The following is a 144179-nucleotide window of genomic DNA, read 5'->3' as shown; positions in this document are numbered from 1 at the left end:
GATCTACAACTTGTCAACAGCCCCTTAATGTCCCCAATTTCAAACCACTATGAGATAAGTGTGGCGAAATTAATGTAAATTGACGAAACATGCCAGGAGATACGCTAGACGCATAAATGTTAACATGATGAAGCCGTCATTTCAAGCATAAAACCGAGGAAGAATGATCTTGCATGTCACAAATAGAGTCAAAGCGAAAGTTACACTCGGAATAGCACATTCAACACAGCCTGATATAAGTGGTCTAAGGTATGAGCCTGCGGTAAATTCCCACCTTAGTATCTTCGTCCTCTTATTGCGCAATTACCCTGTCCGTTTAGATCTTTGGCTTCGTATAAACACATTGGCACCTCATGGCACAGCTGAAAACATGGTAGCTGAAAGCTTCATTAGCAAAAACACGCTGTTGCACATCGGCGCGTGTTAAAAAATTGCACAACACGGTGCGGGGATGGTGCTAAAGGCCTATAGTTCACTTGATCGAGTTCATTCTTGAATTGCGCATATAATCAAACGTACACTACAAAGTGCGCGTAATAAACCGTGGACTAGCAGCTGTAAGGAGTAGCCACTGTTATGCAACATCCGTATCTTTCGCTCTATATGGGTCAAAACACTGCAGTATGGCCCGCATTCGGTGCTTCTCGGTGCATTCAAACGCACGGTGGAACTGCTCCAGCCTGCCAACCCCGTAGTTGCATGCTGCATAGGCCGTGCCGAAAATCACCTCGTTAATGTCCGAATCATCAGTGTGTGACGCGCACAGCGTTAAGCAAGCGCGCTTGAAGAACAGCGCGTCGGTGGCGAGTTGGCGTCTCGGGTTCTCCTCTACGTTCTCACCGTCAAACTCGCTCTTCGTATTTTTGGCGACTTCTATGCCATCCATAAGCGAAAAAACTGCGTCCGTGGCTATGTCGCTTAAAGGCTTACCGGGCAGCTTATAAACTTTCGCTAGGCAGTGCGAGAGGTTGTTGTATTTGCCCAAAGTCTCGTCACTCCAAGGCTTCTGGCCAGAGTCGTTCATACCAATGACGGGGACGTGCGCGTAACGTCGCGAGGCCAGTTGCGCTCCCAGACCACTGACTAGCGTAGTCACCGTGGCAATGTTGATGAACTTCTCCACGTCCCCGACGTAGAAGAGCGGTTCGGCACCCAGGAACTGAGGAACGATGACCGTCCTCTTCAGAATGTCGATCGCAATGTCGGTGCCCAGCATAGCCTCTTGCGTAGAAGTGGGAATCGCCGTCTTTTGGTTCTCCGCGCAGGACGGGCTCAGCTCGACCTTGTAGATATACACGATGTTCTTGATGAATGTGTTGCTCAGCACTAAACGGCTTAGGCTCTTGTCTCCCTGACCGAAGCGACTGCACTCCAGCTGCTGGGTGCTCATCGCGCTGTCCGGAAACACGAACACCTGGTACGAGCCCACACGATCGGCGCTCTTGGCTCGGTCTTCCTGGCTCATCCACTGACGTTCCAAAACGACTCGCTGCAGACGCCTGCCGAAGTTGGTGAAGTTCTTGATGTCCTGCACGCTAGGCCGCTTGAGGGACAAGGACATGGACATAGCGTGCAGCCACATCTCTCCGAAGAGGTGTAGCGCTCCGTTCTGACACACGTCCATTAACAGCTCTCTGGATCTGGGAGAGCCAGCCAGCTGGAAGTCCAAGGTGAGCGCCTGAGCGGCCATGAGCGCCAGCAAGTACAGGGGCCTGGCCTGCGCGCTCGCGTTCACGAAGACGGCCTCCATGAAAGAGCAAGTCAGCCCGAAGTGGATCGCCTCCACGTCAGTGTCGCTGCGGGCACCATGCTCGGCGAAGCTCGCTCCCCACACGTCGGCCGTGAAAGGGCCGCACGACAGGTCGGCTACTCGTTTAGGGAAATCTGGTGCACCTTTCATCGCGACGCGGGCATCCCACATTCTGTCCAGTTGGATGAGCTCGTCCACCACTTTGTTCATGAATGTCGTCTCGGCGATGTCCTTCAGCACTCGCTGCAGGTACTGGTTGGTCTCGGCATTCGGAACGGTGCGCAACATCTTCCTGTAGAAACTGAGACCCATGTTCACGGAGTAGTACGACCCGATTTCCGTGTTCCGAAGACTGATCTTGAATACGGTGTGAAAGTGATTCTTGAGGGACAGGTTGAAGCAGTGGGCGAACAGCTTCTGCCACGTGGTCTCCTCTAGCCATTCTTTTACGGACACATTCAATGCCTGTGAACGAGTCGAAAGGCTGCAGTGAGCTCACATTCAATGCCTGTGAACGAGTCGAAAGGCTGCAGTGAGCTAACCGCAGTAAAGCTATGGTGATGCGTGTTGCACGTACGGCCGTGGAATTAACGTACTGACGAATAGAATCATCTCGCTCTTTGTATAGATTATTTTAAGCACGGGTTTTGTGCCGCCATGCTGGGCTGTCAACCTTGCCGTGTTTTATCTCGAACAACTAAGCGAACCATGTGACGGTGGGCGTATACACATGAAAACTGTTAGGTTGGTGCATGCGGAGTTTGCTGAAATTACCAGTTCGCGTCAGATATAAAATAATAAAAAAACATTCGTTTAACAGCCCATGATGGGGGCGCCCAAATGCCTTACGTAACCTAGTCTATGGTCAATGTTGCCAGCGTAGTTACAGCAGATCAAAGAATAGTGAAGGAATGCTATTCCCATACAATTTAATATTTCACGCACGTTTGTCTCTCACAAATACACGTCACGAAAAATGAGAACTCTAAAGTACGCGCCATCTGCTGATGTTGTTTTGTCGATGCTGTTCGTGTTGAATTCCGGAGTGAGAGAAACAAATAGTCAATTCCATTGCGATAGCAATTATATGGACACTCCCGGCGCATTTCTGCTGTCCAGGCGGCGCCGCCGTGATGTTCCATAAAAGTTCAAATCTATACCACCGTCCCGCGTATCGTACGCGTATGTGCGAGCGCAGCCAACGAACGCGGCTCAAGCGCAAAAGCGCCGGTCGTCTTTTGTCGCGTGAAAGGCCAATGCAGGGGGAGGGATAGGAGACAAGAAGAAGAAGAATAACTTTTATTGGGGAAAAGGGAAGGGGTCTAGGAGCTAGATGGGGTGGCTGGATGGCGCCGCCACACTTCGCACTTTGCTCGACCTGGCGCGGTCGCGCGCGCTTTGTGCTTACAGTGATCAGGAGACGGCTATATATTTGTGCGTGCTGTTCTCACCGCAATTTTTGCGATGAAGCGATAAACAGTACGAATGTCGCCTCACTCGTTGCAGCGGCAGCTGTTTCATTGCGCCGTGCGCGGCGTAAGCGACCGGGGACGTGGACGCAGTCTTCTGTCCTCCCACGTCTAGTTTTTGCATTGTTATCTCGCCGCCTTGAACAACCAACTCCGATCCAAGCGCTTCAAATGTAGGCGTGAAATTCCTTCTAACGTGCTGTCGGACGGGGGGGGGGGGGGTGAATCAATACAATAGTATGAGAAGAAAACGGTTATGACTTCTTCCTTCGAGTCATCTATGAAAAATGTATAACGAACCGTGTGAATATCTTCAATACGTACCGTGTAAAGCTCGCGCAGCGCCGTCTTGATTACCACCGGTGCCTCGAACATATCCAGGCAGGACCTGTAGAAAGCGCGCGCCGTCTCGAACACGTCGCTGTTGGGATCGCTGGAGTTGAACGGAGAGATGAGCAGCTCATGTCGTCTCGCGATGAACTGCTTCTTGGCGTCTGACATGAACGTGCTGCTCTCGGCCTTCCGCAGCCAGTGCCCGCACACGTGAGAGTAGAAGTCGTCGCATGGGTTGATCGCGGAATCGGCGTACTCCGAAAGCTGTTTCATGACCTGGCGGCATAAAAAACAACCATTTATAATATAATAATTGTTGTCTTACGCCCCAAAACAACGATATGATTATGATGGACGCCGTAGTGAAAGGCTAAAAAGATTTAGACTACCTCGTGTTCTTTAACGTGTTCCTAAATCCAAGTATATGGGCCTCTTGCATGCCGCGGCTACCAAAATGCGGCCACCACCGTCGGGACTCGATCCCGCGACCTTCGGGTCAGTAGCCGAACACCATAACCAGTTCATGGGCCTCTAGCATTCCGCCTCCATCGAAATATGACCACCACCGCCGGGATTCGATCCCGCGACCTTCGAGTACAGCAGCCTAACATCATAACAGATACACGGGCCTCTAGTATTCAGCCTCCATCGAAATGCGGGGCCACCACGGCTGGGATTTGATACCGCGGCGTTCGGCTCAGCAGTCGAACACCATAACCACTAGACCACCGTGGCAGGTAGACCATTTACCACATTTGAAGCAATCTGATGTTATGGTGGCACATCACATTTAATGTCATTCGCAGAGAGTATGATTGCTTCACAGAAAGGTTATTTGCGTCAGCATGACCTCCCTATCCCTGATAAGGAATGAGATGTCTTTCTTGGAGGGGCACTTGATATAGGCGAGAGATTGTGCAGCTGTTTGGTAGTACCGCAGATATTTTGGTTGTGTTTTAAATCCCGAGTGATTATTGAGGCGAAGGCCCTACATGTCTCACGTGAACGTGGTCTTCAACGAAAACCATGGCGACGACCAGAAACGGTTTAAAGGAGATGCGTGACCTCTCAGGCTAGTAGAAACGACCAAGGCATGATATACATCCGTAATCATGATCATAGAGACCAATGCTGTCACGTCAAATCCAGTAGTGGTGAGTGAAATTGAATCAGTAATGGTTATTTATCTATAATTAGCAATGTGAAGTTAATTAGTGACGTTATTATTGAAGTGTGAACAGCGAAGATTGATTTGTGATGTTGACTACGTTCTCTGTACGTCATTAATGCAAAGAAAATGCGCAAGAGATTTTGCCTTGGATCTGTCTAAGCGAATGGATGAGATCGGTTGTTTTTATGACAGTAGTACGAATCATATCTGTACTCCTTAGTGATTTTTTCAAAGACTGGCAGGGCAAAAGAATTAAAAAACACACACCTGTTCGCATATGGGAGTGTTGCACGCGTAGTTGTCCTTGTGCGCAGGTGTGATGGTGGTCCACAAAGTAAGGTAAAAGAGAAAGGCACCGGCAGCGATGACCAGGGTGGCGACAGCAATGAACACCTTCCGACGATAAGCTGCAGTAGATACGGCTGTAATTATCAACCTTTGAATTACATGCTCTAATGCATTCCATGATATATTACTCCTGAAAGCCGTTAGACATTCTATTACATAGTAGTTTCACTCAATTTGAATGTAAATTCTGAAGCAATTACTTGAAAAATGCGCATGGAAGGTGAAGGCAGATGACCTTGTAAATGGGCTTTGATATATCATTGCCACACTCTTTACGGATAATTTACACCGCAACTTACACAGGCCGCCGTATCGTCAAATACGACAGAAATGAACCATGAAGAAAACGCGGTAAAGAACGCTGTTAAAACGGCGTGAACATCGATATCTATGCCACGCAAACAGTCAAATTATGTGTCATGTACCTCACTATGTGCCTCTCTTGGTCTAGGCCTTTTCCTTCAAAGCAAAGCATTTCATATCACATCATACATTAAGAGAATTCCATGTCATACATTGAAACGATTTGAAAAGCTAATTTTCTTAGCACCTCCCCATACAAATTGCCTTACATCTTACAGTACGTCATCGAAGTTTGCAATGCGCCCGGTAAGGATGCTATCTAAAACTGACTATCGATTCTCAGTGCAGCTGCAATATTTTAGGATATCGCATGGCAGCATATAGCTGCTATGCAAAGCGTTTTAAGTGATGTAAGATATGTCAGTTGGAAGCCATGCATATTTCGAAATTACTCTTCCAGCTCTCACAATTTTGTGACAAGCGCTCGTTGCGGGAATTGGAGGAAGGAGGGTGCCGTAAAACTTTTGTCCTTACCCAACAGTATTCTTGCTGGTTAAAATGAAAGTTATTTGACACACCTTTTGTGCATTCTTTTGCAACACATATGGCGTTCTCACGCTATCTGATTCCATCTAATTCTAGTACTCATATAACTAACTGTCTGTGTATAACCATGCGTCTGTGTTTGATAGGTGGTGCCAGTTGCGCAAACTCATGAAGGAATTGAATGTTCTCTGTAACTCCGCGCAAGGTGTCCCGCAACTGGCCACTTACGTGTTGAAGTTCGCGTTCCCGGTGTTCCCAGCAATAATGATAGCACTCGGGAGGCCGGTGAGACTGGCAAGGCTGGTGACAATGGCAAGGCTGGTGGCCGTGGCGAGGCTGAATACATTGCTCCCGTTCTTCGCAACGATCGAGACGGGAAGGTTGGAAGCGGTGCTATCTTAGGCACTGCAAATTACCATATAACTTTTTCAATGCCTTATCAGCAATTGTAGCAGTGGCAACGTCTTTTAAAGCAAGTGCATAGGCATATTAAGACAAAAGGCTCAGATGCATCATCAGAAGCGAAAAGTGACCTTCGGCGTCTACACAAGCGATGAAAATAATAATCATCACGTGAGGATATCATTATACAACGTCATAGTGACGAAACAAATCGCCAAAATTTGTAACGTCTCCACGACGTCACGTCATGACGACATCACGTGAAGTCATGGCTTAGTAAACGCTGGTGCCATTCAGGATGCGCAGCAAAACCACCCTAGGTATCTTTATTATCGCCAAAAGCACGCCGAGAATAAAAGCTCGCCTACACTCCCGGCTACAAATTTAGCCACAATAAATGGCCTTGAAATTCTGCTGGTTGTGCCCACTATTAGCTACCATTGAAACAAAGGAATTGATGTGGCACATCGAAGTTTCCATTTTGTGAGTAGAAGTTTGGCAGAGAAGTATAATGATCAATAAAAAGAGCAGGAAAAACATGGGAATAGACGAAGAAGGCTTCAAGGCAAGCGTATAATACATAGTAATACAGGGTGATTAAAAATAGTTTATGCAGTAGCGCGAAGAATCGCATGGACGCCGAAAACAATACAGGACAGTGCACTATGTCCCATCTTGCTTTCGTCGTCCGTGTGACTCTGCGCTACTGCCTGAGTTATGTACTACCAACTAGCCCATCAGTCTGTCCTTTTGAATTAAAAAGGGTGCGAAAAATTGGCAATAAAGCAAATTTGATTCCAAAACATGTATAGACAACGATAGGCACATATTTCCACCGCACTACATCTATCACAACTCGACCACACAAACAAGCTTAGAGAATTCAAGTGCAGCGCTGGGGCTTTCCGGAACACATCTTTTTCAACGCACAATTTCGGAATGGAATCGGCTAACCAATTATGTTGCCACCGTCCACTCTAACGCTGCCGTTTACTCCTTGTTATGATACTATGATTCCAAGAAAAAAGTTCATGTTACTATTTTAAGCATAAATGACTGTGTTGTCACCAGGTATATTGAGTTTCGCGTCTAATGCTTGTTCCTTTTGGTACGATATAGCTTATTTTTATTCCAATCGATGCCTATAAATATGGCATATTACCAATTATGCACTGTGTAACGCCCCTCTATAGTGACTTATGGGGCTGAGGGTACCCTGATAACTACAACTCGCCCAACAGTCTTTTCTTCTGAAAAGTATAAGTGAGCTTGAAATCAGTCTGGCAAAAGAGAGGGTTTGTTCAAGACCATACAAAAAAATACCGGAGAGACAAGGCGGCTACCCCGTGGCGCGAGGGATTGTATCCAAACGTGACAAGCTATGTGCAGTTGGCGTCAAACGTTTAGAGACCGCGAGACACAAGAAACAGCTCAATATTTCCGCTGCTTATGAAGGCAGTCTTGAATATATATTTTCGGCCTGTTCAAGAAAGCGCTAACAACATGTAGTGCGCAGTTCGACCGAACACAGTTAAAATTGCTGGGAAATTGTAAGCTTTCTCAGACCTAGTTGTCTCTAAGCTTTTGAGCACGAATGTACATCAAAGGCGGCATTATAAAGATATTAGCATTCGTTCAAACCTTAGCGCATACATGAAATCCGACTCGTGCGAGACAAAGCAATAAGTTATATTTTATAAAATGGATCAACCATTTGTGAGTCATTTCATAAATGGATCAACCATTGTGAGTCATCCTTGTCAGCCATACGAAGTAACCAGACTACGGTCTCATTGAAAATTACCATATATTTTTGCCTTCGTTCCGAGCTTGTCCGTTGCGTCGTCACGGAAGTACACCGAAGCGGCAGTGCCTGGTTCCTCCCGCTCTTCCAACATTCTTTGAACGTCTTCTAACCCTTCAAGACAAAGAAAAAAAATGTTAAATTCAGGTACGTTTCAACGGAAAAAAATTATGTGGCTACTGAAGGGAAGCGCGGTTATAAATGCAATGTCGAAATCTTCGACAATTAAGAAATGGAGGCGTTAACGCGCATTCTTGGCTCCTATATATTTGACGCTGTTTCCTTGTGTTTCTGAACGCCGAGAGAAATATATTTGCAGAAAGGCCAAGGGGCTCGCTTGACCTACAGGTGGCTCGGCACTGCCACTCTGCACTGGGAAAGGGTAACGGGCAAAAAAAACGATTAATCAAAGTCACAAGATAAGGAGGACCGTATACTCTACTCCATCACGTTGTGGCTATACTCTAAAGCCTTGGGCCAAGTCCGGAGTCCTGAAGGAAGGTTATGGCTGCTCGTGTAACTGTGGCTGAGCTCTATCGCAAGGCCAATGACCTCGCAAGCACAATGTTCGTAGTACACTCGGGTTAATGCCAAAGCAATTGATGAACATTGCAAAAATTACCAATGTTATTGTTGCCATTGGTCTCCAGTAATTTCCAAGACAAATACTGCCGAAACGATGACAAATTTTTTTACCTTCGAGTATGATACTTGTGCCGCCTCCACTTAGGAGGCATCGAGGCATCGTGTATTCTGTTAAGGATTTTGCTGGAACATTTTACTTTTCGAGTTCGTTTTGTTATTTATTGTTCTGTGTTAGTATTATAAAGTTCACGTTTATTTTGTCATACTTGTCACAATCCACCAAGCAATGTGTCGCATTTTTAGGCAGCTATTAGTCGAAAATATTTTCGTCAGTATTGGCGCATGCTTTCATGAAACACGGAAGCATAAAATGAAATGTCACTAAGAATAAGAGATCGGTTACCTATACAAGAAAGCACGATTACAGAAGTGTAGACACCGAATACTTCGGATTAAGATTTTAAGAATTCTCGCCAAGAGGTAGGAAAGCTCTGGGTTGCGACATACTTGAGCAATCACGTGACATATACGTGACGACGAGTACTAAAGCTGTGATGTAATCAAAACTGATATGGCATCAGGTTGCGATTCTGATGTATGAAACATCGTTTAGGCCCGAGAAAGTGGATGTGGAAGATCACTACGTTTGTGATCCCTCCGCACCGGACGCTGAAACTCTTTTATACTACACCGCGTCGCAGTCATCGAGATCGCCGTACACACCTCGAACGTCACACCTTTTGCAGCTCTCTTTTCACGTTTTAGCTGGCAGTTAGCGCGATATGTCTCGAAAAGAAGCAACGCTTCGTTTTCAGACTTCGAAAGTCAAATATATTAGCTTTAAGTGGCTTGCTATCTGTATCTGTCAAAAGTAATCACAGAATTCCTGGCAAGCGCGCAAAGCTCACGCTGTATTCACTCTCGTGTGAGCTTACCATCCGATCTTGGCGTCTACACTTCTTTCAAATAAGTGCAATCTAGTGTCCCCGCATTCAACTGGCTTACGGTACTACAATGCGCGTATGGCGCAATCAATCGAATCATCAGAGAAAATACTGAAACAAACAAATTAAAGCTTGAATAAACGTCTAATATTTATACTACAGGTCACGGGGAGAGGACCTTGTCCAACCCCCACCGAAAATATGCTAATAAAAATCCAAGGAAACATGAAAAAGAAATCGCGATAAAAAAGAAGCAGGAAAGCAATGAAAGTTTGACTTACTGCGCTGTTCTGAAACATGAAATCATGTCACGAAAAGAAGATTAATTCGCGTGACATTAAAGACCACTAAGCGCAAGCCCAAAGATTTGCAAAAGTACAAAGGATCGCTTGAGATCGGAAGCCATGCTGAATGTTGTCACTTAGTGACACTAATGTTGCCGAGTTGCACAGCGACTGACGACGCTGTCGAGTTGTAAACCGAAATCATGTTTTAACGGCGGAGCAGTTTAGGGGCTAGCAATGTGCGTGAACGGTCTCTGGTCGTCACGCAGAGCCACGTGACTCCGCAGGTTCTCCGCTGGGTCACGTGGCCTTGTGGTTTGGCGGCAGGGATGCTCGACAGGAAGGGCGAAGGGCTGCTCGTCTCCCAGAGTGCGAGATGGAGAACATGAGCGGCGTGGTTGTACAGTCCTTCGTATGGGGAGATGTTATTCATGCAATGACGGCCCTAAATGAGCATATCGTCGCGCAGGATCCATATGGGTTCAGCCGAAGAAAAATTCGTAGTGTATAATGCAGAAACTTAGGAGCAACATGTAATACCCTAAGAAACGAGCGACAGCGGATTGAGTAGCACAGGCTAATAATTCGCGTGCTCCACAGCCTATAGGTCGCACTAAGCTTCTTATGACAGGGCGGCCAACTACATTATTACGCCGAGCCGCGCTTCTGCGGAAAGCTGTAAACTGACTGCCGCTGACGCGTTTTTTTTTTGTTTTTGTCACCTGTAGCTGCCACTTCGCGACTCGATGGCAGCACTGAATACCTTATCTATCGCGGCTGTCTTCTAATTTTATTCACATGTCAATCTGTGAAACACGTGAATAATGCAATAAAGCATTACTACCACCACGTAGCTCAACAAACAACCATGATACCAAAGAGAAATTCTTAGAAAAGACTGGAAAAGCAGAGAAATGCAATTGCCTGACGAAAGGGGCCATCAGGTTTGATGTTTCGACGGCTTTCACAAAGCGGAGGTGGCTCGATTTTTTTTTTTTTTTTTAACACGAAAGTGTTTTATGCCGGGGTCCACCAAGTACATCCGTCACGGATATGACGTTGATAAAATGGACACCAACGGGTGATAAAGAAAAAAACCAAGAAAGAGATACCCAGCTGGGAATCGAACCCACGACGCTGCGGCCGCGACGGCAGGCGCCCGACGCCCTACCGACTAAGCTAACACGGGAGATTCTAGACGCGAGGCGAACGCGCCTTATATCTTTCACACATGCTCTTTCGCGGCGGGCGGAGAGGGGCGGTGCCGCCGTTTGTGAGATGTGAAAAGAAGTAAAGCTTCACGATCGACACTTACGAGCGCTTACTCCGAGATTCCATGCGATATCGGAGGTCATGGTTAAAACGTCTCGATACCAGAGAGGTAGAGTGACCGCGCTGGCGTCGCCGAGGCACCCTTGACGCAGTTACGTTCTTTGCCTTTGGCTTCGTGTTAGCGTGCGTCGGCTCATCGGAGTAGTGCATCTATAGTGTACTAGTACACTATAAGTGCATCTTTCACGTGCATCAACGGGATTTCTCCACCGCCGACTGCTTCAATTGCGAGAGCACCGACTAACAAAACTGCGGCAAGGACGCGATTTCGACGAGCGAATGTCGTGCCTTGGTGGAGCGAAAGCAGGGCCTGCGAGACAGAGGCCAGCGGGACGCACGCGTTTGCGGCTCAGGCTAGGAACCTCTACCTCCCGTGTTGCTGAAGCGCAGTGCGTGTTATGTATGCATGAGCACAGGCGTCGGCTACCCAACACTAGAAAGCGCACACCGTGCCGTTTCTCTCCTTAATTGACGACGCTTTGAAGAAGTGCATACCGGGTACCAGTGTTGATTATGAGCTTGTTGATATCATCCTTACGCGGGATTCACGATTCGCTGTGTCCAAATATATGTTCACACCGTCAGCTACAACAACAGTTTAATCATGATCATGGGCGTTAGTCGTCGCGATAGAGAGATGCTGTCAACATGGGTTCATCTACGTCAAACGGTGCTATAGCTGCCAAACACGAATAGACGTTGTACAAGCTCTGATATATCATTACACAATAAGCACTACTTCTGTGTAGACACGTTTCACTTTCGTGTTATACCGATTCCTATGACGGAGGGATCAGCCATGTTTTTTGCTACGCTGCATGCCAGCTCCAGAAATTGTGAGTAAGATTGAGGTAGTTCTACTGATATAGTTTCTTTTTTGTGCGGAAAGTTCGATGAGAACCCGAATCAGTCAAAGCGAGACTACCTTGATAGCTGAATGAGATCTGCTTTTGCCGAAACCTGCCTTAGTCATAAACTGACAGCGAAGTCAAATACAGTTCCACAACCGCAACTTGTGTCACGGCCGGACTAGAAAGACGCGGGCGCGTTTTTCCAGTCCGGCCGCGCTTGTTTTTATAACAAAATGTGAACGATTTAGAGAACCATTCCTACTCTACAATGGGAGACAGCATGCCCTCGCCCTCCCGGTTGAACTTTTACCACCACCACAAGTGCAACTGCGTTTACAGGAAATGTTCTTCGATTTAGAGTACTTCGTATTCTACTGCGGGAGAGCAGTAAACAGTCCCAATAAAAGTAGGTTTGTAACCTTTTCGAGACGTTAACCAAACCACTAGAAATATTCCTGATGGTTCTTGAACTTAAAAACATGGCTGTTTCTATAAGATAAAAGCGCCTCCGCAGAGGAACTGCTTGCTTCCTCTCTTGCTTGCGCAATTAAGCTGCGAAAATAAAAAACCTGGACCTGATTATCCTCAGTGACAAGAAGATGCTTCACGATTAACGTGGTTTCTTTTTTAACTATTAACATCCTTCCTTTTCTGAGGTTTCTTATCTCTTACACCTGATCGGTAAAGGAACGTAGCGAGTGATACTCTCAGAGATGTGCCCATTCTCTGACGCGCATGTAGATTCCCGACATGGCCTGCGAGATTCGGCGCGACTGCAAGTTTTTCCAAACCTGAGCCGAACCTCGGAGTTCATGATGCAGCGTACCGATTACTAACGGGTAGGTGGCAGTAAGCATTGCCAGTAAACTTAGTCTAGGTGGCAGTAAACTTAGTCTGCCTCGACGCGTGCGCCCCCTTTGGGTGTTGTCATTCTTTATTGGGGTGACGCCGCCACGCCGCCATTTTTTTGGCCAGCATTCCGCGACTCTCAGTGGCGCCATCGTAGAGCAGTGAGACGCCGTGAACAGAAATATGGCAGCCGCGCAGGAGTAAGCGTCGCAGATGTCCTCTCCCTAAAGCGAGGAAAGCGTGCAACAAGGCACCCTACCCAAACTTAGGCTTGCTGTAGGTCCTAAGGAATGTCGAGACGGCAACCTCAAAGTTGGGCAAGCGCCTTTCTACGTAGGTTGAGCAGTGAAGGAACTCTAATAAGCTTGACGTGTTTGCATTTCTCAACGGCTCCGTAAGATCGGCGCACATCGGAAACTCGTGTGCTATGATTCGTGCGCTAGTCTAATATCTATGTCAAACGGGCACTTCTGATCACGATTAGGGCATATGCTGATCGAACTTCTTGGTCGAAATCAACAAGCTGGTCGCTGCACATTGGTTCGCCTAACCTGGATCATGCTTGCATCAGACTTCAGCCAAGTTTTGATCACAGAGTCGGATCGTGATGCCCAGATCGCCATCGTGTTGATATCGATCGGGCCTAATTGTGGTTAAAATTAACCGTGTAGCAGCTCCGGATCGAGCCTAATCACGATCGGCCCTGATTGTGATCAAAAGTGTTCACGTGACACGGTATTAGGTATCTCTCATTAAGGTTTCGCTTGCGTATCGGTGCCTACGTCGCTTCCGACAACCAAATTATTAGTAGTCTAATAAGCAGTTTCCCTGAAATACTCTGCACTACATCGCCATTCCACAGTAAGTTTCTGCCTGACGTTGCATTTGCAGCCTTTTCTTTCTATCACCGCAAATGAAAACCGTGGCCGCTCTCCTTAAGGAAAGGGATCTGCTAGGTATCTCACTGCTCTTCTAACCACTGCAGTGAAAAAGTTTGATCATACGAGTTCTCCTAATGTTGCTGAAGTGTTTGTTCGTAGAAGCCAAGGAGGTATTACCCCAAAAGTAAAATATGGAGACGAGTATTGCTGACATGATCTCGAATAAAATTTGCCAGGAAGTTGAAGCTTCCTAAGCAAACCAGTAACACAAAAACACACGTTAAGTTGTATCTGTGCGGCAGAATTGGACATGTTAAATTCGTAGGACGTGTGAGAAGAACGCGGCCTCCTCCTTTGCTGCACGCTGACGTTTTATCGTGCCCCTCGTAAGATGGCGGAGGACCGGCATCACTATAAAGGCGTATAATTGCAACTAGAACAGTATTTTTTAACCCTGCTTGGCAGACACTGAAGTCACGTTGACGAAATCACCTCTCCTTCTTAAAGGGACCCTGAAGCGGGGCCCTGATTGATAGTATGAATATGGTCTATTGTTGGTGTTTTGGTTGATTGAGCTATATATATATATATATATGGAAGAGAGGGAGCGATAACCTGTAGAAACAGAACTACTGTTGTACCTACCTTGGGTTTTTTCTGCAGCTGAAAAAGAAGAGACCAAGACATCCGCGACAATATAATTCTGCTTCGAGATGAACTCGGCCATGTTTAGTAATAATAGCGACTACAGATTTCGTAGCTTTGACAAAAGTTCCCAAATGTTAACGCAAGATTACGTACCCAACACTGTCCACCAAAAATGAGCAAGAGTCAGCACAGCCTACTTTCTAGAGCGTGTGTCGTGCACAGATCAATTGGTGTACGTTTAACAGACTAATGCAGTGCTTCGAATAGTTGTGCAGTGATTTCAGTCAAAATTTAGTGACATAGGTTATGTGTTTCAATATACCAAGTTTAAGCAAATGCGGTGCTCTTTTCATTCATGGACATAGTTGCAAGCTAACTCTTGAAGATTAGACAGAGATAGAAAGCACGGGCACGTCCCCAAATATGGGACGCCAGACGTACGCTAACTCAAGCGCCTCTCAGTGGAGAGTTGAGGGCAGGCCACCTACGATAGCTACTGCCCGCCTTTTCAAAGCGTCGTTTGTCACAGGTCTATCATCGCAAAAGCACCGCCCCTTGTGGGCTGGTCAGTGCCTGCTGATAACCGGGCTACCGATTACAGCTGCCGCAGTGGTTGCTCCCGACTCGGATACAATAAGTGGGCTCTCAACGAAGGAGCCCTTGTAAATAATCTCTCGTTGGCTTATCGGCGTAGAATGAGGATTCGTCGCAGCATTACGGAGAAAAGGCAATGCGGCTGTTCCGTAGCAAATACGTGTGAGCGGACGACGGCTGTCCCCATCAACAGCAGCATGGCTTAGCCTTTAGCTAAGGGGTGCTGCTCAGGGGTGCTCGCAAGGAGAAATGTATTAGAACAAGAGATTGCGGTCAAAGTATCGCAAATATTGTCCCAATGCGTCGCACAGGCATGTCACTATGTAAATTATATTACAAAATTACCCGAATATTATTAACGTAGTCTTTTTATATATGATAGAACCCACTAGTCTCGCTACCTTGTTTCCTTAGAAGACTAGTATGTTAAAACAAGCGTTCGAAAGCGTCGCTCGGAAATTTAAAACCCGAAGAAAAAAAGAATGCAGATTCTTTTTTCGGATCTCACTGCGACGATATCTGATGGTTCCTGCCCGAAAAGTTCATCTATGGACAATGGCTGCACAATTCATCTCAGGAGGCTCTTCGCTATTTCGCTCTTCCCTCTTTCGTAAGTGTCCCAAATTTGTATTTTCCTTACTTTCACTTTCACTACCGCTAGCGGTGGCATGGGGGAATTCACTGTCAGCACAAGCTAACACGTGAACAGTTCTATAATGGCAATAATTACTTTCATTTTGCCGCCTTCATTTATGTTTCTATTAGGCCCTTGATGCTAGAAGTTATACATGGACCAATCTTTCACGACGAAGTTATACGGCTATAGGAAAGAGCAGTGACGGAACGGCACCGAGTGCTGATTGACTGCAAGCACGTGACACAAGAAGTATGCAACATCGCTATCACGCTTTCACAGACTTTAATTGGGAAATTGCAACACATCAGCTATATTGGACTTGCATTAGTTGTTTCCAGAGATACATTTATAGTTATGCTAGTATTTGTGCCATCTTATTATTGTGGTTATGATGCGTTCAGCCAACTCACAAATGAAATGGACGCCTCACAGTCGCTCCACTGATCGTGCCAAACGTCTAAAATTATTCGAGCATTCGCTTGTGCCTGCAGCAGTTATAATCTAAATCTTCTCGACCTAAAGAAAACTTGTTGTTGTGTAATCATCATCAAACAATGAGTGGGGTATCTTACCTTTGTCCGCCTCTCCTGCGAAACAATTCAGATAATTTAGAACAAAGATTGGTCACAGAAGGAAACGGTGATTAGGAACAGCTATTTTACATCAGAAGGGCAGGTCACCTCGCAAGTAATGACACGTTTAACACACCCTTGCAGCATGTCTTAGGCTGGTGAGCTATTACAGTTCGTGATGTCCACGGAATACCGCACGACATAGGAACACTCTATAACGGAAAACTTCAACAATTACTAAGGCAACTCAGCTTCCATATCTAGACGTTCACTCAGCCAAAGGAGAAGCAGCAGCAATAGCAGATCAGAAAAATAACGCTTATATAAGCTGAGCCACTCACACCTGGAAAGAGATAGGAGTGCGGCGTAGAAATTAGTCATATTGCTTAGCAAATTTAATAAGTATTGACAAAACAATTACGTAAAAATAGAAATAAAGGCCTGCAGAAACACGACTTGCTATCGCGTTTTTACAAGTACAGTAGGCGAAGGCGCAGTCAACAATTTCTTTCGGTGGGGGGGGGGGGGGGGGAACACCCTCTATGTATAGCGTGGATGAAAAGAAGGGTGAACATCATATATTTTCAAGCGGTCGCAGCCTGGATGGTATTAAACAAACACCAGAGTCATCCATGGTACAATCAAGGACTACTGTAGAATCGTTCTATGGCCACCAAGGTTAAAGCGTGAATAAATCGTGATCGAATGCCGCAGCGGCCGGCATTCGATCCCGCGACCTGCGGGTCAGCAGTCGAGCAGCTTAACCACTAGACCGCCGTGGTGGGTTCGCATGCAGTTGGTAAAAACATTACACCATCTCCCGCTAAACGGGACGATGAGACGATGCGAAGTCGGAGCACTTGCACGATCGCGTTCCGTTGGCGTTCGCTGAGCATACTACCGAACTCGCGTCGTGGAACGCGAAGAGGAACACTACGCGCGTCGTGTCTTCCTTCTAGCCTGGCCATTAATTCTCACAGGGCGTGCGGGGAACGTCGAGAGGCGCGCGAGAGAGAGGCAGCGTAGGAGAGGAGAGAGAGGGGGAGGGGACGCGCATGTCCTGGCCCTCATCGCGGCGCTGCGCAGGAAAGATCGGCATGTCGAGCCCGCATTTCAAAGGAGCCAACCGAGGCAAGTGCTGGACTGAACGCGCGCAGCGCTCTACTATTTGAAGGAGAGGAGACTAGAGAAGGAGAGTAGTGTATGCGCCGTGAGAGCAGAAGCGAGAACACAGGGGAAGCGCAAGCAGGTGCTGGTAGAGAAGTGGAGAGAGTAACGCGCAGCTGTTGGAGAGAGGGAAGGAGGAGAGTCGCGCATTTGTAGTGTGAGTGCGGACATCAACGCTGCGTGCGGATTACCACGCCGCCTTACATACCCCCGAGCAAGAGATACTTCGCATCTAAAAAAACCTAATCTGATACATGGTGCCCCAAGTGACAAATACGTGCAGCGCAATGCCTCAGCGCATAGCTAATATAACGTTACAGTGAACACTGGTTCACAGGTTTGATTCCTGGGGCGTAGCGGTATATTTTTTCGGGGGGGGGGGGGTTCAACCATACCTTGTGTACGTTCGTGCGTGCGTTTGTATGTGTGCGTGTATATATAGGCAAGCAAAATTGCAAAATTTCGGGGGGTTTTCAAACCCCCCCCAACCCTCTCTCCCCCTCCCCAACCCTCTCTCCCCTTCCACTCCTAAGCGGCCGCATTTAAGTACAGAAGCGTTCGTGGCAAGTGCCTTAAGCGCACGTTGAAGAACCACGGCGGCCCTACTCACAATATGCTTCATCTTTGACTGGTGCATCACGTTGGCCGCCTGCAGCGCTGATGACATATCGAACAAGACTGTCTGCCTTGCAAAGAATTCCAGCGTAGCAGCTTTATGTAAGTGCGGAAGAGGGAAGGGGTCAAAATTACCGAGGTGACCTGCACTACAGCTTCCCTCATTATCCATTGTGTCGTTTCCGAAAGGTAACAGTGTAGCCTTTTTTTTTTTCAAATTAGAAGAAGCTGTCTCGAAATGCTTAAAACTAGGGCTGAAGTGAGGCTAGAACAGAACACCAATGGTATCACCTCAGTGTACAGAATACAGTGGTGAAAACGAGGTCACGGACGATGACATCTTAGAAGTTCATGCCTTAGATCCGGTATATTGGCGCCCTACCCAAAGCAATATATTTCGTGTACACGCATGCACAAAATACAACTGCTCTTTGAATTGCAATAAATGGCTGCATATTTTCATATATATCATTTATATACGTAGCAAGAACCGACAGTCTATCATTGGAATCAAATATAAAACGCGTTTCAGGGAATGTTCGCTGCAATGAGTTACGGCCGTTTCAGGCCAGTATATCATTAAGTAGTATCCATTTCAACATCGTTGTATTTATTGCTGCTAAATCAGTAAATTACTGGACCCTTGGCATGACTGTATTAGTTGATATAATAAGAAAATCCATGCAAAGACTATTAGACACGCGCTCTCTGTGATCGTTCTGCAAAAGGAAAAGACAAATTGTGTCTCGAGATTTGTTATTAGGAAAAACAACTGGTTGATTTTATGAAGTTTAATCAACGCAAGTTGAACCGCTCAAGATAATAAAGTATGCAATGAGGACCTGCCCGGCCTGGATTCCTCGACTGCAAACATTTAGACTGTAAAAGCGAGAGAACTAAGTTTCGACGGGCGTCCTGATAAGTGGTGCGACCATGTGACAAGTATCGCTGAGATGATTGAATTCCGCTTTGTAAACCTGAAAATACTTACTTTTCTCTTTGGAAGCTGTCAATAGCACACAAAAAAAAGAATAGGTTCTGGTTTGCGATAGTGAGCCCCAAGTAAATGACAACATGCGCATTGGACGTTCTACAATGGAGCGACAAATTTAAGAGATCTTTTTCTTGCAGAAACCGACTGCGCCTGCTTCTTGGGCCGTTGTTTCACAGCATGTGAGCTCGCTCGCTGGCACGAATGCTCAGAACGAAAATATTTAGGCACAAGAAATGTAGTAAAAATGACTCCATATGGCCCAGGGGCGTAGCGAGAAATTTTTCCGGGAGGGGGGGGGCTTCAACCATACTTCATGTATGTTCGTGCGTGGGTATGTATGTGGGCGTGTATATAAAGGCAAGCAAAATAGAAAACGGGGGGGGGGGCGGTTCGAACACCCCCACCCTTCCACCCCTTGGCTACGCCCCTGATATGGCCACTTGGAATAGGAGAAAAATATGCAATTGTTTGCGAAAGTAGATTTTTGGTTACATATTTCCGTTACAGAACACTTCAATTATTTCGGTGAAGTAACGGCGAAGTAAGAGCATCTGACCTATAGCTAGTATGCATTGAGAATGATTGTTCGTCGATTGATCTATGCACTGCTGCGACTTATGGTAGAGCACGCACTAGCTAACAAGAATGACCTGATATACAATTAAGGTAGGAGACCCTTTCGTAGTCTAGGTGCCAGGGAACAGGGAAGTTATTATGTCATGGTAACTTCAGAAGTACTTCATCTCGACTCGCTAAATTACCTAACGAAACAGTTTTGTGTGCATTGAACGCATGCAGCAAGCAAGGCTTAAGAAGTTCAAATGCCTCCAGCCACAAATTCTTGGAGGAAAGCCGACGTTTCGAGGCCGGCTTGGTCTCTTCTTCAGGGGTGACTGTGCTGATCAGGGGGGCTTCGTCGCAGCTTGTTTTTGGCTCCGCCTTTCTCTTTCCCTCACGTTCCGGAGGCCGTGCACGTAGATCGCAGGCACTGTTCCGAGGGACCGGTTCACATTCGCAGGTGTGTTCTGGATGTGCCACGACTCGAGTAAGAGCCTCCTTCCCAGATTCCTTTCCGTTTCTATGATGGAAGCCTTTCTGTCGTTCGTTAAAGGACTCGGTGAACATATGCCACACCTAATTGCAGCAATAACGCGTGTGAATTGAAACTGCGCCTGAAGAAGAGACCAAGCCTGTCTCGAAACGTCGGGTTTCCTCCAAGAATTTGTGGCTGGAGGTATTTCAACTTCTTAATTCTTCCACCCAGCCAGACAGACTTCTGTCGAAATGTTTACATTTAAGCAAGCAAGGCTTACGTTTGGGACTCGTGGGCCTCTTGGGGCTCTTGATTGCTTCAGCTGCCAATAAGGGAGAAAGTAGTTACACGGCATCAGTGCTACATGGTTGGCACAGAGTCTTATGTGGTCATCCTTTCTGTCGTTCGTTAAAGGACTCGGTGAACATATGCCACACCTAATTGCAGCAATAACGCGTGTGAATTGAAACTGCGCCATTACCCGAAGGACAGCTGAGCTTTGCTACAAGGTACTAGAAATCAATAGTCTCGAGTATTTCGGCGAAACAGCGATATATATCTTAGCATTGAGCGGGAACAAAACATCGCTCGTATCAACTCGACGCCAAATTAAAATTGGAACCATTACTCTAAATACAGGGTGCCCCAGCTATCTCCAGCCCATGTTTAAAAATAGGCCGAGGCACCCTATTACAACGCTACCAAATGCCTGTTCACGACTATTGTAAGTATTTAGTTACACTATTTAATATGTTCTTCTTAATTGCTTTAATACTCATCTTTAATTAGCTAACTTTAGAAGCAACGAAGCTGGGCGAAATTTCTAATGAGAAAGTTCTCGATCAGTTTTCAAAATGTCCGATTACACAGTACACAACTTCCTATTTATTACCTATTTATTAAGTATTCGTGTCGTTCTGCTTACTACAGATTCCCGCGAAATACAAAAAATACGACGTGATATGTCCGCTTGCGCACCGTGATTGCAGGGTTCCCTAACGTTCTGCGTGCAAATGACCAAAGCACTTGGCCGTGTGTGCAGGCCAGACACGACAGCGACGATGGTGGTGGCTGTGCGATGACAAACGTGTCGCTAGCGGCAACACAAGCTATAATCGCTGCTTCTGCTTATCGCTGTCATGAAGGTTCGCGAGGGAAGCATATCATTTGTACGGGGAACGTTAGGGAGCACTGCAATCACGGCGCGCACAGGCGAGCTAGCGGCCATGTCACGTGGTATTTTTTTGTATTTTGTATTTTTTTGTATACTAGTAGCTCCTGCAATTCACATCAGATTCAAACATAAAAAGTAAGAAACTTGGAGGACGCTTGAGCTTCACCTTCAATAGTAGAACGCGATAGCGTAATCAGGCTCCGTGCGCATTGCCTTCTCAATGCTAGCCTAACTTCGGTTCTCGGTAGACGCCTCAACCGTGCGGTAAGAGAACGAACGACTGTGCGCGTAACATTGGCCGTATCAAGCTATCCTAGAATGCCTACTTCAACTACAGTTGTTCAGTGCCCACACCGCCGTAATTCTTCCTTTTGCAAATCAGCGAAGCGCCCACTACGCGTCATTAAGGCTACAGAGCTCTGTAATGCGTGGGCCTTTAAAACACCAACTCATTGCACAATTCACACATTTTGACATCTGGCGTGATTCTACGCTTCTGCCGCGCAATATTACATACTCCTTTCACTACATGACATTCATGCAGCGTTTTTTTTTTTTCTTTTTTCGAAGCAGTTTCAAGCAATAGCGCGGCTCTGTGGTAGAACACCTGCTTGCCACGCAGACAGCCTGGGTTAGATTTTCACTCCAACCGAAATTTTTTAGGTGCGCAGCAATTTGAGCATTTCTATCTACGTTTCTATCTATCTATCTGGCCGCCTATGTCTGGGTGTTCTCGTTATCGCCTCCTTAACTTGGTTTAGACCAAAATTGGCCTGAGGGTAAGAGCATTTTACGAATATGACTGTCGGCTCATGGCATGAATAACGTGAAAATCCTGTTGCGTACGTCGTCAAACCCTTTCCTCAACACATGTGTGGCACATACCCGTTTACCACGGGCCGTGGTGTACGGGTTTGCGCCACAGGTGATTGACAGTTTAAATCTACCCAGGAGCGGCGAGAACAGACATTGAAGGAAAGAAGATGGCTTTTTAAGGGCTCGTTTTTCTTTGTTAGACACAATATTAATGAGAACTAGCAGACAATAATGCCAAGGAAACTATGGGAGATGCTATTTGTAATAATTGGGATATAAATGTGAAGAAAGTAAAGTGGACGAAAAGATAATTTGCCGCCGGCAGAGACCGAACCTGCAACCTTCGAATAACGCGTCCGATACTCTACCAACCAGCTACGGCGGCGGTCATCCCCCCGTCCAGTGTAAACTGAGCCTGTAGCACCATTTTGTCCAACGTTCTCCGTTTACGCAGACTGCGGCGCTAACAGGCGCCCTATTGCAGAGGTTTTGCCTTGCGCTCCTACGCTATGGCCGAAAAATTTGCTGCAACTTTAGCCTCAAATATTTTTTTTTCGCACACTGTGTATACACTCTTGCTTCTCCTATTGCTTTTCTTCGAACTTCGGTGCCTCCAGGACAGCAATTTATTAGGCTAATAAGGCGGTTACCAAAAAAGTCAAATACAAATAGGTTCGACTGCCTCAGCACCAAAGTCTGATGTTCAGATCCACCTACAGTTCACGATATAAAGCAACTGGGAGCTGTGACTTCATCATTGATTGTTGCGCCGTGAAAGGGACTGTTACTCAATAAATTAGTGGATAAAAACGAACACACGACAGATGCGGCACAATAACGCAGCTATACCAATTAGATCCTTTTCGGAAATATGCTTACATTCAGTATTTTGCTGCTTACAAAACATTCCTTCCATTCAGCTCCCGTGATTATTCTCGCTTTATAAAGAGATTACAGGATTGCGGAATCGATGCGGAAATTTTGTGGACACCGGGACACACTGGCACGGACGGGGGAAACGAAGCCGCTCATGCGGTCGCCGCGCAAGCGGGTGGGCTTGACTATTCATTGAGCACCCCACACCCCAGTTCGTCGCCAAACCTTGCGGACCTCAATCCCTACCTAGAAATGCTGCGCGCAGGCTCTCCTAGCAGAGCATTTATGCATTATATTCGCGTAAAATTGAAAACCGACAGTAAACGAAGGCTATTAGAAGCTACACCAGCACCTCTATTAAGCGACAAGGGCGGACTTACTCGCCAGCAAGAGATATTTCTGAATAAGGTTATGGCCAATGCAGCATACACACCACATGTACTTGACAAATGGATTAGGCCCAGACAAGCAATTGCAAACACTTCTCCCCGATGCCCACATTGTCAAGAATTATGCAGAGCAGATTTACACCACCTCATTTGGATTTGCTCAGCTTTCTCGCGAGGAAGAACACGCATCCAACACTTGCCACGCGACGACATAAGCGCTTTAGGAAGCGTGCTACAGTCGAATGATGAAGCACAAAAAGCACTTGCGAACTATGCTAGTATAAGTGGCCTGTTTCGAGTGGTGTAGAAGAGGTCGACGATCTCGCGCGAGAGCGACTCCATTGAACTTATACCGAAAACGGATTCGCACCAAGTCATGTTAATTTATTGTGCATATGCTGTTTACCGAACAATCCCTTCCCCACCTATTCCCAAAGTGCGGCCGAGCGCCTTCCTCTCCTGCGAAATAAAGGTTCAATTCATTCATAATGTGAAACTTGCAACATTGCGCACATGAGTCAAATTCAGTCCGTTGAGAAGTACATCTTAATAATGACAATTTGTGGGGTATCTCGTGCCAAAACCACGGTATCACCATGAGGCACGCTGTAGTGCATGTCTCCGGATATTTAGACCATCTGGTACTCTTGAACGTGCACCGACGTCGCATAGTACATGGACCTCTATTATTTCGCCTCCATCTAAATTCGGCCGCCTCGGCTGGGGTCGAATCCAGTGATTTCGGCTCATCTTTCCTAACATTTCTCTTAGAAGTAGTATTCGTCGGCGATGGTCAGTCAGACGTTGCGCTCAGGAGCATAAGCTTGACGATTCGATTCTTTGCAGCAGAGCACGCATGTCGATTTACACTAAACATAAGTATACTTGTGTGAGCAGCTTTCGGCCTTGTTACAGAACTCTATTGTTGGTTATAATTAGGCTGTAGAGCATTGGTGCGCCTCGCTAAATACCAACTTCGCAATTTAGAGAATCATGAATCACTTTTTTTTTAATTGGCCAGCTTACCACGTTTCTTAGTTGACTTCTCTTCTGGAATCGGTGACTTGACCTTCTTGGCCGCACTGGAGCCCGCTGGTGCGGCAGGAGCCGCCATGTCAACGTCAGGTTTCAAGCCGGGGTTCGACAGCGGAGGGTTCTTCTTTGTGAATCTGGCAGCGCGAGGACCACCGCAGGTGCCGATGGCGTTAGGCGTGATTCCGATGATGATGCCATGAAGAAAGAAGACTTCAGACGGTCTGGCAGCAGATAAAAGTGCAGTTAAAAGGAACTGCGCGCTGGCAATAGCCAGTACTCAAATCAATGCACACCGCATGAGCAATCAAGTAGCACCACCCACGTTGTCACAAAAGTCAATTAATGTGAAAGGCTTATTCTCAATTGGCACTTTCACAACGAATCATATGGAAACCATCTGACTGGTGAAGACGAAGATGAGACCACGAGATGCCACGTGCAAGTTCAATAATATTTACCAAAAATTATATGACGAAGCATAATGCTGCAACTAAAGATAATCAATAAAATGACACAAGTATAATATCATGTACGTACGACAATAATTCATAAGGCATTATTACGATAATGCAGCTAAGTAGTATTTCACAAGTCAAGCGTGACCATAACCTTTGTCGTGAATGTTGCAGTGTTTACTGTAACAGTGGCCACGTCTGTACATTACTAAAAAAACGTTCACGTTACTTTCATTTGTTTTTCTTTTTCGTAGTCTTTTTTATGAAAATAATTACGCTCTTGCGTGTGGTTGCTAGAACAATGTTTCTTAAGCGCAGTCAGCACAATAAGATGATATACAGTGAAGAACGTATTGCAACCAAAACCTGCATTAATGCCGCTGTGACCTGTGGAGCAACTACCAACGATAAATCACTTTCACTTCGGTTTACGATGGCCACGTGCACCCTCTGTTTTCCGAGAAAAGACAGGTATTTCTTCATTTTAATATGAAAAATAAAAATGTTTTGGGTAACAAGCGAAGCAATAGTGATTATCTGCCGCGCATAGGTGTTCGAGCACAGAGCAGAAGAGCTCGCGTACAGCCTCGAGATGCTCGCAACAATGGTCCCGGTTTATGTGATGTTTTTTAATACTCTTCTATAATCAAACTACATGCCACAAAGCAACTGCTGCAGAAAACGAATTGTAATATGACTTGGAATGAGAGAAGGTTGAGCTATTTGGCAGAGATTTACGATAAAAGACTAGGCGTGCAAACAAGGATACAAGAGTGTTGTCTCGACTTTCCTCTTGTGGTCCGTGTACGCAGGCCTACCGTCTTTTCTCGTGTATAATAGCACGCTCTTTCCTTTGTTAGCAGGATGCTCGCGAACGACATTTGTGTCATTTACGCTTAATTCTGGGAGATTAGCAGACTGTGATTTAATTAGTTATGCAAACAGGCTTTTACGGGGTGACTCCGTGAAACACCACGCACAGCAAAATTATGCTACTTGCTGGGCAGCTCGATACTATTTAAAGATTATCGGAACTCATTACCTTCAGCAACATTTCGGGGGTTTCTCTTTAGGAATTTATCCACCAAGTTTATTGTCTTTTTGCGCAACGATAATATAATTGCTGCTGCTTTACGTGCCTAATCAACAAAATCCTTACGAGACACTCCGTAGGGCAGACTCCGGAAAAATTTCGGCTACCTGGGGTTACTTAAACCAACACACAAATCTAAGCACACTGGTGTTCTTTGCATTTGGACCTCACCAAAATGCGGCCGCAATGGCAGGGTTGTCTTCTTGCACTGGCTTGCTCAAAATTTCATCACAATTGTTAGACGTCAAGTACATCGGGGCCCTAATCTCGTTTACTTGCACTAATAGGGCCGCAATAGCGTTGATCAAGCCTGCTAGCAATGTCAGCAGCAATGAGCTTGGGTTATACGTATTCCTACTATTTTCGGCACAGTTAGGATAAGCTTTGCTGCAATTATTGCACAGGCAGGTGTTCATCTCGCTTCTCGATCGCGTGCTGTCAGTTTTGCCTGAGCAGCTTCCCAAACATATATAGACGTACTCACATTCATTGCATCTTAACAGGGGCAATCAACTGGCAAATCCTTATTTCATGAGCCACCGGCACCACACGAAGACATGATGGGTCGACAAGCACGCACGCGCAGAAAGACACTGCAGAGTGCACTATTGGCAATATGTAGCAAGACAACAGTGGAGGCGGAGTGAGAAAAGACAGTGACTTCAAGATAGCGTTTAGAAAAAGCCGGCAGATGCCGCGCATTGTGGGAATCGATGTAATGCGAAGCAGCCAGCAGAGCTGCATACATCGTCTTGTATGTTGTTTAGCAAAATGCGTGTCATGGTTTTCATGTTAACTCCTATTATTTATGTTCGTCACACAGTAACGTCGCGCAATACCAACTTCGGGATAGATCAAGCTAGCGAAACGGCCGCTAGCGCACCATGAGCCTGGCACGTAAGTCATGCTGTACATGACATGTGTGCCATGACTTTCGTGTTAACTCGTGTTACTTATGTTCGTCACACAGTCACGTCGCAAGGTACCACTTTCGGTGTATATCAAGCTAGCGAAACGGGCGCCAGCGCTCCATGAGCGTGGCACGTAAGTCATGTTGTACATGACATGCGTGTCATGATTTTCATGTTAACTCGTGTTACTTAATTATGTTCGTCACACAGTCACGTCGCAAGATACCAATTTTGGTGTATATCAGGCTAGCGAAACAGCCGCCAGCGCACCATGAGCCTGGCACGTAAGTCATGCTGTACATGACATGCGTGTCATCATTTTCATGTTAACTCGTGTTACATACGTTCGCCACACAGTCACGTCGCAAGATACCAATTTTGGTATATATCAAGCTAACGAAACAGGCGCCAGCACCCCATGAGCGTGGCACGTAAGTCATGCTGTACATGACATGCGTTCATGATATTCATGTTAACTCGTGTTTTCATGTTCGTCACACAGTCACGACGCGCAATACCAATTTCGGGGTAGATCAAGCTAGCGAAACGGCCGCCAGCGCCCCATGAGCGTTGCACGTAAGTCATGCTGTACATGACATGCGTGTCATAATTGTCATGTTAACTCGTGTTATTTATGTTCGTCACACAGTCACGTCGCGCAATATCAATTTCGGGGTAAATCAAGCTAGCGAAACGGCCGCCAGCGCCCCATGAGCGTGGCACGTAAGTCATGCTGTACATGACATGCGTGTCATGATATTCATGTTTTTTATGTTCGTCACACAGTCATGACGCGCAATACCAATTTCGGGGTAGATCAAGCTCGCGAAACGGCCGCCAGCGCCCCATGAGCGTGGCACGTAAGTCATGCTGTACATGACATGTGTGTCATGATTTTCACGTTAACTCGTGTTATTTATGTTCGCCACACAGTCATGTCGCGCAATACCAATTTCGGGGTAGATCAAGCTAGCGAAACGACCGCCAGCGCCCCATGAGCGTGGCATGTAAGTCATGCTGTACATGACATGTGTGTCATGATTTTCGTGTTAACTCGTGTTATTTATGTTCGTTACACAGTCACGTCGCAAGATACCAATTTTGGTGTATATCAAGCTAGCGAAACGGCCGCCAGCGCACCATGAGCGTGGCGTGTAAATCATGCTGTACATGACATGCGTGTCATGATTTTCATGTTATGACTTGTCATTTATGTTCGTCATACAGTCATGTTACACCATACCAACTTTGGCGACCAGGAGAGCACAAAGTCGTAGGCGGCTAGATAGATAGATAGATAGATAGATAGATAGATAGATAGATAGATAGATAGATAGATAGATAGATAGATAGATAGATAGATAGATAGATAGATAGATAGATAGATAGATAGATAGATAGATAGATAGATAGATAGATACGCTCAAAGTCGCAGAAGTTCGCTAAGAAATGCTTCGCATTTAAAAAATGTGCCATCAAAATGAGAGACGCACATCGACGGAGCTAGAAATAGGCGTTCGTCTAATCGCTGCGGCTGCAAAAGTGCCTAGATTGGTAACCAACCGCCAGGAGCCTAAACTGATAAAAGTTCGTTCCATGTTGGTGTCGTCACGTCCGAAGGCGAGTGCGCACAGCGCGAGATCGACTTTGAAAAAGAAAAAAAGGACAGACGGATGGATGGGGCTGTATTCTTTTGATAGGGGCGGTGGCTCACGCCGCCAAGCTGCAACTCGTAATGAAGTACTAACTCTACGAAGCTAAATACCAAATTACACTACTGCCTTAATTTTAGCTGCCAATCAGACTTCCTCCTCTTCGTTATCTTTACTTGCTTAAAGCCTATTTTGCATTCATTGTCCCTAAACATTTATTGAGCCTCTATATCGGTAGAGAGGGAAAATTGCATTTCCTTGCTTTCAGTGCTTCCTTTGGTCTGGTAAATGTATCTGGTAAATGTATCCTTGGTCTGGTAAATGTAACTGCTCTCATGCTTCGCTCTCACTAATGGAGAACCATGTGCACGCGTATTCTGGTTGACGATGAATTGCCGTAATTTAAGAACGCTCAGGTCAGAGATAAAAAAGCACAGGCACCAGAACCGTTCCCGTCATTCAGGGTTCACGCAAAAGTATATACTTCGAAGTTAACCCTCAATCTGTGTGCTCACGAAAATGCCATCATATTTTCGGTCAGGCTCATTTAATTCTTCAAGCTAAGTGTGATTTTCTGTGTCACTTCTTCTGCTATCATACCAGCGCCCTAATTAAACCATTATTGTTTCCCGAAAGCATCTGTTCGAGAATCCAGATGCTGAACTGGACATGACTAAGGACTTCATGAACTGCGTCTAACGTTCGACGTTCAGACGAGGCCACTGAGCATGCGCGCCCGGAAACGAGCTGGTGTTGATTTTAGCGCCAACTAAACGGCAACGAAGGCTTGCCGTGCCAGATTAACATCGATCGAGCGTTCCACATGTGAGGCGAGGTGTGCGGGAACGATAAAACATCGTGACTGAACAAATCCGTCAACGAGGTATGCAGCGACCAAAGGACAAGAAACAAAACAGCGGAGAGCGATTCCTGCGCAGAAGCTGGCTTTGCTACATCAGTCACGCGATCGAAAATGGAAAAAGACTAGATACGTCAATGTTCTTTCTGTGACCCATCAAGATGAGCGTCAAAGTGCGTCTCATGGCTAAGGGGTTATAAGGTTTACCTAATGCGAAAGTCGCAGAAAAAGGCTGCATCGCAGCCTGGCAAGGGAGCTAGACTGCTGCGTGTAGGCCCCAATAAGAAGAACGCTTCTGGTCTCACCGCTACAGCTAGTATGCCAGTTAGGTCTGTCTCGGCTGAACGTGAGCTCTGGGAGGCGTCGAAAGCTCAAGCAGAAAGCAATGGGTCACCTTTCGGAGAAAGCCACCGGTGTCAGTATGGACTCCAGCAAGCCGGTGCGTCCGCTGGCCGTAACATGTCGGTCCCCAGGACGCGCTATGCCAGCGGCAGAAAACGCACGACTGATGAGTTTGGAGCGGAAAGGAAGGCAGCTGAGAAGGATGACCACAACATCGATGCCCGCACAGCAAGTGCAATGACGTCGTTGTTTCTGAGTCCGTCCAAAAGACGTACAACTAAAGACGCTGCAGGCGGAACCAGTAAAAGTGCCCGCGCTTCCAATGGCTCAGAGAAAGTCGTGGTGCTGGCAAAGAATGCTGCGTTATCTATGTCCGCGAAATCTACTCGTCTTAACGCATCCGCCCAAGACGTGAACTGGTATAAAACCGCGCCAAAGAAAGAAGCTGTGAAGAGGGCCTGCCCTTCGGTGGCACTAAAGGCGAAAAATACGTCCAGTATTTACTCAGAAGAAAGTACTACAAGAACGTCCCGGGCTTCACCTGACAATTCCATGGAGCGCATGCTTCAGTGTTCGCCAACGAAAATGCGCCACAAAGTGAAAACTGGCGAAGGCGGTAGGCAACCAAGTGTGTGCGGTGAATGTACAGTGTCAAGTTTTATGAAAGGGAACACGGGAGCGCATGGCCTGCGCGCTCCGGCGGCTGACGTAAGCTCCGTCAACCGACAGCTAACGAAAGCTTGCCCGCTTTTGGCGTCATCTATTGGCTAACAGAATAACGAATCATGGCTGGTTGAGAAGCGCCTTTAGATAACGCTGCCTCTCGGCTCGCGTTAAGGGCAATTCCTGGAGCTCGCGCAGTGCTGGCGCGCCACGCTCGATTTGTTGACAGGCAGACGACGCGCTGCCTGCATCGCCCGTTACGCGAGCCGAGATGCAGCGTTATCTAAAAGCGCTTCCCAACCGGCCATGACTTGTTATTTTGTTTGCCAATAGATGACGCCAAAGCGGGCGAGCTTTCGTTAGCTGTCGGTTGACGGAGCTGAAGGCAGCCGTCGCAGAGCGCAGGCCACGCGTTCGCGTGTTCCCTTTCATAAAAATTGACACTGTACTTCATCAGCAACTACAGAGGCAGCGTCACAGAATTCAGTAGCAACCTTCGCAGAACGCGAGAATGCCGTTCCGTATCCAGGAGAAGTGTGCGACACATGGGCCACTCCGGCTGAGATGATTGCTCAAAACTGGAATGCATTAACTTTACAGAGCACTGAGAAGAGAAAATTTGCTGTGACATCGGAGGAACTGTCAGAGAGGGCTTCCCGTTACTCAGGACTCGAGGATCCTGATACACCAGAATCAGCGACGCCGGAAGATGTTCCCGAAGCGCTACTGCCCACACACGAGTTTCAGCGCACGCGTGCCAAGGGCCAATATGCGTCCGTTCATACCGACGCTGCAAAATCATCCATGGGACTAGACAGAGGCTACAACGGAACCTTTTCGTCAGCGCACCGAGCCGCAGCTGCGACGGCTTCCACGAACGTCGTGACAAGCAGCCCGCAAAACATAATGTCAGCACAAAGCCTCGCTGCTCGTGCGCTATACCCTTGCTTGACATCCTTCCTTGACAAAAGCATCGAGCGCACCAGTAGCGATAAGCCAACATGCACAAGCGGATATGACAAAGTACCACAGCTCCGGCAACTCAACCAACTACAGGTAAGCTCTGTCAAGCAAAGCTTCAATTTGGTCTAGTTGGTACGGCATAGTAATATAGATGCCTGAGTGAAAAGCACAAAGTAGAAACGTAACAAGCGACAGGACTAGTGGTGCGCAAACTTTCAACTGTTTATTTTTAACCAAACGCAGACGTTGGCGCATTGCAGCTCTAAAAGAACACGCGAAATCATGGAGGCATTTTTCATGTTTAAATCACACAATCATGTGAGCTCTGCATCTATTGCACTCAGTGAGGCAGCATCTAACTTTACTGACATCCGCCAGATTAGTTAGGAATACACACGCGGAGCATGATAGCACCAAAATGACCGGCTTCCATGAACAAGATGTTGTAACATACTCCTGTTATCTTCAATGTTTTTGTGTATATATTTGACGTGCTTTTGCGAAAATACACAGTTGAAAGTTTGCGCACCACTAGTCCTGTCCCTTGTTATGTTTCTAGTTTGTGCCTTTCACTGAGCGCATCTACATTACTAAGCTCTGTTACCCTATTGTGCAATTTCAAACAAATGGCTTTTTGCGCAAAACTAATCTCATAGACAGACTTTAAGCAGTGTCGTCTATCGTACTATTGTCCTTTTTTTTTTTTTGTAACATCTCTTCTCTACCATCTTTCACTTCCCCCTCCCCTTTCCCCAGCACAGGGTAGCCAGCCGGTCTGAGAACTGGCTAACCTCCCTGTCTTTCCGTTTTTCTTCTCCTCCTCCTCCTCCTCAAACAAATGGCCGTGTGACTCGGTTGAAACACAATGCGCCCAAAGCAGTCTTCATATACCTGTTCGGCGTTAGCATGTCTGCTAGTCCGTACTCTCGTAGTCGCTAGACAAATGCTAACTAAAATGCATATTGCCACGTGCGTTTCTTCCTTTATTTCGGCGTATTCCGGTTTAGCCGCATTAGCGGCGCTCGGCACAGACCGCGCCCATTGTTCGGGAAGCTTTACGATCATTTGAGATCATACTTGTAAACTCGACTTGCTGCGCAACCAGCAGGAATGAAGGAGGGAGACAGGAAAGAGCGCTCTTTACTGTCTCGCTCCTTCATTCCTGCGGGTTGCGCAGCAAGTCGAGTTTAGAAGTATGAACCAACTAGTCTGCAAAGAAGTTTTGCTGCATTTGAGATCATTCTGTTAAGGCTACTATAAAAACGCGAGTAGTCAAGTTTATTCCAGAGCTTCCAGAGCATCAGCGAAAATGCTGGAAGGTTCGATGGCTACTCTATAAAAGACGACGCGTTCCACCGGTTATCAGGTTAGCAACGGCCGACGCACTGTTCACCGCTATCAGTGTAGGGCGTCAATTCCGTGCACATCGTCTTTTTATTTTCCGGGCCCAAGCTCCTCCAAATAAAAATTTTAGCCTTGAACACGCCGACTGTTGCCGTCGTCAGCGTCACGACCACGTGACCATATTTTGCCAGAAAGATACTTTGATTCCGCGCTATTAATACCTATCTGCGTCCTCTTATGTCTATTTTCACGTGCAAATGAGGTCTGTCTTCGCAGAACACCAGCTGTGGTGAAGCCTACTCCTTTTCATCTTGGTATGTGGTTGTTTTTCGGCGTGAATGCCCATGGAACTGTCAGTGCTGTGCCAGCAGGATTCGCAGCTCATATGCGATAATACAGCAGCTGCTATGGCTGCATTTGCTGCAGCGCATTGTATGCCTTGTACAGAGTAGAGCGATATGGACTTTTCATGGCTTACATAGTTTCGAAGAACGTCACTTTTGTGCTTGCAGGCACCGCCACTGTCAAATTTGGTGCTGTTCCCACGCCCTTAAGTGCATTTACTTGATGGTTTGTTTCTGGAACAAGATAAGGATTATCAGCATTCGATTATTCGACTTGGGTTTCAGAGAAGAGAATGAAGAATCGCGAGAAAGTCCTTGAGTGCGAATTTTGGGTTTTCCCGCGCATTATGACGGGCATCACTGCTTATGAAGATAAGGATTCTCGACTGAGACAAGGGCGCTGCTTCGTGCGAATCGTACGATTTGCATATAAGAAAACTAGGCGCACCTTTCGTCAGCAACGCGTCAGCTTCCCTCTTCTCTTGAATCAGTGCTTTATTTAAATTTTCATGCGAAGCTCCGTTTCACGCTTGAAGTTATCTTTTTTTGTATATTGGGGGGCGGAACGCGATATCTTGTATAATTTACATATTTATTATCATAATATTTCGGCACCTTGTCCCTTCAACCCTCCCTACTAATTTATTGGCAGTTTGCTTAAGCGAACGCCTAGCTTATTGCCGGTGATACTGTAAAGATGCTTCCCTACTTTCTGATGTACAGGTGGATGCCAGCAGCCCTCAAGAGATGTCGTTAGGGACCTTCTTCAGCAGGGACACGGCAGTACACAAAATGATCGTGGCTCTCGCCGTCGTGATGTCACCCAATGGCTTCTTTCTAGCCGGGATCAACATAATTCCGCTCCACAGGATGCTCGTCAAAATCTACATCCGCTTGACAGAGCTGCGGTGCAGCATTACAGCAACACGCAGTCAATCTCTCAGCATACTCAGACAGGTAATCTTTCTTTATATTGCCCGCCACGGTGCTATAGTGGCTACGGTGCTCGACTGCTGACGTCACGGGATCAAATCCCAGACACGGCGGCTGCATTCCTCTAGAGGCAAAATTTTACAGGCCCGTGTGCTTAAATTTAGGAGCGCGTTAAAGAACCCCACATGGTTTTCCAAAGCTCTACACTATGCCCTACGTCCAAATCACATCGTGGTTTTGCGTAAAACCCCAGCAATTATCGTAACATCCATCTTTTTATCATTCGTAATATTTAAAGCCTTAAGTGATATCTACGCGCACCTGAATGACAGAGTGACTGCCATTCCCATCTATAGAACGTCGGAGCTTACCGATCACCTGTGTAATAAAACTTATTCGTAAGTTCTGTATTCAGTCACGGAATTTGCGTTACTCCTGCATATAGCCACAGGGCTGGAGCACGAGTTTAGCCGAGCATTGGTTGCAACTGTTCGGCTGTTTCAATCTTCATGATGTTGAATTGAGCAAATGACAAGGGACGACTGAAAAAAAAAATTGGCCACGTATCTGCACGCTTCGCGGCAAATGTCGTCGAAAGACGATAGTCTTCTGCCCGCCATATTACATGAGTCCTGGTCTCATCCGCGGCCACCCATGATGCTGTTCCCAGGGCCACTGCCAGGTGGCAGCATCGTATCGTCGGCAGAGGGCTTTTTTGTGCATGGCGTCGCATTTTCAGCGCAGCCCAAGAAACACTAGCGTCTTTAGAATTACACGCCATTTAATACTTACGTATTATCGTTGTGCCTCAGATATGCGTAATATGTGCTTTTTGATCGACAATGTTCACAGGTATGAACGCAGCTACCAGTTCAAGATGGCTGGGCGTTCAGCAAGTGCTTAAACTTTGGCCGGGTGGCTGCATCGTGTGACAGAAAGACAGACAGACAGACCAGAATTTATCGTTCATGTATCCCAAAAAAGACTATCGTGTTTAAAAACAGAACACGCGCTGATTCGCAACTAAGCCCAATCACATGCGACCGGAAATTTAGTTGCGCATCCGCGCCTGCCCTGTTTCACTTTCAACCGTCCCTTGCCATTTCCAGTGTTCAGCATCATGAATCACTACCAACTTGCCAAACTTTGCTCTTTAATGCCTCAGTTCTACCGAAGTTGCAAAGGCTCACTCACACTAGTGTTTGACCGAGGACATGCCACAAATTGGGATTAGTGGTCTAAAGCGACCGATGTCCCGGAGCTAAACAAAGAAGCGGAAAGTAAAAGTACTTATTGACTCGTGTTATCAGTTCGCATGGATCTGGCCTTGGTGGTCCTATTTTAGGTGGAGTCGTTTTCATAAAGCCTCGGCAGCCTTCATGTAACATCTGCTTACTAAAACTTATTACTCTTATTGTGTCTGTAGGTGCTGCACAGCAACGGACTGCACTACCACTTCAATCCCAAGATGATGGATTGGTTACGCATTGCCTCAGTCCACCATACACGGACGACTCGGTTCCCAGTGTGGAATCTCTTTCTCCCGGACCAAAGGCACCTTGGAAATTGAGTCAAGGGGCTGCGCGAATGCACAGATTACCATGGCCACCAGGTAGTTCGCCACTTTCAGACGATTCTCTTGCCAGTCTCGAACCTCCTTCCCCAGGACAGAAGGTGGATTGGAAATTGAATCAACAAGCTCCTCGAGTGCAATGGGCACATCGGCCACAAAGCTGTTCACCATTCTCAGATGATTCAGTTTCCAATCAGGAATCTCCTTTCCCAAAACTGAAGGTGTTTCAGAAAACGACGAGAACAGTCACAACGGCTACAAATTAGCTCATCAGCTTCACAGGATCCTGCTCTAGGCTTAGAAACGCCTCCACCGGAAACGGACACCATAACACTAGAGAATCAGCGTGCTTTGCATCAAAAACATACATTTCAAAGTATGATGCAATGAGGAATCGACTCTGGATTCAACTACTGCCATTCGGAGAGTGGAGTCAACCCTGGCAGGATACTTACAAACATGTAAAGCGAATAAGCGTGCCGGCCAACAAGAATGGCTAGCTCTTAGCAGAACGCAGCAAGTGAAGTTTTCACCAGTTCCGCATTCTTCGCCGACAAGGCCTCGCTTCGTGCTGCCGCGAAATGAAACAAATTTCAACGCGGATCAACCAGATTCTGCGCTAGAGCCTTTGCACCGAGGAACGGTGCAGAAACCAATTGTACCATCACTTAAAGAGAATTCTTCCCTGAAGAAGTCCTCACCTCCAAAGGACGCTTCTTCCCGTTTAAAAGCAAAACGGGAAGCTTCGCCACAAGCACTGGCGCATTCGAGAGCTGTGCCAGCAGCGATCATATCCCACTATCCCCAGAAACAGGTGCCCAATGCAAAATCACACGTGGGAGGGAGCGCCGAAATACATGCCGCAGCTTCCTCACTGCAGCATTCCGTACAATTGCGAGAAATTCAGGAGCATACCACGCCAGAACGACTGTTCCCGAGACGCCTACCTCCTAATCTACCATACGCATCTCAATACTCGGTTGCAACGCCAAGTGACGAACTACCAACCACCGGACATCACGGTGCCGTCGACAACGGCCGAGAAATCCGGCCGGTGACGGCGCCCTTGCAAATGGACACACAGCAGTTAGACACATTGCAAATATTAGCCTCGATTATGTCCAACTTCCCACCAGCTCACAAACCATGGCCACAGTTGACCGAGAAAGACTTAGAGCAGCTTAACACAGGGCAAGTGCAAAGCCACAGTCCATCGAATCTATCATTTTTGGAAGCTAAGTACTGGCCGTCCGCTCGCGAACCGCTGCCACAACTGACCAATGAAGATTTATAGGTCTTGAATGCAGACACACAGGCGAAGGTACATCCAATGGAGCTTTCACCGCCGCTACTGATACCATGGTCCATTGATTCCTTCAATGAAAGAAGGCAGGGACCAACTACCTACACACAGCCTCCCAATAAGTTATCCCCACCGACGCGATCAGATATGCCACCGACGGGCTTGATTTCTTCCCGAAACCGCCATTCGCGATATCACGAAACTTTGCAAGGTCCACAACTCTCTTCGAATGGTATGTCAAGCACCAGCGCAGCGAAGCAGAGCTACGACCGCACGCAACCGCACATAAATTACCAGCGCCCAAGCTTTGTGCAGAATCTGGAAAAAAAAAACAGGAGACTCTCTCCAGGAGTAACAAAGCCACCTTCACAATGTAGCCTTTCCCGTCCAATCAAGCTTCGCAAACACCATCTTCTGCTAACCTGGTCTATGGCCTCTCACATCCTGCGTCATATCCAACGTACCACAGTTCTAAGCACTTCCACGATTACATGCCGTCCTCGGGTTCGGCGCAGCAAGGTAGCTCATACATGCATCCGCACACGTCGCTTCACCCCGCTATACCTCCAGTATCACAAGATGCCACCTCAAGATCTCCAAGCTAGGAACACGTTCAATCACACCTCAGTTACCAAAACCCAAATATTGTGCAGAATCCAACAGTGACAGCAGCGCTTTCCGTGGAAGTACCACGACGCGCTCAAACTGCGGAAACGTCATCTTCCCCCAACTTGGTCTATGGACCCGCCTACCCTCTGTCCTATTCAACATACAGCAGCTCGCAACTCTTACCCAATTAAACGCGTTACGTTGGTTCACCACAACAGGGTAATTTGAACATGCATCGTCCTGCAAATTTCATCTTTCACTTAACTGGCCTACCTACCTAGCTTCTAGAGCAGCTCATCTTGTCGAGAAGCTTTAAGCTCCACTGCTACTACGCCAGTAATGCAAGCGACGGGAGCCCTAGTTTACCCGTTTTCCATCTGTAAACGTCTGTTGTGATGGTAGCCTTGTTTAGGAAAGGGCATGATGCTAAAGTAGAGTCACTAAATGCCGTACACGAAGGAGCGAGTCATCGTCAATCGCGCCAAAGATATCGACGTCCAAGAATTTCCTTGCCCCGTTCCCCTGCGCACGAAACCAGTGAATAAACCCGTCTCGCACACTCTCGGACGTGGCAAGAGCCAGTGGACATTTTACTGCCAAGAAGTCCAGGTCTGAGTGTGTGGCATTCTGCATATATCATACTATCATTCTGTCGAGGATGAGCACCGTACGACGACCTACTGCAGTACGCATCTCACGTGATAAGCCAGGCCAAGAGACATACCTTCAGCACCTCAACTAAGGATCTACAAAAGATGGCGGTTATAGAGAGCTGGAAACCGATGAGGACTTGCGAATCAAATTGATGAGTTAGCTGCGTTTGTTATCGACCTTCTTATTACTTGTTCGAGCCAATTTTTAAAATGTTAGTGGTGATACGATCGTGAGTCTTTTCTCATCGTTAGGAATCACGGCTTTTTGTAAGGGGTGAGGGAACATGAAGATTAATCTTGAATAAGTGGCTTTCTTCAGCATACCTACCGCAGATTGTGCGGGATACATCCCTGAATTGGTATAACATTTGGTATCTGCAAACGATACAATCTGGGCTTACATACCGAATATAATCATCAATCTCCAGATCGCTTTATATCCTAACAGCAATTCAAACTGACTCTCCAAGTGCGGCCGACTTCCAGAGATGACGGGCACCTTTTCTTGTTGTACAACGGTTACTACGAGTAGTAGTCTACAAAGTTCTCAAAGCCTTCATTCGACAGGATTTTTACTTCCCGTTTTTATTCCCGGATTTTTTGTTATCATTGATATTTACCTCATGCAACAAAGCTCGTTAAAAGCAAGATAGGTCATCTTGTTCTACGTTTTTTCTTACGTGTGCTGCATGTAATAGCGCAAGAATATTTGTCGAGCTGCTCATGTGAACTGTTTTATTGTTGTTTTACTTACGACGACCGGCGACGCTTTTCGTGTCTATATAGCGCACAGTATGTGCGCTATTACCGGGAAATAAAGTTGTGCATTTATCTAGATTCAAGAGTGCTTCGTGAAACTTATTGCAATAAATGCATGTGAACAGCCCGGTAGTCCAGTATAAGACATCCTTACTTATGCATTGAAATTCAACATATCTACGAAGAAAACATGTGCTTCCAATAAAACTTGACAGGCTCTCTGAAGTACCTGCTGAAACGTTTCATAAGCTCTTCGAATAACTTCATATGTTTCCTCCCTCAATCCATATATTGCTGTATAATTTCGTAAGAAGCTGACGAAAACTTGTATACAAATTTAATAAGAACTAACAGAAAATGTAGCGAAAGAAAATATAGCGGATGGTATTTGTAGCAATTGTGACATAAATGTGAGAAAATTAAAATGAACGAAGATATATCTTGCCCCCAGCAGGGAGCGAACTAGCAACATTCCAGTAACATGCCCGAAGCTCTACCCATTGAGCTGCGGAAGCGGTCACTCTGCCGTCCACTTGAACGTGTATATCCGTGCTTTAATAGCTAGGAGTGTTAACCAGCGCCGCACTGATGAACACCTTCTATTTTGCCGAGCATGTATTTTCTTTCCACTGAATTTGAAGCTCGCACAATGTGAGCAGAATAAAAGTTTTCGTTCTATTCCATTCACTTCGACCAAACGTTGCGAATTTATCTCTCATATGGCTGATATATGTCAAACTTGTGCATACCCAAATAAAGCAGTTGAAGGGAAAGCGGGGGCTTGAAAACAATATCCTTGCACAGGAAATGCCCGAGGCGGCACCTGGTACCTTGCCGAAAGCCACTCCAATTGTTGAAACCTTGGCTCAAGTAACAATTCTTGTTCAAGGACAATTCAAACTTGGGAAGAAGCAACAAGTAAATGGTGAATAATGTAGGCTGAATAAGTCCAAACCATTTATTCCAACAAAGCCATCACATCAGGGCAGCTTGGGCAATTCGTACGCTCCAAATAAATACTTGATGTGCGTTGTTCATTATTGCACAACCACCCATGAGTTGAACTTGCATCCAGAGGACACCGCGGAATCGACATGTCCGTCGCTCACCTAGATCACAGGTAGCCTTTCATTTATCCCCTCGTTTCACTGAGAAAAGAAGAGGGTATTGGTGAGTGGCTTGGTAGCCAGCAAATAAATATGTCTCATTCATTGCGATGGGTTATGACTCATTACCCTGTTTTCACTGCCCTTAAACACCAATGCCTGAAGAGAGCGAAGCGTGTATTGTGTTGGCTTCAGCGTTTTCTTTTATCTGGTAAACTTACACAAGGAAAAGAAGTCACGTTGAGACAAGGCGCACGAAGGTGAGCAGATCTTTGAGCTATGTGCAGCGCACACCACTAGCAAGAGCAACATTCAGTAACGACATCAAAGCAGACGTAGAATCAAACAAATTATCTCCCAACATGTTGGCGACATCATGCTTTCGCATATGCATAGGCAATCATAACCTGACCTCGTTCTGCCACCGGCCACACGATGGTGATTACGCCGGTGTATTGGTTCTACCAATTTTTTTTATCTCTGCATATTGTGTCCTTGCATTACGCGTTCTTTCTCATCTCTCTTTTTGTAAGAGTCATACCATAGAAATTTCCTGTGTAATAAAAAGAAAGCAGGTGTCTCATTTTGAGTGACGTGCATCTGGCAAAAGGACAAGCCGAAACAACGTATCCTCGTTACGCACGTAGAAGACAATATACATATTCTGAAGAAGCGCACCACGGGCGGCAGCGAGACGCTGTTTTGACATACATCGTACGGATGCCGTGAGTTTATTGGCACTCATACATTCATGTACTTCTACTGTCGATCCCATTTGGGATCAATCCAGTAGGGCACACGCAAATGCGGAAAAATCTTATAAACGGTTGAGGTAGTACGGAAGAAAAGGTTTGTTTGGCAATGTATATAGTCTCACTATCAACAAATACGCAGTTGAATATGTATAAAGAAAAGCAGATATAATGATTTCTGTTAAGAAAGGGAAAATAGACAACCATCCGTTGGTAGCACGAAGCCACAAGGAAATTCATACCGATTTCTCAGAAATAAAGCCTCTTGGTCGCCGAAAAATTCATCCTGGTCCGGGGCTCGAACCCGGGACCGACGCCTTTCCGGGGCGGTCGCTCTACCAATTGAGCTAACCAGGAAGCTAGCAATTGGCAGCGCGAGGGCGAATTCCTCGACAACTCGAAGCAACTGGATACATATTGCAAATCTGTTCTGCGGAATCCCGCAAGGAGGCGGAAGGGTTAAGAAAGGGAAAATAGACAACCACCCGTTGGTAGCACGAAGCCACAAGGAAATCCATACGGATTTCCGGATTTTCTTGTGGCTTCGTCCTACCAACGGGTGGTTGTCTATTTTCCCTTTCTTAACCCTTCCGCCTCCTTGCGGGATTCCGCAGAACTGATTTGCAATGATTTCTGTCATCAAATGGAACCTAGTGGTCTCGGATGAAGATGGCAACAGCCCTGAAAACAAGACTTTCACGCGGATGTTTTCCTCGAAAATAATTATTTGTATAAAATCATCTAAGTGGGTATAACGCAGGTATAACGTGGCAACAGAAAGCACAGGACCGGGTTGATTGGCGGAACATGGGAGAGGCCTTTGCCCTGCAGTGGGCGTAGACAGGCTGATGATGATGATGATGATGATCTAAGTGGGGTGCCATGTACGCTCCATAACATTACGCATCCGGAGCTGGCTCGTCAGTGCATAAACTGCGGAGTTATGGCCAAGCAGGTGTTTCACATTACCGACGGCTGAGGACCCGTCGTGTTGCATTCTAATAGTTTTACTTCACTCCTTCACCAACCGGAATGCCGGGTTCCAAAGGCAGGCCGTTATGACTTCATCATTTTATGTTAATTTTTGCACCCATTGCCAAGCTTCTTTCGGGCTTGACCAATGTCGGTGGGCAGCTGCTGTGGTCAAACTTTACTCCCAATAATGAAGAACCCTGGGTACGCGTATTCACGCTGATGATCTGATGTAGTCACTAAAGAACGTTGAGATCAGATGTAGCGATAAGAAAACACAGGCGCCAGCGCAGTTCCCGTCATCCAAGGTTCACGCAAGGTATATCATTCCGTTGACCCTCGTTCCCCGTGCTCGCGATAGCGCGATCGCACTTTCGCCCAGGCTCATTTAGTTTATTCAAGCCAATTGTGATTTTATGTGTAACTTACTTTGCTATCATACCACCGCGCTAATTAAGTCATTATTACTTTCCGAAGGTATCTGTCCGAGAATCGTGATGCTGAACCGGACGTGAATTAAGTCTTCATGAACTGGGTTTACAGTTCTACGTTCAGGCACGACCACTGAGCATGTGCGTCCGGAAACGAGCTAGTGTTAATTTCATCCCCAGTTAAATGGCAACGAAAAGCTTCCGTGCCAGATTCACTTGGATCAAATGTTCCATGTGTCAGGCGATAAGTGCGCTAAGGAAAAAAAATTCGTTGCTGCACTTATCATTGAAGGAGTAAGCGCTTACTAAAGACCAAAAACAAAACTGCGGACAGCGACTCCTGCGCAGAAGCTGGTTTTATTACGTGGACCACGTGATCAGAAACAGGAAACGAACCAGAGCAGTCAGTGTCTCTTCCGCGATTCTTCTAGGTGGGCCTCGAAGTGCGCCTTATGTCGAACGTCTTATAAGCTGTACGCGATGGGAAAGTCACCGAAAAAAGCTACGTCGAAGCCTGCCAAGACAGTCCAACTACCGCGTGTTAGCCCAAATCCGAAGGAAGCTTCTGGTTTCACCGCTACAACTGAGACACCAGTCGCATCTGTCTCGAAAGAACGTGAGGTCCGAGTCAGGCCGAAACCTCAAGAGGAAAAGAATGGGTCATCTCCCGGAGAAAGATACCAGCATCACTATGAACTAGAGGAAGCTGGTCCTTCCGCTACCCATACCACGTTGTCGGTCCCCAGACAACGCAACAGCAGCGGAACGAAACGCAAGAGCGATGAGTTTAGACCGGAAGCGGATGCAACTGAGAATGAAGACCACAGCATCGATGCCACCACAGCAAGTGCAATGACGTCGTTGTTTCTCAGTCCACTAAAGAAACTTACAACTGAAGACATTACACGCGGAACCAGTAAAAGTGAACGCGTCTCCAGTGGCGTAGAAGAAGCCTCGGTGCCAACAAGAAATGCTACATCATCCATGTCCGAGGAATTTGCTTGTCTTACTGCAACCACACAAGACGTGAACAGGGATAAGACTGCGCCTTATAAAAAAAGTGTGAAGAAGGCCTGCCCTTCGGTAACACCAAGAGTTACAAGTACGTCCACTATTTACTCGGAACAAAGCACTACAAGAATGCCTCAGTCTTCACCTGATGATTCCGTCGCCCGCATCCTTCGCTTCTCGCCAACGGAAACGCCCCACAAAGTGGACACTGGTGAAGGCGATGGACAACAAAGTGGGTGTGGTAAAAGTACTTCAGCAACTTCAGAGGCAGCTTCGCAGAATTCTATAGCAAACTTTACACGCAGAGAGGATGCCGTTTCGAATCCTGAAGTGTACGACTCAGAAGCCGTTCTGGCGGAGATGATCGCTCAAGACTATAATACATCATGGTTTCGGAGCGCCGCGGTAACCACACTTGTTATGTCCTCCGAGGAGCTGGCAGAAATGACCTTTTCTTCCTCTGAACTCGAGGATCCAGATACACCCGATTCAGCGACGCCGCAAGATGTTCCCGAAGTGCTATTGCCGACATACGAGTTTCAGCACGCGGCTGCCGAGGGCCAATCGGCGTCCTACAGTTCCGACACTTCAAAACTATCCACAGGACAGCAGAGCGGTTACGACGGAAACTTTTCGTCGGCACAACCAGCAGCAGCTACGTGGGCTTCCACGAACGTTGTGACAAGTCCGCCTAACATATCAGCACAAGTGCCTGGTGTTCGTGATCTATATCCAAACATGGCTTCCTTGCTTGAGGGAAGCATTGAATGCGCCAGTAGCACTCAGTCAACATGCTTGAGCGGCTTTGAGAAAGTACCACAGACTGCACCAACGCAGCCAACTGCAGGTAAGCTTTGTTACCCTAATGTGCAATTTTATGAATAATTGCAGGGGTTTAACATCCGAAAAGCACGATTTAATTATGAGAGACGCTGTAGTGGAGGGCTCCAGAAATTTTGACCGTCTGGTGTTCTTTAACGTGCGTCGAAATATAATACACGGGCCTCAAGCATTTCCGCCTCCATCGAAAATACGGCCACCGCGGCGGGGATTCGATCCCGCAACCTGCGGATCAGCAGTCGAGCCCCATAACCGCTATACCGCCGTGGCGGGTAATGTGCAATTTTAAACAAATGACCGAGCCCCTCGGTTGAAGCACAACGCATCCAATGCAGCCTTAAAATTCACCTCCGGTGTTAGCGTGGCTGCTAAACGGCACTCTCGTATTTGCAAGACAAGTGCTGAGTCAACTACACATTTTGCTAGAAAAATACTTTAATTCCACGCCATTAGAAGGTGTCTGCCTCCTTTTACATCATTTTTCTTGTGAAATTGTGGTTTCTCTTCCGAGAGCACGAGCTGTGGTGAAGTTTACTCATTTTAATCTTGGGGGGGGGGGGGCGGTCAGAGGTCCATCTTCGGCGTGAATGCCCATCAAACTGTCAATGCTGTGACTGAAAAATTCGCAGGTTCTATGCAATAATTCTGCAACTTCCGGGGCTATGCTGCAGCGCACTGTATGCCTACTGCACAGTAGGGAAACAACGACTTTTCGAGGCTTTCTTTATTTCAAAGAATGTTAATCTGTGCTTTCAAGCACTGCCGCTGTCAAATTAACTTGGTGCTTGTTGCTACGCTCTTGCGAGCATTTCCTCAAAATCTTGTTTCTGCAACAAGATAATGTTAATCAGCATTCGATGAATCGCATTGGGTATCAGAGAACACAATGAAGAATCGCGAGAAGTGTTTTGCCCTTTAACTTTGGATTTGTCCGCGCATTGGGAAGCGTATCAGTGCGGGCCACTGCTAATGCAGATAAGGATACCAAACTCATGCGACAGATCCCATTCGTGAGAATCGTATGATTTTCATACCAAAGAATTAAGTGCGGCGCGCATCAGCAACGCGTCATCCTTCCTCCTTCCTTGGAACTGTGCTTTATGGAAGGTTTCATGCGGCGCTGTTTTTCGTGCTTGAAGTTCTCTTGTTTGTATTCTGCGGAACACGAAATATTGTACACTTTGTGCCCACAGAATCATTTCCTACCTCGTCCCTCTCCTCGTTCCTTTTTATTTATTATCTATTTGCGTTAGGTGCCACCTAGTTTATTGTCCCTAATACTGTAAACATGCTTGCATAATTTTTGATGTACAGGTGGATACGAGCAGCCCTCGGGAGATCTTGTAGGGCACCTTCTTCAGCAGGCACGCGGCAGTACGCAAACAGGTCTTGGCTCTGCGCATCGTGATGTCGCGCAATGGCTCCTTTCGAACCGGGATCCATGTAGTTCCGCTCCACAGGATGCTCGTCAAAACGTCCATCCGCTCGACGGAGCTGTGACGCAGCATTACAATAACCCACCTCCAATGACTGATGATCTTCAGAGAGGTAACCTCTCCTTGTAATTATTCGCAATATTTAAAGTCGCAAGTGAAAAAATCTACGCCAGCCTGAATGTCATTCTCATATAAAGTTTGTCAACGCCTAAGTATCACCTAGCGAAGAAAGCTGAACTGTAAGCTCCTTTTTCAGGCACTGGTTTGAGCAGGTGAACTTGAAACGAGGGACAAAAAGAAGACAATGACGGCGCTGTACTAACAACTGAAATTTCAAACCAGTCTTAGCTGTAAAGCAACTACCTCCGGTGAATACTGTTTTGACGTTCTTTATTCAGTCGCAGAATTCTCGTTGCTCCTGCGAATAGTCGCAGTGCTGGAGGACGACTGCTGCAGGAAATTAAACCGGTTCATGATGGTTGTTGACTGTTCACTGTGCTTCCCCGTTGTTTCAACTGTTCGGCTGCTTCAGTATTCATGACGTTGAACCGCGCAAATGAGAAGCGACGGCTGAAAAAAAAAAAACATAGACAAACGCTGACCAGCAACTAAGTTTATTCAGAGGCTGGGTCCGAACTAATTGGTACATTGAACAAGACGACGCACAGAGCACTTGTGTCGTCTCTGTGTGTGTCGTCTTTGTGTTCTGCGCTCTGTGTGTCGTCTTCTTGTTCCCGTCTTCGTGCGCTTAACGGTTTCATAAAGTTTAATCACATACGAACGGAAACTTAGTTTCGAGGCAGCGCATGTCCCCTTTTCTTTTCCATCATTTCTTGTCATTTGCGCTGTTCAACATTATGAATCAGTACAGTAATAGCTCGTTAATGCGAACTCGATTAGTTCGAACTTACAGTAATTCCGAACTGACGCTCTGGCCCCGGCACAACGCTGTGTATTTCCATGGGAGAAAACTCCCGATAATTCGAAAGCGTCGGTGTCCGCAACGGTTAATTCGAGGTAGGAGTCCTCTGGCTTTCATCACTCCTACCAGAAGTCGGCCCAGAGTGATCACAATGTGTTGCAAAACCAAACCAAATTTACTAGAGATGCAGAAACAACAACATATCACATTTCAACGCAGAAGAGAATTTGAACGCTGCGCCGGAGCTCGCGGGCAAGCTCCAAACGATGATAATAGAGTCGCGACAGAAGACGCGCAACCAAATTCAAAGTACTGATTACTTTTAATTTTGATTGCGTTAACTTTGCCATCTAAATAAACTTGTTTCGGAGCATGATTGTTGCCATAAATTTCGAAATTAAGGCTCCCTTCGCACATGAATGCATGTCGCTACATGTTTCTGGCGTATAACTGAGTAATCAATTAATTCTGCTTGCAGTTATAGCTTCATGAACTTAAGTTACGGAATCACCTGCCACAAACGTGTAGTATTCCATAATTCGCAATAACGTGTCCAGAGCTGGCTTTGGATTCTGCCCGCGCAGTGCGGCGCAATGTCCGTTCATTCTAGCGCCCATACACTAATTCGAACTCCATCTAATTCGAAGAATTAAGCACCCCTTCGGCTTGAATTAACGAGCTTTTACTACTAACTTCTCCAATATTCCACCTCAATGTTTTAGGCTTACTATAACTCAAGCTTCTGATTGACAGAGGACTCGTGATGATTTCGATTAGTGGCCGAGAAACGACCGACGTTCCCGCTCGCAAGCGTGACCTGCCCGTTGCCACAAGATCCTTCACTAACGGTGTGATTCAAGCAAGCACATGATAACTCATGCACAAATGATTGGATCACAAGGCATGCGTAAGCCCTGTCACTACTGAAAAATATAGCAGTGAACGACTCAATCAAAAAGAGTCGCTTTTCAATCAATGTGGATGTTTGCGACCACCTTTACCGTACGATCGCTCCACGTGGCTGGTGTGAATAGGCTCTGAACACAACCGTAATAATTCCTAATTTGTCTCAATTAACAACCGTGAAAGACTTAAGAATAATTATGGAGATTGCACCGCGAAGCAGAGCTAATCTTTGGCTGAGCTAATGAACGAAGCGGAAGTTAGAAGTACTTATGAACTCGTGTTATCAGTTCGCATGAACTTTGCCTACGTGATCGTATGCTAAGTAAAATTCTTTGCATAAAGCATCGTCAATCTACATGTAACATGTGCTTACTGCAACTCATTACTCTTATTCTGTCTATAGGTGCCGCACAGCAGCGACCTGCACTACTGCTTCAATCGCAAAATGCTGGAGTGATTATGCAACGCGCCAGTCCATCAGATTCGGATGACTCGGTTCCCAGTCTAGAATCTCTTTCTCCAGAGCAAAAGATAGCTTGGAAATTGAGTCAAGAGGCTGCGAGAGTGCAACGGTCACTTCAGCCACAAGGTTTTTCGCCAGTTTCAGACGATTCTGTTCCCAGTCTCGAATCACTTTCCCCAGGACAGAAGGCGGCTTGGAAATTGAGCCTAGAGGCTGCGCAAGCGCAACGTGCACATCGACCACAAAGTAGTTCACCAGTTTCCGACTGATTCAGTTCCCAGTCTGGAATCTCTTTCCCCAGGACAGAAGGTGGCTTGGAAATTGAGCCTACAGGCTGCACGACCAGAACAGTCACCTCGTCCACAAGTTTGTTCATCAGCCCCAAAGGGTCCTGTTCCCGGCCTGGAAATGCATCCGCGAGAAAAGGACGGCAGAGTAAGAGAAAATCAGCATACTGCCCATAACGAACTTGCATTTCAAAGCATGATGCAGCCAGGAACTGATTCTTCGGCTTCAGATACTACCCTTCGGAGACTGGAGTCAGTTACGGCAGCAGACTTACAAATACGGGAAGCGAATAAGGGTGCCGGCCAACGAGAATGGCCAGGTTCTAGCAGAACACAGCAAGCACCGTTTTCACCAGCTTCATATTATTCGCCAGGAAGTCATCCCTTGACACTGCCGCAAAATGTAACAAATTTTAACGTGAATCAACAAGCTGAAGCAGGAGAGTATTTACATCGAGGAATGGCGCAGCAGCCAACTGTACCACCACTTGAAGACAACCCTTCCATCAGCAAGACTTTACCTGCACAGGACGTATTCCCCCAATTAGAGCAACACAAGAAGCTTTTCCACCAACATTGCCGCATTCGAGAGCTGGGCGAGCAGCGATTATGTCCCACTATCCCGGAAAACAGATGCCCAATGCGAAAACACATGTGGCCGAAAATGCCGGCATAGATGTTGCAGCTTCCTCACAGCTGCATGACATAGAATCGCCAGAGATTCGGGAATATGCCACGTCGGAACGAACGCTTCCTGGACGCTTACATCCTCCTGTAGCGTACACATCTCAATACTCGGTTGCTACGCCAAGTAACGAGCAACCGGCAACCGGAAATGAAGGCGCCGTCAGCAACGGCCGAGATATCCGGCCGGTGACTGCTTCCTTGCAAAGTGACACACGGCAAGTAGGACGCCGGACTGCCTTAGACATATTAGTCTCGGTAGCATCCAAATTCCCACAGTATCACGAATCAAGGCCAGATACGACCCACAAAGACTTACAGCAGCTGAACGCAAGGCCAGTGCAAAGCCACAGTCCATCCAATCTATCATTTTTGGAAGCATCCTACTGGCCATCAGCTCACGAACCATTGCCACAGTTCACTAACAAGGATTTAGAGCTTCTTAACGAAAACACACAGGTCAAGGTACATCCAGCGGAGCTGTCGCCTTTGCCGCTAATGCCATGGCGTCATGATTCTTTCCACGTAAGAAGTGAGAGGCCAACCACCTACACACAGCCGCCCTCCATGTTATCCTTACCAACGCAATCAAATATGTCGCCGATGGGCTTGATTCCATCCGGAAACCACCGTTTGCCATATCGCGAAACTTTACAAGGTCCACAAATCTCGTTGGACGGCAGGTCAAACACCAGTGTAGCGCAGCAAAGCTACGAGCACACGCCATCACATATAAGTTACGAGCACCCAAGCGTTGTGCAGATTCCGGGAGAAGACACAAGACTTTCCGTGGAAGTAACACAACCAGCTGTCGCAATACAGCCATTCCCGTATGTTCAAGCTTCACAAATACCATCTTCCTCTAACTTGGTTTATGGCCTCTCCTATCCTGCGTCATGTTCAACGTACCACAACCCGCAACGCTTCCCCGATTCCATGCCATCCTTTGGTTCAGCACAGCATGACAGTTCACGCATGCATCCGCCCACGTCGCTTGAACAGGCAATACCTCCAGGATCACAAGAAGCCACCTCAACCTCTGCAAGCTACGAACACATACCATCGCATCTAAGTTACCAACATCTAAACATTGTGCGGACGGCAACAGTGGCCGCAGGACTTACTGTGGAAGGAACACAACACGCTCGAATTGCCGAAGGATCATCTTCTAATTGGGTCTATGGACCCACCTACGCTCCGCCCAATTCAGCATCAGGCAACTCGCAACTCTTGCCCAATGACATGCCCTACGTTGGTTCAACAGAACAGGGTAATATATACATGCATCCGGAGAGATCGCTTGAACAGGTGATCTCTGCGGAATCACACCCAGCCACGTCAACATCTGCAAGTCAAGGCATACCACCCTCGAGCTCGCAAGCTTTCTACTAGTTGTTTTTCTGGCCTCCAGTTTTCGAATGTGCCCTCATCTTAGGTGTTTGTTCCATGTTACTCGAAAAACCATGCATTCCTTGTTATGTCGAAATTCCGGGAAAAAAAGAACACGCGTGCTGTACGGCGCAATCATTGGAAAGAACTACGGTGTATACAAAGCAGGAACCGGGACAACCGTACGCAACAAGGCCCTATTTTGCGCAATTACAAGAAGTGGTTGCGAACTCTACCAACAGAATAGAACTTCTCAAGTGAACACGCGCCTGAGACTCATTTTCGAATGCCACCCATCATTGTCCTACAGATTTCATCGTTCACTCAACTGGCCTACCTAACTAGCTTCTCCGCGGCTCAGGTTGTCGAGAAGCAGAAGCCCCCACTGCCACTACACCAGTATACTGCAAGTGATGGAAGCCCTAGGTGACTCGTTTTCCATCGCTAAGCGGCTGTTGCGATGCTAGCCTTGTTTTGGAAACGGCATGATGTTAAAGTTTACTCAGCTAAATGTTGTACACGAAGGAGCGAGTGGTCGTCAATCGTACCAAACACCTCAACGCCCAAAGATTTCCTCGCTCCGTTCCCCTGCGAGTGAAACAAAATATTAAACCGACGTGTCACACACTAAGACGAAGTACGAGCCAGTGGGCATTTTGCTACCACGCAAGTTCGAGTTCGGCGCATTCTGCATCTAACATCCTATCATTTCGTCGAGGGCCAGCACAGTACGACGACCTGCTGCAGCATCCATCTCTTATGTCATCAACCAGGTCAAGAGACATGCCTTCAGTACCTCAACCAACGAAGGATTTACGAAACGAAGCCGGTACAAAAAGCTAGGAACCGATTAGGACTCGTGAACCTAAGTGATGAGTTAGCTGCGTTTCTAATGAACTTACTAATTACTTATTCAAACCAATTTTTAGGACGTTCCTGATGATCAAACCACGTGTCTTTATCTCATCCTTAATGTCAAGGCTTTGTGTGAGTGTAGAGAGAACATAGAGTGCAATCTTGAATAAGTAGCTATCTGAAGCATAGATACCACAAAATTCTGTGGGATACTTTCTCGAATTGGTATGAAATTTGGTGTCTGCAAACAATACAATCTGGGCTTGCACTTACATACCGAATATTGGCATCGATATAGAGATCGCTTTCTGTACTGAGAACGGAAATGCAATGTTTCACTCAAAGGGCGGTCGACTACCAAAGGCGAGGGACACCTTTTTTTTAGTACAACGTTTATTCAGAGTGCTAGTCGACAAAAGATCCCAAATCCTTCATACGACAAACATTTTTATTCCGGCAATACTGTCTTCATGTTTACCTCATCAAACAAAGCTCGGTAAAAGCAAGACAGGTCAATTGGTGCAGCGTTTTTTTACGTGCGTTACGTTTAATACCACAAAAATACTTGTTTGAGCTGCTCATGTAAACTGTTTTACTGTTATTTTACTTCCGACAACCGGCGACGCTTTTGGCGTCTGCATAGCGCACAGTATATGTGCTATTGCCGCGAAATAAAGTTGTGAATTTACCCAGATTGAAAATGCTTCGTGAACTTTATTATAACAATTGCACAAACAGCAATTGTTCCGCAATAAGGTAATCCAGTTTAACACACGCTTCCTTTATATTCTCAAATCCAACATATTTGCGGAGGAAACACATGTTTCCATTAAGACTTCACGGCTTTCTAAAGTACCTGGTGAAATGTTAGGCATGTCATCCCAATAATTATGTGTTTGTTTAAGGAATCGATATATTTGCCATATATTTCTGTAAGAATCTTAGGCAAGCTTATGGAATTATTGGAATGACACACGAAACCTTTCAAAAACCTAAATGCGTTTGAGCTAAGGAGAAAGGTAGAGGGCGTTGGAGAAGAAGGCTGGAGCCTGGGTGGGAGAGAGTAAAGCCCAGTAAAATGAGGAGTGCTTAGGCAAAGGGGCCGGGAAGGAGGAGGGAAGCGAACTTTAGGCGAATCCATTGCCCAGCGAACTGGAGAGGAGGATGGAAAGTAGGAGGAGAGGAAATAAGAAGTGGAGAGGAGGTGGAGACGAAATAAGTAAAGGTGTTTCGTACCCGGGTACCTACGGTCCTAAGTTGAGCGTCGTAACCACTCGGCTATCCAGACACGGTAGCAGAACAAGCATTTGTGGGAACCAAATGGTTGCGTTGGTATGGACGAGAGAACAAGAAAAGGATGGAAAGAGACAGAAAGTAAAATAAATACAGATAAAAATAAAGCGTAGCATAGCCATGTAAACTACAGTATAGTAAGGCGGTGGGAAAGGGAAGTGAGGGCGAAAATGAGAGAGAGGAGGAGGGGAAAGGCACCAGCTCCACTTTTTCCACAGTCTTCGCACTACTAGTGCTTAGCTGCCCCAATTTGTGTGTGTGTGTGTGTGTGTGTGTGTGTGTGTGTGTGTGCGTGCGTGTGCGTGTGTGTGTGTGAGAGAGAGAGAGAGAGAGAGCGGGCGTCGCGTACAAGAACTGTTACACGTGTTACAATTCGGTGCAGACCACACAGGATGGCATGGGAACCTTCACAATTGTTCTAGAAAGTTTCGGTGAAGCTGCGTTCACGACGCGAGCAGTTGAGTTTATTGAGAAACTGGCGGAACCTAGCACTGGCGACTTCAGTGGAATGTCCGATCAGGCACTTAGCAAAACCGAGGCGTTTTACGGACGATCAGATTATCGACGAACAGTGACAGCGTTCGCCGCTATCACGTCGCCGTGAATGTTACTCCCTTTTCTTGGCAGAGGTTCACCCAATAAATGACGCAGTTTTTACCGGCTTGCGTTTTCCGTTCATCAACGTCACAACCTTGTGACAGTATAACTTGTAACTAGCACCTCACAGGCAAGCTTTACTTTTCGCCACTTGTACAAATCAGCCGCAACCGCATCATAAGCAAGGAGTATGAAGGACATCGTCGAGAATTCATATTGACGGATTTTGCAGCGCCCACGCAACAAGCTAAGCAAGGCTCGGAAATATTAAAGTCACTGGAACGGGAAAAGTACCGCGTTCCTTTTCTCTTCGCCGCCGAGCCCTTTCGGCGGCTTCGCCACATAAATGGTCCAGCTCGCTCGCCTCGCTAGTGTCTCCCGGCCGCAGACGCACGGCGCTTTGGAGGGTGATTGTTTTTATAGGCTCAGGAAAGCGTTCAGGAACATTACGACATCCCGTATCGTTTTGAGACTTCATCGAAAGCCTATCGAGGCATCGAAGAATGCCCGAGTGCTGCGCTTTTGGGTGCAGCAACCGGCGGGGAACGGGCAAGGCCCTCTTTGCCATTCTCAGCGTGAAAAAGGATGCCAAGCGACGGGCTGTGTGGCTGCACAGAATAAGGCGGGAAAAATTTGTTCCCACGACTGATACCCGCCTTTGTGAGGTCCCCTTTTGGAATATGCCTGCGTGGTCTGGGACCCATACACAATGAAAAATATTGATAAACTAGAAAACCTACAAAGAAAATCTGCTCGATTTATCTTTCGCTCATACAATCGCCTTACGTCAGTCAGTGCTTTGCTTCAGACAGCGAACTTGGAAGCCTTAAATTTGCGGCGATATCGCGAAAGATTAAAATATATGTACCTGCTCTATCACAATAAGCTTGGCATTGATTCAAGTGCGTATATAGAAAAAAGTCGTGCGACGGCCCACGCGGGCGGATCATTCAAAAAAATTACAGGAATTTTCTTGTAGAACCAACTCGTACATGGGCTCTTTTTTCCCACGAAATAACGCGAGTGGAATCGCCTCCCTGGTGGGATTGTGGAGGCGGCGACAGTGGTGTCATTCTTATCGGAGCTAAAGAACTTATAGCATGTCTTCCTGCCATATTTGTACTGTTTGTTTTGTGACGTTGGCACGATTTTTTTTCTTTGCTTGCTTTCATGCGTTGTTAGTACACAAGTGATGTTAGTACGCAATTATATATGTATTATGCTATGTGCAATTGCATGCCATGCACTGTATATTTTTCTTTTTTTTACCGCGTTCGAAACTGTGTGTTGGCGGCATTTTCTGTGCGTAATATATTGTGAAAATGTTCAGCGTGCTATGTTTATATGTTACGCACTCCTGCTTATGGCTTCATTTTGAAGCCAGCAGAAGCCCTGTAAATAAAAAAATAAAAAAGCACTTCATTGAGAATTCGCGAATGTTGTTTCGGGGAATGTTTGCGCCTACCCTAGTGCAGCTTGTTTCGCGTGGTTGTCGCAGGAGGTTCATGCACAATAACATTGCCGGGCGGCTCTTTATTATGTTTGGCGCAAAATTGACGCCTTTGGGCTCACATACAATAATCAGCGCGCCATGAAAACTGACTCCTACAGATTGGTACTGCCTGACGTATGACGAACACAAATAACAGGTGGTAGCATGAAAATAATAGCTGATGCTCTCGCGGCCAGTTCGCTTGCTTGATATGCACCAAAATCGGTATTGCGTGACGTGACTGTATGACGAACATAAATATCCTGCGGTAACATGAAAATAATGGTATGCATGTCATGTAAAGCATGATTTACATGCCATGCTCATGATGCTCTCGCGGCCGGTTCGCTTGCTTGATATGCACCAAAATCGGTATTGCGTGACGTAACCGTAATGCGAACGTAAATAACAGGCGGTAACATGAAAATAATGGCACGCATGTCATGCAAGTCATGATTTACATGCCATGCTCATGATGCTGTCGCGGCAGGTTCGCTTGTTTGATATGCACCAAAATCGGTACTGCGTGACGTGACTGTATGACGAACATAAATACCCTGCGGTAACATGAAAGTAATGGTACGCATGTCATGTAAGGCATGATTTACATGCCATGCTCATGATGCTCTCGCGGCCGGTTGGCTTGTTTGATATGCACCAAAATCGGTACTGCGTGACGTGACTGTATGAAAAACATAAATACCCTGCGGTAACATGAAAATAATGGTACGCATGTCATGTAAGGCATGATTTACATGCCATGCTCATGATGCTCTCGCGGCCGGTTGGCTTGTTTGATATGCACCAAAATCGGTACTGCGTGACGTGACTGTATGACGAACATAAATACCCTGCGGTAACATGAAAGTAATGGTACGCATGTCATGTAAGGCATGATTACATGCCATGCTCATGATGCTCTCGCGGCCGGTTGGCTTGTTTGATATGCACCAAAATCGGTACTGCGTGACGTGACTGTATGACGAACATAAATACCCTGCGGTAACATGAAAATAATGGTACGCATGTCATGTAAGGCATGATTTACATGCCATGCTCATGATGCTCTCGCGGCCGGTTGGCTTGTTTGATATGCACCAAAATCGGTATTGCGTGACGTGACTGTATGAAAAACATAAATACCCTGCGGTAACATGAAAATAATGGTACGCATGTCATGTAAGGCATGATTTACATGCCATGCTCATGATGCTCTCGCGGCCGGTTGGCTTGTTTGATATGCACCAAAATCGGTACTGCGTGACGTGACTGTATGACGAACATAAATACCCTGCGGTAACATGAAAGTAATGGTACGCATGTCATGTAAGGCATGATTTACATGCCATGCTCATGATGCTCTCGCGGCCGGTTGGCTTGTTTGATATGCACCAAAATCGGTACTGCGTGACGTGACTGTATGACGAACATAAATACCCTGCGGTAACATGAAAATAATGGTACGCATGTCATGTAAGGCATGATTTACATGCCATGCTCATGATGCTCTCGCGGCCGGTTGGCTTGTTTGATATGCACCAAAATCGGTATTGCGTGACGTGACTGTATGAAAAACATAAATACCGTGCGGTAACATGAAAATGATGGTACGCATGTCATGTAAGATCTAGTTCACTATACAATGCATGTTTGACATGCATGCATGTTGAGTCACAACGCGAATGAAACGTACGTATACTCTGGTATATACAACGCATGACCTGTGATTTATGTTCGTCACGCACCCATGTCATGCCATACCAAATTTGCTATACATCCAGTTAACAAAATGGCCGGAAGCGCGCCAAGACAGTGTAATGCAAATCGGGCCGTAAATGTCGTGCATGTTATTATTTTCATGCTACCACCTGTCATTCATGTTCGTCATACAGTCAGGGCGCGCAATACCAATCTTGGTATATATCAAGCTAACGAAATGGCCGCGAGCATACCAAGAGCGTGCCATCCAAGTCATGCCATACAGACACACAAGTCATGATTTTCACGTTACCACTTGTCATTCGTGCTCGTCATACAGTCACCTCACGCTATAGCAATTTGGGTGCATTTCAAGCTAGCGAACCGCCCGCCATCGCAGCATGAGCGTGACAAGTAAGTCATGCCGTACATGGCATGGAAGTCATGATTTTCATGTTACCGCCTATCACTAACGTTCGTCATACAGAAATAGCTCGTCATAAAATTTTTGGTATATATGCATTTCATTAAACGACCGCGAGCGCCCCGAGACCATGTCATGTAAATCATGTTTTACATGGCATGTCTCTCATGATTTGCACGTTATAACCAGTCACTTATGTTCGTCATACACTCTTGTCACGTACGCCATACCAGTTTTGTTGTGCATCAAGCTATCGAAGCGGCCGCGAGTGCACCATGAGCATGGCATGTAACTCTTGCCGTACATGGCATGCATGTCATTATTTTCATGTTATCACCTGTAATTTATATTCGTCATACAGTCATGTTATGCCATACCAAATTTGGTGTACATCTCATTAACGAAGCAGCCAGGACAGCACAAAGTCGGGGGCGGCTAGATAGATAGATAGATAGATAGATAGATAGATAGATAGATAGATAGATAGATAGATAGATAGATAGATAGATAGATAGATAGATAGATAGATAGATAGATAGATAGATAGATAGATAGATAGATAGATAGATAGATAGATAGATAGATAGATAGATAGATAGATAGATAGATAGATAGATAGATGCAACGTCGCAGAAATTCGCTAAGAAATGCTTCGCATTTAATAAATGCAGACAGCCGTGCGCGTAAACGCCGCGCAGTTCGCATTTCTTTATCGCGTTAGTACGCGTGCGTGCGCGTGTAGGCAAGTGAAAACTGCCGCTATTTCTTTTCTAATCAGTCAGAGAACAACGGTATGCTTCATTCGGGGCTGCAAAAGCGCACGCAATGCGCAAAACATGCGTTACTCCACGTGAAATCAGCACCGCACCGCCGCCGCTTCGGCCGCGCTGGACCAAATATGGCGGCGCGCAGGATGGTCGCGGTACTTTTCCCGTTCCAGTGACTTTAGGAAATATCTGTCCAAGGAGCCATCTGTTGCAAGATCAACCATTTATCACCTTAAGGTCCGTGGTGGTGCGTATGCGCGTGCCGCTTAACGGCTCATGTCTTCAATCGAGTGTCGCACGGAGCATGCGCGTCCATTCTATTTCGCTGATCTGGTTGCTGTGCCCCGGCACGCTGGCCCATTTTCACTTTTACTGGCTTGCCTCTAAAAATTCCTTTTGGTCACGCCAAACCCTCCGTTTTTATTTCACAATTGGCATACGCTCGTTATACCTTCGGGTGGTGCGGGCAACCCTGCCCTTCCCTCATTATTTTCTTTGTTATTGTACATGGCGGACAAACTTAGCAGGAAGTACATGCTTTGATAAATCCGTCGAGGTCACCTATGCCCTAAATTCACAGAGATTAGCAGAGAGCTCGTACCCATGTACGTTTGATATTTTTGCCAGTCAGTTTGCGGTGAAGCGATAGAACGAAAGTCCCTTAAATCGATCCAGCGGTCGCGTGTCCTTACGAAAGCGTTTTGTTTAGAAACGCCAGGTAGGACGCTAAAGGAGTCAGCTGCTGGCCTTGCTTTGCATAAAATTTCAATTCGCTGCTATGGCGTTCATTTCTCCACCTTTTCGGTGAAACTGTGACATTTTGTTTTCGCGGCCACGAATTTATGCAGTCATGTGGTCAACTTCCCTGAATCTGGGCTTTTATTTCATGTTGCACAGATAAGATTGAACACCAAGTGCAGACGTTTCCGGCGACCCAAAGGCGACTTAAAATACGATACGACAATATCCGAGTTAATTATCTGCCGCGCTACAGAATCGTTCTTTTCTTTGTTCTCTCTTAGCGACATTTCATGACAAGTTTCCGCGAAACCAACGCACTTCATCCGGCACTGCGGCTGATGCTTCCATCGCATCTACCCCAAGAGATGTTTGCTGACTGAGTGCTTTGCCTCCATCACCGAAGAATTCCGAAGCTGGTAAGTAATTTTTAGGAGAATGTTGTTGATGCCTCGGGCCTATTTTTGCCCATTATATCTCACCTTTACATTCATTCGAAAGCTTGCTGCTACAAGAACAGGCACAGAAACGTAGAAGATTCTTCTTGGCTTACAGCGACCGCCACGTTCGTTAATCCACTGTGTGTTCCTCTGCTAGCGACGTCGTAAAAAAATTCCGCAGTTTCAACGGAATGGCCAAGCATTCAATGCGATAGCAACGCACTGGAATACTATGCGAAGTGACACTAGCAGCTTCACGGGCAATGTGCTTCCGCTTTGTTCTCCCGAACAGCGGTATCCTGTCCACAAGCCTCCGGCGTTAAGGTGCAGCATTTCTCACGTTCAGTAGCCCGTTGTCCCTTCTTGTGCACAGGCATGTGAGCGCGGCACTCCTTCAGCATGACTAGCCTTTCACTGAATCTCTTTGGCCGCTGTTGCGACGATATGCGATGCGCGACTTCACAGACCTACTGCGTGCTGCTCAGGCCAGCGGCTCAGTGACGACACGAATGAAGAAGACGCGCTCGCGTGACCATGGCTGAGCTTGAAGGTCACATTCACACAACGACCCGTTTTTTTTGTTTACACCTGGATAAATAGAGCTCTCTCTCTAAAAGAGTATCAGCGGTGGTATGCGGGATGAACGGAAAGCCATATTACTTTCATTGCTGTCTGTACCATTGTTAAAGCGAACGCCACTAGTTGGGCAGTTCTCGTTAGCAAGCGACTGTGTAACAACGTGTTCTACCAACCAAGGCGAAGTAAGGTTGATACTTGGCACAACGCAAACATTGCGAAAAGACCGAAAATAGTTTCCAAGGTGTGTTGCATACTGCAGTTCAATGCATCCCTGCGTGATATTTTGTAAAGGTAATACGATAGCTGTAGTGTGTAGAGTACCGTGATTATATACGTAGTACAGTGCTCTGCGATGCGATGAAACCTGGCACCCTGTAATGGGGAACCCTGCGCACGCGTGCACCTTTCTATTTTGATCCGCCGGACTTATACCCCAGCATCATGTGTACTCATGATCCGTTTGCCGCATCCATGATCCGCGTACTCATCATCCTGATCCGCGCATCGTCGAGAAAGTTTTCTGATTTTTAATCGTCCCATCCGCTGTTTGGTTCGCAATCCGTGAACTTAGGCCCTGCGCTACGCCAGTTAGTGGCCCCATTAACTCGACAAGTCTCAGGCCTTACGTAGTCTACCACACCTGTTCCTTGGCTTTCACATTAGAGTCGGTATTGGTGGTGAGCTGATGGTGAGCGCCATTCCACGCCGCCTAGTTCCAACGTGCGGCAAGCCTTTCATATTGAAGAAGAATCGACGTTTGGATGTATAAACAATAGGCAGTAGCGTAGCCAGAATTTTTTTTTTCGAGTGTGGGGAGGGACGGAATTCAACCATACTTTGTGTGTTCGTGCGTGTGTTTGTATGTGTGTATATATGCCCAAGCAACGTTGAAAAATTTCGGGGTGGGGATGGGGGGGTTGAGTCCTTCTTCACCTCCAGGCTACGCCAGTAAAACCAGGCGCTGGTCGAATCCTTCCGAAAGGCCCGGACAAGTCGATTAGCGCACATTTTGCCATCTTTGCGCCGATGCCTTTTATTGAGCCTACGTACGCTGGAATCACTGAACAATCTCAGGAGCTGGACGCGCTGTGCTATGACAAATCACATTTCATGAGATTTTAGATAAATAAAGCGGACAGATCTAGAGTTACTGGTGACGAGCAGTTGGGATAACTTGCTCACCGCATGCATAAACGCCCATGGGTGATCCATTAGTGCGACTATAATCGAGAATGCCTCTCGTTACTGTGCGCGATAGAAGCTAGATAGCGTAAGGTTTCATGGCATATGCACGCCGCAAAAGCACCGTAGCTTTCCTAGCGTGTGCTGCCTGGATCATGGCATTTCTTTAGGCAGAAAAAGTGTTTATTTTGCGTCGCAAACTGATGAAACGGTCTAGTATGCGTTGTCCTTTTCCTAGTCCGGTTCGTAGTCCACGGTCCACACAGCTTAACAGGTTCTGGGCAAGCGCGAGCTAGCGTCAATGGCAACGACCTTTTTGCTTCCTAATCCGAAATTGCTGAATGCTCTTCCTACTGCTGTGTGTTCGTAACAGTAGTGCCACCACGAATGACACAAGGAGCGATTGCCTAATTGCATTATTACATTTAGGGCAGTGCATGATTTATGGTTTGTGGATGAGCTTGCTTTCATCCATTTGTTTCGATGCTAGGAGGCTTATGATTATGGTCTTCTCTCTCTCGTATTGGTATTTCTCTCGTCTTCTCTCGTCTTGGTATCTTCTCTAGTCTTGGTATTTGCGCTATTCTACCGTAAGAATGAACCAACTCGCCCAACAAGTCAGCTTACTGATTATGGTACTCAGCCTTAATATATTTTTTTTTTCTCTCGGCTGATGTCGACGTTCATTTTGCATGGTAGTTAATACAGGCTGCGCACGCACAGTGTCTAACTCAGGACGCAATGATAACGACTTTTAATGCCTATTTAAGTGTTCAACAAACACTAACAATGGCAACTCAGGCGTCAAGATTATCGGACTTCAGGGCACAATAAGGTATTATTTTCATGCGCTGTACAAATCTTTATACCGGAACCACCGAAATGATGTGAACAGTAGCCGAGTCCTTGCATTCCAAAAGCTGACAGGAGATACTTCTGTCAGAGCTGTGTTTTCGTGTTCCTTCTTTACTCTTGCTGTGTCTGGCATCGCTGCAGGTCCATCATGGAGTACAACGAACTAGCCCAAGTTTCAGTCTACTTTTGTAGCTGATTGCAGGACATTTAGTTTGAAGGTGATAGAAACAATTGCTATTCAGATGTGTCCTTACTGAATGCATTGCTGTACGCATACATTGCTGCTAGTGCTGTTTTAATCTCTTCGCATAGAAAGCTTAAAATGTTTGTATACTTATCAGGTGGTTGTACCTGTTATAGAATACTGATACATGGCTAACTGTCGAACAATCTGAGAGGTTTATCTTCTTCCGAGTTTACTCTGTCGTTAACACCTACTACTTCAGGACTGCGCCCTCCAGTACAGTGTGTCCGTCATTGTAGTCTACCGGTTATGGCGCTTGACTTTCGACCCGAAGGTCGCGGGATGGAATCCCGGCCGTGCGGCTGCATTTCGTTGGGGGACAAAATGCTCGAGGCTCGTGTGCTTATAGTGAATACCAATGGCAGATTCGGAGCACTTCCGGTAGCAGTTTTTCTGCTCCATTCGGAGTAAGTCTGTTTCATTGTCGGATTGAGAGTGCTCCTTGTATATTTCATTGGCAGATCTGGAGCAGCTCCGCCTCCATATCCACTCCACGGAGCAACTCTCTCTACTCCGCGAAAAGCGGCGGATTCGACCGGAAGTCGCAAGCTCCCCACGCGTGTGCAGAGCGTGGTGTACCGCGACCACGCCCGTTCTCTCCGCTCGCACCCGTGAAGGCGAAAACGCCGCGAAACGTGAGGAATGCTGGGCTCTTGCGAAGCAGATGTCTTCTAGCGCCCCCTACCATTTTCTCTGGCGAGGGCGCTTCTATTCCATTGGCAAATTTCCTTCTGTTGCTCTCCGCCGGAGTAGAGTGCTGCGGCGCAGAGTTCGTCGGCCGCTCCGAATCCGCCAATGGAATTCACCATTAGCTTAAACTGCACGTTAAAGAACTTCAGGTGGTCGAAATTTTCGCAGCCCTCCACTACGGTCTCTGTCATAATCATATCGTGCTTTTGGCACGTAAAACCCTGACAATCCTTATTGCAGTACAGCGCACCATCAAGAGTATTGTGATGACAAAATAAGTTTCTCCCTGCTTCCTTTTTCCAGGCTCGAGCTGGACGGCACCGATGCGCATCCAACTAGAAGAGAACTAATCAGTCGGCTTCATGGATCGAAAGGCAGAAGCAGAAATAAGCGAAGATGAGTGCGGGAAGAGGTCGTCGGAAAACGAACTTTCGAGCTCAGAATGCGACACCGAAACTGAAAGCCCTGTCGCTGACACATCTGACTTTAGCGCATCAATCGATATTTCTGACGAACCGGGGCGAATTTCGTTTGAACCAGACGCACTGCAAGAATGGAGAAGCCAGACAAGTAGCATGCCCAGTACGAAGCCTTCATTTGCCGAATGGTGTGTGAGTGGAAATATTCCCGCTGAATATGGTTCTTCTGTTTATAGGCAGGCGAGCCCTTTTGCTGTCAAAAACCAAGTAAGAGCGACCACTGCCCAGACATCTTGGGGCACACTACCAGTGGTGAAAGATACTACGGTAGACGACTGGGCAGGATCCATCGTTGCCCCAGACTTCACGCAAACGTCACTCCCTTCTACAGCGGCTGGTAACGTGAGCGCGCCGTTTTATGGAAGTCAACAGCACAGACGGAATAATCGAAGCGTTCCACAGGGCCAAACTATACACACTGGCACAAAGGTGAGCACCCCAAGAAAAGGCACATTGCCCACTCAAGCGCCTAGACTGGCAATCTCAAACTCTCAGCTGCCGTCTGAGGAAACAGTTTCCAATGTGCTGAGTCAATATGTTCCATGGTCTGCTGCACAAGAAGAATACCTGCTCTCGGGTGCCACTTTTACTAACAAAGAGGTAATCGACGAAGAAACCAACTTTGATAAGGCTCTTCGTGAAGCTGTCGGGGACGCACTATTTAAATTCCTTAGAACGCAGTTGGCCAACCCTAGCCTTCAGTTTCCACGTGCGTCTCACACTGCATCGGCTGAAGCTACTCCACCACTATTCCTTAACCAATCATACGAAGACACTACCGCTGCGCCAAGGGTGCGCCAATCCCATCGAAAAATGTTCAGCCCATCTTCACTAACCGTGAGGCAACCGCACAACTTCAATACACCGCAAGGAACTCCGTCGCCTGTTCAAGATCTCCACCAAGAACGAAGCCCTCGGTCAAGTTCAAGCCCGGCTGTAGCCCTTATCAACGAGTTCGGCAGGCTGGGTACAAGCCAGTACCTGACACCGCCCCTAACGCCTAGCCCTTCGAGCCTTTTATTCAAGAAACAAGGGAGCCACGTTGGACATCCCCAAAGCTGGAACTCTGTTTCGTCTCCTCTACTACACGAAGGCAAGTTCAATCTACCACAAATAACTCCGTCCGTTGTGCAAGCGCTCCCTCAACAGCGGTACCCTGACTTGTCGTTCGCAGCTGTTGCGCACACTCACATTCCCGAAATGATGGGTTCACACCTGCACCCAACAGTTCCTTCAGCCCCTAATCCTAGAGATCTGTTTGCTGTACAAGGAAATTATCCTTGGCCGCCTCCCTTGCCAGCATGCAGAACAATGCCCCCTCCGACACGGACGACACACGGGTCGCCCACTTTTTCACATGTGCCACTTCTGACAGTCGGCGGCAGCAGGTTGAGCAAAATCAGGTAGTCAATCGGACGCCACAATCGACTACAGCGGCATCACGCGGCAGTGAAAAAAATTCGCGAACTTCGCGACGCCGGGCAGTACCGCTTGCTCCACAGTCATCGGCAAGACCCACACTTTCGCAAGTAAAAGCAGCTTTGCAACGATACAGAGCTCAAAGTAAAAGATATCAAGAGCGGTCTTTCGAAAAAATGTTTTGTCTTCTAAGTTCACTAGAAGACTGTGATCGAGTGCATCGTCAAGCCTACAGTACAGCATCGCACGGTATCGCCGAACCGACGCGTGAAATGACTTTGCCACATACACCGCTCCCGACTACAGAAGCGCAGTTGACTGAACAGCAGTCAGGTTATCTAACACCACATTTGCCGGACACGCCACCATACATCCGGGAAAATTACCAACAAGCAGCCCATTCGACAGTGAAATATCAGGCAGCACCACCTGACGCGCTGTCGACGACAAAATCTACAGTTTTCAGTGCTATGGCGGTTTTACAAGTGCACCGGCGTCGAGAAGCAAGGCTGTGTGAAGAACTGCTCGAAAAAATGCAGTCTTTCGTAAAGTCGCTAGATGATAATGATCAGGCGAATCCTCGAGAAACGCCACAGCCTCACCGCACCAAAAACCAGCGTCACCGGCGGGCAGCTAAGACCGAAAAGGTTTCGCCTAGTGCACAAGTTCAACCAAAGGTTGCGCAAAGCGAGCAACCTTGTCGCAAAGATGTGGCCACCGCAAGCACCGTCGTAGCCACCGGAAGGCATCGGCGAAATGAAAGCGCCCCCCTGACTCACGAATGCCTTTCACCTGAATCGGTGACGGGAGAAGCGCCGCTGCTGCAAGCCGTCAGGCACCTTGATAATTTTGAAAATGAGCACCGTCTTTTTGACCTCGAAGACAGGGCATTGGGGACGCGGTTGCAAATGCATTCAGAATCAATTGAAGAGGTTATGTCTCGACAAGACAGAGCGCAAGGACATCAAGGTTTGTCTCAAGTAGCGACGCATAGCGGGAACCCGGAAACTGAACAAGATGGTACCCAATATGATATCATTCTTTTTCAACCACCTGCCTCAATGGAAAGTATTCCTTGGGATCTCCGAATGAGAGGAGGGCGCGCTCTACGTGCCAATGCAGACACACATCCTAATTGTGGAGATTCAGCCTCGACCAGTAGATCCTCTTCACCGTGCACTGCGGCTCAAACACGGAACCCAATGTAGAAATTATCCTAAACATATGCTCTCCCACGTAAGCAAGCGGTATGTTGTCAGGAACATCCTCTATCCAGGGTGTATTCTGCATCAGGCTCTGCTAAAGCATCCGTACAGCTCCGCATGGTCGAACAAGTTACAAAAGGAAAGGTCTGACAAGAGCACACGAACGGCCAGAAGAATTAGCGACAGTCTGCAAGTTTCAACCCATGCTACACTCGTGTCATGGAACTCCGGCGTCTCCCGCAGGAAACATGAAGATGAAATCAGGTTCCCAAAGTCTCATAGAGAAGCTGCATAACGGAAACCGTGATGGGAGAGTGTTTACAGGCTCTGCGTTGCAGTAATTTTACACAGAGCAAACTTCAAGGATTCCTGAAGAGAGAACCCGGAAACGTTCTCCAGGACAGCTCTACCTTGCTTTTCAAGCGCGAGATTTCGTCTTGGACAAAATCACGCTGTTCATGAAGATTGGTTCTCCAATCGTGAACGCCTTCAAAAAGGTCGTCTCCAGAGTACACCTTTCACAGACTGATCCTTTACATTTGAAATGTCGTGCGTGTCTCCACACAGTGAAGCCACCTTGATCGAAGTCTGCATGCGCCACGGTTGATTACACCACGGCACCTGTTGCGGCGAGAAGAGTTGCGGACGCTACCGAAGAGTATATCATGTTCCAAAAGGCCATGGCTTCGTCGATTGATGACGATTCAGTGTGGATCGCCTCCAACAAAAGTGATAGTGTAATCAGCATGTTCCGAAGCAAAAGCATTTATGAGCGTCGTAGAAGTACGTGATTCTTCCTAGAAAGCTCTTCTTCTGACTCAGCGAAGCTGAGCATACGGCAATACCCCGGTTAGAGACAGCATTCACAGCCAAACTGCGCTTCATTTCATGAGCTGTTAGAAATAGCCTGTGGTTCCCTGCATCGAAATTGAAAATATTGCATATACACGCAGTAGGGTAGCACTTCACAAGTGGTGCCCCGAAAGGATAGCGTTTATCATGTGCTAAGGAGGAGCTATAAAATTCACTATTGACTTGCCCAGTCGCTATACATGTCTAGTGTTTTATGATCATCTTACCTCTGACAACCACCGATGCATTTCGCGTATGGATCGTGCACTGTTCCTGCGGTAGTCAAAGAAAATAAAATGTTGACCAACTAATAATGCGCGTAATCTCCATTTCTATGGCGCTAGCACCAAGCGGCATGATGTTTCTCAACACTAAAAAAATCTGAGAATAAAGTTGTTCTCTCTCTCTCTCTCTCTCTCTCTCTCTCTCTCTCTCTCTCTCTCTCTCTCTCTCTCTCTCTCTCTCTCTCTCTCGATTCGGCGAGCATTTCTACCTCCGGACTATAATCGAGTTTCCGTTCCTCACGTTTCCTTTCTTGAAAACCAGGCTCTCGCCAGTTTAATATCAAGAGTGCTATGTCACGCTCATAGCGCGCACGCTGTTCGGGACGGCAGTGCCGAGAGCGCAGAGCAAACGCGAGGTAAGCAAGCTAGATGACCATTATAGTTGTGTGACCGGAATACTGCCCAAATCCTGGATTTTTTCTTAGAGGGAAAGAGCACGCCGGAATTCATCCACAACATGCCGGATGTTGAGCGTTGGCTCGAATGTTATGCACGCCAATAAAAAAAATTAAGAAATCATTCAAAATGAGAAAATGCTTCAAGTTCGGAGACGTGCAGGATACGGACGATATCGGACTACAGGTATAGTGATAATATTGGGCAATAAACAATCATTATAATTGAATAAATATAAATAGCTAATTCATTGAAAGAGCAAACCGTTTTCTTGTGAGTGTGTGCCATCAACATGACACACAACCACTACAGAACAGTCTTCTTTGACTCATCAGTTCACACTTTGAAGTGGACGAAGGTGACCAAGCCCACCCTTCTGGATTTGTGTGTGAACACTGGAGCTTTGGGAGTCGACGACCAAAGTTAACCTAGCCTATCCAGGTGAACAAAAAATTCATTCAACGCAAGGTGCTAGTGCCATTTGAGAGAACGAAATCGAACAGTGGGGTTACCTAAGCTTTTTTCTTGATTATGAAAACCAAGGAAAACATCTAAACCAAACATATGCATTTAACTTAGCCTTATAACCACTGTCATGTCTTCCGGCTGTCGTAAACACTTGCGACAACCACTAAAAAATGTCGAGCGGAGCTGGTGGTGGCGACGACTCTACACACGTCCCACACTTCCCAGTTCTTCACAATATTGGTAAGCATTTTTCACCGCATTTGGTTTTGTGAAGCCGTTGAGGTGCTATCTCTCTTCCGTGTACCAGCAAGGACATCTGATCATATTTTAATGTACCCTCTAAAATTATGTGTATTCACGTAAAGGTAGGTGTAGATTAGATGTGAAATTTTGACGGTTCGTGAAGGTACGCACTGTTTGCAGAGGTCGAGTGATACATCTGGCATTAATAGGCCATAAAGCTTTCTTAATTGCATTGTCACCGCCTGATCATTCATTGCACTGTCCGAATCGTGTATACCGGCCAACATTCTAGAGATGTAGTTTTATATCGACATAAGCATAGCAGGATAGGTCTAATGTTTGTAATGCAATATGAATACTAACAGAAGGGCATGCCTCCCCGAGAATTCGTTCACCTTTCATGATGGTTTAATAGTGTTTAAGCAGTTTTCTTTATTGTACAAACACCGTTCGCATAGCACAACGCGTGTCCAACCCTGGCGGATTGGCCCTACCATTTTTCAATAGCGCTGACACGGTTTTGGCTACCGTCATTTCTGCCTCCCTGCCACGTTTCTACTGATAATCCGCATTCGAGCTTAGTATATTTCAAGTCGAAAGCTTTAGATTTCTGTGTGCCAAGATCATATGAGGTACAGAAAATATCACATGAGCGCGCCCGCTGCGCGTCCACTTGGCCTTTGCGGCGTTCGTGTGAGTAAAAAAGTGTTGCCAGTACCACACCGTCAAAGCTGCCGGACAGCGACGCTGTTGCCCCTTGCATTCCGCCCCTTCAGTTCTCCTCTTTCGCTTTGCCCAGTTACTTCCTATTGATTTCTTTCTTGATTCCTATGTAGGCTAATTCAGGTCTTCAGTTCCAGTCGCAGGCTCTTGTCAGCGAGGATTACCCTAGACTCTTCTCTCTTTCTGCTGTCTTTTCCTGTCACCCCCAGTCTACCTTCTGCCATATGAGGGGCAACTTCTCAATCCACTATTAGAGTTGCCTACTTTAGGTAAGCTTCATCAAGTGACTCTTTTTCAGTCCACCCTATGAATCGACCGCGTTACGTAAGTTTCATCACGCGACCCCTCTCAATCCAGTGTTCGAATCGCCTGCCTTACGCATGCTTCATCACATGGGCCCCATTAAGTGAACTCTTTGAAGCACCCGCCTTACGTAAGCTGCATCACGTGAACCCCTTTTCCCTCTCCTCCTCTCATAAAGCCCCTTCCCTCCAGCCTGGTCATGTGACCTTTTTTAACGTCACCACACCAACAACGCCTACGGCACAGGGTCCGCGTAAATAGCTTCGCTGTAAAAAAATAAGGGCGAATATACCACGTGACCGGCCAGTAATTGCGAAACTACAATTATGCGAAAGCTGGCCTAGTCGTTTGGCAGGAGAGAGAAATTTCCTTTCGCGGACCACTTTTAGGACGCATCCACTATGTTTTGATCGGTACAAAAAACTTAGCAAAATATACTAAGGTTGCAGTACGTTCAAGAATGTGTCCCTTTGTGATTCAATTTATAAATGCGCTGAAGGTATTTCTGATGGAAACCTTGGACCTATTTAGCGGGTTGCACCAGGATACGCGTAAGCAAGGTAATGTGTCTGGCACGCTTGAAAGATTCTGCATAACAGCAGTATAATTTTAGGAGGCAAAGATGCACAGTTGTATACGAAACACAGATGCTGATGCATCACGTCTACCATCTTTAAGTTACAGTTCACGTCAGGCGGTGTGACATTGTCGTGGAGGGAAAAGCAGATAGCCCAAGCGCCGCGGACAAAATCTTGATTAGCTCCAGCGCGGAAGGCCCGATACTGTTAAGCACAGTGAACAAAATCGAAAGCCTGCTAAATATTTTTTCTTTTTGTGTCCACAGCCCAAATTTCTTGCGGTCATGTGATGAGCTTCAAGTATGCGGGCGTCAGGCTTTATTCTATTGATCGGCACAGATAGGATTGAACCCAAACAAAATATTTTTTCTCTGCCACAAAGGCCACTCAAAAGTAAGCTACGACGGAAGAACGCCCAATTCTTTTTCCGCCCAGGAGTGTTCAAGAGTTGTCTATTGCTTCCTTCAGACGCGCTGTCGTTACTGGCTCGACGAGATCCACGCATTTGACCCGGCACTGCGGTATAGTCGTCTACCACAAGAACTGTTCACCAACTGGAAGCTTTTCTCTGGGCAGTGACACCCTGGTGAGTGGCTTGTTAGCTGCATTATGTTGATGCGTAGGGCTAGTTTTCCAGAGAACCAGGCGGAAAATATTAACACGCGCTATTTGACTTACTTGGACCACCACATTAGTAAAACGGGTGTGCCGTTTCTCTGCTAAGGACACAGTAAACCATCTGCATACCAGCAATCGTGACACCTCCCTTTTGTCCCTTTAACAGAATGGCATAGCATTTGCATCGCTGTAAATACTGGGCTTTTAAGTGCGCCTAAGCGGTTTGGAGACAGTTCTCGCTACCAGTAGAACGTATAGCAGCACAGACGAACAGCCGAGACGGCACTTGCATATATTATGAATAGCAAACAATGAAAAACCCACATATGGTTGGAGCACTAACTCCTTGTATTGCGTAGTGCACCGAAAACATTGCGAGATACGTTCTAAAGGTAATACGGAAATACTCTGTGCATGGTGTGCAGGTTACCGGAATTATGTACGAACACAGTTGCGCAACATTTGTCCGTTCCGTACTCCTCCATACAAATTCCTTCTTAGTCATTGCAGTCCGCAATATTTACCTAGAGGCACTCAAGTCACTGTTTAGCAAAATGCACAGTTTATAATAGCATTTGTTGGCGTAAGTACTACGTTAAACTACAGCAGCTCTGCTGGACGTCCCTGTGGGCGTTCCTTAAAACGTTTACTATTTCGCACGGGAATGCACAATGAATCGTGCATGAATATACCGTCACCTGTGACCCGATCCTGCAACTCATTCCTGGCTGAGCTGCTATCCAGTCAGGCGTAGCCAAGGCAATGGGAAATCAGCGCATATTTGTGCGAACGTGTTTAAGCGCTCGGCGTCGTACGGCGAATCGACCCGGTTTTTTTTTTCTTTTTTTCCCTCATACCAATGGCACGTTATTGCTGCGTTTTAAAACATTTGCTTCACCTGCAAGAGCTGTTACCCTTCTTGGCAGGGCCGTAGCCAGAAATTTTTTTCGGGGGGGGTTCAACCACACTTTATGTATGTTCGTGCGTGCGTTTGTATGTGCGCGTGTATATATACGCAAGCAAAACTGAAAAATTTCGGGGGGGGTTTGAACCCCCAAACCCCCCCCCTGGCTACGTCCCTGCTTCTTGGTGAATCTCAACCGTTTCAAAGCTGTTGCTGGCCCAGCCTCCACGCCTAATTTAGGCCGTCATTTTATAGCGATTCTTTGTGCAGTGTATATTTGCGCTCCGTCGGTCGTCAGAGCGGGGGTTTAGGTACGTTATCGACGGCATGAGCCGGCCAGGAGTGATGAATGAGCATACAATCCAGCAGTAAGCACGTATGCAAAACAGCGCCCCAAAATTCAAATCTCACACCTTGGCGACAGTATCGACTACTAGAAACTTTGTGACACCCGTTCAAGCCATGACAAGTCGGTTAGTGCTCTTGCCATTCTAACGCCAACACCTTGCTTCGGGACTGTGGACTCTGGTCATGTCGCTGTTGAATGATCTGAGAAATTGTACGTGCTATGTCCTCATAACTAAAGTTAAGGAGGAGTTCAGAGGAACTGAAAGCTCACTGCTAAACTTAACCGTGCAAGATGAGAGCGCACCGGTCACGCGAATTGACGCTGAAACGGGAGCCGTGGTGGGCACCTTTGATTGACGATGGCATTTGTTAATGCACTATCAAGCTCATACGTTTGAGGACCATGCAACCACGTGGCAGTGCGCACGAGCACTCCGTCTGGCGGCTGGTTGCGTATGGTTGAGTGTCGCAGTGCGCACGCTCATCCATCCTATTAACTCCCTGGGCTGCTCTCTTGCTGGCTACCCACGAGCGAATGCCTCAACGTTGGCCCTAACAGGTGCCGTGTCCAAAAGTTGATCGAGAAGAAACGGCATCACAGCCTATATGTAGCCCCTTCATCACATGTTGGTGCAGTTTTCGAAGTTGCTGTGTCTTTCATGTCACTGCTAGACCTACAAAGCGGTACTGAGCCGGGAATATATATTGAATTTGAACGCTACAATATGTTCATTCTTCACTTGATCACAAAATTGATTGCATTCCTTAATACGGCATGCGATAACAGAATACTAAAACATTGAGGCGTCGGCAGGTCTACCGGGGTGGCTAATGTAATCTGTGCGTTCACAGAGCGTGTGACGTAAGACGCAAAGATAGCGCTTGTAATGTTCAGGTACTCTCCCAACGCGACGCGTTTCCATACCTTAAAAAGCGCTAGAGCAAAACTTGCGATTCAGCTGACACGTCATGTGTGACGTCACTCGTAGAGCGTTATATCACTGTCGACTGTGGCAGCAGTAAGATAGTGGCCGCGGTATGGAAGCAGTCAGGTAGTGGCAAGATAGTGACGAGCGCGAAGCAGCACGGCGTCTGGCCGCCCAGTGACACGGACCAACCACTGACACTGCAAAATAGCGTTACTTATGCAATGTCATACAGAACGTTTCCCTTTCATTCAAACTTCGGGGGCGGTATCATGTTATTCGTGAGGTTTCTGCTCAACCGGAGGTTTTCCTGCTGAGATCTTTATTGTTTGGAAAGGTGCATCAACACGTTGGACACCCCGCTATGTGATGCCACTAGTAGTTCTGCCACTGGAATACCGGGTACGAAGACATGGTCTTCGAAGACCACAGTTCCGACGTCAAAATACGACGGTACACACTTCAAGTATAGTCAGAATTGAGGCATATATGTCTTGACCATGTTCTCTCCAGGTGTAATCTGAGGAGTGCGCCCACCAAAATCTTGTGTTCGTTCCAAGGGCTGAACAATTCGAATTGACACCTCAACCAACGAAGAATTTAAAACGATGTTAACTCCTACTCAGTTGCTTTCAGCATTTTACAGGAAGTATTCTGTGATTGGTGGCAAGAATGTTGGAGATGTATGGCGACAGTCACACTTGTTCTTAAGCTATGTTCCTGGGGAAGATTATTCTGAGTGCATCGTTTAGTTCCTCCGTATGAAACTTTTTCAACTTCACGTATGTTACTGAATGTTTGTTGTGCTGTTTTTTGGAAATGGTGCACAGCTGAAAAGCACTTCAAGTGGTTGGTTCAGCCGTGGCTATCTCCTATCATCAATCTCTAAACACATAAGAATGGCGCCCTTCATTACGATACACCGAGAGCTTCGTCTTGACAAAACAAGGTTTTTCTTTCCTTTTTCCAGTCCGGAGCTGAACCGCCCGTCGGCTTCACAAAGTGCAGCAAAACGCATGGCTCAAGATGGCGAGAAGATGTCTGAAAGCCAACATCCTAGTGAAGAACCGAACGCAGAAGCTGAACGCCTGCTCGCCGAAGCCGCTTCAGGCTACAGCGGTTCAACAGAGGTTTGCTACGAATCACAGCGAAGTCCCTGCAGTCCTGTCACACAGCAAGGATCGGGAAGCGGGACGAGTAGCACGCGCACACCGCCGCCTCCATTGAGCGAAACGTGTTTAAATAAAATGTTCCAAGGGATGACGATTGCAGTAGTAAAAGCCTGCCTGGCCCTTCCAACGCCAGAAATCAAGTAAGAGCGATTACTGGCGATACATCTCAGGGTGCAGTTCCGAAAGTAAGGCGCAGTACAGAACAGCACTTCGCAACACCTAAGGGTGGCTACAAAGTCACGAAAAAGCCACCTTATCTTACAAAGGCTACAGGAATGAGTACGTCGCCAAATGTACGCCAACGATACGAAAACATCGATCGGAACACTACTCGAGGCGGAAATCGCCAGAGTGGCACGAAGTGGAGCGCTACAAATGTTGGCATATTGCCCTCTCCAACTGGACTGGCGTCCAGAGACGCCGAAGTGCAGGTTCCATCAGCAGCGTTCAATACGCTGGGTCAAAATGTTCGACTGCCTGGTGAACAAGAAATACTGCTCCGCCCGAGTGCCACTCTCAGAAATATACCGGCAAATGACCAGAAAGCCAACCTTGGAAGAGCCCTTCTTGAGGCTATATGGAGAGCAACACAAGGCCGCGCTGAAAGGCAGTCGGGCCACGCTACTGCGCAATTGCCACATACGCCTCAAGAAGAATCGTCTCAAGCTGATACTTTGGTCACGTTTCTCAACAAAGCATACCAAGGGACTTCAGCTACGCCAAAAGCGTACCAATCGCATGTACGAACCTCTAACCCAAATTCGCCAACTGTGAGAAAAAAGCACGACTTTACACTGCCGCAACAAGCTCCGTTGACTGCCCATCAACAACGAAATCTTCCATTGCCTTCTTTAATTCCAATTCTCGATCCGTACAACCTAGTCATGTTAAGCACTAGCCCGTACCAGACATCTCCTTCAGCTCCTAATTCTCCGAGCTTTTTGTTCCCGGAGCAAATAAACGAGGTTAGGCATCCCCACATCACGAACCTCGTAGCGCCACCTGAAATGCAACAGCGCAGTTTCGATTTACTGCAAGGAACATCGTCCGCTGTGCAAGACTTCCGCCAGCAGCTGAACCCTGATTTAGGTGGTACAACTGTCGACCAGAACAATATCCCTGGAATGGCGGATGCAGGCTTGTACACATCTTCTACTCTTCTTCGTACACTAGGTATCCGTCCCGCCGTACAAAGCAACCAATTTGGTCAGCAACCCATGCCAGCATACAGCGCAGCATCTCATGGTTATATGATGGCGAACACCGCGCCTCAAATGATAAGGGCATATGTGCCCTTACCCCAGACTGTGACGCAAGGGGCTGCAACGCATATAACATCGCAGTTGGATATGGGACCACCATGCGATCGTCAAACGGATCCGCGAACAACCCAATTTGTAGTGCAATATCAGGCAGTGCCACCTGCGGCGCACTCGAGGAGACAACCGACATTGCTGCCACGGAGGCAAGGTTTACAAACCCAAATGCCTTTAGCACCAAGACCACCTCCTTACCCGGTACTTTATGAGCAGCCAGTACCGCATGGCGAAAAAATGGCATACGTTCAAAAGTGGCTAGATGATTGTCATCGAGTAGATCCTCGAGAGATGCATGATTGTCATCGAGTAGATCCTCGAGAGATGCATGATTGTCAACAAATAGATCCTCGGGAGATGCCAAGGCCTAGCCGAGCTGCAAGGTGGCGCCAAAGAGCCCCGAGAGGCAGGAAAGGTGCGCCAAATGATCGCAGTCAGCCAGTGCTTTATAATGAAGAGGAACCGTGCGATACGGAAGCAGACGCCACGGGTGCCACCATGATGACGCCTAACGTTCAGCGAACGCTCATCCCAGAGGAGACTCAAGAAGGTCATTCAGTTGAACCGGTTGTGGAGGCACCACAGTTGAGGTCGACGGCGTACCGTCTTCCTAGTCGAGAACGTAGGGTCCCAGGGCCTCCGTTTCAGGTTCGTTCAGAGAAAACTCGCGGCGGTATGCCAGGACGACAAAGAGGCCGAAAACGAGGTGGGCGACGAGGAGCGCCAAAAGTGGAGAGCTACGCAACTGCACAACACGATCCACATGTCTCTCCGCAACCTGTCTCTATGGAGAGTTTCCAAAGGCAATACGAAAGAGGAGGGCACTATTTACATGGCCGAAGAGGTGCCTCGACTTCTCGCGGCAATTTGCCGAGTAAAGGCGCATCCACTACATTTCGCACCTCGGCGCAGGCACTTCGTCCAAGGGAGAATTCATCTGAGACTCGCCTTTTAGAAATTGCTCAGTTTGTGTCGAGCCAGCGAAGTCTTCTACCTCGAACGTCTTCTACGACATGCCAAACTGAAGCATTCAAATTACCTCACATGGCGGACCAAGTAGCGAAAGGGGAGGAGGTGAGAAGAGATCTTGAGAGCCCTCCGAGAGATCCGCAGCGCGATGCACATTCCAGGCTTACGTACAGTGCCGAGGCAGAGGAACACTGGGATATTACTCAGGAAACACGAAGATCGAGCCATGGTTCGGAGCCCTCTGAGAAAGAAAGCTCGGCGAGAAGCACATCACAAGCGGGTCCACAATCTCCCCGAAGACGGAGAGGAATATCAAGGAAAAGGGGGTCAACCAGGAAACCTGAAAACGCTTTGGAAAGCCACAACTGTCCGCTTCCTGCTCAACCTGAGACATCCGTGGGACGAGATCACGCGGTTCATGAACCTGAAGATCCATCCCTTGAACGGCGGAACGATGCAGATGAGTCCTCGCCAGAACAAGGTCGCTTTAGGGTGTTCGAACCGTCAGAACCTTCACTTTTCGAACATGCTACGTACATGGTCTCTGATGGAGACAGCGAATTAGATTTCTTTTCGCTAGCACCGCTGCACATTTCGCCGAGAAATCTTTCGTCCCCGCATGATCTTCTCGCTCCACCGAAAGATGCGTCCTTTTCTCCGTGGTCGCATTCAAGGAATGGGCGTTTTAAGGACTACGCAATCTGTGCGCCTTCCCTCACTTGTGAAGATGCACTGCAGTTCAAGTTGTCCACAGGAATCTCGTTTACTATGATATCAGACACGTCGCTTTTGGAACCCGAATCAATTGAAGGTATTTTTCGTCTCCCTCACGGAAGCGAAGAATACGGTGTCAGCTGTGGCAGTGACGATGCAGACAAATAATGGCTGCCGCAATACAAGCACGCTTCTTCCAATGGACTTCATTTTAGGAAATTTTCGGCACGGGGCTTGCTCGAAATGCGTGCATTAGTGCAGTATTACGTTAGTGGTACAGTATTTCATACGCTTGTGACGGCCCGGACAAATGGTCAATTGCCTGCAGATCAATAAGCAATACCAACGTAAGTTCTAGACAAGCGTGTTATCATGAGAGGTGCATTTGAGATTCAAGAATGACAAAGACCCTGCCAACTCAAGTGAAGTATGGTTCGTGGCCGCATCAACAATGCTCATAAAAAGTTGACGATCCTTCCTCATTACAATAATTTTGGGTATGAAGTGAAAGATTTCATCATTAATAAAAAGCAAAAATAAATTGCAAAATGTGTCGTCTACGCGCTGAGTTTATGTGTCTTGATTTGCCTCAAAAAAGCGCCCTAACGATTACTATCTACAGTCTCTGCAATGCAAGCCATGTTATGAATACTATAAAGATCACGGCGACGGCGTTGCGTCCTCGTATGAATTGAAATTTTTTTTTGCCAAACGTGAAGTACAACGAAGCCGGGGAATTGAAATGCAGCACTTAATCTAAATCCTCGACAGAAATTCACTTTGTTGAAATGCATCCTTTGTCGTCTGAAAAGTAGTAAGACAGGCGTTGCAATGAACTCACATGCTGACATTCTATTTGCAGTCGCCAGTAGAATAAATACAAAACACCCCGCCTGCGTGCGCACCTTCACATTACAAGTACTTTAGCCTCTCGCGGCTGCTGACCTCGCAATAAAACTTGTTTATCGATGGAACGCAGTTGCATTTCTCATATTTTTTTTTTACAAAAGCAGCGTTGATAATTTCGCGTGCGTTGTGACCTCTCTGCCTGATGGCAAACACTTTCTTTACAATTGGGCGTAGACCCACAAGTGCTCTGACAAATTTCAAGCAGGCGAGACGTTTACATTGTTGTGCGCAAGCAAGTTTCCGGTTTTAAGGTATGGCTCCTTCTCCGTCTAGCATGCCCTCTGACGGATGATAGAGGAACGTTAAACCCTACACAACAAAGGTGACAAAACAATGCCGATCATCTACAGAGGAATGTTTCTGTCGTTACTCTCCTGCCCACTGAAAAAGACGCGTGATTGAATCGCTCGGTACGAATAGATTATTCTTCAACTGCGCAAGTTCCCACAGAGAGGAGGGCGAACATAGACAATCGGATGAATAACTTCCCAGCTACTGCGGCGGAGGCCCCTTTGACTACGACCATAGCTAAAAAAACATCTAGGTCAATCCTTTGTTAAGCTTCCCGCTGTATGTAATGTATATTCCACATACATGTACCGGCCTTCATGACGCTTTACTTCAACACATTACGTAAAAGGACAAGCCTCCATCACATTTGTTAGCGCATAGTCGACCGCGTTTAAAATTTTTTTTCGAAAGAACGCCTTTCATTGCCAGGCACATGGATTAAAAAGCTAGTCAAATTACCGAGGTCGCACAAACAAAGACAGTAAACGCTGCGTTTCCATGCTACTTATCAAATCGACTTGCGAAATCAAACCGACAATGGCGACCACGCTTAGGTAGATTTGGTACGCAAGACATGCGTGTGTAGTTTAATTTTGGCGACCGTAATAGGAATATCAGACGTCAAAATCAACCTGCAGTCATGCGCAGGTGTGCCTGATAATCATTTCATTGTTCCGGGTGATAAAAGCCCACCAGGCATTCAGTAATTACTTTACGTGCTGATCTTTTCATATAAACTAAAAGAGGATTTCAACGGGTCTTTTCGGTCATGACCTGAATAACCAACTTACGAGATACATTACGGCAAGAAATGCATAATGATGCACAGCAGCATACACAGCATGTCCAAATTACCTAATGTGAAGACGAAATATGGGTTGATAATACGCCACTGGTTTATATTGGTTTCATTAGTCGATAATGTAGCCCAATTTCGGTGAAAAATAGTCTAAAATATGCGAGTGTACTTTCTGCAAATTATGTAATTATTATTGCGTCTACGTCACTCGATTAATGTTAAACCCGTGACGTCAGTAGCTCTTAGGGAACTCGATACCAGTACTCTAAATTGTTGATTTATTCGTACAACACATTCATCTCAACGTTCATCTCATCTCAGGAAATTTCACCACCCCCTTTACGCAGGCCGCCGCGGTGGTACAGTGGCTACGGCGCTTGGCTACTAGCCCGAAAGACGCGGTTTCAATCCTGCCCGTGGCGGTCGCATTTCGATGGAGGCCAAGACGTACTTTTGGGCTAGTTGGTTCATAATCGCAGTAGAACAGCGCCGGCGAAAACAACAGGCCAGACGAGGAGAGGACACCTAACACAAGGCGCACTAACAACTGAAAGTTTATTCAGTATCTGCACAGAATAAATACTGCCTTCACATGAATAAACAGAAGAAAGAAGGTTACAAAAGATATGACAGTGCATCACGTGGTCACTCCTACTGCGCGTGCAAAACGGTTCCTGAAAGAAATCTCGCATCCTTCTCTGAAAGCAAAACAGAAGGCATGCTGGCACAAGATTCCCCGAGCTTTTTTATCTCTAGGGCTTCAACAACCTCCCTTGTTAACCTGTCAGCTGACGTGTACATGACGCCAGTGCTTTCAAGTCGAGGTGCGCAACCGCAGTCTCTGCAATGGATACTTAGATGGAGGCGCAATGCTAGAGGGTCATGTACTTAGAGTAGACGCATGTTAAAGAACCTGAGGTGATCGACATTTCCAATGCTCTCCTCTACGGTGGGCCTAATAATCATGTTGTGGTTTTGGCCCGTAAAACTACAGCAATTATTATTATCACAATCTTTACACAAGTCAAAAATATGCATAATGCTCGCGACAATTGTTATGTGTAAAAATAAAGAATGAGGAAGGCGGCGTTATTGTAAAATCATTCATAAAGTACGTATTCGAACCCCCCAAATAATCAAGCTCATCTGTGATGTGCGCCGCTCACAAGGAGGTACGAAAGGAACACAGGCGATGCATGTGCTTTCCGGAGGATAACACGCCTTTGCATATGCTATCAAGTGTTACGCATGCGCGATACCGTTCACTCCGACGCCAACACAACGAAAACGTGTCAAACTTTGGAACACCTACATTCGTATTTCGGAAGCTATTTGTTCCTCCGAAATAATAGCAGACTGCCACTTGGAATCGTACGCAAGGGCTGGCCGACGTCTGGTTCACGTACATGAAAGGTGATGCTTGTGACTTTCTATTTCCTGCATGTCATTTTACATATGCGGCATTGTCGATTGAAAGTGAACTACGCGATCTTAGATCTCGTGAGGTGCGTTGTAGGAGCCTTCAGTGCATGCCATGAGTTCATGGCGAGAACTGGACGCATATTGCGACGTCCAGAACATTGTCTGGAACGTTACGTAGCGCAGAGTACCTAGCTTTCGCTCATTAAAGATAGCCACAAAGATGGTCATCGCCACTCCAAAGAGCACAGTTGTTTGCATTCGCATTGTGTAAGAAATTGCTTAGCCGCTTACTTTTTCTTTTCATTTACCTACCATAACCACTGGATCCTGCACCGGCGATCTAGTTGCTATGGTGCTCGACTGCTGCCCCGCCGGTCGAGGGATCGAATCCCGGACGCGGCGGCCGCACTTTCGATGGAGGCGAAAATGCTTGAGGCCTGTTTACTTAGACGTAGTTGCACGTTAAAGAACGATAGGTGATCAAATTTTCGTACGATTTTGAACAAGCATCCTGTTCTGGGAGGCGGATCTTCAGTACAGTCGACCACAAAAGTTTACGGACCAGGCGAGCGCGTACCAGTCTGCTTGTCCCCGCCACCAAGCGCTGCGCCATTTACCGTCGACCACATTGCTGGGCCGGAGACGGGTCTTCTTGTTATACACTGGCATATCAATTTTCTTCTGCCGAGCAGCAAATCATTATTTCGTTGCTTCGATGTAATGCGCTTATATAGGGTATGAGCGTCCCACTTGTATTTCGATAGCAGAATCACAGCAAACCCGGCGTGCTTCGAACGGTGTGCCGTTGGGTGAGAAACCTTGCGACTGATAACAGCTATGCCGACAAACTGCTCTCGAGACAGCAGCATCTAGCCATGACTTCCGAAGAACGCGTTGAGTTAAAAAAATGCCCGCACCTCCCCGAAGGGAATCGTGAGGAAATGCGAATGCATTTCTTGCGCCGAGAGTACACGGCGTAGTAATCACTTCACTCCATTTATATGCCTTTCAGTCACGGTGTGTACAATTGTACACATCAACTTCGAAGTCGCATCACGCACCGCGTGTTTCTTCAAATGACCTGAAACTTAGTGTGCACATTCATGCAGGCTTCCTGAGTGGAGAACTAGCGCCTATTTTACTTCATTATGCTGTATACTGCTGCAGATTATCACTTTGCTAGAGACACTGCCATGTTCGACGATCGTTCGACGTGCGACGTTCCAGGACCAACGTCAAGAGTAATATTTTTCTTCGCTCAAAAAGCATACAACCAAAAAACAAACTGTGCATGCATTTTGGGCCTAAAGTTGATTCCTTTTATGCAAGGATTGAATATATACGTGCGAGCGAGCGGACAGGGGAGTGGGGCGCAGGGAGGAGAGATAGCGAACGGCGAGAGGAGCGGCGAAGCACTGCACCTACCCTCTCCTACACTCTCTCCACACACGCGGGAGTTCCGCCGAGCTCCCGCGATGCGAGCGCCCTCACACGCCAGAGCGCGCTCCTCCTCTTCACTCACTTTCCGCTACTCCGCCCGCACCACCTGCTCCGGTCGCTAGGGGCGAGGATAAGCGCGCGCGCCCGCAGCTGTTGCTATGGAAGATAGATTGAGAGCGGAGAGATAACACCTGCCCATAGAATACCTGCCGGCGCGCGGACACCGACAGACGCCTGACATGCCCCGACTAAGAAATGCATTCGCATTTAAAAGTGAAAGGTGGAAAATATTCGTGCCCAGTGGGAAAATAGCCAGCCCGTCGATAAGGGGTGGATGCCTCTTGGGCGCAGCGCTACTGTCGATCGCCGCTTGCATAGCGGAAATGCCGCCAATAGGCTCTTGGCCACGCGCTCGCATGGTCCTGTAAACTTTTGTGGTGACTGCGCATACTTTATCATCTTGTGGTAGGAGTCCTCGTTGTTTAATTTAATGATTCTTCCCGACCAGACGGGTGTCCTGTGGAAGCCTTAATTTCATATTTTCTAAGACCTACACTACAGTGTCCTTCATAATCATATCGTGTTTTGTGACCTTCAGCCGCAACAATTATTATTATTATTATTATTATTAGTAGTAGTAGTAGTAGTAGTAGTAGTAGCAGTAGTAGTATAGTAGAATTATTAGTATTATTAGCCTGTATTTGTTTATTCATAGACCGCTGTTATTGCCACATGAGTACTGCTCCAATGTGTCTTCCCTGCGTTCATGTGTGCATGCCTGCACAGAAGGAAATTAGTAGGTTCTAAGACAATGCTCATTGAATTACGCCTGCTGCAAACGCGCCTAATTAACGGGGACAGAAGCCTGTGAATTGCACATGATATTGACAGCGTGAAAATGAACGAAAGTCTAGCGAGGGAACACAGACAGTCTGTGTCCCCTCGCTTGTCCTTAATTTATTTTTCGCGCTATCGAAGTATTGTGCACTGGTACCAACTATTTCAAACCTTCACGTTAATAATCCTGTTCGAAACAACGTCATCCAGGGCCACTTCCACCCACACACTTCAATGAAGTATGCGCGATATCTGAGAAACACCACTACGGCATATATTCGAGTATTACCAGCACTTCAAAGTCGCCTAGTCTTGTCCAGTGGTGACCAGTATATCGCGGCAAAACGGATCATATTGCCTCTCCGTTATCATCCTTCAATTATACTCGACCAAATCTTTGAGATGAGTTTCAAGTTTGTCGAGTTTTTGCTATCAGTGGGTGCATTTCTGCCAACGAACGCGTTTTGCACCACGTGCCGACACTTTCTCGATAATTTCGTGTAAATCCGTTGAACAGGCGTTTTTCTTTTATTTTCAGTCACGTCCGGACACCAGCGGACCACCAATGGACATAGAAGAAATGAAGCGATGGTGGGGTGATGAACCGAACGACAGTGACGAAAAAATGAATGAAGCGGACGAGTGCGGCAGAAATCCAGAAAGCCAACATAATATCCAGGCAACGAAGGCCAAAACTAGACTCCCTGTCGCCGAAGCAGCATCTCACCCCAGCGGTTTCGCTCCTATATACCAAGAACATTCGCCAAGTTCGTACAGCCGTGACGCACAGCAATCTGGGGATGTGGCGACTTACGCAGGTCACCACGAAACATTTATTGCCCGAAAAACCTTCGCTTAGCAACGTTCCCAGTGCTGATGCTAGCCCTAGTTCTCGGCTGGCGACTCATCTGCATGCCGAAGATCGAATCACCGCCGAGACGTCCCACTCTAAGCCCACGGTACAGCGAAAGACCATCACACATGCCGGCGCAGGATCCGAGCCTCGCTTCAATGTCGCACAACAGGCGATTGTTTCTACAAAGGCTACTGGAATGACTTACGAAAAGTTTTCTCCTGAGAAACTATCTTACCAACGGCTTGAAGAAATTTCTAACCCCAATTTTCCCCCCGCTCGATACGACAGCGAGTTGACTATTTCGCAAGGAACGTCGTCACTTGCACGTGATCTCTATCAACCACCGAACGCTCATTTGCGGTTGACAACTATTGCCCCCGAAAACATAGCTGAAATGGAGAGTTCAGGCGAGCACACAACACCACAGGCCGCTTATCCTGCAGGCCGCTTGCGCGACACGCAAAGCATCCAACCCTGGCAACCACAAAGCTCTTACAGTGTTTCCCAAGTTACGAGACACCAGAAAGAAATCGCTGTACCACAAGAAAGTCCATCAGTTGACGAGTTCTCTCAGCAACAAAGCCATCCTTCACGTTTCCGACCTGTTGCCCGTAGTGGCGTCCTTGGAAAAGTGCGTGCAGGCAGAAAGCGAACCTTTCCTTCTCATGATCGTGCAAGCCTCTCGTGTACTGCACAAGGCAACGAATCTGAGCGGCCACACTCGTCCGCATACGGTAGAACGGATGCGTCGATTGTTACAGAACTGGCTGCGCCTACAATGTATCTCCCAAATGTGTCACTCCGCACAACGGTGTCGCAACAGCCTGAGCTGCAGCACGCAAGCTACAGTTCAATGTCTTTGCAGATGTCATCCCCACGCGTCAGTGAAACGGATCCGCAAAGCACACGATATCGGGCAGCGCCCCCTATCGCGCAATCAGCATCCGCGATTTCTCAGACTATAGAAATTTTACAAGAATGCAAGGCTCTGAGCACAGGGTCGCGGAAATCGATGTTCGAGCGAGTGCTGTCTATGGTAAAGTCGCTAGAAGATCGCGATCGAGCGCGTTCCCGGGCACGCAGTAGAGCACCTCCGCCGCATGACATCACAGAAGCGCCGCGTGAAGTGACTTCGCAACATGAACAGCTCCTCGCGACACCGCCGGAACAGATTGGGGAACAGCACGCAGCCCATGCGACATCACATTTGCCACCTGTTACGCAGTCGTCGACATCCAGGTTTTCGGGGATTCTCAGGCTTTTAGAAGAATTCAGGTCTCGAGAAGAAAGGATGTGTGAAACGCTGTTCGAAAGTATGTTGTCTCCACTGAAAGTGCTGGAAGTCCGCCATCGAGAGCATCGCCCAGCGTGCAGTACAGTGCCTCCGTCGAACCGAATGACACAAGCGACACTTGAAATGACTTTGCCACATGCGCCGATGCTCACAACGCCATCGCAGGAGACTGGGAAACGGCAAGCAGACTATCTGGCACCACCTTTGCAAATGGCGCCACCGTCTTTCAAAGAAGCGGATCCGCGAAAAGTGCCGTCTACAGGGCAATATCACGCAGCACCCTCAGCCACGCAACCGACGATAACATCAGCACCTAGGCTAGTTATGGATGCTATGCAAGAATATAGATATCGAGAAGTAAAGATTCGTAAAGTGATGTTAGAATTCTTAGAATGTCTGAAGCCTCTTGTGGAGTCGTCGAAGGGCCGTGATCCTGAGCATACTCCAGGGACGACAAATCCTAGCCGAACAGAAAACCCGCGCCGTCAGCCAGTGACCGAAAGCGAAGAACAGTCGGTTATTATGCAGGCGTTGGACATACTGCGTCGCGCACACCGTAAAAGACGCAAAGGAACACCAATGCAAAGGCTGCCAATAGGAGAGCCAAGAAGCGGCCCGGTGCATGACAACATTCCGATGGCTTCCGCAAGTGAGAAGACGTCCCTGGGACAAGAGGTCCACATTACCCAAACTGACAATTCTTCCCACGAAGAGCGAAGAGCTGAGGATGATTCTTCTAAAGAGTGAGCTCGGTATCACGCCTTTTAACTGTAGCACTTTTCGGTTTTCGAAGATTCCTTGTACGCTGTGCGTGACGAATTCAGCCAACGAGATCCCTGACCCCCTACGCCACCGTGGAAAACGCCTGAAGACATTCTACCCCCTCAACAGCAGTTACTGACGCCATTCAACAGCCTATCCTCTTCTGAAAAGTCACATAACAAACTTGGCGACCTGAAGGACTGCGCTAAATTGGCGTCATTACCTCCGCCGCCAGAAGAGAAGTTAAACTTCAGTTGCCAGCAAATCGTTTTGAAGTGCCTCAGACAGACTGCAGCTGTTTCGCCAGCGGAAAATAACGTTCCGTTTCATGAGTTGCTGAGGCTTCACCGAAAGTGCGAACAGCTGACAACCTCATTTTTGGAAAACACTGCTTAAATGTTGCACTGATGAACTAACATTTCGTGCTTGCTCGTAGTTAAGTTGATCACCGAGGGCGTGCCGAATAGCTGATTATGTGAACTATTTTATTATTTTATCCGTGACAACCGACGGTGCCTTTTAGCATCTGTGTTGCGCACAATACACGTGACACTTCTTGGAAATAAAGTTATGCGTTTAACCAGACTCGCCAATGCATCGTAGAACTTATATTCGCAGGACTTACACTTTCACCAGCACTGCAGCGATAATGGGCGAAACAATTTTCTAAAACCAAACAGATATATCGACGCATAAAACGCATGTTGAAAATAAAGCCGACTAGCACTCTGAAACGCAGTCATCTTAATCGAATAGCACATAATTTTATAATACTGTAGCAGGACCTTTCGGTAGAGCTCTTGAAAAAGATGCAGGTCGCAAAAAACACGCATACACGCACGCATCGTAGCATGCACGTGTGAAATCTCTCAAACTTTTTAACGCTCATGGTTGCCACAGCAGTAGCAGCATGTGCTCTAGTTGCCCTAGTAATCACAGCTGACGCTGTAGCAGCCGTTGCTGCGTCTCCCTCTTCGCAACACCTGATTATATCCCCATAGCAGTCGTGCGGTTATGTGGGCTGATATCACTCTATCCCAGTAGACGGAATATTGGACACAATATGAAAGATAATTTATTCCAAAACTCAACAACCCAAGGCCATTTAAACGTTCGTCCGCATTCATATAACACGATACATACAGGATAAATTATTGGAGGACAACACTGTCTTTAGTTTCGCGCGCAGGTTAATAACTCGTATACTGTAATGTGGAATGCCGCCATGTGTATGAGCAGCAACAAAGGTGGCGGCTTTTCCGCCACGGTGGTGTTGCGGCTACAGTGCTCGGCTGCTGACCCGAAGGTCGCGGGTTCGATCCCTGCCACGGCGGTCGCATTTTGATGGAGGCGAAATGCTAGAAACCTGTGTACTCTGCCCTCCACTACGGCGTCCCTCATAATCATATCGTGGTTTTGGGAGGTAAGACCCCAGATAATATTAGAGGCGGCGGCTTGTAAAAGACATTATTTCTTTGAGAAGGTAGGTCATGTGCTAGAAAGCAAATCTTCAAGTGACATCATGCGGAGGCTGAAGTGTGATGTCTCGAACTTTCATAACAACTTGTCAGTTGAAGATACCGTATCTAGGGATTTAAACGAGTGTAGCATAGTGAGATGAACTTCAATACGTGCCTTGCTCTCAAACGCGATGAAGGCAAAAAAGTCAATCACCCCGTCTGCCTGCCTTGTCGTGCGTGCAAGCAGATGTAGTATCAAGAACTGCGTGTACTATGAAACGCTACATCAACTACGCAGACCTTGAAATGCTTACTTTCTGTGGCTATAACAAATAATGGACAAAAAACGGCCACCAATGCAAATTCTTTCAAATTGAAAGCTTTTAAGCCCAAGCGCGCCATAGGAAAATAGATGCGTGACGTCCCCACCATACACGAGAAACCACACCCGATTGGACAACTATAGCAAAACATAAAACAGAAGTGGGTGTACTGCGCAAAAGATAACCGCATTGCACATGTTACGAAATCTGGCGCATGCGCCTTAGCATCCCTTGTCCACTCCCCCTCCCCCTTTCTTTCGGTGAAGTGGCTTTACTGGGGGTGCGTTAATACTACTGAAATTTTGGATGTGTCGCGAGGCCGTTTGTTTCTCAGAAATAGCAGCAGACTACGCGTTGGATTGGAAACAAGGGCGAACGGAAGTCGGGTTCGCGCAAACAAAAGGTGAGGTCTGCGGATTTTTCAATCCTTGTTTTATTTGCGTACGTTTTCTTGCGGTTCGGAAGTGAAATACGTGATCGATCTGCGGTGCGAGTCAGGCGCCGTAAGTGCGCGGTTAGGCATAGTCATGAGAGCTAAATGCAGGTTACCTGAACTAAAACGATGTTATGAAGGCTGCGTCGACTAAAGGACCTCAAGTTCTTGCTTTAAAGACAGCAGAAGATACGATAACTACCGCTCAGTGTTAAGCAGATCTTGGTTTTGTTCGGTCTTCACAAGGGTAGGCGTTCGGTCTTGTTGGTAAAGCACCCCTATTGAAGCGTTCCGTGTGCCATTGCAATAATTCCATAAGTTTTCTTACGGAATCCACATATAGTACATATGGTTGCCATACACTTCCGTAAGGAATTAGACACATATACAATTGTTGGACGGCACGTTTCAATGAGGATGCAAATAAATGTTCAGCGCAGCAACAGCATAGGGACCAAAAAGTGTCATCTTACGTTGCGTCACTTCTTGGTTGTGCGTTTGTTGCTGCTGCGATAAAGATTTATTGCCATGAGTTCGGAGGGTTCTAGATGCTTCTTACTCAGGCTTTCACTCATACTGAACATTGAGCTCTTAGTAATCCTCGGTTTGCAGTGTAAACACTGATTCGAGTTGTCTTCGTTCCTTTGATTGGGGCATGGTACTAGTGAAGCAAATAAAACATCGCTGTACCAGGGTGGATATACTGAAAGTGCACCAATTTCAAACTGCTACGTACTCCTAATAAATTTAGTCATACCAAGAGAAGTTTTCTTTTTGAAAGGCTTCCTATTTCCACACTCTGTCAGAGACGGACAAGTCGTCTGTGCGCACAACTTTTTGATACTTCAGGCGTAACGAAAATCTAAACTATGTGTGGCCCACATATATCTTGATGTCCAGCACCGAAAGCAGCTCGCGTTTTTTCATATGACAAGTTGGACAGGCAGGTGAAACGTTCTGTGGACAACGTAAGTGTGAAGGCAAATGCCAGCGAGTGGGGTGTGATCGCAGGCGCTAAACTGTGACAGTGTAACTTGTCCAACATGTAGCAGCATTACTTTTCAAGTGCCCAAACAAAGGCAGCATGCCACGCGAATCCTGCTGCGCCAGTGGTGTATCATCGTATAAACGCCTGACGAATAATCAGCAACCCACGTATTCTGGGGAATTCCAGTTTTATCCGCAAAGAAATATTCGCATTGACCTTGAAACGAGGGTACTCTGAAGTGTAATAACGCCTCTTCATTCGTGTTGTCATAACGTCACATGATGTAGGGAGGCGCGAACGACACCGCAAACGAATAGAACGCAGGACGACGCGCTACTAGCAAATGACGTCTTTCAGGAAAACATATAATTATAACGCGGTTAACTCGGGCGGGAGGGGCCGAGTTGCTTAAGTCAACCTTCACTTAAGCTGCAGGAGGCTAAGATAACCTTTCTTGAACGACACGTGACATAATTGTGCTGAGCTCTGGTGTATTTTATCTTTTTTAGTTCGGCACATTTTCGTTTATTGGTTTTAAATGCACTAAAACTATATATTTTCCCGAATGAAAGACGTCATTTGCTAGTAGCGCGTCATCCAGTGTCCCTCTATTATTGTATGCCGTGTTAGTCGCGCCGCTTACATCATGAATCAAAACAAACTCGTCCAACCTTTCAATATAGATAACGTCACAGTCGGGCAACCTTACGCACCCATCTATGCCACAAACTACGCTGTATTCCTCCATTTCGATAAGGGTACTATTACAAAAGCAGGCTGCAAAACATATAAGCTATTTCAGCAATACAATTTCGGTTTACAAGGAATGCTTCTCTCTTGCTAAAGCTGTACTATCGAAGCGTTCATCTATTATGGTGACTATTTAGTTAATTCAGGCAAGTCGTTCCCTTGCGGCTGTGAGTGCGCCACGGTGGAACAGTGGTTACGGTGTTCGGCTGCTGAACCGAAAGTCGCGGGTTTGAGCCCGGCCGCGGCGGTCGCATTTTGATGGACGTGAAATGCTAGAGGTCCGTGTACTTTGCGATGGCCGTGCAGCGTTAATGAGCACCAGATTGTCGAAATTTCCGGAGCCCTCCCCTACTGCGTCTCTCATAATGATAACGTGGTTTTGGGACTCAAAACCCCCGATATTAATATTGCGGTTGTCTTTCCTTAGATTGTACGGGTGTGCTTGTCAATTTCTGAGTGATTTGCATAGGGAGATATATAATTTAACTAGATGCTTTCGGCGAATGACCATTATGGCACATATATAAGTGTTCGGTACACGGCATACTTCCGTCGTACGTTTTACATGTTTCTCGCATCAATCCTAATCACACTCTGCCAGTAGATTTAATCGCACCACTTATAAGCGCCGAAACTAAGCTACAATCTCCAATAGCGAGTGACGTTCTTTTTTATCACATTTTAAAAAAATGGAAACTGACGAGCTCGTTAGTGCACGCACATTAATTTGTCGTCATTTCGTTGATACAAAAACGGTAAAAACTGGTCAACAAGCGAACCTGTTCTTTTACTATTCTAAGATGTAATTTGTGTCGATAAACTACTCTTGTAATCTTTTTTGATATCGCTGAGCACAATTTTTATGCGGCTATATCGAAAGAAACGGTAGGCAGCCGGCAGTGCTTGAATTTCCGCCCAGCGGATGACTCCACATCATTCAAGCAGTGATGAAATGGAAAGAGATCCAATTATCAACCTCGATGTGCATACGGAATAATCTGAGGGCCTCTTCTATGCGCACACTGTCAGCCCTTCTATGCGCACACTATCAGCCCGTCACGCTATTTCCATAGAAAATCCAAGTTAGCGCTGTTCGTTATCACAACGTATCATAACGCCCCACATGAAACCGCCGTCACTCCTTAGATGCTCTGTTTTCGGTTGCATGGTAAACGAAGAAAAAAACCGCGCTAGACACGGGACGAGAAGAGGACACATACACGGCGCTGCCTAACTAATCAGCGCCGTGTATGTGTCCTCTTCTCGTCCCGTGTCTAGCGCTGCTCTTATTCTTCGTTTACCATGCAGCACCAACCAGCGCAATCAAGCACATTGTTAAAGTTTATTTCGGTTACATAAAGAAACTTAGGCGACATTAAACGGCGGTTCACATGAGTGTGGCATTGCCATTTCCATACCTAATCACGATTCTGGCACGGAACCCGGAGAGGGATTGGCCTCCGGTTGTGATCTGTTAGCTCCAATCGCAAGTAAGTCTTTCGAAACCCTGCGCAAGTAAACTATGCACGTGGTAGGGCGAGAACTCCCCGTTTGCCAGTTTAACGAACCATCGACTGCTCACTCGCAGGTCGCGGGATCGAAACCCGGCCGCGGCGGCCGCCTTTTCCATGGAGGCGAAAATGCTTGAGGCCCGTGTACTTAGATTTCGGTGCTCGTTAAAGAACCCCAGAGGGTCGAAATTTCCGGAGCCCTCCACTATGGCGTCTCTCATAATCATATCGTGGTTTTGGGACGTTAAACCCCAATAATTAATATAGTCGGACGAACCGCTCAAGTGACTGACGAAGACACTAGAAGTATGCGATGGTGATAGCCACTCGCTCGTCAGCTAATCCCTCCAATGCATTCACCTTTCATGAGGATAAGCGGCGCGCTCGAAATGCTGAATTGAATTTTGAATTTTATTTCCCGAGAAATACACGAATCGATAAATACACGAAAAAAAGAAACATCTGGATCCTTAACACTAAGCTAGTGTGGATATATACAAAAACACTTTACAGATATTCGTACCAAATTTCAATTTTAACTGTTTACTTATCTTTTTATGTGGGTAGCTGACAACTTATTTGAATTCAGTTAAAACATTATTACAGGTTATTATTATAGTGTTCCAGGTTAACAGGAAAGTGTTTAATTTGTTTTATTTCGACAGGTAGATTGTTTCACGAAGTTCAACAAATATCAAATGATATTTCTATTACTAAAGTCTTTCAGGCAAGCTGCTTCGCTACACTAAATGAGGCCATAACGAGCAAAAAGCGGGGACAAAGGAACCATAAGACATGCGCTGTGATCCAGCGCATGTCCTGTCGTCTTCCTTTGTCCCTGTCTTTTAAAAGCAATGGCATCGTTGAATGTTCTTTGCATCCCTCGGTATGATAAGCTTCAAAATTTCTCACTACAGTGCTCTCTGGGCTGTGGGTTGGTGTAGCGTTCCCCAACTCATTCAGCCTTCGCGTGGATATGGCGTGTCTGTACATGTGCGACAACTGTGTAGAGACTTTCTCGTCTTGGGTACCACTGTCCCCAATTTGAAAAACATCGCCGGTCTCTCCAGCGTGCCTTGAGAAGAATTGACGACAGGCCTTTTACTGAGGGGAAAACGTTTCCCACAGCTCATCAGGTTAGAAAGACAAACGAGCCCACATGCAGTTCTTGTAGGCAACATAATTGAGCAACCGCCTATGATGCGCTGCACTGTGTGTGTGCTATCAAACGTGTGTACTGATGGATTTCTCCTTATCTCTCCCTTTTAGCCCCTTATTGCCCTCCCCATGCGTGGGATAGCAAACTGGACGCAGCCTAGTCAGGATTGAAAATTGGGCGACTTGGTGCGATTCATAGCTGGTGTCGCGCCCATGTCGTGTATATTCTTCCTTGGTCCCTGTTATTTTGCGCTGTTTTGCCTCTACCATCTAATCTAGTTAATTTTCCTGCCTTCTTGTATTCCTTCTCGCACTCAGGCGTTGTTATTTACGCATGCTCTCTTCCTTAACTCATCGCGATTTCTTCGTTCAAGCAATTTACATAAAGAAACCCTTCACGTAGCTAGTGACTAGACTATCTGTACGCGTCAGTAGATCGTCAGCCACGTCCTCTATCACACTCGGCTTTGTTATAAATGCTCATTTCATCCCGTGTTATAAGTTGAGAGACTTCATTCAAATGCGCATATATTTGGCCTCACCACTGTGGAAGAAGACCACAAATGTTAATGAAGTCTTCGCAAAGTTAGTCAATAATAATAACAATTATTGGGGTTTTACGCCCCTAAACCACTATTTGATTATGAGAGACTCTGTAGTAAAGGGCTCTGGAAATTTCGACCGCCTGAACTCATTTAACGTGCATCTAAGTCTAGTCGTACAGGTCTCTAGGATTGTACCTCCATCAAAATGCGGTCGCCATGGCCGAGATTTGAACCTGCAACCATCGGTTCAGCATTCGAGTGCCATAACCCCTTGACCACCACGGCGGGTGCATGGTTAGTCATGTCGCCCTTCACTGCTTCACATAACTCCTACCTACGAACAAATTGTGCACCGGGTTGCTGCAGTTGACCAATTATTCTGTGTATATGAGATAAACAGCACTCTTTCATTTGTTTGCAGGACACAGCCGAACTAAAGGAGGCTACGATTATACGTAAAGGAAACAGCGCCGTTGACTTCATGAAATCTGCGACTGTGACAAAGCGATGAAACAAGCCAAGCAGTCGGATGAATGGCCAGAAGGTCACCCTTCTAACCAGGCTACGGAAGAAACTGCGCGACTTGTCGCTGAAGCAGCCCCTGGCCACAGCGGTTTGACAGGAATTTATCAACAACGTTCGCGAAGTCGGTATAATTTCTACACAGAACAATCGCAGAGCGAGGCGACTGATGCGCTAGCCCCACAGTCATCACTGGCTGAAATTCCTTCCAGTAATGTTTTGCTAGTGGTAATGTTACTCGTAGTTCTCGGCTAGAGGCTATTGTAGATGCCGAAAATCAAGAAAGACCGATGACTGCCGAGACTCCTCAGTGGAGGCCGCCGGTGCTCACAGCACAAGGCGGCGCAAAAGCCTTAGATACTTACGATGACACACAATATGCGACTGCGGTTACCACGATCATTGGAATGACGTCCGAAAGAACTCCTGCGGCGAATCTATTGCACGAATCGTATGCAGATGTCCGTGACCCTGTTACGCCAAGAGTGAGGCGCCAAAGAGAGTTCACCCTTCCGCATGGAGCTCAACCGTACCCACAGGGGGTCCGTCAGCGACCAAACACTGCCGTGTGTTTCACAGCTACTGCCCGGAACATCCCTGCAATGATCCTTCCAGGCCAGAACCCAACACCTCCTCTTGTTCCTCAATCTGTAGACGTCTTCTGCGATGTACAAGACAGCCAATTTGTGCAACCGCAAAGTTCTTATCCCCTGCCACCAACCACGACGCCCCAGTATGAGATGGCCCCGCCACAAAGAACATGGTCGGTTGTAGAGGTCGACGAAAATGAAAATGTTCATTTGCGTCCATTGCCGAATCGAGTCCAGAACAACGACCTCAGCTTGCCGGGTACGATCCAGTACCCAATGTATCGTCAAGTTCCGAACCATGCAAGCCTTTGGTTCACAGGGCAAGTCAACCAGCTTGGGCATCCGCAACGCTTCCACTTTATCAGACCACCCGCGGTTCCCCCGTATGATCCCGTGGACACACAGAGAACTCCGTCGGTCATTCAGCAACCCCCTCAGCAACTGAATTCTGCTTTGCGTTTCACACCTGCTGTTTACAATAACAACCCTGTAATGACGGGTGTAGGCCGGCACCCAGCAGTTCCCCCTGAACCTAGCGGCCAATGGCACGCTCCCCAAGGCAACCAGCTTGGGCTGCGACCCATTCCAGTACACAATACACCACCTCCATCCATTACGATCGCACAGCGATCGCCAGGAGTTAGTTTGCAACCTGTGCCACAGCCTGCAATGGTGTCGCAAAAGGCTGGGCAACAGCACGCGGGCTACGGGACGCCACATTTTCAAATGGCTCCACCATGCGTCAGTGAAAGTGATCCGCAAACCGGACAATGTGCGACAGGGTTACCTTTTGCGCAGCCGATGGGAAAAGAGAGACTTCAGAAAGTCATGGCGAGATTGCAAGAATACAGATATCAGAGTTTAAGGATTCGTGAAAATATGTTGGAAAACACGCGCTCTATTCTGCGGCAGCTGAAAGATGGCGATGGAATGCATTCGCAGGCGCATACTACAGCGTCACCTTCCACGCAGTCAACGACAGAGCACATTATTTTGCAAGTTATGGCAGTGGTAGATGATTACGGGTCTCGAGAAAAAAGGCTTTCTGAAGGGGTGTTCGAATGTATGTCGTCATTCGCGAAGTCACTAGGTGGCTCTGATGAAGCGTCTCCTCAAGCAACGTCAAAGCTCAACTCCGGATCAAGCAGCAGCCGCCTGCGGGCAGCCAGATACAGAAATCGCGAGTATATTGTGGACGTTCAACAAAGGTTCGCGCATGAAGAACAGTTGCGTGAACCGGGAGCAGCCACGGTTTCCACCGCAACCACTAGTGACCATCACCGAAGCGATAACCCCGGAATGACCCGTGAGTGTGATGCCCTTGCATCGGCTATGGCGCAACTGCAGCTGCAGCCAGTTCAGGAACATCTTCATAATCCTGAAGAGCGGACATCAGGGCCCATGCGGCCAGTAGATACGGGGTCAGCACCTGGCGCTACACCTGGCCGTAGAAGGCTCCAAGAATTCCAAAGACTATGCCCATTGAACCCGGAAGCTAAACAAGACGACACTGTTGTCTCTCAGCCAGCTGTTTCGGCGGAGAGGCCACAACGTCATCGGAGAAGACAAAGAGCACGCGCTTCGCAGCATTGACAAGCTGCCTCGATCAAGTGCTGCGAATCGGCCGAGTCAGGCAGATTGTCATCACCATGGACGGTGCCTCGTAAACTGAGTCGAGGATGGAAATTATTCCAATGCGTTTTCTGAAGAGGTCTGTCTATCCTATCTAGTGATGTCCTTTATATCGAGTGTATCGTGCATCGGTGCTTCCAGAACCAACCAGTTCGCTTCGCATGGTGGAGCAAATGCCAAAAGATGAGGCGGCCAGACAGTTCAAACGAACAGTGCGACGAATGCTCCCCGGGCTGCAGATTTCAATCGTTCTGACAATGGTGATAAGGAAGCCCGGTACCTTCCGCAAGAAACACGATTATTGAGTCAGTTTGCTGCCGGTGCGAAAAAAGAATGTCACAAAAAGAAAAGCCTCAAGGCAAATGAGGTGGGAAACTCCTGGCAAATATTTTTAAACAATCTTTTTTAATTTTTTAAAGGACTCTGCCTGTTCTCCAAATTTTGGATGTAACCCCGGGCAAGCGTTTTATGGTGTGCTCATGATCGACTAGACAAATCACCAATTGCTTGCCTATTGCCTGCTTATGCAAATTGTGTTAATATTTTACTCATGACAAGCGGCGATGCTTTTCGCATCTGCGTTTTGCACAGTACGCGCTATACTCCCGGGAAATAAAGTTTTCCATTAAACCAGATTCGCCCATGCTTTGTGAAATCCATGTTCTAAGACATGACATATTCAACATTACAGTAATGATTAAGAATGATCGACACGTGGGGAAAGGTCTGGCATTGCCACAACGTATTCATTAGAATGCAGCGGTCGCCGCAACGCGGGCGTTTAGGCGGTCGATGTAGTAGCGGATGTAGCAGAAGAAAAGAGTGATGCCGCAGTATCACCGCTCAAGTACTCCTTATAGATGGTCAACAAGCGAAACTGAAAAGTGTGACCCTGGTGTTTATGTCTAGGTTAATCTCGACGGCTCATCGAAACCTGTGTGTTTCTTAACAAGGACGTAGGGAACGACATCACCGACGGTGCAGCCAGTGGCGCTCCTCTCGTTGAAAATTAGGTTCCCACTGTTAAGCAAACCAGCGTTAAGCACGAAAACTTATCGACGGAACGTTGTTAAATGTGAAGTGTCACCAAAAATATTCTATTGCGTATAGCAGGTGCATGCGTATCTGATTACATATTTAGTGTACTTGTGGTGAGTAGTGGGGCGTGCTTAATGTCTGTAGCATGTGCGCGCTCGGGGCTCTTATGTACATAGGACGGCCGAATTCTGGCCTCTTGCATCATCCAGCATGTGGTGGAGGCCGCCGCATCACAAGGGATCCCCGCCGACCTCCTAAGCCAGCACAATCGGTCGTCGGACTAGCCCCCTTTTTTAGATGTGAAGCATCTTATAGCGGAGTTCAATCCGGTGGTGGTGGTGGTGTGCGGCGTGACCACCCTTACTGCGCATGCGCGAACCTTCTCCACTTCCCCTCTCCACTCGCTCTCTCCCCTTTCCCTCTCCACATCACCTCTCCCCTTCCCCTTCCTCCTTCCCTTCCCCCCTCTCATTTCCCTTTCGCACCCCTCTCCACTCCTCCTCTCCCATTTCCCGCTCTCCCCTCCCCTTTCCCCTCCCTTTCCCTTTCCCCTCCCCTCTCAAATACCCCTCTCCACTTCCTCTCTACCCTTTCCCCCTTACCACTCCACCTCTGAAACGCGGGCTCTACATGCCGAAACACTGCTTCGCATCGCCTCATGGTCCCCTTTAGCGGGAGATGGTGTGATTTTCTTCCTTATTTTTTGGGAAAAAATATAAAGAATTCCCCATCACCAAGGAATTTTGGTTTTGCTTAGTCGTGCGCATCTTTTAAAAGTGTTACGATCGCGAGTAGGCGGTTTGTCCTCACTTGAAGGGAGTTGAGGTTAGTGCTGTCGACCACGGCGTATGCTCCCAAACGATGATGTGTACGAGAAAGGTTGTGGTCGACTGGCCACAGAACGATCCCTCTCGGTTCGATATGAAATTTCTCGTCTATGCGCATATGTGAGCTCATTAACAGGGTTCGCCTCGTGCCGAAGCACCCGGACCAGTTCGAGCTGAATAGTATAAAAAGTTTGGGCACTACCATTGGTTGTGCTGTGCAAGGTGTTTAAAAGGCAAGGCTGGCAAGCTGTCTTAGAGTCAGTGACCATAAGATTGAGCACAGAAGGAAAAAGATGAGCTGGAGAAGGTTGGTCTGGCATTGAACGTTAGTCCAAGGGGTTAATCTATGTTCCAAGGCTTCGAGTACGGCGTTGAGGTAGTATTATGTAAACCTAAACTGCGCTTGGGACGAGACACCAGAGCAGTAGCAGACAGGACGAAGGAAGACTAACAACTGACTTAGTGAAGTCACACAAATTTCCCTCCTGGAATAATGCGCGTGCGAAATATCAGACCCCCACAAAGAACACTCCCCAGAGAGACCCCTGTCTAAACAACAAAATCAAGCTTTTTCCTGAAGAGACACAGAGATGTTTCGCTGACGCACTTATCTGGGCCATGTCTTGCTGTCCATGAGACTTCCAGGATTTCACATACCCTTCGGCCCTTCAGTCGCCCTTCGCACGCGCATTGTTCCAGGAGGGAAGTATATGGGATTTCAATAAATCACTTGTTAGTCTGCGTTCATTCTGTCTGCTTCTACTCTGGTGTCTCGTCCCATGCGCAGTTTAATTTCACATATTATGTCTTACCAATTATCCCCCCAAGACACGCTCCTCGTTTTCAGATAGTAGACCGCTGTTACCACGATTCCGCTACGGTAGCACATATTGTAGATGGGGTTTGAAGTACGGAAAGGCTTTTCAAATGCGAAGCATTTCTTAGCGAACTTCTGAGACTTTGAGCGTATCTATCTATCTATCTATCTATCTATCTATCTATCTATCTATCTATCTATCTATCTATCTATCTATCTATCTATCTATCTATCTATCTATCTATCTATCTATCTATCTAGCCGCCTACGACTTTGTGCTCTCCTGGTCGCTTGGTTAATCGAATGTACACCAAAATTGGTATGGCGTAACATGAATCTATGAGGAACATAAATCACAAGTCATAACATGAAAATCATGACACGCATGTCATGTACAGCATGACTTACATGCCACGCTCATGGTGCGCTGGCGGCCGTATCGCTAGCTTGATATACACCAATATTGGTATCTTGCGACGTGACTGTGTGACGAACATAAATAACAGGAGTTAACATGGAAATCATGACACGCATGTCATGTACAGCATGACTTACGTACCACGCTCATGGGGCGCTGGCGGCCGTTTCGCTAGCTTGATCTACCCGGAAGTTGGTATTGCGCGACGTTACTGTGTGACGAACATGAATAATAGGAGTTAACATGAAAACCATGACCCGCATTTTCTTTAGTGACATACAAGACGATGTATGCAGCTCTTTGCTGGCTGCTTCACATTACATCGATTCCCACAATGCGTGGGATCTGCCGCCTTTTTTTACTTACGTTGTGGTGCAAGCGAGAAAGCCACAGCAGGCTGCAATTAACCCGGTAAGTCCATCGTGTTGTGCCACCGAGCCCAATCCCTATTATGTTGGGCAAGCGCAGTCAGTTAGTGAACAGTAAATATGTAAAGCGAAGCACATTAACGCCGTTTCATACGACGCCACGAGATCGCGCGATGTCTGTCTGCATCGAATTCAGTGCCGCCTCCCCCAGGAGCAGGGCGGGGACACCCTTTGTCCCGGTGAGCATAGGCGTGCGCAGGGTTCCCTTTCAGGGGGGGGGGGGGGCGAAGGTTCGTCGCAGGCCCGCCTCCCAATTATGTCAATGTATGGCGCTGACATTGCGCCCCCCCCCCCGAGTCGCAGCGACCCCCTCCCTCTTATGTCAATGTGTGGGGCTGACTTTGAGCTCCACTCTTAAGTGAATAGGGTGGGCGGCCGCTCCCCCTGCCACCCCCCCCCCGTGCGCACGCCTATGCCAGCACAATATTGGGGGCGGAGGTGTTTGACGCGGAGGCTGGCACTTTTTAAGGTGACGTGCAAACATGACGCGTGTGAAAACATGATGATAGAGAGGTGCGTGAAACTGCAGAAATAAGCTTTTATAGAGAAGCCAAGCTCATGTTCCAGCGCGACGCTCGTGCGGCCGAGCTATGCGTTACTCGGGATAGACGCCGCCGGCGAAGGCTGTTTGTAGCCGGATTTGGCAGCGGCAAGGAGACGTGCGCGCATGCGCTCCTCATTCGACCCAAAGCAATGCTAGTCGGCAATAGTTGCGTTGTGACGCGCCACAGATGCAATGCAAGAGCTCTGCGCGTGCGGGGAAACGGGGTCAGCAGTGTTGCGACGAAATGGGACGCACCGCGGATATTTCCAGTATCAATAAGAGCAGTGGCGCCGCCCAACGTTGCCTTGGAAGCCTACAGAAACAACGAACGCTGACGTCATATTCAAAGTGTCTGCCATATAGCACGCGTCTGCGTGCTCCGACACAACATGGCGGTTCTGTCGGAAGTGTTGCCACCCTAAATCATGTCTTCATGAGTACTCTTTGATCCTAGCACTATACTCTAAGCCAAAAGAGAGCAACGGGAGTTTAGGGGTTCCTCCTTTGAGGGAGCAAGTGCATTGCCACTCCCATTACTCTCCTAAAAGGAGCAACGGCAAGGGGATGAACCGTTGCTCTCCTTTCAGTTGCTCCTTCAGGGGATGAACGGTTAGTCCCCCCACTTGCTCCTTGAGGACCAACTGTTACTCCTTCCTGATGCTCCTCAAGGGAGCAACGGATGCTCCTTCCCGTTACTCCTTAATTTCTTCTGGGGCCAAAAAAAATTCTTTTTTGATTGCTCTTATAGAGCACATTGAGGTTTACACAGATATTTGTTTGGATGCACAAACGATATACAGACATCTCACTCAGAAATAAATTTCAGAAAATTTGCAACAAACACACAGGATTCGAACTCGTGACCCCTTAATCTCCATGCGCGTACGCTAACCACTAAGCCACCACACGCGACGGCCCCGTTTGAAAGGAAACGGGGTTATGTATGTACCGACGGGTCGTTGCGCGTTCTGACACGTTAAGGAAATGAGCATAGGCGTGCAGAACCATTGGTGATGTTCAAAATAGAATCGAAAGTAACAGTGTAAACATCTGAAAACGTCACGGTAATGAGTCTCTCGCGAAAACACAGGCTTTGCCAGAGGTACATTTTTTTTTGCCCGGAGGTGTGTTTTCTTCTTTATTATCGTTATTATTATTATTATCAATATTAATATATTTTTGTTTCGCGGAAGAGTCACCTCCCCTTTGAAAAGACAACACAGGTTGATTTGATAACGTCCATTTGCTCTGAGATTAAACACAAAGTCAAACTACCGGACCCGATTGCGGTAGCTGCCCTCCAGCAAAATCAGCAAGTGACAAGGTAGAGATGAGGGGGGGGGGGCAGCGGCATTAGCTCGCTGTCAGTCTTTCTGCGCATCGCGATAAAAGTGTTCGTTGCGTGATCTCTGCTGCAACCCTGCAGTCGGGGCTTTTGGTGATTTGTACTGGAGACGGCCGTTCAGCAAAAAACCGCAAATGTAAAGTCTATCAACTGTGTACTTCTCAACCGCTTCTTTGTCGTGAAGTATATACGGAATCTCGCGAAGCTTCGCATTTTATTGCCACATTCTCAGGCTATATATTTATGCCAAGTGTTATACGCAAACACACCAGTTAGCTTGCGACGACAGCAGCTTCAAGTGCTGGCGTTCTAGTGCAACCATGCCTTTTATTAGGAACGTTTAGCTTGTAATAGGGGCTTTTAGCTTTACGTTACCGTGTTACGAGTTGCCGGAAGGAATCTGTGCATGCGCGGGCCTTTACGGAACGTGAACTACTCGCCGGATTGGCTTTACATGTATACGGCCCTATATCGCAAATCCACCTTCGTTCGCGGCTACTCGCGATACCCGCACGCTTTACCGAGGCTCCAGCCGCCGAGTAAAAATAAGCCGAAGTGCGAGCGCCAATTGCGATCACCTTGTTTCAGCGGCTAAAGTCACTAGAGTGAGTTGAAATAGAATACCGAAGCTGTAAGCACGTGAGAAGCCTTGACATAAATACCCCGGCAGGCTGAATAGGTGGCGCCATCTAGTGGGAACAAGATGAACCAGGCAAGCAAAAAATTGTTATTGCAGAAACATCGTGCGTTCTACTTCTGGTGTAAATGCCTTGCCGCGGCATAATTACGAATGAGTTATCTTTTCAATCCTTTTTCTCCTCAAAATACTAGGCGAAAACAAACGTGCCCATACTATGGTTGCACGAAGCGTCACAAGATGGCGACACCATCGTCGGATAACTCGGTATTCTACACCCCTTTGCGGACACCGGGATACTGTACACGCTAAAAACCCCTCGTGATTTTGCCGCAGCGGTGATACAATCTTATTTAAATTAAATATAATTGAAGTGCAGTTATCATCACCATTTCATGGTTTATTCAAACGTAAAGGTATCCGTTTACGTACTTACGTAAACGTTTACATACGGGGAGCTAAAACTTTTCTAAAACATGTGTTCCGGTAACACGGTAAGGTTAAAAAGTGTACGTACAAGCTAAATGTCCCTATTAGCGTGCGTATCTCTCTGTTCAGTTTACAAAAAGTAGTTTCCTTACGCCAGCCCGCAAGGAAATGTGGCCCATGCATCGACCGATACAGGGTGCGTCCTGCAGGAGAGCAACGGTTGCGCGCCGAGAGCAAATGTTGCCGTTCGTCCTTCTGTTGCTCCCTTCCAACCTAACCCTAAACGGTTGCTCCCCCAACTTGAGACATGTCAGCCATCTTGTTCCAGTTGGTCTTTTTGGGGAGTAACAGTTGGTCTTTAGGACTAAAACCCGCAGTTACTCTCATTTTTCCCATTTTTGGCTTAGAGTGTAGACAACCTCGCTGTAAAAATGGCTGCTTATGCAAGATAGGATATACATACTACCTTATAACGCTCTCATTAAGACTAAATACACACTATAACCTCAATTCTAAACAATCTGCGTAGTTCGTGTAAAATATGCCGTACTTATCGTATCTACCAGCACGGCATGATGTTCGCTAATGTACGCTGCAGGGGCGTAGCCAGAAATTTTTTTCGGGGGGGGTTCAACCATACTTTATGTATGTTCGTGCGTGCGTTTGTATGTGCGCGTGTATATATAGGCAAGCAAAACTGTACATTTTCGGGGGGGGTAGAGTTGAACCCCCCAACCCCCCCCCCCCCTGGCTACGCCCCTGGTACGCTGACTTCGGCCAAGAATGCAATGAGATAATACGTCTGTACCTTCGGCAGAGGCGCGTGGTCTGTCGCACTTAAAGGGCCCCTAAACCAGCCAGAGGTGGAAATTTACTTGTGGCATTGCATTTGTGCACGAGTCTACAGCGAACGCTAGCGGAGTTGCACGCGTTTGCTCGTTTTATTCGTTCATCCGCTAGGCTGCGTTCGTCGGCTCGTCTGTTCACCCAACGCCTCCTCTGGTCTACCTCTCTGAATGCTCTTCCTCGGCGTCCCCGGTGAAAACGCAAGGAGCGCTCGCACCTGCTAGCAGAAAACAAGTGCTTGTTCACCCACTGACAGCGTCTGTTGCTCGCGACGTCACATAATCAGACAGGTGACGTCACGACGGCCTTTGCGGATAGTGGAAAGGCACGAAGAGGAGCACGCGGGTCTCTTGGTGGCGTAGGGACCCTTTAAATTCTTGGCACAGTACTACGCATCACCTTACGGTAATCCGTTGAAAACGTTTTCATTGATAGTTCAACCTGTAGAGGATAAAATCATATCATTGCGGATCACCACGTTGACAAATAAATAGGATGTGTAAAAGAAACAAGGACCACTCTTAAATTGTATCGTGTTTTGTGCCGAAACAAACCACGATATGAGGCAAGCCGTGGAGCGCTCTCTAGATTAACCTGGCTAACTTCGTTTCTATAACATCCACCTCAGGGGCGTGGCCGGAATATTTTTTTTTCGGGAGGGGAGGACGGGGTCTTACGCCTCTTTATGTGTGTTCGTGGGTGCATTTGTATATGTGTACCAGGCCCGTAGCCAGGAAGAGGGCCCTAGGGGCCCTGCCCCCCGCCCCAGCCGAAGTTCTGATGGAGGGGGGTGTTTTACCAAAGGTAAATAAAGAGGTGTTCTTCATAAATAGTCAAGGCCTTCAGCCAGTGCCCCCCCCCACCCATCCCCCCGAAAACAATTCCTGGCTACGGGCGCCTTATATATATATATATATGTATATATGTATATATATATATATATATATATATATATATATATATATATATATATATATATATATATATATATATATATATATATATACATATATACATACATATATATATATATATATATATATATATATATATATATATATATATATATATATATATATATACATATATACATATATATATATATATATATATATATATATATATATATATATATATATGCGAAATGTAAAAATTTCAGGCGACGGAGGGTGGGGCGGTCTTAACCAAACCGCCAATGCACCGTGTATGTGTCGTCTTCCCAGTTCCTCTCCTGTTGCGCTGATCCGTGTAATGTACGGATCTGCTTAAATCTAAAGAAAACGGGTGTTCTTGCTATTTACCAACACTTTAACGCGGGCACCGTAATCGGAATTCGAACCGGCGCCTTCGCCTTTAACAGCGCAAAAGCCTAGGAGCTAAGTTCCAGAGTAACCATATAAACGCAAATAACAAGAAGCCGACAGAAAGGCATAGTCTGTCAGAGCTCATGTGCAAATGCACACGAAATTCATCACCATGAATAACCATGAATCTCATTAAAGACACTCGCCGCGTCACGGGAAACCCGATTCAGATAAAATGTTATTAAAAACAAGCTACAAATCGTAGGTACGCCCTGGATGATGAGATGCGTAGTAAATATGATATAAAATTTGACGCATGTGCAATAGCGTCTACACCGCCGCGATCAGAATGGCGAGCATTCAGCTCAGGCACGCTAACACGATTCACTTGTTGCACAGTGTATACCAGTCGTGAGGCTGTTCGTTCCTGAGAAATAGCATTAGACAGCCAGTCGGATTCCACGCCCGAAGGGCTTCTTGAACCCTGCTACGCGTCAATAGAAGGTGAGGCCTCTAGACTCTTCGATTTGTTTCGTACTTATTTCAGTACGCTGTGCTTTAGTTTATCTGCAAAGTATAGCGTCGGTATACCTAGTAATGGGCGTTCCATGTAACGTAGATGCGCGACATAAAATCGCTAACGATGAACACGTGGCGAAGTCCATAGAATCGGTAGAAACATTACGCAGCTCGTACAATTCCTGACGAAGCGTGCGTCTTTCGGCTAGCTGATGCGAAATTTCACGGTAGATGAAGGTTGGGGCGGAGCAAACGAGCGCGTCGACAACCTGTTGAACAAGGGCGTCAACAACCTGTTCGTGCCTATTTCCTTTCCTCAGCATCACAGTTCCTATATGTTCAAAGAATTCCGAACAGTTAGAATGACTGCCTATTGGGCGTGTCGTACACGTTCGCGTTATTTGCAAAGAAATAATTTCAGTAGCTACTAATGCCTTGTCCTGTGTTGATCTAGTATCCGTTCTTAGAAGCGCTTCACCATCATGAACTCCAAACATTTCTGCGACTACAGTACGAAACGTAAATTCACACCACCCTTTTCATGTTTCACACCTTTTGTTTGCTTTTCGGGCCATTTCTGAAGGCGTTCATCATTGGCAGTACATTTCGCCAGGAAAGAGGTTTTTAATGTACACGGTACACCGGTATATACATAAAGGCGTTAACGCAATACCGTGTTACCGAGCGATAGTATCGACATCTTGTCACGCTCCGTGCATCCGGAATTATAAGCCCGTTCGTTTCTTTTCGCCGGGTGTACAGTCAACCACAAAAGTTTACGGACCACGGTAGCGCGTGGCCAAGAGCTTCTTCTCGACATTTTCGTTACGTAAGCGGCGATCGACAGCAGCGTTACGCCCAAGACGCATCCATCCCTTAACCGATGGCCTGTATATTTTTTCCACTGGGCACGAATATTTTCCACATTTAACTACTTTAACGCGGCGCGCTCTTCGGCAGCCGCGGCTGCGTGCGTCTGTCTCGAGAGCAGTCTATCAGCATAACTGTTAACAGTAGCAATCCTCGCAAAGTGGTGCCCTACCCGAACGGCCCACCGTTCGAAGCCCGCCGTCACAGCTTCGATTGTTATCAAAGAAGTGTGACGCTCATACCGAAGGTAACCGCTTTGCATGAAAACAGTGAACTAGCCATGTTATGCGCGGCTGGATAAACTTGATATACCAGTGAATAACAAGACTCGTTTCCGGTCTAGCGCTGCGGTCGACGGTAGATAACGCACCGCTAGGTGCCGCGGACAGGCTGTTTGGCACGCGCTGGCACCGTCCGTTAGCTTTTGTGGCTGACTGTACTTCATGGAAGAAAGTGCAAGGAGGCAACTCAATTGGAATTACGCCGCTGCCGAGAATTTGCACCAGCTGAGAAGTATAATGCACTAGGTTTCCGCAATAACAATTTGAGCTTGCCGAGTTAATCTCGGCTCCACCAAATAGCAGCACCAAATCCGGTTTGACGTCATACCACCGCTGCAGAATTCTAATGAAAGGCCATGTTCTACCTCGCGTTGCATACATATTGATATATTCAGTGTCAGGAAATAGTTGCCTGCGTACGTAATTCTCGGACGCGTCAAAATTGCGATACCTAGCTTATCTGAAATCCAAAGTTTTAAGGCAAGCCGTCTGGTCAGGGAAGTGCAAACTGAAATCTCGAAAAGATAAACCGACCAAAAAGAACAAATTGTTTACTGACGTTTCGGCTCTCCATACGGAAGCCTTCTGATTGTGAACAAGGCTCTCGTATGTGGAGCCGAAACGTCACCAAACAATTTGTTCTTTTTGTTCGGTGTATCTTTTCGCGGTTACACCGAGCTTATCAATATAAATGCCTAGCCATTGAAAAAATTGCGGGAAGTGTCGAAAGTTGCTTTAACATGACAAGTTTAGTGATTGGTAGAATACTCTGCGGACTGTGGTAGTCCGCTGGAAAATGCCAGCTAGTGACGTATGACAGCAGGTGCTAACTTGAGTGGTGGATATCGAATAAATCGCACCACGCTATCAAGATTACACTAAACACTCAAGGCGCGTTCCAGAAGCATCGTAAATGCCTCCAGTTAAGCCATTCACGTGCATGTAGCAGCATTCACAACGAACGCAGTTCGAGGAATACCGGTCGAATCACGAACTACGTTCCAAAAACGAAGGCCCGCTTTGTAACAACACGTCACTGTTTATGACCTTGTCGCATGTTCATGTGGTCCACCTCATTCCGTCCCTTCTTTACGACAGATTATTCTCCAGAAAGTGGCATATGAAGAAAAATAATTAACTCAGCCACACAATTTCGGTTGAAGAATATCTGGGGTTTTACATCCCAAAAGGCGCGATATGAGTATGAGGGACGCCGTATTGGGGACTCGTGAAATTTCGATCATCCGGTGTTCTTTAACGGGCACTGACATCGCACAGTGCACGGGCCTCTAGCACAATTTCTGTCGAAGAAGTTATAGTTCGCTAGAATAAGAGCGACACAACCGATTATGCATTGTTTAAGGTCGTGTTTTTCTCGTCTTGTTTTCACGGATTCAATTTGCGTCGCGTTTTTTCGCTTTGCTGTTGCGCGAGTTTTCTAGAGAAAGCTGTTTGAACTTGAGGGCATTACCTTGATTTGTTTTGTCAGTGAACAATATATGACATGCACTGAAGTTATTGAAGCAGCCATTTTGACTATAATTCTAAATATTAGCTATTAGCGTGAGCCATACATGCTGCTCATTTTATTTGCAGCCATGACAGGTATTACATGCTGCTAACAAAACCATGGTCCTTTCTAACTCGGTACTCTTAATCTAAGCTCAGTAAAAAAAAAGAAAAAAAAAACGCGCGTCTTCTTGCCGTTCAGTGTCATGCTGTGTTAGCAGGAAACCTTGCAGCAGTATGAGCTGTTATATTTTTACTCTCGCCATCCCGGTGGTCGTTCTTGCAGCATGGACAAAAGTGAAAACGTTACTTTTGCATCTCTAACCGCGTGTTTGAATATAACGGGTGTTTGAACGTTACAGCTACACAAAGAATCCGTGATATTGGTGTGACAGAAAGTAATTCAGATACCATATATGGTTGTTCGAGAGAATATTCCGGGGGTCAACATTTTACGACAAATACCCAATCTGTAATCAGAAGAAATTTTCTTTTCAGCCGTGTGGTAAAAGAAATTATCAACAAGTGGCGTTGCACTACATTTATGAAACCATAAAGTACAAAATTTGCTATGCTCGTCACTTCAAGAAGAATCGCCACTTCAGGAGCTTGAATGCGGCACAAATGAAATTATAGCAATGTGCCGTGGAAATGCGAAATCAAGGTGACTCGGTGTTGTACTATATAACCAATAAGACAGCAAAGTTATAAGCCTACCGCTAGCCCAGGTTTCGATACCCTGGCAGGCTCGTACCCCTTGCTCACAATAACTATTTTGTTAGGTTGTATTTATATGCGCAAAACGAACAAAGGCTATGGCGCCCTGCCGCGAAGTAACGGCTGTCACATCCTGCGGCGTTTGTGGTGCCTTGACTTCTCTCTTGTGTCCGTGCTTGCACGCCCTGTCCTTTTAACATGAATACTTATTAACTAGCTCAGCTCTCTGTTATTTTATATCCTGATCTCTTGGCTAATTGTAATGCTATATTTTATTTCTCACAGATTCGCCGTTTTCATAACACCTGTCCAAGGGCAAGAAATTTCCTGAACTGCACCCCCGAAGCGTTAGAGCCTTCTCAACACTGACCTTCGGCACGGCATAAACAGACACTCTGAATTTTCCAGACTGCTTGTCACCCAGCTTCTATGCAAGACATTCAACCTAAATGACCTGAGACTGATTCACTCACCCCGCAGAGAGAGTGGTTCCTTCGCCAGTGGTGATACCGCAGCAGTTCGTCGAAGCACCCACATCTGGTGAGCAGCACAAGGGCTACTGCCGTACTGGTGACGCCGCCGTATCGGTGGGGCTGACTAAAGCAAAATGGCTCGCACATTGACAGGGCCTTTCAAGTTGCGTCGAGAGATGCTTGCGAAAGACGCATCCACCCAGCAGAGGTCGCAGCCTGGTTCGACCGAGATACCAGTCATCGTCATCGAAGATACTTCAGAGCCGCCTTCGGGCCATCCGGAGCCGCCTCCGGCTGGCCAACAACCTGCAACTGTGCGGCCGTCGGTGGAACATGGGGCACCCTTTGAGAACCCTGTTCTCTGTTCCCTGGACGAGCTACCACGCGATCCTCTTGCCGCTGAATCGGCCACGCCTTTGGAACAAGGCCGGCCATATTCGTCGCAGTTGGAAACTACCTGTTCTCCTCCCACCACGGCCCTTAGGGAAATCGTTCCTCCGAACACTCGTGTCGTGAAGCAGGAACACTCCCAAGTCTCCCACTCTGTCACTTGGCCACTACTTCAGTTCCCATCACGACAACCGAGCCAATTCGCGAAGGGCACGGCACGTCAACTTGCGGAAGACCAGTCACCGCAGCGGCCAAGGGTAAATAAACCAAACACAGGCGTGTATTCTAGAACCCTGCGTCAGATCCTTTCGACTCCACCGACTATGCGCTGTAATGAACATTCGGTGAACTACTCTCGAAGAATCGAAAGAGTACGCAGAAATATCGCAGTAGAACTACAAATCGTGCCACCCAGCGCCGAAACTCAACAGTTCAGCTCCCCCGTATCTCAGCCTGCTGAAGAGACGCCATTTTGTTCGACACCGCTAAAGCAATATCGTAATGGCATTAATGTGCCGGATAGCTCAAGCTGTCCAGCATCACCTTTGCGGCCATTGACAGATGCTCACGAGCAACCTGCTGACAAGCTTCGACTACGCCATACGGCTCCGTTAGACCACCAGCTGCTGACCCTCGATGAAAGACAGGCGCAGGCTGTTCGCTCTCCGAATGAAACACCTGCCACGCGACGACGAAACTACGCAGCTCGACAACCAACGCCTCATTTTCCGAGAACAACTCAGCCTCCCGCCACACGCAAGCGCACGGCAGATGGAGATCAGGCTTCACACGTGAATACTTCCTCGACCAATCACAAAAAGGGCATACCTCACACTGTGCCTTCGCAGCCAGATCGGAAACAATCGCCTCCGTCGCGGGCAGACACCTCAAGTCTACAAGAGGTTTGCCCTGCCGGTCAATCAGATGCACTGGTCGCAGCCATAGCGCAGCTAGCTCGCACTTCACCACAAATGATGCAGCTGATGCTAGGGATTGGCCAAACATGGGAGGTTTTACAGGAAGCATGGCCGTCACTTCAAAGAGTGTGGTCTTGTCTTCAAACAATTCGGGAGCCCCTGGAAGCAGTTACGAACTCGTTAAAGGAAGCGCAGCGCAAGCAAGCAAGCAGCGCGAATGATGGACCAGGCAATATCCCGCATCAAGGCACACCGGATAAGGATGCGCCAAATCACCAACGATCGGAGACGGACAGGAATACTGGAGCGTTGACTGAAAATGCAAGTAAACCTCCAGTAAACGGTTCGAACGCGAGCCCTGAAATCAACGCTGCGGCTACTCTTGCTGGCCGTTGACATGCAAAGTTCAGTTTCGCAGTACGAAGAGGATATGGCGAAAGTGTTGGCGTCTCTGGGGGAACAAAGCTCACATTCAAATTCAGATGGAAGTGTAGAGCTAAATGCAGCGGACACTAAAACACGGGAAAGGCTGCCCGCGACAGCGCTCACTCATTCCGCTGCTGCAAATGTAAAGAGCGAGGAAGCAGCTACCGGTAATTCCATGATTGCGCAGTCTACTGAAAATGAAGTGAAGATGCCGTCTTCCGTGGCATTGAAAGCTTTATGGAGCGATAAAAAGCAGGAGCCAGAAAGCTCTGAGCTATATACAGTGGTCCTATGAGGACCCCGCTTCATCGAAAAAACCAACCTCACAACAGCTTCCATTCATGCCGTCAAATCACCGGAGATTCTAGTAATGTTAGGCTGAGAGCTCCGAAAGGAATGACGCCATCAAGATATTGGGAAGCTGCCGCCGAGTCAAGCTCAAGTGCTGATTTTCGAGCAACAAGAAATTTCAGGTTAGGAACTAATGGGAGCAGTTGCGTAACCGCGCAAACCCCCCAAAATATTTCTGAAAAGCGCCCATATACACAAAACTTGCAGCGGAGTTGCCCGACCAACATTGCGCGAAGAGAAATCACGCCAGTCCCGGACAAAAATACCAAGCAAGGGAAGATTCTATTTGATATCAGCACTCCCGATCAGAAAACGGACCGCTCCCTCGTCGGAGGGAGTCGCCCACCCACCACAGAGCCGACCAGTGAACTTGAGACCCGCAGATGGTCAGTTACGAAGAAAGAGCCAGGATTGGTACAGTTCCACAGTACCGAAGGAACAGAAAAGTGCCTGACGACCGCGGAAGAAGCCCGAAGAAGAAACTCGGACTGTTCAACTCCAGGCGCAAATGTTGACCACTCAGCCAAAGCTTTGCTGGCAGTTGCTAGAGAACTGTCCTTGCAAAATTTGGTAGCTTCAAAGAGTCATAGCATGATGTCCTTTTGGACCATGACTCAGTCGATGAACGAAGGCCACCTCAGAAGGATAGAGCAATACAGACAGGCTAATGAGCATGCGAACTGCACATCTAGGAAAGATGACGCTATTCTTTCCGAAAGCGATGACCGACGGGACGGACAAATACCTCACGCGATGGAAGCTGCTGTACCAGCATTCTTGGTTGCACCACCTCCAGTGACAAAGTCAATAGCTCTAGAGCCTGGAGAAATGCATCTAACGAGACCAGAAAGATACGACGGTGCGGACGTGTCAAACTCGTGCTCAACAGATCAAGCCCCTCCTGAGACAGAATATGAAGTGAGTACTACAGTCACCAGTGAATCGAGCGCTGCCACGAGGAAGAAGGAAAACCGTCGGAAAAGCAAAACACCGCCAGGCTCAGGGCACACCTGGCGTTGAATAAATTCGAAGCGGCGAAGTCACGGCTGACTTCAAACTACGAAGTACCTTTATTGGGAAAACCTTCAGGGACACCTCCGGGAAGTTTCCAGAAAGCCGTGAAAAAGACCGTCGAAAGGAAACCAGGTACAGCTTGCGGTACAACGACACCTGACCTTCTCGACGAAACTTAATGCGGGAACGCGAACTTCATGGATGTGTAAATGCGTTTACGGATCCTGATGCCTTTGAATGCCAATTCACGACGCGACCATTGCTGTTTTTCTGTCTCTTGTGAACGTCACCGGAAGGTCACACGAAGAAACTGTTCTTTTGTCGCGTGGAACAGTATTTCTTTCGAAACTTGTATCTTCTGTGAACACTTTACACATCTTGTAAAACATGACGCGGGCCTGTGGCTCTATTTCGGTCGAATCATTTTTACTTTTTGATCATAGAATGCATCCTAACAATAAATGATCACCAAGACGAACTTCACGTTTCTTTGCTCCTGGCATGTGTCCCAATTGATCTTGATTTATGAATGTGTTATGAATGATTTAGCAAAATTTTGTTCCGGAGCGCCACAAAGCTGGTGCGGTGGGCTCTTACGTGTGCGGCGCTGAATCACGCTGAGTGCCTGAATCGCCGCCAAAGAGGTATTTTAGCCTTAATGATGTTGTTCATAAGACCGTTACAGGGTAGGTTGTAAGTAGGGGTGCGCAAATAGTTAATGTTAGAACCGATTTGAATGCGAATCGAATATCAATGACGCCACATCTAATACGAATCTATGATTATTCCAATAGTTTTCAAGTAGCAAGGCAATCATTTTCAATGCAGCCGGAGAATGGTAATGTAACCTATTTCAAAACAGGGCAAGAATTTCACGAGACTTTATTTGAAACAAATATTCGCTAGATGCAACGAACGAACGTTACGATTACTTTAACCGACAAAAACTACAATTTTGTGGACTTAGGCAAGCTCGTATACAGCAGCAACTAGACACTTTGAAATATTTTGGAACTGCAGGTTGAAATACATGAGTGACCATAGTATTCAAAGTGGCACTTTCGGAACCACATTTTAGTAGAATTGACATATAAATGTTAAACAATAATCGTGAGTCAACATCCTCGTGAATGTCATGACCAAGAGGGTGAACTGATGAGTGTGTCACTTCGGCGGACACGGGAGTTTCAAGCAAAAATGCCTCCATCCTGTAATCAATATAGCGTCGATAGTCCCGTAAAACCTTGGGCTTCATGCATCTTGGTAATTCGGGGATTAAAGCAAGAAGCGTTACCCCTCCCAGTTCCAGTATTTCGTTGCTTTGATGTCTTTTTATCGGTGCTTATTATTATAAAAACACTCGGTATTTACAATATGCACTATTTGATTGGAATACTGAATCGAATAGACCTGCTTTTCATCCGTTATTCGAAATTTTCTAACATTCGCGGAACCGTAGTTGTAAGGCATAACAAAAACAAATTCGATATTACAATATGTTCTCAGAAGTATAAACTGGGTGTTACGATAGAATGACACCAATCGAATGTCAAACATAAAAATACACGCAAATTACGAGGGAAAATTGCATAAGTTACAAAGGTAAGTTACATCAAAGAAGCGTCACTGATAGGAAATAGCAAATCAATACTTTAACAGCAACGTAACGCTTCGGCAATACAGCGAATACATGATACGTAGCACAAGCAGAAAAAAAAGGCATGTGTATTATATAGATGAATGAAAGCAAGCATTAGCATTCAGGTCTGTAAGTCGCCATGAAGCACTTTGGCAAGGTGAAGCTCTCGTGAGGTTGAAATACATCGCGGTTTTGGCACTCAAGTGCGCTGCAAAGCTGGTGATGGCTGAGCCTTTCAGTGTTTTGTTGTTCGAGCTAGGAATTAGTTTGGATGTGCGTCGATATGCGTTGTGGCCCACCGAACATGAAGTCATGCTTTTTCCTGAGAGTTCGCTTGATTTCAGGAGATAAAAAGGAAGCAATATCTATGTTAAATTGGTGCTTGGAAAGTAAAAATAGAAATTTTAGTCTTGTTACTTGCCGCCGCTATAATAGCGGGTAGTTTAAGCAGTTTTAACATCGCTGTCAACGAGTCAGTTCATGAATATTTGGATAATATAAACCATGCAGCCCTTTCTTGCATCTTTTAGAGTTCTTTTATTAGGCTAACTTGGAATGAATCCTATATAATGTCGGCGTATTCCAACGGTGGTCTAAGATAGCTTAAACGCAGTTAGCTTGACAGATTGAGCTGCAAGCTTCAGCGTTCTGCGCAGAGACCAAAGTTTCTTATCGGTGGTGATCGGGATATTTGCGATATGCATTTTCGAGCTCAGGTTTGTGGCAATAGTTATGGCCAGGCATTTCAGTCTATCAACTATAGCAGGCATTTCAGAGTTCACAAAGTATTTATGGTCCCGTTCATTGTTTTGCTTTCTTCGATACCCTGAAGAAAACTGTTTTTTTTTCGTTTTTCTTTTTCAACTTTTCACACCACGATTCAATCGCAGCCGGAGCATCGCTAAGCGATTTTCGATTATTTACGTCATTGACCTCAGGTAAATTAAACAGTCATCGGCGTACAAACGCACAGTTATGTCTTCACTGATATCAAGCTAATGTCATTAATGTATGCCATAAATAAAACATGCTCTAAAACAGACCCCTGCGTTACGCCTGAGCTCACTCATGTATTTTTATTTCTCGTACAAGTGATATTCTTCGCTTCAAGTAGTAGCGCTCACATGCTATTGTTGGATTATCAGTCACGAGCACTTACCTAAAGTTAGGAGTTTTCTAAGGAAACTTCTTTTACAAGGACGAAATTCGACATCCTATAGTAGCAGACATTTGCTTCTTCAGCAAATGATTTCGATGAAGTTCAGTGTCATCGCATGGATTATTAAAAGCAAAGTCGCACCAAAATTAATTGAGCGTGTGCTAGATTACAGAGCCTTAATGCACGCGTCACGGCACCTTGGCGGCTATGGTGCTAAGCCTGAGGACGGGGGTAGATGCCTGGCCACGGTAGCCTCATTTCCATCGATGTATACAGCAAACACACTCGCCTGTTGAACGTCAGGTCCCCTGGTAAAGGGCCTGAGCTCGCCAAAATTGATCTGGGGTCCTCCACTACGATCTGCCTTAACGGGGCACTAAAGTAAAAAAAACATGGATGATCCCTCTGTCTTAGGAATCGGTATAACACGAAAGTGAAACGTGTCTTCACAGACGTAGTTGAGCGTTTGTTGCGCCTTCTTTCGCCCCAAGGGCGATGGAATGAATGCTACAGCAACAAATTGTAATATCACGCGAAGAACGGCATGCAGCTCGAAACTTGCAACGCGCTGCTCAAGCAGAAAGGACGCACGGAACAACATACACAGGATGAGAGCGAACTGTCACATTTGTAACTTATTTCTGCGTGAGCACCGCGCTCCTTTCGCAAAAGCAGGCGCTGCAGTGGGCCAAATGACCATCGTGATCTCAACGCGAGACGTACAAACCACCGCGATCACGAGATAAGCGTCCGCACAAGCGACCGCGCCCTGTAGACGCGGTCGCTCGTCGCAGCGGCGACGACCTTTCGAGAGCGCCCTTCTAGGCTCTTCGAGCCCGTCGCGCCATCTCGCCTGTGATAAGGAAAACACTGTAACACAGCTCTCTGAGTACAGGCGACCACGCCCTGTAGACGCGGGCGCTCGTCGCCAGGGTTGCCAATGGTGGCTACTTTTCGCCAAATTGGCGAATTTGAGAGGCCCGTGGCGACCTAAAATTGTGAATGGCGACATGGCGAATTTTTGGCGATTTTCAGCTTAGGTCTTCACTGAGTTATGCATCCTAAGTTCAGTGCCTTCACAACGAATGAGCGGCACTATTCTCTGTATTTTTCTGGGTTTTGAGGTGCACATTGCGCGACGTTCTATATGTCCGTCCTGTAACTCGTGTGTATCTCCTCAATTCATCTAGATGCTTCTAACTCAATTCATCTAGATGCTTGAGAGCTTCGCTAAAGTTTCGCTTCTGAAGCGGCTAGATGACGGGTTGGTCGTGTGTTCCGGCCATTTGTTCCGCCAAAGCTCCAGCTATTCTGAATAGCTTGGCGACCTATTCACCGCTGCAGTATCCCCTAATCGAGCTCGTATAGCGAAGATGGGCGGATACGCGGGTGTTCGTGCAATAAAAATATATTTATTCAGGCATTTTCTACTGTTCTCGGTGAGCGTGTGCAATGAAAACAATTGCTATATAACATTTTACAATGTCTACCAGTTCAAATATAACGCACTGGATTGACACGGGTAGATATAACTGATTATATATGAAAGGGGAAGACAGAAAATTAGGTGGGTAGATGAGATTAAGAAGTTTGCAGGTATAACGTGGCAACAGAAATCACAGGACCGGGTTGATTGGCGGAACATGGGAGAGGCCTTTGCCCTGCAGTGGGCGTAGACAGGCTGATGATGATGATGATGATGATGATGATGATATGAAAGGGACAGTGGTGTCCGGTATCATATTAGTTCACACTGAAAGGCATAAGACTCACTAATGAACGATACCTGTAAGAATTCTGTCTTACTACTATCAATAAACCTGTTAATCCTTTTTTTTTCGTATGAGGGGATGTAAAGCTGTCTACAAACAACGCCTTCGCGGCTTTCGCGTAAGGTTTACCACACTTTTACCTTTGAAACGAGCGGACAGGGACGGAAGGATATCATGAGCGTTTTATCCTTTCATACTTGCGCCTCCGCGCACATCTTGCGGATAGTCGGAGAACCAGGTGCACCCATGGTGAAGGGCCGATGCGCATGGCATTGAGAAATGTCAATATACTTTAAGGGCTTTGAATGGCATTGTATTCTACGGGGCTATACATCAGTGGGAGTTCTTATTACTAGGATATGCCGCACATATCTAGAATGGCGACTTTTTTGGCGAAATTTGTAAAAAAAATGGCGACTTTTGGCGACTTTCTGCTCGTCGTTTGGCGACATTTACTCGAAAGTCAGTGGCAACCCTGCTCGGCGCGACAGCGACGACCTTTCAAGCGCGCTCTTCTACGCTCCTCGAGCCCGTCGCGCCATCTCGTTAGTGATAACGAAAACACACTAACACAGATCTCTGAGTACAGCCACCCGCAAATGGTGTATATAAATAGCTCGCCGTTAGCATTGCGAACAACGTACCGTTCGTGGTTGAATCGTTTCGCGCTGCGCGCTTCGAAACGAGCGGTCGTGAGTTCGATTCCCAGTGACGGAACTTTTCCTTGTGATTTTTTTCCTTCGCGCACTGTTAGTATTTATATTTTACAACGTCCAGGGGCGTAGCCACGTTAGGGCACACCGGGCCCGTGCCCCCCCCCCCCCCCGAAATTTTTTTTTGCCATAGCATACGGAGCAGAAAATGACACTCGACCACATCTGCCTGCTCGTCCCCACTACAGATCAAGGAGGTGCCCCCCCCCCCCCCGAAAAAAATTTCTGCCTACGCCCCTGACAACGTCATATACGTGGCGGAAATACGTCAGCGGAGCCGTGATGGACCACGGCATGAAACACTTCCGTGTTAAAAAGATGGTTGATCCCTCCGTCATGGGAATCGGAATAAGACGAAAGTAAAGCGTGCCCTTACAGAACTAACTGAATGTTTACTGTACATTGATATAAGAGAGTTTGCACAATGTATATTGACGCCTGGCAGCTATAGCACCGTTTAACGTGGATGCACCCACTTTGATGATTGGTGGTACGTCTCCATCCCCACGACTAATGTCCATGTTAAATGATTAAACAAACCCTTGTGGTAGCTGTAGTAGTTAACGGTGAAAGCGTAATCAAAGAACGACGTGTGATAGCCAGAAGAGCGTCGCATATTGGACGCAAAACTTGGTCGCCATCCCGCGGCATGTTAAAATGTGATTGAACACCACCACCAGACTAGAGGGAAACGCAGAGCGCGTCGTGCCGCCCCGGTAGCCCGGCCGCGATTTTTCTCGGGGTGACCGCGTGAGCGGGGAACGCGGTGTTACAGACAGGTGAGACAGGCGCGCGTCGCAGAGCTATTTTTGGTTTGGGTTAGCATCATGCTATGAGCGAGGCCGACGCTTTTACGACGTTTAGGCTAAGATCGCTACCTCACGGTGTGTTAAGGCATTGACAAAATTGAACCTCTATTGAAAACGCGCCAAATGCGACGGACGTGTAATGCGTTGCTGGTGCTAATCGCGGAGGCCACAGTAATGAAGAATTCCTTTACTTTACCGCTCCCAGAGGGCAACGCCACTCCGCCGACCGGGAGAGTGGTAGGTATAAAAGGCGCGTTTGTAAAGCCTCTAGAGTCTGTGACCGTTGAGCAGTGGATAGCGTGCCCGGCCTCTGTTGTTGCGGACCGAGCGGTCGTGGGTTCGATGTCTGTTGACGGAACATTTTTTTCCTTGCCATCTGATCGTGTAAATTTTTTTGACATTTCCGTGACGGAAATACATCACTGAAGTCTTGGTGGACCCCGGCATAAAACACTTTCGTGTTAAAATGGTTTTTCACAAATTAGTACGTTGCTCTTTCACATTACCAAAGTCACCACGCTAGCCGCGAGAAGACCCTTGGTAAGAGATAACGTGCAAAAAGAAAACGCGGGCGGAGATGTCACCTTGAAATTCCCGCATCAAACGTCGTGATGTCATCGGTTTTGACATCATCTACTATGTCCCACATAGTTCATAACCAGTGAAAATGAAGTACATTGTCCTCTGGGAGGGTACATGAAGACTCAACATGCCTAGTTTCAGAAAATCTCATTGAGCCAATGTCGCCAAACACTGGAAAATAAGCTTTGAAATCCATGACGTCACGTGCGGCGATTTTTGCGCGACATTTAAAGATGAAAGGTTGACCTTGATTCTCTCCTCCATTAACAAGCCTATGACATGTAAACTAACGACATTATAGTTCTAAGATAACGATTTACCAGCCTAAACCGACTCACTGTTTCACTTTAGCGTCTCCTTAATGTCATATCGTGTCACTGACACGAAAAAAAAAACTGTAATTACCCGCCCTGGTAGCTCAGTCGGTAGCACACCTCCCTCTTTCTCTTTCTTTCCCCTTTCCCCTTACCCCCGTGAGGAGTAGCAGGCTAGAACCCGCTTTCCAGGCCGACCTCTCCTCCTTCTTCTCATTAAAAGCATCTTCCTCCTAGAAAGGACGGTAGCTTGGGCAAGTTGGTGATTTAGAATCGACATTTTCGCACAGCGTGAAATCAACGAGAACAGATGAGAGGACACAATACAGCTCCTGTGTTGTGTCCTCTCATCTGCCCTTGTTCACTTCGCGCTGTGCAAAAATGTCGATGTTAGCAGGTAGGCTGTCACACTGCGAAGCTCGAGGGTGCGGGTTCGCTTCCCGGACGCGACCGCCGTATTTAGATGGAGGCGAAATGCAATACCATCCGCGTACTTAGATTAAAGTACACGTTAACTAAACCCACGTGGTCTAAATTAGTGCGCAGTACCCCCCTATTGCGTGACTCATTTGTATCGTGGTTTTGACGGACACAGGCCCATGAATTATTAAAACTTTAGTATTCAAGAAATCTAAATTTAATTATTTAATAACCCTAGAATTTAAGTATCTATTGTCCGAATTTACTTATGCGATGTATTTAAGTAAACTATAAATACAGTATTTCGCAATCCAAGTATATTGGCTTCATAAATTTCCAACGATTACCTCCGTTGTGTAATGTGCAGCAGCATCATATAATATGAGCTCATTGGTCCCGGAACGCTCGAATAAAATACTTTACTATACACACGCGTTCGATATTCCACTCTTAGTTAGCGCACTAAAGTTGATTGCAGCAACCCACGTGACAATGATCCCGTTAGGATGATCCGTCCACTAATGCTTAAGATAGTATCAAACGCACGAGGCTGCGCATCTCGTACCTGAAATCAACCACGCATGACGATACCATAACGTCACCGGGAACGCCCCCAGCAGCATTATTTTCGAACGCTAGGTCGCGGAAACAAGAGCCGAAGACGGTGGTCAGTGCCGTCCAACAACCGGTCGACCGAGTTGGAAGTGTTGCTCTGCTCCGAGGGTTTACCAAGGTTCCATGCTTCGCCACTTCTCCCCGGTAAGTTCTTTTGTTTGCTCCTAATAGTGCAATGGAGACAAACTTAGGTTTTTTTAAGTCATTCACTTTTATTATACTGCCAGGCTTGTCAGCGCTCCCTTGCTGTCTCCTGAGAAATGATTTTTGTTTTTCGGTTGCTGTGCTCAAGTTAAGCCTTCTAATGCTTAGAAAAAAAAAAACAAAGTTGCGTTCTTTCGTACGGATTCATCATTGAGGAAAGCACACAACGAAACAAGAATCGGACAATACGGACTAATTCGCGTTGTTTGGTGGTCTTCCCTTGTGTGTAAATCTGGACACCTTACCTTCGTTCACGGTGAATCCTTGTAATGCGTGTATTTTTCATAATACAAATGAACGCGTATCGCGGATATCAGCTCACTCTGCATTAGTTCCGCAACACGCTCACGCTGCAGAAGCAGGCCTGATGGCTTAGCGGTTGTGGTTTTGTGCTGCTGAAAACGAAGCTGCGTGTTAGAGTTACGACTGCAGCGGTAGGACAGTACCGTTTACGGCGCATTGCCAGTGCACTCGTGCACCATGATTTCAATCAATGCGCGTTGAAGGAACTGTGTCATTCGACTGTAATGTGGAGCGAGGCTTTACCTGTCACTTTTATCAGCGATGGCATTTTGGTCATTAAAAACGATAGCGTCATTTAGCAATATCACGTAATAGAAATTAAGTGTTTGTAAAGGGAATCAAATAGCAGCAGAGCAGAACTGAATGTCATTGGCTCTTCGCTGCATCTATAGCGCAATGCTGTATTTTACGCAGTAAGTTATAATTTTCAAGGTGGTACAGCACCTATGAACAAGCTGGATCATTCTACGGGCTCTTATCTACGATGAGTCTGTTTCATAACCAGGGTACTCGAGCCCTTCCAGAGATCCCGCGCATGAATATTGGTCCCTGGGCGGTAATAACTAATTCACGTTTAATTTCTTTGTTGGTCGTTACAGAAGTGCTCTCGCGCTTGAGCTAGTACATTTTTGATTACATAATGCGATACTAGATATTTATACCTGTCGCGTCAGCGTGTTCTCAGCCAGCCCTGCCTAGCGCGGCCGAGCAGCCGCGGCTTCGCATTCTGGGCAGCCCGCGGCTGCTATCTCGCTGTAGCTACGACGTTCTAATTAAATTTGCATTGCAGTACGTGAAGCTGGCATGTGGTGTGTTCATGTCCATTAAGGCGTCGTCTTTTACATATTCTGTAAGATACTGCTACAAACCGGTCGATTTGCCGCTCTAGGCAAGTGCAATCCAGAGTGTACCATAGAAAAAATATTCAGTACAGAGAAGGGAAACGATAACAGTGGTACAAAAAGTAAGCAGAAACATAAGTGAACACGTGTGGTCATCATAGGGATCAATGCGCGCTTACATCTTGTTGTTGAAAACGTACAGGCGCTCCCAGAATAATTCAGAACGCCGAGCATGCGGCCGCTCGCCGGCGGAGCGCACCGGCGGATAAATGCACACACGGTGTGCGCATGCGGGCTTCCCTAGCGAGCTAGTTTCGCTCCCTAGTGCATCTAGACTGGCGTTGTCTTGCACCAAAAAGGTAGCCCTAGGTGCTCTTTAGCATTATCACAAAGTGGGCTGGACGGACCAGGCCCTGTATCATACTGCGCACCGCAATCTATAAACATAAAGCCTCATGCTGCTGATAACGTGCATTTTTCTGTGCCATTTTGCTGGATAATGTGCATCCGCCAAGCGGCGTAGAGGGGTGAAATTGAGAGAGCAACAGGAGAGGGCACGGCGAGCGCGGCGGCGATGACGCAGCACCACCGTGATTCGGCTACTCGAGGGCGCTCTCCGCCTCAAGCCATTAGATGGCGCACCGCTCAACGGACCGACGACCGAACATTTTCTGGCCGCTAAGGCGCGCGCAGTGTCAACACCTGAATATCCTTACACCGTGTTCCAAATATATTCGTATCTCCTTATCAATCTGGCCACCGATATGTTCACGGTTGCATCAGATGAAACCACCGTCCTTTGCGAGCGCTAGTCACAGTCGCCTACCGGAAATAATCTGATCAAATGATAAATATGAAGCAAAGTAGCAAAAGAAAAGTGTCATCCAAGCACACGAACACGCACGACGGCTCTGCTCCAACGCGCGTGCATGCGCACACGCGGCTTCTCACAGACACCACCCACCCAGCGCCCTTTATCAAAACGCTAAGGGACACACAGGGCACCGTTTTGTAGCAACACAACGCGAATCCAGGTGCAATACGGAGCAACGTTTGCTTGCTAGGGAGACCGCGCACGCGCAGACCATAGTACTACTTTTCTGCGCGCATACTCCGCCGGCGCGCTGCTGCGTGTCCGGCGTTCCGAATTATTCTGAGAGCGCCTGTACCTCTGGTGGTCCTTTATTCTCGTGAACTTGCCAGTTTCGCCTATAAGTAAACTCTCACTTGTACGAATGTCGGTTTAACGAATATTTAAGAATAACCAACTTTTCGAAAATCCCCGGTGGTTTTCCTATGCATTCTATGCAAAAATCTTTCAGTTAAGTGAATTTCTCAATAGTGAATATTTCAGTTGAACGAACTCGATCTGCGGACCAGGCTAATTTTTGAAATCAGTTCAACGAAGTTGCAGACTCTGTGCAGTGTGACAGCTGTTGAGCATGTTACCTGTGCAGAACAATCAGATTTGGAAATTGTTTCGCGTTCATCCTGAACCGGAAGAAGAAGAATGCGACGAGGAGGCTCTAATGGATGAGGCAGGTTCAAATCTTGTATCTCTAGCCGAGGCTGTAGGACATGTGAGTAAGCTTCGAGACTTCGTGTCACAGCAACAAGCTCTACCAGAGGCAGTGCACAGAAACGTAGACTCTCTGGACAGCTTCGTCTCTTCTTGCGCTTTAAGGGTGCCAGTCCAAATGAAAATTGCAGAATTGTTTTGAAAATAAGTTGCATTTCACACTTTTGACTCGATATCTGCCGTGCCCAATGCTGTTCCATATTCTAGTAAATATTCAGTTTAGTGAACTTTCAGTTAAATTAACTATTTCCTTGGGTCCCTTGAAGTTCACTCAAGTGGGAGTTCACTGTATAAGTAACTGCACCCTGTATTCTGCGCACGGCATTTTAATATATTTAATAACCGTCCCAACATCATGGCCACGCGAACGAGTCGCCTTGCAGCACAACGGCTGCTTCTATACACATGTATGTACTCCGTTTCCTGTGGTGGTGTTCTTGGCGTTACATCTAATAAGACTGAAAATGTGACATCTAACACTGCAGCGACTCATACTAACTGTACATTTAGACACAACCAAATGAATGCAGTAGACGATTAGGGCATGAATAGCAAGGTAAACATTACTTGTCTTTTAATTGTAGTGTAGTATTAAGACAATTGATACCCCCTATGCTTTCCTGGGCATAATTGTCTGTTGAACATTATTTTGTTTTCAATACTGCCCGTCTCACATGGAGACCAAGACAGGTGGGCTTACTGATACAACGCGAGCATGCAGCGGAATACAGCACATGGCAGTGTATAATTGTGTATCGTACATACAAATAGGATACGGTACATGTGTCTAAGAATGTATCGTATACATTTGAATCGTAGTTATCTAATACATTATCACTATTTACAACCTAACAATCAAACTTAATACAATATCATACAACATAAAGAAAATTCATCGGCTGCATTTTCGGTGGAGGCGAAAATGTTTGAGGCCCGTGTACTTAGATTTAGGTGCACGTTAAAGAACCCCAGGTGATCAAAATTTCCGGAGCCCTCCACTACGGCGTCTCTCATAATCAGATCGTGGTTTTGGGACGTTAAACCCCAGATTATTATTATTATTATTATTAAAGAAAATTCATGTAAACAACAAACGAAAAATTTTGCATTGGCATGGAACTTCTTGGTTGGTGCTTATTTTCTATCGCGTCACAAAAGGTTGATGGTGATTCAATGTTTGTCATTGTTGGATCAAGGCGCTTCCACTCCGTAACAGCAGGAGGGAGAAATAGATATCTGAATGTGTCAGAGTTTCAAGACTATTGAGCTAGCGTTTTATTATGTTTATTACGTGATATCCGGGACCTAGAGAAGGTGATGTAAATTGAAGAATCTATGGTGAAGGAGTTGTGCATTCATTTGCTTGTGTCCAACAAAGAAAACAAGCCCCTCGAAGCAAGTTCCTTCGTTCGTTCATTCGTAGCGAAGTCCTCGCCCCGGCAGAATTAATGCCTTAGGTTAGCATGCGAGGGTTTCTTGGTCAGCTGCCGCTTCGTGCAAAGATCACATGCCACGTGAGGCCCACTGCCAAAAACTTTTCCACGCGGACCGCCTTGGCTACGAGCAGCGCTGGCTGGCACTCCCAGGGACTACACTTACACATATACCTAACGAAGTGGACGGGAAAACGCCCACCATCGTAGCAAATTGGTAGAGCATCTGACGCGTAATTTCAAGGTTGTGGGTTCGGATTCCATTTCAATTTACGAAATAATTAGTACAGTACAGTTGAAAGACAACTAGTGTCCCCTATGCTTTCCTTGGCCTAACTATTTGTCCGATTCATTTGGTATGCGTCTAACAAAGAAAGCTAGCCCCTCGAAAAAATTCTCCTTAAGTGTGCTGTTGTTTTATCAGTGGGCAGCTGTCCCGCATGGTGGTCTAGTGGTTATGGCGCTCCACTGCTGACCCGAAAGTCGCGGGACAGAATCCCGGCCGCGACGGCTGCATTTTCGATAAAGGCGAAAATCTTTGAAACCTGTGTACATCAATTTAGGTGCACTTTAAAGAACCCCAGGTGGTCGAAAATCCCGAAGCCCTCTACTACGACGTCCTTCATAATCATATCGCGATTTTTGAATGTTAAACCCCAGATATTATTACCAGTGTGCAGCTACGAAGGCTCTCGTTCTGTTTTACAGATGCATAGTGGGTACTTCACATGTGTAAGTGCAGAACGCGCCCCAGATAGTTTGCAACGGTCAGTGTCACGCACCCCGACGTTCCTTTTCTCAGAGTACTGTTGTTTTGTCGGCCGAGAAGTGAAGCATTGCAAGCGAGTGAAAAGGCGATGCCAACGGGGCCTGATAACGGCATCCGGGTTCACTATTAAAGCGAAGCTTTAACGTCCTCTCAATTTTTGGGGGCACTTCAGATACTATCTGATGTCTTTTCAAACTACTGGTCATACTAAGAGGAATACGGTTTAATTCGTTCAAAATTATTAAATATAACATTCTCCCTTTAAATTCTTTTGTATACTTTTCAAGCTTTTTTGTACAAGTATTGTCCAACAAAACAACTTTGTTGATGCCGTGTGTGAAGTCCGCAATTCATCGCTAAGTTTCCGTCTGCAGATATTTGTATTTATTGTATGCGCCACCATCGTGTATGTAACAGCTGCTGATACATTTCGCATACTAATGGCACACTGCCACGACATCAAGGTGTCTAAGAGGCTACAATCAGTACAGGTTCCTCAATTTTATCTTGTCTGTTCTAACATCTTGTCTCGTTAGCTCTCCTAAACAAACTTAGCGCAGAAGTACCTCAATAATATTCTGTGATTTATCCCTACAGGCCCATGTCATCGTTCTATTCGCCAAGGGAAGCTAAGAAAACCGTGAGGAACGGAAGGTACTGAGCGTCGATCGCTTCGAGCCCGTTTCCCTCGCCAATGACGGAAAAGCACGTTGAAGATGAAAAGCTACCAATGCAATGCGAACTTCCGCGCTGCCTTAGAGGCGCACCTCCAAATTTGGCAGATGAAGTGCTGGCATTGCGCTGCAATGCGACAGTGCGAAATTCCTGCGGCGAATTAAAAACCTATTTCGACTTGAAGATGGCAGTTGCGTCGCCAGCAGCGCCTTTGTTCACTGAAGTAACAGCGAGCACACTGCTACAAGAGCCCATTGAACCATCAACTACACGACATCTAGCCCAAGTTCCTGTGCATTCAGATCGTGGATCTGTCACGCGTACGCAGTCGCATGCCCACGAGTCCCAACCCAAGACATTGCATCATGCTCAACATCAGCAAGAGCCGCCTTCGTTGACGGAAGTTACACCGAGTGCGTTGCCACTAGAGTCCACCGAATCACTAATTGAAGGAGTGCTAGCTCAAGAATCGGTTCCTGTATCCTTCAAGTCGCGGATTCATTACGAGTACGCAATCGCCTGCTCACAACTCCCCACCCAAGACGTCAAATCATCCAGAACTTCAGCAAGCATCACCACTAGTGCCTTCGTTCATGGACCTAACACTGAGTAGGCTGTATCCAGATAGCGTTGAAGCACTTGCTGCACTACACCCGGCGCAACAGCTGGCTCCCGAACCTCCAAACAGGAAATCCCTGAAGGGCAAGCGATCACATGAGAGGGCCTTAAGTAAAACGCTGAATCGGAGGGTATCCCTGCTGGCGGGGCCAGCGGCGCCTCCACTTACGAGAGCGACACTGAGTGAACTTCAAATAAAGCTCATCGAATCACCCTCTGTACGACAGTTGGCCCTTGCACAGGTTTCTAAACCTACTGGTAAGCCATTCGTGGAGATTTCCAAGTCATGTCACAAAGCCATGTTAAGGAGATTGTACTGGAAGAAACTTCTGCAAGCGCCGGCGGCTGCGCCTTTGTTTATGAAAGGAACGCTAATTACGGTGCCACCAGGGTTTACCGAAGAACAGGCTATAGAACAACCTTGTCGGCAGTATGGGACGAGCAAGCATTCGAATCACAAGCGCCAACCTAACACGTTGCTTTCCGTCAAACTTTCGCCAATGTCTCCGGCTCTGCCTTTGTTTTCTACAACAGCGAAGCCAAGTACGCTGCAACAGAAGTTAGCCGGCCAATCAACTGCACGACAGGTGGCCCAAAAACAGATTCGTATTTCTCTGGATTTGGGATTACAGGTGAGTGTGCAATCATATCAAAAGACCCAAGGCAGCACATTGCGTGGGGTGAAACTTCAGCAAGCATTGGCAGCTGCCCCTTTGAATACAAAGGAGACGCCGATTGCATTGCAACAAGAGCTCGTCCAGTCGCCAACTGAGCATGAACTGGCTCAAGAGGAGTTTGTACCTCCAGGCTGGGGATTTGTGACGTGCACGCAGTCGCCACATCTCACCAACCAATCCAAGAGGCTGCATCAGAGCGAATACCAGCAAGACTCTGATTTTCATCTAACATCTTACGACCACTACAGTAGAGCTCTCTATAGTTTCAATATAAGCGTCGCAACCTGGAAGTTGGACCTGTTTTTCGTACCTTCCCGCGTTTCTTTAGAATGCCCTGATGGCACTGTATGGAGTCGAGCACGGCAAGTACATCTCTTCCAGTGTCGCGAACAGCGTACCTCTCGCCCACCGACTCATCCAAAATACGAATTTTACGGAGGACGACGGGCACTATATCCTGATCAGTCTTGTCGGCGACTGCAAGCTACCTCGCGTGTAAGTTTCAAGACGGGCATTCATGACTCACGCAAAGGACGCCGTCTACCAACAAGCAGTGCCTTGCATAAGGAACGCCCGAGTGGTAGCCAGTTGCAACCGGGACGGCCGCAGCCCATGCCTTTCCAGACGTTGAAAGGGGTAGCAGAACCGCCGCTGTACGAGACTAACGTCTCGATACAAAAAGAGCAGCCTCAATTCAGACACCTAATCCTTAGCCCCGCTTTGGACAAAGCTTCAGCGCCACATCAAGTTGTGGGCAGGTCACAAGAAACCAAGACCTTCCAAGCGGTTTCGTCATTCCAGCTCGCAGATAACGATGGCCCAAAATGTGCAGTCCGATGTCTGAGTGAAAATCCTCAAGGTGGTGACGAGGTGATGTTTGGCCACTTAGACACTCGGAAAGAGCAGAACTTGCGATTTGTTAGTAATCATGAGTTGTTCTTTTTCGTCGTGACGTCACTAAAGGTTAGGATAGTGTCATTGCACAAAATGAACTTTGTAAGAGAAACATTTAATGTGACATGGATATTCAATCCACGAACAACCAATGTCGACAAACACGCTGCTGACTGCTGTTTACCGATAAGGGAGCAACAAATGTGCAAAACGAAGTCACAAGCAAGCGCAAGGATCCTCCGCCAAGCAAACGTCTTTGAATATCTAACATCACTGTGTAGGGGCACACCGCTGATGTTCTTACACTGTTCGCTAGTCACTGAGGTACCTGGATGGGCGATGAGCACCGCGATTTCAGAAAGATTGCTTGTAGATGCAACTATACTAGCGGACTATAATAAACTTTGGCAGGATGAAGCGCAATCTGAAGTGAGTGCCCTAAACATCAATCGTAAGCTGGCAAATCGAAAACAGCTCTCACCGACTTCACTGACACACAAAGACGAAAGGAAAACCTCCTTCGAGCAAATATCATGTAGCAAAAACGCCATGGAACCAATCGAAAAGAACTCATCCAACATCAATGCGGCACCATCAATGAAGGATTCATTTCAGGACTCAATCGCACGCATCAATATAGCGCCATCAGTGGCAGATAGAGATTCGGAAATCAAAGTAGCACCTTTGAAGCGAGACTGTGGACAAAATAAAGAGCCCCGAGCCAATCAAGCATCAACTGAAGTGAAGGAGGTGTTAAAGAACGAAGAAAAACCCCCGAAAAAAACTACATCAGATTTGATGACGTCGCCACAGATTGAGGTGACGTCATCCTTACAAAAGATGAAGTCGATAAACGAGGCTGCGGCCACTAAGAAAGAAGCTGCAGCAAATGAGACTGCGGATGAAACAGGGAATACATCAAATTATGCTCTCACAGGTGGCTCAAAAGCACGGGTGATGACTTCGAAACCACAACCATCATTGAGGAAACGCTATCCAAAAAACGAAGTAGCACCTTCTAAGCGAGAATATGACCAGAATGAGGAGTCACTAGCTGATGAAACGACATCTCTCATAAACAATTTCTCAGAGAACGAAAAGTGCCCGAAAAAGACCTCTTCACCTAATAAGCACTTGTCAGCCCAAAAAGAGATGACATCATCTTTCGAAAGAACGAAGCCGCTGAGTGAAGCAGCAGCCACGGGAAAAGAGTTTGCACCCATTGAAAAATCATTGCGAACAGATATTCCACCATCTATTGCAAAGAAGGCTACCGAAGGTGCAGTAATTGTCTCCAAACCTGGCTGTACAACAGGTAATGCTGTCGCCGTTGACTCCACGAAAGTGGCAACGGCATCTAAGACAAAATCACCTCTTAAAAAACCGCCTCCGGAAAACCAGGCAACAAGTTCAAAACCAATGTGTGGGCGAAATGCGGTGTCCCCACCTGAAAAGTCACTGTCTGTAAGAAAGAAGACATGCGAAAACGAAAAGACAGCCTCCAAAACGGGGAGTTCACCATATAGTCCTCTCACACCTGGCTCCGAAGAAGTGGTCACTTCTTCAGAGCCAGGTGATGCGGAGGGCACGTGCACCAGACAACCAGTGCCGTGGCGGGCACGTGCACCAGACCTCGGATTTGACGCTGATGTCCCTGCACCCAGCTCGCAATGCCCAATGACAGAGACCATTAATAAACGATTCTTCTCTGGCGGAAAATTTACTTTCCCTACGGTAGACCGAGAATTGCCTTCAAAATTATGCAAATGTGATGTAACAGCTCAACAACATTCTCAGTCTCGTCTGCGGTTCTCTACGGTCGACGACAATGGTGATCCTTTAGCGATATCTCAGCGGCCTGGTATTCGTATAATTGAGATTGGCTCGGTGCACGACGCAGGAGATGAGTGCACCCTGTTCGAAAGACTGGGCTCTCTTCTTAATGAAATAGAGCAGCGACAGCGAGAAACTGGTGTCCTTGCAAATCCTTCCACTCATGCAGATGCGAGTGATGATATGGGTAATAAAGGTGACTCGCAGAACGTAAAGAAAGAGCAAGCGCATATTGCTACAGAAATGACACCGTCGGCACAGCGACTGCGACCATCGCACAGATCTTGGACAGATGTGGTTGCAGGAATTAGAAAAACGGAACCAAACATCTCATTGGCTGACGCAGCGGCGTGTGTCCAATCACATTCAACAGGTGATTGGAAAGAATGGAACCAAGGGAAAAGCTCCGCCTTCCACTCAGTTAAAACAAGACGGGCTAGCGCAAGAACACCAGGCAGTGGCCACAAAGTGCCCGTCCAAGGAAACGAAACAGGGTGATGGCGACGATGCGAAAAACTTCGAGCATGTAAAAATTGGGTCTCGAGAATGGATCGAATTGCTGAAGAAGAAAGTTAACGAACCTGAACACCGCGAGGAGAAACTCCTGTCGAGGTCGCGGCATCACGAGTCCACGACATCGCGAGAAAAACAGATCAAACCAGAAATCATAGTGCTCAGTTTCAGATCGCCTTCGTTGGAGTTACCACTCCACAGGAATACGTGCAGCGAAGTATGTAAGGACACTACAGACCAAAAACAAGGTGTCAGAAAAATCTTTTCGACGAGAATTTGCCGATGCACACTGGTGACATCGAAGCCGTTATCCCAAAAAGTTCAGCTGCACCAACAAAGAAACCCGGAAATCAAGAGGACACAAGCGATGCCACGTCGCAGAACGCAGGTTCGTGCCAGTTTCAAGAGAACACGCCGGGAGACAACTACGAGCAGGATGAAGCGAACAAATGGGAGTGGAATACGGGTAGAAAGACTTCGACACCCCGAGAGGTGCCCACGCTATTTCCATCTTCCCATAGCGGTAGGGTATATTGTGAACCTAATGACACAGACGCTTCCGGTTACCAGGCCTCCACCTGCAGTGTGCTGCGTGACGTTGAACAATGGCAACTGCGCCCTCACTGCAGTCGGAGCCAGAAACCCCATTCCGACAGATATACCATTACTCGATGTTCCGACCGTGAGCAGGTCCGTCTCAGCCCCACTTCTACTCATGTCGTGTTCAAGGATGAATCCGCTCAGCGAGAAGCTTTGAAGTGTCAATCCACTTTCTCCTATTCAGACTGGCTTTCGTTCTTTGGGATGGCAGAACTCGATTCGCTGTCTATTAGCGAGCCCGCAGTCGCTGATACATCCGAACAATAGGGACATAACAGATCAGGACAATCTCCATGTGCACATCAAGGACGTTCTGTTCGAGACCATTGCGACGCGCCGGGCGCAATGACGTGCAGAGTCTCAAACCAAAAACCCAGAGATGGACGAAGTCGACTGAGCACCAGCATTTAAAAAAATTCGCTTACCTAAATTAGCCTACCTGGAACACGTGACATTACGCTCACGCCACACAGCTTGGGAGCTCACGGCTCGGAGCACGTCCTCGACCTACGACTCTAGAAACTGAACAGCTTGCACTTCTCGCAGGATTGCGAATATTGGAAACGAAGCGGCCTGTTGGAGGAAATGCGAAGCCGAGGGAAAGAGTATTGGACCACTGACACGTCTTGCTACAAACAGCCATCGGCAGTAAGTTCGCGTAGCTTTCTCTCTTGTATTTCAACAAAGGAGGACAACGGAACCTCCGCATTCGAACATTCCTACAATGTGCGGGACATGTTCCAAAAGTTGCTCTTTCTTGATGCTCCATTTTTCACATTGGCTGGCCCGGAATCATCACCTGTCAACCTGAAAGCGAAGCCCGTGCTGATAGTTTCGTAGTGCATATCGCTCAGCTGTGTGTGACTTTTGACGCACGTAATCAGCACCTTCGCTGTGAGTGGAACACAAAGCAACCGCTTAAGTTCTCAGCTAAAGATTGTTTCCAGGCACAGTGCGCGCTGTATTCGTTCACAGGGTAGCCATATGTAACTGCGGTCCGGGGGAGCAAGACTAAGACTTCAAAGTGTTCCTGAAGGCACCGACCGCATTCATGAAGCAACTTCGTTCCTTCATAACGCTCACATTGCTCTTGCATCACAACACTGATAAGTGCAACCATAGACTCATATTCAAGCAACAAGACAAGATGCACCGCTTGTGTGATTGATCTTCAAGAGCCCTGTGTTAGCGAAGACTTAGCGAGTGCATAAGCATGACCCTGCATTGCCTTTTTTAAAAAGCATTGACAAAATAAAGCATTTTTATCACGCGTTTCGTTCTTGCCACTGTCTTTCTCAACATTGTCGGAGATACAGGGAGCACTCACCTCTAAGTTACCTTGTCCAAATGCGAACTGGCCATTGCTTGCCCGGCCAGCCTGATTGGTAAGAATACGCGTACGCTCTGGTTTCACCATCTGTTGTAAAAAAGGTTTGAAACTTTAACTTAAAAGTCGTTCGCGCTGTAGGCGTTGCAAGTAGAAATGAAATTTTTGTACACTAACAGATTCATATCCAGTTACAATGGCGATATTATCTTAAAGATTATTCGAGATAACCCTTCTCTATGAGGTAGTAAGTGGCAATGGCGTCCGGAAGCGCTAAATATCGTTGCTCAGAAGTGCTGTTATAGATCATACATAATCGCGCGCCCAGTGCAAAGCATCCGAGGGTAATTTTTATTTCGGCTATTGAACGCTGGTATCAAGGCATAGACTGTGCTTGATGACGTCACCGCTCACGACTAAATCTAGACTAGGCAAGAGCGGTGGCACGCACGCGTGATTAACTGTACAACGCTTCCCTTCGGCTGCTGTCGTTTTTCTGTAGTAGGCAGCTGAGTAGTGATTCCCCACTGAAGTAGTTGAAAAGTCTGTTAAATATCTGTGAGTGCATGTGCTGTACTGAGCCCGAACTCTATACGAGGAACGTTGGTTCGCAGAGTTCTTGCGCGACAGATTTTGATTTGGTTTATTCTAGACAAGGACTGCGCTTTATCGTTTCACGGTGTGTGTGAGCTAAGTAAACTTATGCTTTTAGAAAATGCACGGTTTTATTAAATATTTAGTGTGCTCCACCAAACCTCCATGCATAATTTTTCCTATGGCTCGTAAGTTATCTAGGGCACAATGAGTTACTCTGCACCCCTTGTCATACACGCCGAGTCGCCTAAACCAAGTACGGACCTTCCGATAAACGCGTATTTCGTCGTCAGCACAGCCTTAATTCAAAACATTAGAAGCATAATTCTGAGTAAAATATTTGCCCGCCGTTGCTAGCGGATCGTCAGCGTAGATATCACCACGCGTGTTCATTGCTTTGTTTTGTTATATTCGGGTTTCACCCACAAAGACAGTTAGCAACGCTTGACGCAGATCACGCCGCAATGTTTGCGATGCTTCGCGATTCTTTGAGGTCGTTCTGTTAAGATCACGCGCAGGACAAGAACAGCCATGTTTATTCATGAGCTTACGCGAGCACCTGCGGTTCGATGACTGATGTATAAAGTACGACGCATTCCACCGATGATCCGATTACTCGACAGGCTACGACTGTTCTCGCCGCTATCAGTGCACAGCGTGTACCGCTTGTACTCTGAGCTTTTGTTTTCCGCGCACACGTTCGCCCAGATAGAGTTCCGTATGTCTCAGTCTTGTTTCAGACTTCTTCACCGTCGCAACCACGTGGCAATATGTGGTACACATCAATATTTTTTAACCGTACTCAGCTGAGGCACAATAATATATAATACCGGCATTCATTAATCGTAGTGATACCTGTAGTTATTTAGTAATCAAAGGTGACGAATAATAAAGCACATTGTTGCAAACTTACTGATGAACGGTGTAAATAAAAACAAAAAATACCACACTGCGCTTGGGCTGCTATTCGTGGACCGCCAAAGCCAATGTGCCACTTATTATTTGGCTCACCTCCAACTCCGCAATAACCTCCTATTTTAAGCACAAAGCTGTATTTCCGTAAGTTCGAGCTAGCATCATTACTCCTTTCCAAATACGAACCATCACCTCATAATTATTCTAACCGAAACGGCACCCTTCACAACATAAAAGTATAGATTCACAAAGCAAAGAGAAAGGAGTTATATCAACTAAACATTAAAATAAAAATGTTTAAGAAACCTAAGCAGCTTTCAGACGAGACACCTATACCCCAAAACCCCAACAGCTGTCCCCGTTAGGAAATGGACGCTCTTTTTATTTATTTTTATTCATTCCGCCGTGCAGAGATTCTTACAACGAGCAGAGCAACTATTAACGTCTTCCGGCGTGCAAGCGAACACTCTTGATGTGGACTTGTCTAGGTGTCTTAAGCCGTTTACTTCACCGCCGAGCAACGAACCTCAGGCCTGACCAACCTTTTCTCGTGGGCCATTTCAACGTGGCTCCCCTCCCTCCCTCTCACCCTTTTCCGGTTCACATTTCCATGCGCATTTCACGCGACGGAAGCGGCCGGTTCTTTTTATCTCTGCTTGAGCCGCATTCGTGGCTATCGCTCACGCGATTTCGCTCGCACATAGAACATACGACGTGCGTTTCGATGTTATTGATTTGGACTTTATACGGAACATGGCGGCGACGTAAAAAATGATCCTGGAGTGCTCATATAATATTCTCGCAATAAAACACAAGTAAAGGAACGCGGCCACAAATTCCTAGTGCCAGATCTGCTGCTTAGCAAACCAGCTTTCACAAGCTTTTAAAAAATGCGGCAAGTTTGCACTAAGTCACGCAAAGCTCGGCACAGCCAAGCACCGGCCCGTCGCCGCTCGTACTCAGAACGACCGACACGTCTAGCGTCGAGATGCGCGGCTTCCTCCTCGGGAGTACGCACTTTCTTAGAACGCCCTGTGACTGCCTCGGCACGATCGGGCGCAGCCAGGCTATGCACCGTAGAGTTGAGGTTGCGCGCCATGTCTACATCGGTGGACGTGGCTTAGCTACTGCGCATGCGCGGCTCGGCCCAGGTGGTACGTTATCTGGTCGCTAGACGACGCAACGCTTGCCTCCTCTTCCTTTCTACCTTACTTTCTCCGTCTCTTTCTCTCTCTTTCGCTGTTCTCCCTTTCTGCAATTCTTTCTATTTCTCTCTTTCTGTGTTACGCTTTCCACTCAACCCTCCTCCTCGCAGTCCCATCTCTTCTACTCACCCTCACTTCCCTTTCCCACCCCTTGCTACACTATACTGTACAAGTCTATGCTATGCTCCGCTAGCGTGCCTGGATAGCCGAGTGATTAAGACGCTCGCCTTCGAATCGAGGGTACGCGGGTTCGAATCCCGCTTCGTGAAAAATTCTTTTCAGCAACAATTTATCACTTTCTCTTTCTTTATATATTACGTTCTGTCGATCTGTTTATTTCTCTCTCCTTTTCAGACTTCGTTCTCTCACACATCAGGGTTATTACAGGCCACGTCGTAGCGGTGAATAGTGGGATTTGCCCAAATTCAGTGGCACATACCCGTTCATGATTCACATGGCCCATACCCGTTCTTTGCAGTCACCCGTTCTACCTCGAGCTTTAACTGTTTCGCTGTTAAAAAAAGAAATTCTAGCGTTCAGCGACCAACTTTTGGCAGCAAGAGAGCGTCATTACTGCGTCTGCGTTAGCATTGAAGTGCTCACAATAGATCTGCTTGTGTTAATCGTTCTTCCCTTTTTGTACGCGATCATCAATACTGGCTGCGTTTTTGTGCGTATACGCCTACTTCCCATCCATTCGTTACGTGAATGCAAGCAAGGCGGCATCAAAACGAAGAGCTTCGCCATTCAGTATTCCGCAGTTTCAAGAGAAAAAAATTGGCCGCGTATCTGCGTGCTTCGCTGCAAATGTCGTGTAAAGACGATAGAAGAGGTGCTGTGTGAGATATGGACGCCATCTGGCAATACGTCGGGAAACATGAGTGCTGTGTTGCGTGCTGGTAGTCCCGGTGCAGCAGCAGGCGAAGACCGGCGGTGACCAACGCGACCGGCGGGGACGGCAGCCAGCACGAAAACGCGGTTTGGCGCGAAGCGCTGAAGCAGAGAAACGTCCGCACTCAACGAGTACTCTCCACACACTCTTTTATTTACACGTCGCCTGGGTAAAACAGGAACGCCAGAGCGGCGCCCACAACCGGCAGCCTGAAGGCCGCCGGTTGTGGCCGGCCGACGAAGTAAAAGAAGGCACAGGACAGGCGCTGCCCCTGTCCTGTGCCTTCTTTTACTTCGTCGTCGTCTAGTGAGCGCTGTTTCAACAAAGATGAACGCATACCAACTCGCTCAAGCTTCCATTCTTATGCATTTTCAGCGCAGCTTAAGAAACTAGGGTCCTTAAAATTACGTATGTATGCATTTTCTATTAAAGGAACACGCCACCTAATACTTACCTAGTGATGTTGCACCTCAGATATGCATGATATTTACTTTTTGATCGACAACGTTCACAAGTATGAACAGCCGTACCAGTTCAAGACGGCTGGCCCTTGGGCAAGTGGTTCAACTTTGGCCGAGTGGCTGAATCGAGGGACGTGCCGACAAACAAAGACAGACAGAAAGACAGACAGACCAAAATTTCTGCGTTTAAGTTCCCCAAGAAAGACCATCGTCTTTAAAAAACGGCCGTAATAAAGCTGCGCTGTGTGCCGACAAAATACTGCCGCATTTTCGTTGACGAAGCCAGGTTCGTGTATCAGTTCACTCGCGACGTTAAACCACGCTGATAACACAAGTCAGCACCTTAGAAACGTGAGGAAACGCACACCCTTGCCATTTTTAAAAGGTACTGCGCGAGCGCTGAACGCGGGCTATGGTAGCATGTAATAATTTCGAAAGGTAACGAGATCAGCCGACGACGCGCAAGCGCACAAGGCACACTGAATGCGAGCGCCGTCAGCTACGCTAACGTCCAAAACGAGCGACATCAGTGGGCGTGTCAAGGCCTCCTCGACAATCACACTTTCCGGGGGAATGTGTATGGAATTCATTAGAAAAAAGAAAACAAAGGGACTGATAACGCAGCACAAAGCACGGGCATGAAATGCGCCTAGCAGAACAGCACAGCCGAGGACACTTGCACATGGCTGCACATAGCACGCATAGGGCATAGTCTTGGCTATTTCACCGATGTGCTCCGTTCTACGGCGCGGTTTACTCAAAGATTTCTTAAACATACAAGTATGTTGAAGAGCGTAGCAGACTGCGCTGCAGTCCAGCGTGCTCTGTGCGCTTGCGCATCGTTGGCAGATCCCGTTACCTTTCGAGAATATTAGACGCTACCATATCCCGTGACACTGTTAAAGAATTGCAAGGGTGTACACCGTTGACGTGTCATCATCACGCAGGTTTGATCACGTGTAGTTGGCGCAAACGTGATCACTCTGCATATCTGAACAGGAGTGCGCTGCAGGGGCAGGCATTGCGTTCGGGCTGTCGTGCTTCCGTCGTGATGTCTAGCTGCCAGGCCACGCTGCATGTGAACGTCCTTCCAGAAACTATGCGACCTATCGTCCTGGGCAACTCCTCTATGGTAAGAAGCTCTCGCAAACTTATGTTTTAGCCAATTCGCGATATATCTCTTGCTGTAGCCTACTCGTGTGCAAGAAATGTATCGTGGCGTAGTTAAAGTAGTGTGGATTTGTGCCATACATTTTTGAAATTTGCCTTGATTCGCGAACACGCGTGGGTGCGTTAATTGAAATGGGTCTTAGAGGGCTACATTATGCTACTGAAATTATGTAGAAGGTAGTTTGATATAGTATTACTTCTAGGGAGCACTGGCTTCCGCCGAGCCGTAGATCACATACGGTACGAACTGCCCGCGGCGCATGGCTCTGTCAGTTTCTCGCAGCTGCCTTCGAGAAACTGACATTTCCCGCAGGCATCTGCGAGAAACATCAGTTGGAACCTGGATTTCAGCTGCAAAGGTTGCATTTTTTCGCTGTCGTTGCCCCCGTCTTCTTTTTTTTTTTTGTAATTCTGGCATGCATCGAAGCCATAAATTGCAGCTAAAAATGATGCGCTGTTTATAAAACGCGAAATAATGACAACTGGCTTTATCTTGGAGCGAAATGTATTTCACCTATCAACTTGGACCATTTTTAGGTTACATGCAATGCGGGGCTGACACTACTGAAGCCCGCTCAACCCTGTGCTCGCGCTCACAAAACAGCACTCCGCTTTCTGTTTTCATTCCCGTAAATGAACACCAGCCGGTCAAACTAGCTCGAGAATTTGCTCTAACGTACCCTTCATAATTATTTATGCATTTTCGCTCGGTTACATCCCGTAACTTGCTTTAATAGGTATGGTTATGGCGACGGTATTTTTTCATTAGATCCCTGTGTTAGCCCCGCATGCCGAAATTCGAAGAAAACTGGCCCGTAGTCATAAACTCCTTAATAAATGGGTTCAAAAAACGACAGGAAGGGGAAGATGGAAGCCTGCGATGAAAAAAATCCGTAAACAGGGGGTGGGTGCCCGAGCAGACGTTTCGACATGTGGCCTTGTCTTCTTCAAGCCTTGAAGAAGGCAAGTCAACTTGTCGAAACGTCGGCTCGAGCACCCGCCGACTGTTTACGGACTTTTTAATCATTATTAAATGGGTGTTAGTATAGCTATCCTACGTTTTATGGACAATGTTTTTACTAGCTAGATACCAAAACGTTCACATAATTCTAAACACACTTTCCGAGCCTCTCTCATGGGTCCATCTGGGTGGCATTCCGACTAAAAGCGTTTTATTGGTTATTTTCAGTGTAAAATAAGGTCAGTCACGGATGCAGCACATTATAAGGTAATTTAATTCACGAAGTTACAGTGCTGCAAAAACTATACGGATTGGCTCCGCCAAGCAACGCGATATTCTGCAAAAGCGAACTTGAGAACCGCGTTAAGCGATGCTTGGCCGTAGTTTTACTGGCGTTTTGAGGCGCTACACCTATCAACGGTCAAATTCAGCTTAGTTCAATCCCAAGTCAAATTTACGGTGGGCAATGCAATTTCCTAGACATGCCCAGTGAACTAAACAACACATTGTCGTTTGTGCTGCAGGGTCATTTGCCAATTAGTGCATATCTTGTTCCGTTGCCATGTCTCTCTATTCCTCAGCTGAGGCCAACTTGCTCGTCGTGTTCTTTCCTGACATCCGCACAATTTCGACACGTAGGCAAGAAGTCTTTTGCACTAAACAGTCACTATGGCGTTATTCCTACTTTTAGGATAGACGCGGTAGTCTCACTCGCATACTTAAAATATAGAGCGCTTAGTTATTACGAAAAAGGCTTTCCCACGACTTGGAAGTGCCACATTCTGGTGCTGTCATTCGCTGATCCGACGCACTGTGCTCCTCTTTTACTTGCACTGCTTCACATTTTGCAAGCATGCGTTAATAGTATGCCAAACTGTTCAAGTTCGCTGCGAATTACGAACTATTCAAAATGAGTTGCAAACGGATTATAAGAAAAAAAGGTCAGTTTCGCCGCAACGGCGAAGCAATGAATGCGATAGCAATAAATTGTAATGTAACGCGAAGAACGGAAAGCAGCTCGAAATTGCCAGCGCGTCGCTCGAGCCCAAAAGACGCACGAAAAGAACGAACACAGGACGAGCGCGAACTAATGCGTCACAGCTCGACACTTGAAGCGCACTGCTCAAACATAAAGCAGGACGCACGCAACGAACGAGCAGGTACACACAAGATGAGCGCGAACTAATTGTCACAGTTGTTATTTCTGTTTGAACAGCGCGCTCCTTCCGCAAACGCGGCCGCTACAGCGAGCGAAGCGAAGCACCCCACCGGCCGCCCCTTCTTTCCTCGAGATAAGCGCACGAAAGCGACCACGCCCTGTAGAGCGAAGAGCAACGGCGTTTGCAGGAGCGGGGCGACGATCTTTAAAGCGCGCCACACGCTACAGTGCCTCGATGTCCTCCTCGCCCGCCCCTGTGGGCGAGGAGGACCTCGAGGCACTCTACCACACGCGCGCACGTCGCGCCATCTATGTGGCCACTAAGAAGGCATGCTGAATTACACGGTGTATATAAATAGCTCGCCGTTAGCAGGCTGAAACGGTGCTGTCGTGGCCTAACGTCTAACTCAGCGGGCTGCAAAGCGAGAGGTCGCCCGTTCGATTCCGCGCGTCGGAAAGAATTTCTGAATTATTTTTCTTTGTGGCTTTTCTATGTATATATACATATTTATACATATACGGTGAATGACGGCGACGGGGACGGACATTTTCCAGCCGAGACTGTCCATATAATTGCTATCGCAATAAAAGTGGAAAGTAAATCATTTTTGGAATGAAGGCTGAATGAATACAATGTTCAATTTTTAAGTTTTTTTGATGAATTTTCATTTCTGGTTTTTCCATTATCGCTGTTTTAAATCATTTCGTATAGTTATGTTTTTCTTATTAGCACTTTTTTCTTGCTGGGCTTCGGTCAAAAGTCTGACACCGTACAGGTCAGCCCACCGTTAGAGGGGACACATGAGCGCGTGGCCCACGCTCTGCGCAGCGCCGTACACAATAGGGCGCGGCAATAACTAAGCGCATGCGTGCAACAATGCAGGGGCGGCCCACGCCCCATGCAGTCTGCTACTAAACCAACGCTCAAGTTTGTTCTCTGTGGTTGCACTGATGCGGTCTTGCCGTGCAAAAAATTTGATTGAATTTCATACTTATGAATCTATACTTCGTACAATAAGGACTGTGTAGCAAGCTAACGCAGATTTACCGCGCTACAGAGGCGTCATTGCGAATGCCTTTGTTTTGTTTGTATCTTTTGTTACTAAAAATATGACGTAAACATTCCAATCTCCCTTTATCTCATGTGGGAGGTAGCGATGTGTCATCGAAAATTTTCGCACGGCTGTTCACGCGCGATTGCACAGCAGGGCTGTGGCTGCACGGCCACGTGCGAGCAATTGGGAGACGTCATTCAGTGGCAGGCAACGCGCGGCATTTGCCGTCCGTGCGTCGTTTTGCGCATGCGTTTGGTTTTTCGACACTTGCTACTCATGACGGAGCGTGAGCGGCGTGCTCGCGCGTTCTCTCCAGCAGTGGACCGAATAGTACATGACGTCTCGTTGCATAATATTGGTGGAAGCGGTCTAGGAAGAAATTATCTTCAGACAATAGTACCACGGGCACAACACTGTTTCCTCCACAGGTTTTCTCTCCCGTGCTATGTCAGTAACAAGACCTCGCAGCTATAGCACCTCAAATCGTTCGCTAAAGCATTACAGCTTTTATTGCGTTGCTGGAGCAATCGCGACACTGTTCTTTTCGCTACTCACAGCGTACACTGCATAGCAGTGATGTCAGATTCCCTAACTAAGCAAATAGGTTAAATTTTCTAGGTAAGGGAATCTTTCTTCCTCTCTACCACGGTTTCTTAACGATGGCCCGTGGTGTCTGTCATAGAATTAGCACTGAATAACGCTTCCTAAATTTGGCTCGATATGGCTAAATCATTGCTTACACTTGCTAGTCTTGGCTTACTGTTAGAAAACGTCGGCCAGTGTTCTAATGTCGCCTAAATTATGGCTAATGTTGGCTATTTTTTGGTTAGTTTAGTCTTGGCAGTTCTGTTGCAACAGCAAGGCTGCATTCATTCGGTCTAAATACAATTAGGTTATCAGTGCATGCTGTTGCGACCGGGTGTTTGGATCCATCCCACCGCTGCAACCAGTTGTTGCAACCGGTATATATTTCGATCCGTCCCTCCTCGGCAACCATGTTGTTGCTACGACAGGGCAGCGTCGTACCCGGGCTCCGTTTGGTAGCGTAGTTGAGTCTCCGGGTTGAGGAACTGATGCTAACAAGTTGGGAAAATCATAAGTTTACTGGCACTTTTTGTACACTCAATTACATATTGATAAGGCAAGGGTTCCGCGACGAGCGAACTGGATGAGCCTGTTACAGAGGGCTCAGAGCCCCTTTTCTCATTTAGCACCGTCGTTTTAACCCCTCAGGCTGGCTCCTCCTTCTTGAAGACAACCAATCACACACACGACACCACCCACCATGGCACAGCCCATTTCACTGTCACTGAGGGGTGGTTTCACTCTTGAAACAGCAAGGGTCCGGCTGTCGACGACACGCTTGTGGGGCAGCAGGGCAACAGGTTCCTCGGGCTTGTTCCTCGGTCTCTTCCCCGAAGGGCAGAAAAGGGTCTGCGGCGACTCCTGTCAAAACATACAGGTCAGGTCGTCCCGGCAGCGCACCAATCCAAGTGCAGGTGGCCCATTGTGGAAACGTCCCCACCTTGGACGTCCCTCTGTTAGGTCGAAATTCTTCCCATTGTCGGTTGCTTCCCGTCCCGGGGATTCCGTTTCTAGGCTGCATGCAGGTGTTCTGGTAGTGTGAGAACGCGTCGTCCGTCCATTCTCATGGTCAGCGCGTTGCCACCAACTGCCAGTCATAACAATGCTCTCGTGTACTTATAACAACCTGAAAATCTCCTGCCTGACTTCTATCCCTCCCTTTGTACCACGTCAAAATGCATCTTTTTCTTCTAAATGCAGGCAAAGAAGGCACCAGGTGAAGCCAAGTAGCTCTTGAAGCTCTAAGATCGTGTCACGAAGACTGACGTGTTCCAGGAAAGAATTTGCTGAAACGCTATGGAAGGCAAGAGTACATGCCACCTGAACGCAGCACAAAGACCTGCGCGACCGTTATCCCTTTTTGTCGGGAGTCGCGTGCACGTGATACCGAAAGGCCATTTGTGGGCGTCGACGCACGAGGCTCTGCCAGGAGCCATTTCTCGACAACTTCGTTTCAATGCAGGCCGCGCGCAGGGGCAAGCCCGACATGGGCAGTACGGGGCATCGCCACTTCGCGACGACCCCGCGCCGGTACCTGCTCCACCAGTTCGTGAGGACACCAGCAAATGTCCACTTCTTCGGTCAGATGCGGAACAAATCTGTCCAGAACCGCAGACACCTCACAGGGATCAGTACGAACACTTGTACCACACCTTCGAGACGAGGCAGAAAAGAGAACTCTTCCTACAGTCGCGCTCTTCGTGCAAGAGCACGCACGCAGGATCTTCTTACTGGGCCCCTGGTCTAACTCAAGGATGGCGGGAACAAGAGTCGACGGGTCACAACCATTTTAATGGACGGGTAACAGTAACGACGTATGCACGACAAGAACTCTCGTCTCGGAGTGTCTCGTCTCCTTGTCCGGAATATCCTTGCGAAGCAACGGGAAAAGTAAATAGCGTTGAGGATCTCGGCACACACCAGTCGCCTGGGCCTGCAGCAAGCGCTGACGAAGAGAATACGGGCCCCAGAAGGTCAATACATAAGTCAGGGACACGGGAGTTTCAAAGAGCCTCGCCGCATGCCAGTGAAAATACATACGCTAACGCCCAGTCACCCGTGAGCCAGGTAGCACCAGTGCCCCGAAGCCTGTTGCAGATGATGCCGAAACTGCGGGGGGAGCTTGCATCGTTGGACGAATCCTGGACGTCGTTTCTGGGAGCGTGGAGAGCCCTGCTGAGAGATCGGCGTTCGGCTAATGACCGTACTTGGCCGACGTTGCTTCAGGTCTTGGGAAAGCTAACGGAACAGGTATTGAGCCCCGATTACAGCGACCAGGGCGCCGATCTCCTTGGGGAGTCGGTTATCTCGGGGACGCCATATTCTCCCACGCCTGGCCAACGAGGGGACCAGTCGAACAGCACAGACGAAACACTGAACTATGTCATGCCAGATCCTTCGTCCAGTTCCAGTGAACGGAAGTTCGTGCACGTCAACACAGATAGCAACTCTCCCGGCGAGCATTGCAATTTTAGGTCTTCCTCAGAGTCGAAATTATCCTCGGTACACGATGTCGACGAAGTGTTTAGGAAATCGGTGGAATCGACGAACGCTCCTGTCAAAAGTCAAGAAATGGGACTGAGGTCATCGTATCGTAAAGACGCAGAATGCACCGAATTGCCCTGTGACATGTTTCTAGCACATTCTGATCACCATTCGCCTAATCTTACGCATGGACTATCCACGACACTGCAACACAACCAGGAAAGTTCAGAGCGGAAGGAATACCAAGCATTGCTCTTGAATGAGCCACTTCGGGAACACAGCCCTCTTGATGTGATGGAATGGCCTTCGTCATATCAAGGAACACCGGTGGAAATTGTGGACGAGAGCAGTGAAGAAGAGTCCTTTGGCTGTGACGAAGTGCTGAAACCTGAGTATTCTTTCAGGGAGAAGGCATCGCCAAGCATCTGGGTCGAAAAAGCTGCATGTACACCCATCAGTCCGGCAACGTGCTCGCCAGCCTTTGAGCGAGTGCCATGGCGACCACTTGAACAAAGCGGTAATGTGCTCCAGCAGAAGCCTCCAGCGAGGGAGACAGTGTCCGCTTCAATTACACGAACATCACTTGCTCTACAACAATCCGTGAATGTGAAAACTCCATCCACTGCCTCGCCAGGTTCGCGAACCAATTGGCCTTCGCCACAACAAAATTTGTGCCAGCAGCAACTGACACCGGACCAAATGCTTGACTCGATGGCCACGGAGATTATAGACTCTCAATCTTTAAACAAGTGGCGACACAAGAAACAAGGGTCCATTGTACAAGACCTGACTGTTACCAAAGTAACATTGCCGGAACGAAGGGAGAACGCGCAATTCGCATGAAGACAAAAAAAACAATCTAACTGGAAAGCTAGGAATGCAAGGTTACGTAAAGAAATTACTTCACGTGGGTATGCAGTAAACCTATGATAAAAAGCAACCTCACTCACGGAATGCATGATCAGTGCAACGAAGCATCCAAATTACCGATGGAAAGCCGGTGATGACGTGTGCCCGATTGGAAGTTGGATCGGACCTGATTGGGATACTCTCATCGGTAACGGTTCTTAAACAAGTGGGAAGGGTGAATACTGTTTGAGAACAGCTCCATATCCACATTCAGACAATGAACGCTTCAGTTCGCAACAGTAGGCGAGAGCTTTTAGTCGACCATGAAACCTTCGTCTCGAGCAGCCAGAAACTATTGAGCGTTGGCACTGCGCCGCAGTTTTAATTCATGGGAAGTAGTAGTCTTAGAGATTGTTTTGCTGGCGTCCCACGGAAGGTTCACGGCAGGAAAGTCAGAATTAAGGGCAGCCCGCAATCGTGAAGGAGCTTGCCACGATGAACGTATTCAGATGGTTGTTAAGCAAACAGTTAGCGGAGCGACAAAGGAGACTGGATCTCAATTAGAACTAAAGCAAAGCTTCAGATGGTAACATTGAGAATCGGCTGAAGGCAACAGGAAGCTATAAAGGATTCGCCATTATCGCCGCATTCTGATGTGTACCACCACCATCTGGACCAAGAGCCATTCCACTGCTGTCCAAAATACCATATCTTGGAAAAAAGCCAATCGACTCGCGAACGTCTGCGCACGTGTTCTGAAAATGAAACCTGGAACAGTTCGGTATAGACACAGTATTCTGGAATAAAGAACTTTGCTCTGTAACCAAACCGCATGACTCAAAACTTTGTCTCTGTGTGAGAAGACCAGTGATTCTCCCGTAGAACTGCACTTGCGTATAATATGCGCAAATTCTTATCTTTCAGGTAACGCCACGTTCCTGCACCTCATCCAACAATTCTGTGTTTTTGCGCATACCACTCACGACAAACAAATAAATTGTGGCGCCTGAAGATGACCGAAGTTTTTACAAATCGATGACAAGGACGCCGCGAAAGGTCTTATGAACACGCTCGGCTGACGCGACCGTCTGGTACAGGCCATGCGCTTC

The 144179-nt window shown here is 47.1% G+C and overlaps 2 protein-coding genes, 1 long non-coding RNA gene and 1 other non-coding gene across 4 annotated transcripts; 3 read left to right on the top strand and 1 right to left on the bottom strand.

The window, feature by feature from the left end:
- Positions 1–33752: 33752 nt before the first annotated feature.
- On the top strand, positions 33753–49278 carry LOC119401805 (uncharacterized). The gene is made up of 3 exons (XR_007417077.1): positions 33753–33985; positions 35388–35755; positions 48007–49278. It is a non-coding gene; the product is annotated as an uncharacterized LOC119401805 (long non-coding RNA).
- Trnas-gga (transfer RNA serine (anticodon GGA)) lies at positions 41000–41073 on the bottom strand. The gene has a single exon. It is a non-coding gene; the product is annotated as a tRNA-Ser (tRNA).
- A 19963-nt stretch (positions 49279–69241) lies between the features above and the next one.
- LOC119401803 (uncharacterized) lies at positions 69242–92043 on the top strand. The gene is made up of 3 exons (XM_049418217.1): positions 69242–69447; positions 72628–74171; positions 92028–92043. Exons 2-3 carry the CDS (start codon positions 73105–73107, stop codon positions 92041–92043), a joined length of 1083 nt encoding a protein of 360 aa, XP_049274174.1. The 5' UTR covers positions 69242–69447; positions 72628–73104.
- Positions 86531–94311, top strand: LOC119401802 (uncharacterized). The gene is made up of 2 exons (XM_037668781.2): positions 86531–86624; positions 92028–94311. Exon 2 carries the CDS (start codon positions 92419–92421, stop codon positions 94309–94311), a length of 1893 nt encoding a protein of 630 aa, XP_037524709.1. The 5' UTR covers positions 86531–86624; positions 92028–92418.
- Positions 94312–144179: the final 49868 nt, after the last annotated feature.

Source organism: Rhipicephalus sanguineus, chromosome 8 (assembly GCF_013339695.2).
Source record: "Rhipicephalus sanguineus isolate Rsan-2018 chromosome 8, BIME_Rsan_1.4, whole genome shotgun sequence".
NCBI classification, from domain to species: domain Eukaryota; kingdom Metazoa; phylum Arthropoda; class Arachnida; order Ixodida; family Ixodidae; genus Rhipicephalus; species Rhipicephalus sanguineus.
This window is presented reverse-complemented; position numbering and strand designations above follow the sequence as displayed.

Excerpts from the sequence above, each read along its gene's own strand:
- LOC119401803 (XM_049418217.1), top strand. The coding sequence starts at position 73,105 with ATGAGTACGTCGCCAAATGTACGCCAACGATACGAAAACATCGATCGG.
- LOC119401802 (XM_037668781.2), top strand. The coding sequence starts at position 92,419 with ATGACTGCCGAGACTCCTCAGTGGAGGCCGCCGGTGCTCACAGCACAA.